General features: G+C 37.1%; 9 protein-coding genes and 1 non-coding gene across 11 annotated transcripts in view; 3 read left to right on the top strand and 7 right to left on the bottom strand.

Annotated features, from left to right (window-relative positions):
* The first annotated feature begins 276 nt into the window (after positions 1-276).
* Positions 277-5,281, top strand: LOC137934597 (uncharacterized). The gene is made up of 11 exons (XM_068779034.1): positions 277-593; positions 724-861; positions 1,086-1,237; positions 1,391-1,484; positions 1,761-1,831; positions 1,938-2,044; positions 2,145-2,266; positions 3,272-3,360; positions 4,100-4,159; positions 4,697-4,801; positions 4,914-5,281. Exons 1-11 carry the CDS (start codon positions 443-445, stop codon positions 5,031-5,033), a joined length of 1,209 nt encoding a protein of 402 aa, XP_068635135.1. The 5' UTR covers positions 277-442; the 3' UTR covers positions 5,034-5,281.
* A 206-nt stretch (positions 5,282-5,487) lies between these two features.
* LOC137933985 (probable phosphoinositide phosphatase SAC9) lies at positions 5,488-35,863 on the bottom strand. Its single transcript, XM_068778147.1, has 13 exons — positions 35,735-35,863; positions 34,582-35,180; positions 33,019-33,151; positions 29,541-30,769; positions 26,652-26,759; positions 26,358-26,528; positions 17,285-17,527; positions 16,468-17,025; positions 15,055-15,870; positions 12,995-13,189; positions 8,476-8,934; positions 7,782-8,018; positions 5,488-6,110 (listed from the first exon to the last, which is right to left on the bottom strand). The coding sequence occupies exons 1-13, from the start codon at positions 35,763-35,765 to the stop codon at positions 5,835-5,837; spliced, it is 5,055 nt and encodes a 1,684-aa protein (XP_068634248.1). The 5' UTR covers positions 35,766-35,863; the 3' UTR covers positions 5,488-5,834.
* Positions 35,864-37,775: 1,912 nt separating this feature from the next.
* LOC137935402 (kinetochore protein SPC24 homolog) lies at positions 37,776-43,512 on the bottom strand. Its single transcript, XM_068780057.1, has 2 exons — positions 43,335-43,512; positions 37,776-37,909 (listed from the first exon to the last, which is right to left on the bottom strand). The coding sequence occupies exons 1-2, from the start codon at positions 43,510-43,512 to the stop codon at positions 37,776-37,778; spliced, it is 312 nt and encodes a 103-aa protein (XP_068636158.1).
* An 8,870-nt stretch (positions 43,513-52,382) lies between these two features.
* LOC137935176 (uncharacterized) lies at positions 52,383-63,125 on the bottom strand. The gene is made up of 7 exons (XM_068779866.1): positions 57,730-63,125; positions 57,364-57,611; positions 57,144-57,288; positions 55,789-55,993; positions 55,263-55,604; positions 53,908-54,602; positions 52,383-53,242 (listed from the first exon to the last, which is right to left on the bottom strand). The coding sequence occupies exons 1-7, from the start codon at positions 62,677-62,679 to the stop codon at positions 52,613-52,615; spliced, it is 7,215 nt and encodes a 2,404-aa protein (XP_068635967.1). The 5' UTR covers positions 62,680-63,125; the 3' UTR covers positions 52,383-52,612.
* A 3,737-nt stretch (positions 63,126-66,862) lies between these two features.
* Positions 66,863-72,292, top strand: LOC137934150 (tubby-like F-box protein 6). Its single transcript, XM_068778396.1, has 4 exons — positions 66,863-67,367; positions 67,914-68,001; positions 70,938-71,058; positions 71,322-72,292. Exons 1-4 carry the CDS (start codon positions 67,026-67,028, stop codon positions 72,121-72,123), a joined length of 1,353 nt encoding a protein of 450 aa, XP_068634497.1. The 5' UTR covers positions 66,863-67,025; the 3' UTR covers positions 72,124-72,292.
* Positions 72,293-72,879: 587 nt separating this feature from the next.
* LOC137934710 (uncharacterized) lies at positions 72,880-76,177 on the bottom strand. Its single transcript, XM_068779212.1, has 8 exons — positions 75,989-76,177; positions 75,823-75,896; positions 75,645-75,726; positions 75,377-75,427; positions 74,989-75,089; positions 74,636-74,789; positions 74,315-74,545; positions 72,880-73,159 (listed from the first exon to the last, which is right to left on the bottom strand). Exons 1-8 carry the CDS (start codon positions 76,130-76,132, stop codon positions 73,040-73,042), a joined length of 957 nt encoding a protein of 318 aa, XP_068635313.1. The 5' UTR covers positions 76,133-76,177; the 3' UTR covers positions 72,880-73,039.
* Positions 76,178-76,717: 540 nt separating this feature from the next.
* LOC137934949 (membrane protein of ER body-like protein) lies at positions 76,718-87,674 on the top strand. 2 transcript variants are annotated; one of them, XM_068779550.1, is made up of 11 exons: positions 76,718-77,278; positions 78,646-78,738; positions 79,135-79,695; positions 80,598-80,747; positions 80,887-80,976; positions 83,029-83,310; positions 83,433-83,714; positions 84,280-84,360; positions 86,056-86,322; positions 86,525-86,586; positions 86,907-87,674. In XM_068779550.1, exons 1-11 carry the CDS (start codon positions 77,050-77,052, stop codon positions 87,384-87,386), a joined length of 2,577 nt encoding a protein of 858 aa, XP_068635651.1. In that variant the 5' UTR covers positions 76,718-77,049; the 3' UTR covers positions 87,387-87,674. The 2 variants fall into 2 exon arrangements, with proteins under 2 accessions (XP_068635651.1, XP_068635652.1); XM_068779551.1 differs by lacking the exon at positions 78,646-78,738.
* A 390-nt stretch (positions 87,675-88,064) lies between these two features.
* TRNAG-GCC (transfer RNA glycine (anticodon GCC)) lies at positions 88,065-88,135 on the bottom strand. The gene has a single exon. It is a non-coding gene; the product is annotated as a tRNA-Gly (tRNA).
* A 1,680-nt stretch (positions 88,136-89,815) lies between these two features.
* LOC137934154 (salt tolerance receptor-like cytoplasmic kinase 1) lies at positions 89,816-91,851 on the bottom strand. The gene is made up of 2 exons (XM_068778404.1): positions 91,103-91,851; positions 89,816-90,782 (listed from the first exon to the last, which is right to left on the bottom strand). Exons 1-2 carry the CDS (start codon positions 91,791-91,793, stop codon positions 90,097-90,099), a joined length of 1,377 nt encoding a protein of 458 aa, XP_068634505.1. The 5' UTR covers positions 91,794-91,851; the 3' UTR covers positions 89,816-90,096.
* A 30,040-nt stretch (positions 91,852-121,891) lies between these two features.
* Positions 121,892-121,896, bottom strand: part of LOC137934282 (exonuclease V, chloroplastic-like) — a 6,229-nt gene continuing 6,224 nt past the window's right edge. The window contains exon 7 of the mRNA XM_068778562.1: positions 121,892-121,896. This exon is cut by the window's right edge and continues 571 nt beyond it. The gene's annotated coding sequence lies outside the window, so the exon portion shown is untranslated.

Raw genomic sequence — 121,896 nt, 5'->3', positions numbered from 1 at the left:
TGACATTTAGAGGAATTTTTTAAATAAAGTGGATTTTTCAAAAAAAAAAGTGGAAAGATAATAGTAAGCAATAAAAGCCATATAAGAGTTGGGCGTATTAGTTTTTTTTTTTTTTACACGTTTAATACACTAAAATCCGATACCGATATACTTCTTTGTATCGGCTTGTCTCAGTCAATACATCGTATCAGATGGTTGCGATTGCGAGCGTTATGCTTGAACTTGTCCGGCCCCATTTTTGCCTTTATTCATTTAGGAGGTCTGACCACCGGAGTCTTTGATGAATCCGGAAAACCGAAACGCCAGCCCGCTTCTCGTCTGTCGTCTCTTTCGCCAAGACTCTCACAGTGCAGAACAGAGCCTGGTGGGTGGGGAAAAGTGAGAAGCAAGAAAAGAGAGAGACGTCCCAAAAGCTTTATAATCGTACTTGCTGCGTTATACGATGTACCTCGCTTCAAACTGCCGTCGAGTATCTAGGTTTTACCAAGCTCGTTATTTTCTCAGCTTCGATCGGGTTCTCGCCTCCGACGTTCAAAACTTTGATGATTGTGTCATTCCTCACCAAAGTCAGAAGACAAGGAGATTTTCTTCAGGTTTGACTCCTCTATGCTTGTCGGGCAATGAAATGTTGGTATCCTTGTCATTCCAATGCCTTGCCTTTCATGTGTTTTAATTTTCATCTTGCTGGATGATTTCTGATTTATTTTCTGTTTTCTGTCTCAGGTCTTACTCATGGCTCTCAGACGTATTTTACGACCTCTGTTCGAGGGCTGGGATACTTTCAGTTACATTCTTTGTGCTCAATGATGGCGAGAGCCTCTTTTACTTCCGAGGCAAATAAAGGGGACGAAGCTGCTACAGGTTTTCTATATTTGTTTTAGTTAGTTTCTTGTTTTGGTTTTGGGTTCTAAGTGTTCTCATTTGCAAATTTATAATGTTTTTGTGTACTTTAGTTTCTACTAGCTACTTCTTTCTTGTTTACTCTTTTGGCATTTCACTGCTTCTGTTTCAACTTTTTTTAACAAGATGTAAACTTGTATTGCTTTGGATTTGTATTAATGGCAGCTTGTTAATGTTGACTGCAGAGGCTGTGAACGAAGTATACCATAAAATGCTTAAATCTCTTGAGGCAGAGACAATGCCGCCAAATGCTCTGTTATGGTCACTGATAGATAATTGTAGAAAACGAGAGGACATTAAACTTCTATTCCAGATCTTGCAGAACCTTCGTAGATTTGTTAGTCACATTCCAACAGATTCATAAGTTCCCTTTCTTTTATTTATTTGTGTTTTCTCTCTCCTTTTTGTTCTTTGTTTTTTCAGTACCTTATATGATTGTCATGCAAAGCCAGTTCTTACTTGATCTTTTTTCTTTTTTATTTTAATGCAGAGGCTATCAAACCTTCGCATACATGAAAATTTCAATTCCCATCTTTGTGAAAGAGTTGCTGAGGCTTGTATTCGTGTAGGAGCCCTTGACTTTGGTATGTGTCTCTATGTGTTTATTTATTTAATTTTCAAACTTAAAGTTGGAAAAAGTTGGGTGACTTGTCTCTGTGTTTATGATTATATACTTTACAAAGTTTCTTTTGTCCAACTTTACTAATGAGAAATGATAAAAGTACATGGGAGAGAGAGCATGGATATGTGTGCATGTTTGGTGATGGCATTGGATGTGGATTGGATACAAGAATATGATTCATTTAGAATTTGCTACATGTGTCAATTATTGGTAACTCAGTTGTGCTTATTGTGTGCAGGCAAGAAGGTTCTCTATAAACATAATGTTTATGGGATAAGCCCAACCATTGCCTCTCTTCATCATTTGCTGGTAAGCAGAACTATTTGAGAATATTTTTATTTCTTAATCTTTATTTTTTAATTTCCCCGTGGCCCATGTTCTTGTGGATTCATGGTTATGGTTGTGAGTGCTACAGTCATACGCTAAGGAACACAACAATGCTAAACTCATGGTGGATATCATGAAACTTCTGAAAAAGAATGATTTGCCTCTGCAGCCGGGTACAGCAGACATAGTTTTCAGGTACCACATTTTTTTTTATGATGTATTTATTTTAATAGCTATGTAGCACTGTCTATTTGATTTCAAATTTGTTATATGTCGAATTTTGGTCCTAGTGCAGCATCTGTTCTTCCACTGATAATTGGGGTTTAATCTCAAAGTATTCAAAAAAATTCATCAAGGGAGGAGTGAAACTGCGTCGAACTTCTTTTGGCACATGGATGGAATTTGCTGCCAGAAGAGGTAATTGACCTGCTGCTTTCTGTCGTAACAGTGAGGATAAACTGCTTCTCTAATATTATACAGTCACTATTGAAGATGATGCAAGACTGAGGCTAAGTAGCACCCATCTAAAATGCTCGTGCCGAAGGATTAAATAGTCAACTAATTTATTTTTTTGCAAAACTTCTTTCTTGAAATTTATTATCCAAGTGATTGAACTTTGGTACTTAGGATGAGATATAGCTTGATCTGTATGTTTTCTTATTTGTTCGTCCTTTAGTGTGAAACCCACCTTGTTGTTGATCTTGTTTACTTATATAAGAACTTACTTTTTTCAGCTAATTTGGGGCTTTGTCAGTTGTGACATACTTTGCTACCCAAACTTGCCTGCAAATATGCTTGGTTCTTGTGACTTTTAAGTTACAGCCTGATCATTTTTTTTATTCAAAAAATGAAAAAAGTTCTCCAGCTTAACAAATTTCTCTCTCTCTCTCTCTCTCTCTCTCTCTCTCTCTCTCTCTTCCTTCAGCATTTGAGCTACACTTAATTCAACTCTGGCTATTTTATTAGTTAATGTTAGTGTGGAATCCATATAAGTTACATCTCTCTGGACTATTTCAGGAAAATAGAGAAGTTACTTTTTTTCTTATCTCATTGTTCTTATTTATATTATCTCTAGTTCTGGATTTTGTCTTTTAACTTATGAAATCTGATATTTTCTAGATTATGAGACGGTTTGTTTCTTTTTTTCTGTGTTCTGATGCTTATTTTGTTACTTTGGGAGAATGTATAATCTAGAGGGAAACCTCTGGTAAGTGCAACACCCTGATAGTGAAGAAAAAATGATTAACACAGACAACAAACAAAAACTTGGGGTGCTCAATTTGAAACACAAGACAAGAAATAAAAACTTGGGGGTGTTCTTTTACATTTATTAAGTGCCGAAAATGAGACTTGAAGTTGGGTAATGGTTCTTTTCAATGGTCTGAGCATTCTGATGGGTAATGCTATGATTTGTTCTTTCAGGAGATGTGGAGTCTTTATGGAAAATTGAAGAGCTAAGATTGAAGACTGTAAAACATCATAATCTTGCAACTGGATTTTCATGTGCTAAGGTAATCTTTCTATGATGATAATCATTATTCTTTATACTTAAATGAAGGATTTGAATTGGGTAATGTTTTTATGTTCAGAGTATTTTTAGTTTATGAAAAAATTGTGAGTCTCAGTTTGCTGCCAAACTGAAATAACTCTGCAGAAATTGATTGCTTATATTTGCTGGAGTGAATAACTCTTTTCCACAGTGAACTAGCCTTTTATAACAATGAGAAATATGTATATTTTTTTATAACAATTAGAAATAAAATTACATGAAGAAAGGCCTCCATCAGGGAGGAAGTTACATCACAAGTACAATCAAAATAACCACAGGAGCTAACAAAAAATGAGTGCAAAGCAAAGTCCACCAAGAACATCTCAGCAGCCTTGCAAAACCTAGACATGACGAATGGTTCTTTTTGTAGGTGGTGTGCCTATTTCTCTTTTTCTCAATAAAATATTCCACTTTGTCAAAAAAAAAAAAGAAAAATAAAAGAAAGAAAGAAAGAGGAATGGTTCTTTCCAAAACAGGTCGTTGATTGGGAATACAACTTCCATAGAGTCAGCAAGGAGTAAGCACTTCATGAGAGATGAAGCTAAGAGACCGTCAATAAACCTGAACTCAGAAAAAAGTTGATTCTGAGGATCAAACAGTTCATTACTTTTAAATCAATTTGCTCTATGATGGCTTATAAGTATCTCATGGTTCAGTAGTGCTCTCTGAGACTGGTGATTCTGGTTGCTTTTACTTTTCAGGGATGTTTACTTGAATGTAAGCCCGAGAATGCTGCTTCAATTATTCATATGCTCAATGAGGTAGGTATTTCTTATTTTTGGTGCTTGTCTGTGTCTCAACCATCTGTGAGATAATGAAGGTAGTGGTAGAATTATGACTGACTACTGATCGCAATTTTGAGCTAAAACTGCTTGTATGTTCTTGGAAAAAAGTTTTTTAAGTTCATTCATGGTAGTACCACCAGATTAGTGAGGAGGAAGCCATGCTGCTCATGGTTTATAGAAAATGGTTATTTGGTAATTTGTGTCCGTCAGGATGCAATTCTCCTGCCACTATACCCCCCTTTGTTGTCAGTGAATTGGCAGAATGTCCTTTTGACTTTTTAATGAACAGTCAGTCTATCGAGAACTTTTCAAAATACTTTTTTGTGTAATACGGGGCATTAAGATTCCATTAACATCGATTTTGGAATATCTGGTCAATCTGCTTCCCATATTATGGACTTGCAAGGAGGCTTGATCCCCAATGTCTAGTTGAGTGCTGTCTTGTAGGACTGTCATGATGTAAATAAGAATTTTTGGTTGGAAAAGGTTGACTTTTATAGTTGTGTTCAACAGAAGCTGCCTAGTGAAAAGAGGCCAGAAATATTAGCTGAGCTCCAGAAGATGGCCACTGAGTGGCCTTTGGAAGTTTTGAAGTATCAAAAGGAAGAAGACCGGAAGGTAAAGAACTTCTGCAGAAAACTATTTGACTTTCTTTCCTCACACAAGGATTGAAAGTAGTTATGAGGTTTGACGCAATTTAACCTTTGTACCCATTGTTTTCTGGATGTAGGCACTGGCTATTTCATTGAGAAAGAACATACTAACGATGATTGAGATTTTGATGAATGAAGGCTTGGCGGTAACCGTGAATCAGGAAGATATAATTAGAGAAGAAGCTATTCCAGTGTGAAGAAACGGCTAGCCACTCTCTCACCTGTCAAGCCATCAAGAGGATATTAATGTGAAAGTCGCATGCTTACATTTCCGTAATCCCAACACCGTTTTGTTTTGTTTTGTTTTGGGGGTAATAAACGAACGGCAAGTTCTCTTTAAACTATAACGTACAGTCACTCTTCCAATATTCTCAAATTCAGTCAATTTTGTTTAAATTTCATTAGACAATCACTTTTGGAGTAAACCGATGACATCCCAAAGAAACTGAAATCTTTGTCAGCTCTGGTATAAACCTCGCATTTAGAATTTTTCTTGCAACTTAAAAAACTACTTTCCCCTGATATGGAAATGTTTTCGAGTTGTTTGGTCTCATTTGTAACTGCGGTAAATAAGAACGTGCTTACAAAAGAAACCTCCTTCACTAAAGACTGCTTAAATCTGGCTGAAATAATGAAGCTTCTTATTTCCAAATTCATATGAATGTTTATACCTGCATGATGCTTTATTGTTATCAATATTGGCATACATCAGTCTGTAAACTAGAGGCCATTTTATACATCAGTTTTACCATAATATCCTTCAGGACTCAGTTCCAGAAACCATGTCTTAATCGGTGGAAACCCTGTCTTTGAATCAACATCACTGGTATATTACATCAGATAAAGCTTGCTACATAATGAACACAATGTAACACCAACTATTTACAAGCAAAAATGGTAAAATGGAACAGCTTTTGAAGAAATGAAAATCAAAATCAAGATTAAACCTAGTAAATAAAGAAAATCACCTGCATTCCTTAGAAAAAACAAACAAACACTCAAACAGCATAAAGATTTGCCCATTTCCCTAGTTCATAGGGATCAGCATAATAATATATCTTGATCCTGTTTGTGAGAGAAAGCCCAAATGGAAGAGTTTGATATTCTGAGTCATCTTGCTCAGTCATGTCATCTGCAAATGCAGCCAAATCACCAAGAAGTTTGAAGTTGACTCTGCGTGCTTGAATAGGTCTTGGGAAATCAAAATAAAGAGGGGTTCCTGCCCTAGCTTCTGGCAACCGATATTCTCCAACCACGACCATGTTATTTGAATCCTATGAGGTAGGTTAAACAAGATCAAACAACGGATGATAAAAGGTCATAGATGGAAAAAACATCACACAAAAAAAAGACGTTTCATGGTAAACACAAGTTAGACTTAACCTAGGATCTGAACTCACTTCACATTGCCTTTCTAAATATTATATTATAATTAATAACTCTATAACTCTTCATTTTATTTTATTTTTTGAAAATGACTATATCCCCACATTAAGGAAGATAAGTGAAAAGCAGTTGTTCTTCCTCTCCAAAAAGGTAGATGAACAGGTGGATTGAGCCTTTGATTCAGTGGCCAAAAGGAGGTTTTCAATACGAGGTTTTGGGTACTAGTCTCGCAGGTGACCGGATATTTGGGTGTTAGCAAAGAAAATATTTCAAAAATATGAAGGAAAAAGGAAACAAGGTGGAATTATAATGAGAAATGTTACTCAGTTATAGTCTAGTGATCCACTCACAGATAAATAATCATAGTAGTGAGAAACACTTTTGGAAGAGATATTTGGCCAACGTGTCACTAGGTATACCCCCCTTACATTTATGCATCTAACAATTAACCAATCATCAAAATTGTTGAATTAGTGAGACTTGCAACAGGATTATTATAGTCTGTTCAAATCTCGTTTATCTAACAGGCTCCACACTCTACACAATGCTTCCAAGATGAGCTAAAACAGTACCGATACAAGTCAGAAATATTTCATCAAATTTAAAAGCCAAGCTATCTTGAGTCAAATTCTGATGCAACTTTGTTCTCCGTCGGTAGAACTATATTATATACAGTGATTTACCTCATTCAAGCAGAGTCAGCCACACCAACAGAAAATATTTGAATTGGCTAACTAATGAACCATTTCTGAAAGACTTCTCTAGTTCATTGCTAATTGAGTAAATTTCAATGAAGCCAGACGCTACTTTCTTAACCAAGCATTTTAATTTCATAGTTTAAAATTCCAATATTTTTTTTAAAGCCAATAATTTCATTAAAAAGCTGAGAAAGAAAAGGAGGGGGGGGGGGGGGGAGGAGTGTTTTAAATTCCAATATACTATACTGCTTTTTGAAGGTGTCCTTCATTCCTTTGTCTCCTGTTGACTTAGATTATAGTAGTGGCAGTATCTTAATCTAGACTTAAGAAGGAACAAGAGTTAATATTCTAAAGTGAGTAGGTTTTTCTCATCACCTACTGGGGTGTGTAATGTAGTCTTCTTGTCAGAGATATTATTCTTATATTGTAACTACAGATAAATTAGTGAAGGTAAAGAGAAAGAGAGGATTCAGATATTCCCTATTCTCTTCGCTTCTCTTGACACCAGTAACCTGGGGTGACCCTTTTCCTCTCAACTTATTTCATCATAATGTTTCAATTTCTTCTCAATTTACAATTCCTATGATGTTCAAAGAACTCTGGTATTTTTCATTTTTTTCCAAACCATTTTCTTCTCAACTTACAATTCCTATGATGTTCAAAGAACTCAGGTATTTTTCATTTTTTTCCAAACCATGTTTATTTCCAGCTCTTTTAGTGAATGACATAGACCTGGTACCAAATAGAAAGTCCATGCTGCCTTTGTACCTCGAAAACTAAATGTAGATTCTCAATCCACAAGGCACAAATTAAAATATTGACACACTATCCCTTTCAGTAACAACACACGCTCAAGCATACCTGTAAAGCAGATACTTGGATGAGTAAAACAGCAGGCATGATGTGTCTGTCTTCAATGCACGTAATAGAAGCATCCCATATATTATTTGCATCCATGTAAGGAGGTGAATGGGTAACCCATGGTTTAATTGCACTAAAAGCATCCAAGCGAAATCCAGCTAATGTTGGTCCACCGGGTGATATGTGTTGCTCAAGGACATGATCATAGTCTGTTAACCTTTCTGCATCAATCAGAACCTGAAATATTTCCACATCAGATAATTAGGAGATATCGTCAACTGAATGACGCTGTTTAGCAGAAGACAGAAGCAAGTATGCTTGTGCCCAAGTAAATTATGTAAATGGGGACCATACGGATGAAAGACTCATGCAGTATAAAATCCGCTTTTATGTACCAACATGCCCACATTAGCCACTCTACCCTACCTTTAATGCCTTCAAACGAAACCACAAGACAATTTTGTAAATAGCAGTATACATGGTGCATATAGTCTCCCCCATTCCCAATATTAAGAATCAGTAACGTGTTCTATATATTAAGTAATTTGAACCCACCATCTAAATGGCCTCTTAAATTAAAAGGTATAACAAGTCTCCAATCAGAGCTCACAGCAATTTGCTTTTACACATCACATATAATGGTTAAATCAAACCTTCTCAGAGTAGCATTGTTTTAGAAGCATTGATTGCTTACCTTGAACCGACCTACTGGTGGAGGTCTCTCCAACCAAGATCTCAAGTTGGTCTTATCAGTGTTCTGTAGAGAGGTACTACCCACATCATTCTTAACAAGGCTTCCAACCACCATCAGTCTTTTAGCATGAATGCACGGGTCCACTTCAGGCAGTGCACCAAAAGAGGCACCTAGGTTTTGTTGTGAGAAATCATTCTCATCAAGAGAGAGAAGACTGTATTCTCTAGCTAGATGAACGGAGTCAGAATCAGGTTGCCGCAGACTTAAAGTAATCCAAATGATCCTGCATCGAACAGGATTTCTAAATGCAAATTTAAAATGTATTGGAACATCTTTATCTGCACCAGATTTTTCTTCCCTAAAGAACTCCGAGGAAGATGATATTAGTGATTGAACATCCCATCTACCAATGCATGAACGCTCCTCCTTATTTATCTTATTGCTGACCCATATTTGCACCTGTTGAATAAACATGTATATATACTCTTAGATAAAAATAAAAACAGAGATATTCCAAAAGAGACAATGTCATCCTTGTTTTTGTCTTTCTTTCGTAATGATAGTCTTTCTCTAAACCAGTAATTTTAAGAAAGTAGTCATTCTCTAAATCCTTAACCAGTAAAACAATAGTTCACAAATTGGGAGGGATCACTAATTCATTTGCTTTTACCGGAAGGAAGATAGTAAAATAAGCATGCAAGTCTGATTAAATGTATTCAATGTATTCAAAGCTTCTCATTATGAAAGAAAATTTTAGTTCAATTCCAAATTTTGTGTTTTTTTAATTGTGAAAATGTTCACGAGTATATCAAGAAAGAGTTCAATGATTTTTGCCTTTCGCATGGAAAATTACATCAAACATCTTGTGTTCATGCTCCACAATAACATGGAGTAGCGGAATGTAAAAATAGTCACTCGTTACAAACTGCTTGTATTATTGCATTTCAAATGATATTTCCTAAACACCCACAACTTTAACAACGCATTAGAGCCAACTCAAGCTCGTGTTCTATTCTTCATGGCATCTGTAATTTTTCTTTATAACCCATGTGTATGTTCTCCATGTCAAGTTATCAAATCAAGCCTAAATGTGAAGGAGAGTGTTGGTAGGTAAAAAAAACCTGAGTCTATAATTGTATGTGCCACACATCATAGGTTAATTGTCCGAGAGTGAAAGTTGTGTGTGGGAGAATAATCTCATTGGTTTGGGGTTAATCAGATCCTATGCTTATCAGTTGGGAAGAAGCCCTTCAGCTTAGTTATTTTGGAAGGAACTAGTCCAATTGTAATATATATATATATATATATATATATATATATATATATATATATATATATTTTTTTTTTTTTTTTTTTTTTTTGTTGAGAAAGTGATAATTTTATTAACCAAAGAAGCAAAAAACAAATTAGGGAAGTGCACCCCTTACAATAAGGGATTGAAGGGAGGATCCCTGCTTAACAAAAGAACCAGTTACAGAATTGGCAGATTTGAGAACATGGGACCAAATACAAGTAATGTGGGGGAAAATGTTTAAAATAGAGTAATAAACATCCCAATGATGCCATGGCGGGGATGAGGGAGAGGAGAACCATCCAACAATCACCACAGAGTCTCCCTCAATGTGGATTGGACCGGAGAGATGCTCGCGGAAAATGGTGAGACCTCTGAGTATCTGAACCTCGATAGAAGTGGAATTTGAAATACCCATAGGTCCAGAATAGGACATGAGCTGGTTGCCAATAGAATCATGAAAGACACCACCGAAGCCCACCATGCCAGGACTGCCAAAGGAGCTACCATCAAAATTCAGCTTGGTGAAGCCCGGTTGAGGAGGCTATCATTCCTGCATAGAGGGAAGTTTCGCTAGGGAGCCCATTTGAGCAATGGCACTCCAATTGTCCCTAAGTGAGTGCCCTGATAGAGAGGGAAATTCCTTTCTAGAATGAAGCCATGAGGAGCTGAGGTCAATGATGGAGGAGGTCACCCGATACCAAGAGTGATTGGGCACTGAAGCACCTATTATTGCGCTCCAACCAGATACCCCAGGGGATGAAGGCAACACAAGCAGAGATGATCATCTTGCCCAATTTGGGGAAGGAAATCCCAAGGAGCAGGCGGCCAACCGAGAGGAGGTCTCTTGGCATACATAATTGAAGGCCAAACCGACCAAGGGGCACCTAAGTCCATCCCTTGATGAGGGAGTAAGCAGAGGATACAGAAAACACCACTAGCCTCCAATCACCAAACCATCGAGTCAACCAAGGTATCTCTAGGCCTAGAGGAGGAGATCACCTCCAAAAGGCGAGAAGCAAGAAGGGCATCCGCATCATCAAGACCACGTCGGAGGCAGAGGTCCCAAGCATCAGCAACCAAGAGAACACTGGGTGGAGGCCCGCCAAACATTACTGAAGGAGATCTTCAGTAGCCCAGAGCTAACCCATCAATCCTCCCAAAAGCGAATCGAGCGACCGTTACCAACGAGGAATCAAATGCCCGAACAAAATAATGGAAGAAGGAGGTAGATAGCTCTCCAGATTGGAGAGAGGGCATATCTCCTTCCTCCGGAGGTCCACCAGGGCTCCTGCCAGTTTAGCTTGAAAGTCACCATCGGTCTCCAAAGGTTATTGCCAACAATGTTGAACTTCCAAATCCACATGAGGGCCATGTTCATATCCTTGGTGAGCCGAATACTCAAAACTCCCCTAGATTTGGAAGTGCACACATCCTTCCATCCCACAAGATGATATTTAAAGTCCAAAGAAGTACCATACCAAAGAAATTTTCTCATCAATCTGTCAATTTGTTGGCAAATTGAAGCAGGACAATGCAAGAATGAGAGAAAATAATTAGGGATACCAGCCAAATAGGATTTGAGAAGAATAAGTTTTCCTGTCTTTGAAAGGAGACAACCCCTCCAAGTAGCCAGCCGAGACTCCAACCTCTCAATAATCAGGTTCCAAAGTTTCTTAATGATACGAGAGGTAAAAAAGGGCACACCGAGGTATGTGACCGGAAGGGAAGAAAGAGAACATCCCAATATATCAGCCATGGATCGAAGGTCCTCCAGGTTGATGTTAAACCCCAATAGTGTGGTTTTCTGCCAGTTGACTTTCAGAGCCGAAGCAATTTCAAATAATCCCAGTCCCAATTGTAATATTTTCAATCACATAAAACAACGATCAGAAAAAAAAAAAAAAGGAAAATGCAAAACCGTACATATAAAGGAGCTAACCTAAGGCTAAATGTGCTTGAAAAGAGGGAAAGGAAATTTAGCCAATCTCCATCCATTATTTTCAGAGTGGGGCTTGACAAGTCCTTGTCCTTCTATGGTCAAGGACGGAATACTTCGACTTGACTTTAGGGGGTTCTAGTGTGTTAAGAAATTAAAATTCTTAGAATTTCAATATCAGTTCTACAGTTTTTTTACTTGTTTTACATGGAATTATTGTTCTTTCAGAGTTCATTACAGCAAATAGGGGAGGCGAGTCTTGCCGCATTTTTTCGGCAACAAGAGGGTGGTGAACAAAAAGGGGGATCCACAACCCTCCATTTACTGAAAAATAAGGAAAGGGAAGGGGAGAGCCCCTTTCTCTTAAAAAATAAATAATTTAAATAAGTTTATTAATAATATATAAATTAATAATTAATAATAAAGTTTGATAAATATAAACATGAATTTGCATCATAATTTAAAACAAGTATAAAGCTAAATTATTAGCTACATTAAAAATTAATATATTTTTAATTTTATATTATATATATTTTTAATAAAAAGACTCTAATTAAATCTGTAGTATAATTCTCAACATTAGCTTCGATCTTTTAATAATTTTAATAAAATTTATTACTCTTAAAAATATATCAAAACTTAAACTAAATAACAAGGCTGATGAAATAATATTTGAATCACTATCTAAGAAGAGGACAGATATATTTACATCAATGTTACAAAACCAGGACCAAACAGACTGGTTGAACTGGGTTTGATCAAGCCCAGTTCCTCTTTCAGGTCAAGAGTTTTGCAAGACTCAGAATGGGACAAAACCCGGTTGACCAGGCTGAGTTCGCAAGTTCAACTAGTTCTCATGCAGGGAAATTCTCCTTGTGCAATACAAAGAAAAGAGGAGGTGGCATCCTTCCCTTCTCTTCCAGCACTGGCGGAGGAGGCCCAGCTCTCCATCTTTGGCACCTGAAAAGGTAGAGAGATGGGAGCAACAGCACCTCCTCCCCCTCTTTATATTTTTACAAAGAGGGAGAGGGGGAAGTGGTGATGCCCCTCCCCATTTCCAGAGAATCGAAGGGCAGGGAGAAATCCCTTGCCCTCATCGCTGCCATGCAGGGTTGAAAATTTGCTGCTTCAGGTTGCTTTAGAGTCAATCTCAATCTAGGTTGTAAATGAATCTTGGAACTGGGACCGAGCACCTCAATTATTAGTTCTTCAATTAATGGATGTATTTAACTTAAAATATTATTAGCAGAGATAAAATATGGATGTATAACAACAGTATAGGTGCTCACAGTGGGGGCATCAGATACTGAATATCCATGCGTACTGACAAGGACTACACCAGAGACATCAGCGAGGCTGCTAAGCACAATAGCAAGCTCAACACTTGAGACACTTCGGGGAGCTCTCCAACAGGAATGTCTTTCCCCAGCACCATAGGGAGCGAGCAGTGACAATGATGGTGCAGAACCAGCGGCTGTCTCTATCTGAAAAACATACGAAAATAAGAAACCCCCAACACGTAGCAGAATAGATACAATTTCACAGTCAAAACTGCTTCATAGGATAGTATTAGAAGAAATATCCTGACAAGTAAAATAAGAACAAGATTCAAAGAAGGTACCATATTTGGTAGATTCAGCCCTTTAAACTAGAACTCAATTAACGTAAATTTCAGAATAAGATATGAGAAGGTTTAAAAATATCAAGACAAACTTATATCAACATTTAATCAATTTTTTTTACAACATAATCCAATAAAAGGCAAAACACATTTTTCTTCTTCTTTATCTTGAATGTTATTTATAAATACAGAAGATACCAACACATTATCAGCAAGTTATAGATGCTCACTCACTCAACATCTCACAGAAAGTGTTTATTATGACATAGATTAAGTTAATGTGCTCTCTCTCTCTCTCTCTCTCTCTCTCTCTAAGTTTTAGGGGCAATTTTATTGAAGAACCTTTTAAAACATTGTATAAGATTACAGAGGTGCCCCTTGGCTACCCCCAGTCAAGGGAGAGTCAAAAGCACGAAATAAGTAAATTTACAACAACACCATAAGCCATGTTTAGCAAGAGTTTTTGCATGATGATTTACTTCACATGGAAGATGGATGACTAATATTGAGGAAGTAAACAGTCCGGAACTTCCTCAAAGAGATTTGAGGAAACTCCACAGGGGCTCATCACCCTTTCCACAGCAGCTGATTACCACCTTTTAGTGCCCCTCCAATCTGAGAGGAAATTGTTTTTTGCAATAGATGTGAAATCAACATAAGGGAACGAATCTCCACAGGCAACCACTCCAAACTTGTTAAAATGAGTGTTATATTTGATGATCAAGGCAGATATAGGAGATTAGTAGGGAAACTAAGATTATTATTGTAGCTATGCCGGACTCTAGTTTTCTAGTAAGGGTGTTTAGCTAGTTTATGCAAGGGCTTGCAGTTTCATAGTGAGCAGCAATTGAGTGTATTCTGAGATTTGAAGAAAGGGCCAAGTTGGGTCTCCTACATTAAAGTCATCGGCATTTGTATTATTACAAGATCTGCAAATGTAGAAAGGGCTGGTCACTAGATCATAGAAAATCCAAGATAGAGCCTCAGCTAGACTTTTCGGAAGCAGAATATAGTGCCTTGGCTAAATCAATTTGTCAGGTTTGGTGTACAAAAAAATTGTGAGTTTGTTTGGTTATACTCACTATTAACATCTTTGTTTTCCAATAAAAGATCCTACCGTTCTATATTTTTGACAATCAGGCTGCTGTTCTTATTACTACAAATCCAGTTTTTCAATGAAAGAACCAAACATATACCAGTCAACTGCCATCACATCTACAAAATGTTTCCTCACCAAAGTGGCTTCCAGATGTTCTTTTTTTTTTTAAATAACAATGAGAAAGGACTCTATTAAGAAAGCTCCAGAGGGAGGCAAGAGTACAACAAACTAGGGAAACAAAAGAGACAACCAAAAAAAAGGAGAAAAATAATGTAAAGGAAGCACAACCAAAGAAGAATCAAGGGAAGTCAAAGGGGGATGAAGTCTCCTACAGCGAGGAACTTTGTGATTATTCTCCTAAAATCTTCTTTATCTTCTGTTTACTTCTACACAACTGACACCCTATGTAATAACCTACTAGTAGAAAACATGTGATATTAACTCATCAAAAGAGAGTACTAAGCAATATCCACAAATATGTCGTTAATTTTTTTAATCTTTCAGTTAACAAGTAAATAATGAAAACACTTGTTGAGATAAAATTTGCATCAAACTTTTGTCCAATCCATTGGCTTGAAATACTCACAAATATGCAATTAATGACCAAGTATATTTTCAGAAGAGTCTACCTCATGTAATAGACTGGCAAATGGAAATTCTGCCAGTGACTCCTCTCCATTAAGTATCTTCTGCAACCATCCCTTGTCAGGATCAGCAGCTCCAACAACGGGAACTTTACAATTAGGTCCCATAACTTGCTCTAGGGCCTTACATGCTGCATTCTCCGCACGAATTCTCCTCCGCAAGCTTGTCAAAACCCTTAGATAATCTAACAGCAGTGCATCTTGCACAAGTTCACTGCAGCATGATCTACAAATAATGCCATCCAAGCTCTTATAATGAGAACCTTCCCTTTGACTACCATGGCTGGACATACTTTGACTTGGTAATGCATTCAAGCTTCCTACATCCCTCGAACCACTAAAGTTTGTCAGAAGAGCAGCTCCCCTCCCTGTGCAGCATACCTTACACACCTTCCTCTCACAGCTTGTACATACTAAAAGCATTCGCGGGTTCTCATAGGTGCATGTGCGTAGAGCTTGCACACTAGAATGCATCTCCGAACGAACTTCACACTTAGAATTACTGCATGTTTCTCCAATACCGTTAATGTTCCAAAAATCAATAACATCTTCTTCGACAACCTCAAGACCAATGGAACCAGTTATCTTGTCTTCCAATGCCATATGTCCCAAACTTGCAAGATTGGTGGCAGCTTTGCACAACCTACCCATGTATGAGAACTCAAGCAATCCATTTGGATCAATAGATGCAGGATCAGTGCCAATAGATAACAGAGTTCTGTCTCTTTCAGCAGCAGAAAGGTTAAAATGCAGCCTCTCTATTTCAAGTTTCATTGCTTCCGTAAAATCAATTGTCCTTGCCTGTAATGGTCAACAACTTTAGTGAGTGGAGAAGGTTGCTCATGCAATATATGTTTTGGCATAAAATACTGGTATATCTAAAATATTCAAAATGATATAAATCACAAATTTGACATGTAAAAATTTCACATTTTCCTGGCTGCAACCAAAAAATGTCATAGTGGCCCAAGAACATAAAAGATCAAAATGAAAATGGTAAGTTCTGAAGGATTCTGCTGCCGTTACATACAACCATATGGAAATAATAGTTTCCAATACATTGAAGTTGCAATTCATGAATTTCCATGAGCAATATTGAGGTCTGTGCTAAATCCAGAAGTTCATACTCGTTCATACTTGTTCATACTTGTTCATACTTTTGTACAGAGATTTTTCTAAGTTAAGACAAGTAATGCATGCAATAGAAGTATTAGGAGTAATATATGTATTAGGATTTAAAAAGTAACTAAAATTACTATTCTGTCCAGGATTTCCAACTGAAGTATTAAGAATATATATACTGTATTTACAAGAAATGCACAAGAAATGGGGAAAAAACTGCACTTCCATGTCAAAAGATACAGTGCAAGCATAAGAAAAGTATTTTCTGAACAGTACCATATTTTGACCAGAGAGGGCTTTAAAACAGTTGATGTAGTGCTGAACTCCAGTAGCACTTTTAGGTGTATCATCTAGTAATGGTGAAGACAGTTTGGAGTCTGCTTGAGAAGCTGCCTGACCAATAGTAGAACTGTCTAATAAATCAATGTAACCCATGTGTGCTGATACCACATTTTCTGTTGCACTTGATGGCTTGGATGCAGTCACGGGTGGTGAAAAGAGAAAATCTCCAGTTAGAAGGTCAACCCCATTGTTGACTAACCCAGAAGGCTGAGTTGGTGCCAATGAAGTCTCTTTAGGTAAACCATTACTATAAAATGGGTTGACATCTAAATCACATAAAAAAGGATTTGTCTCTTTTTTCTGATGCTCTTGGACATGGCCAATGGCTCCACCTGCTTCTCGTGATGCTTTATTAACCACATTGGTCTCCAAACCACTTAAGGCAGGCTTTTTATCTTTCTCAAATGTTTTGGCAAGTTCAATAAATTTCTGACCAGGGCCTGTATTTGAAAAAATGTCCTTCCAAGGCAGAGAAACTCCAAGCACCTCTATCTGACAAAATAAATCAGAGGAAGAGGTTAGGATAGACTGGTATCATTAAACTACAACAAATCATGATCAGAACATCAGGCCATGATGGTTGAACTCAACGTATTGCATATTAAGCAATAAACATGATCAGAACATTGAATGGACCCTTCAATAACTATAAAGATCAACTCCATTTACAAAATGCTTAGCACAGGAATGAACATAGTGCAGAATTCTGACTATAATGGAGCAAGTCAACACACTATTGTCACCTTTTTACCTCACCAATGGTAATGGGATTTCTTCCAACCACAGCAGGATAGAATGTTAGTGCAACCACACGTGTAAGAAAGCTCAATTCGCCCTCCAGTTCTTCAAAATCATACAAGAGGGACACTCTGGGCTTTTCAAGTGTATGAAGACGAGCACCAGCACCAGTTACTGCCAAATCCTCTGGATCAACAGGGCCAGACAAAGGTATAACAAGGTTTGTCCCATTCACACATTGAGGTAAAGGAGCTCCCTGCATCGAAAAAGTAACCAAATCTCAAGAGAGATAAACTCAGCATAAGATACAATCAAACTTGCAGTAAAAAATTCAGAGCCGAAGAGGAACATTGTACATATGACTAAACTGGGATCCAGTAATCAATTAAATCATACCTAGCCAGATAGATGCAGACAAAATGAAGAGATAACTACAAAAAATAAGGACAATATGAACTTTGAGACATCAAACTCAAAAGCCAAGTTTAGTGAAAAGGCCTATCCAAGTTCTTGTACTAGGTTGTGGATCACTCCAAATCTGATTTAAGAAATATGAGGATTCCATTAAAGAGAGCAAACAGAACTACAAGAAGAAAATTTGCATCAAAATATGATTATAAGGCCAGCAGAAAAGACGACGCTCATAAGTACATCACCATAAAGCATGAAAATACAGCTCAATAAAAAAAAAACTATAAATTGTAAAGTGGTAAAGAATTCCTCACAATAAGTTGTTCAAGATTGTTTGAAAATAGGGTAGTAAGTGTATTTTAGTCATTTCATATTATGTAATGATGTAACTTCTATGTCTAAATTCTTAGTAAAGTCTTAGCTAGAACAGTCAGAAATTAGAATTTTTTTTTGTTTGACTTGATTTTTTTACATTAGACATAATGAGGGGCAATATTTTTATTTCTTTAATGTTGACTTAAGTGAATATTAAAGAGAGTTAGGGTTCGGGTTTGACCCCTAATGAGACTGCTACTCTGAAAAAATTAGCATCTCAAGTCTCTGTCTGTCACTTCAATCACCTCTCTTCTTCACTCCCTCAACCATTGTACCTGGACCACGGCCAACCGGGTTTAACTATGGCCAGTTCCCTATCCGGGTCATATACAGGTGAAAACCAAGGGAGGATTGAAACCGGCCGGATTTGCCAATTTAACAGGGAAATCACCTGCTCCATTTGGTCATTCAGGTAGCTCTTGCATGGAGGAATTACCCCAGTGAAAAGTAGGGCTGGGGTGGAGAGCCCCTTCCCCTCGTTTCAGTAACTACTCAATGGCTGGGGCAGTGGCTCCACCAGTGCCAGCAAAACAGGAAAGGGAAGAGAAAGGACAGCATTGAGGGTGCTGCTCGTTGAGGGGAAACTCAACCCCATACCTGGTTTTGTTTCACTTAAGTGAGATTGAGGCAAACAGACATACCTGCCACTCTTCTATAAAAGTTGATAATATACTTAAACTAGAACCATAAAAATAAAAATAATACGGGATACCTCTAGACTAACTTCCTAACAAGTTATCTGGCCACTAGGGGTAGGTTGAACCTAAGTAAAATTACAAATAGACTCCCGAACCATATTTTCTAACAAACTTAATTTTATTGTGGAATTTTCTCCTTGCACTAGCTACTGCTAGTTAGAAAAAAAAAGCATGAAAATTCAAGTTCTTCCTTGGAACTTGAAATGCACAAGATTTCCTAAATTTAAGAAGGTAGTGGCTACTCCAGCCTTGTCTATCCATTTTATTCTAAAATTTTGCGGCGTTAGTTGGTATTTAAGGCTAGTGCCTAATCAAGATTCTAGATTCTGAAGATCAACATGGAGAACACTTGTACGTAGATCCTGCTACTCAGATTTTGAAGAATTTAAAAGCAACATCAAAGTTCTAGCAGCTCATGAAGCACTTGTTACAAGCAGCTACAAGTACTGCTGCTATGGGAGCAGATAATGGGGAATTTGGAGGTTGTAAAGAAGGTAAAAATTTCATGAAAACTCCAGCTAGCTGAGCCTCTATTGTAAGACCATGAGATCTGCACCCAAAGCCTTTCCAAGATTATCCTCCATGAGAATGTAACAACCAATGCAAGAGTGGAATTAGAATTGATGTTCATGAATTTAATGGGAGCTTGATGATAAAGATTATCACAATTGTTCATTTCCCTGCTATTGCAACTGTCATTCATTAACAAACAATAAAAAAGCTCCATTGGGTGACTACAGTTGAACAACTTTCAATTTTGAGGAAGTTCCATCCAGTTAACAATGTTGCTTTGGTAGTTTTATGGTTAAGGAGACCAACCACTGGATGGCTTGCCATACCAGTGAAGTAAACTCTGACCCTGAGACAACTACTCCAAGAGATGAAAAGGCCAATGGGCAGTAGGAAACAATGACCCTAGAAGGTATCGTAAGTCTAGACAGGGATAAAAGGAAGGAGAGAAAGCAGGAGGAATAAAGACTAAGATATATCACACATGATTTGATCAATTAATGATCTGATACCAAGTAGAGTAATAATAACAAATTCTGGAGAAAGCAGAAGTCTCGAGCAAGAGCAAGTTGTCATCAATTGTATTGAACAAGAGAGATGAGGGTCCAACTAAGCACAGATGACATCATAAATGACTAATTTATCCATCACAAAACTTAGACCAGTCTAATCTAAGAATTTGACAAGAATGCTGAACACTTATAAAAGCAATACTAATTACAAAATTCACTTGTATTTCAATATCTTTAAACAGGCTTCTTAGACAAACTATGCAAGGTCAATACTAGATAGAAAGCCAACTCCTAGATACTAAACTTTCGTAGGAGGAAACTTAGTTGGAAGAGTAAAAAGCAAAACTGCAAAGTCAATACTAGACAGAAAGACAGCTCCTAGATACTATACTTTCGTACGAGGTAACTTAGTTGGGAGAGTAAGAAGCAAACTGCAGCATTTTGTTCTAGTCTTAATACAAAATACAGAGCTATTGCACAAACTACAAGAGAACTTATGTGAGTGACATCAATTCTGGTAGTGTTTGCCTTTTGTTAAAGCTAGAGTCAGGTCCATCTCAAAATGACTAACCGAAGTTAGGAGGTCTTTTCCTAACTAATAAAATATGACTTTTCTTAACACTTCACTATCGAGGCTTACACAAACAGACAACAAGCTTGGGATAAGGACAACATAAACGGAATATATTTAAATAAGGCACAAATTGGGCAGAACAAACAAACATATTACACGCATACCATGTTAAAGTTGGGTCTAGGTCCATCCTGAATGACTAACAGGAATTAGGGGGTATTTTCCCAATTAATTGATTTATGAAGAATTGATGTTTGTGTGGCATTAGTGTAATAAGGAGCAATATTGTCATTTTTAAAATGTTGACTTCAGTAATAAAAGAGAGTTAGGGGTCAAGTTTGGCCCATAATGGGACCATCATTCACTTTGGCGGTCAGCTTCTCAAGCCTCTCTTTCAATGCCTCTTCAATCTCCTCTCTTATTCACTCTCTCAACTCTTCAATCTCAAGATTTGACATACAGAACCCCATAGCAAGCCAAAGAACCTGCTCTATTTTGGAGAATGTTGAACCCATAACCCGTGTGACTTGAACCTAAGACCTCACACTAGAAAACTTCTCCACGTGGCCACTGAATCAAAAGCACAAAAGAATCTGCAACCTTTTCCAAGGCATGTGACAACGACATTTCCAATAAACCATAAAGCACTCTAATCTCATCGTAACAAGGAGAAGCTTCCTAGCCAAATCATGCCCTTTCATCCAACAAATCAAGAGTGAAGAACCAACTTTTGTTACTAGAGGGCAAAGTAGCAGCAATATATCCCCAGACGATGCAAAAGTGATTCAAATTCTGCATTACAATGCCCAGATGGTACAAATTGTATTCATAGGACACCTAAATGGTAACTGAACACACCTTCTCCTCTTGTTGGCACTGGATTGGATTGCCCTTAGAACTTCCAATGAAATTCAGTTTTAACTCCCCCCTCACATGCTGGCCCTCTCTATGGCTCCTAACGTGTAGATCATTTTGGATGGAAGCCCAACTACCAGTAGAGGCTCATAAAACCTGCTCTCATACCATGAAGATAGGCATTCAACTCCAAAGCTCAGCCTTGAGTGGAGAGAGCCACACCAAGTACGTTTTTATAAAAAAAGGGTAAACTTTGTTGAAGAACAAGTATGGAAGAGTTTTACATGATTCTCAAAAACAGAAATCTCACAAAGCAATAATTAATATGGCAGAATCTTATAGGAGTCTTGTGGGAGGATATCTCACAGAATTGTTACAGTTAAAAGGTGTTTTAGTTATTTCAATCTTCTATTTATGTTCAGTGGTTTATTTATGCTAGGACTTATCTTTAAATGTTAGACTTTAGGTTGGGACAAGGGTAATTTAATTTTAATCGGATCCTACTCGTTTCCTCTATTATAAATAGAGGCCCATTATACTCAAATTAAATAAGTCAGTGAAGTATTTCTCTATTCCAAAAATTCAACAAATTTATTAATACAAAAGCCACCAAAGGTGAAACAAAACTCAAAATTCCTTGATGGGGGCCAATCAAATATTGATATTAACTTAAACTTCCATCATTAGAAAATTGATTGGCACTGAAATTTTTCGAGCAACAAATATGGGACCAAGTGATTGTGAAAGATGTCATTGTGTCCCTAATGTGAATGCTTGCCAAGAAGACAGTGGACTCTTACACCAAGAAATTACCACCTTAGAATCCTTTTCAACGATCATCAAGAATTCAGCCATTGTCCACCTTCCCTAATGGACATGGATAATGTAATTTCCTTTTAGAAAAATTACAATATTTGGCCCCATAAAGAGAGGTGAACTCTACAATGGTTGAAGTTCATAGCGCAAATGAATTGTCGGTCAAAAACTCCAAAAGGAGATAGCGAACCCTTTAGCCCAAGACATTATCATCTTACAATCCCCTTCAAGAATCATTGGGGCTATAAAATGTTGAGCATAGTCAGGGAGGCCACACAAAAGAGCATGACCTTCAGCCAATATAGAGTCCATCTCCCTTAATGGACTCAAATATTGTAAAATTTTGACAATTATGAATAACTCCACCAAATCCAATCAGACCCAAGTTCCCAAAAAGCTACCATAAAAAATTATCTTTTAATAATCCAAAATGAGGGTTCCAGGAGATGATCCCTTTTGGCTAATTATGACAACAAATAGCCACTTTTCTCCAGTTCTCTAGAACATTAGCAATAACACCCTATACATGCTCAAAGTCTCTAACAAGGTTGTACCATAGTAGAGGCAAATGCACCCCTTTTTCAATCACCACACCCGATGAACATGGTTTAGAAGAGCATGTGACCATTTTTTTCAAGCCAAAGACTCCACAAAATGGCAGCCAACATGATTCTTCACAAAATGGGCCCAATTTTAGTAAGAGGCATATCAAAACTGCTAATGAAGAGTTTGCAAAGAGTGGATAGATCTCAACAGTTCAGCCCAAATCATTGAATGAAAGAGCTCCAAACAGCCATAGCAAAAGAGCAAAATAAGAGCATGTTGTTGGTACTCTACACTGAAGTATTACAGAACTTGCACATTGGAACAGTAGGCCGGAAACCATACTTTTGCAGCTGTCACATGCAAAAAATTCTTCCCTAATGCACACACCAAAAGAAAAAAAAAAATCTTTTTGACATCTAACAAGCTTCCAGGCTAAAGACAGAAAGTGGACACAGTTCCTAGGCCCACAATAGTAATCAGCATAGTAAGAAACCACCAAGTGAAGCATCCAACCACCGCGATCCCCTTCAGCCTAAGCGTTATGCAGACAAAACAGAAGTGTAACAGACCAATCAATAAAGAGAAGGGAAATCAGCAGCAAGATGTCCACTGGCCAGGTATACATTCCCCAGAATACCCAAACAAACACCTTGTCTATATGCAAGATGCAGTAGCCAAGCAGCTGAGGGATAGCAACAGGGGAAATATAAGCTTCCAGTGGGATGCAATTTGGCACATAGTATCTTTCTCCAAAGACTAGACTCCCCTAACTGAACCACCAAAGTCATTTGCAATAAAAGCTTTTTGATTGAGAAGCTGCTATGTTGTAATATCCAGATCACCTTTACACAAGCACGCTTCCTCCCAACCAACTAGGCTGTACATAGATTTATCTGATGCACCCTTCCATAGGAAATTTCGTGATTTGGCCTCCCCATCTCTGAAATGACACACCAGAAAGTGCAGTAACAAAAGGTAATAGTTAGGCAGCCTGGCTAAAGTTGATTTGACTAGACTGAGATGCCCTGCCATCAACAATAACAATTATCTTTCGATGAAGAGAGCCTTATAGGCTTTGCAATTCAACCAGAAAAAAGAGAGGCCAAGTAAGTAATTGGGAGGCTGCCAACTTCCCACCCTAAAATCGAGGCCATGTGATTGGTAGTGTGCTAGTCCCAATGTGTAGATTTTTCCCAATTAACCCAAAGCCTAGTGAACAACTCGTTCCAAGAGAGCCTTAACACTGAAATTTCATCTACCAACCCATGACAGAAACAAATTGTCTCGTTGGCAAACTGTAAGATGGGAGTTCAAGGGGGAGAATCAATAAAAGAATCATTTAACCAGCACTCATGATGCAGAGAAAGGAAGATTCTGTTGAAGACCTCCCCCACCAAATTTAAAAGAATGGGGTGAAAGTTGATTAATCTGTCAGATGCCCGAGGATTTTTGGAGAACTCTTTGACACCATCATTCACAAGAACTGAGAATATAGCAATGCAGCAACAATTCACATCCTTGACCAAGCACAAATCCCATTTTATATGTTACATTGTCAAGAGCAACCCAGTGTACTCTGTCACATGCCTTCTCCATGCTGTGGCTTGGGCTTTTGGCTCAATGGTTACACAAGAAAAATTTAAGTGTGAGATCTTGAGTACAAGTCTCACCAGGGTTGAAGGGGTGCATACATGTGTGAGCAACATTTAAGGAAAAAAATGCCTTCTTCATGTCAAGTTTAATAAAAATTTTAGGATCCAAACCTTTTAAGGAAATAATGAAGCAACTTATGAGCCGTCAGCAAGGAGTCAAGAATTATACCCCCTTTCATAAATGCAGTTTGGTGAAGGATAACGATACTACCAATCACCTTTGGCAACCAGCTGGCCAGCACATATGCGATCAATTTGTAAGGGCTAGTGACAAGACTTACTATAGGCAGGAAATCTAGGATTGGCAGCTCCTTCTTTCATGTGAAATCAACCAAATCAAGTACTTGTACTAGGTTGAAGATCACTCTGAATTTGAAGTGCAACTACACTTATACCAATTACATGATTCATAGCAAGAAGTGATGTTTCCCCACTAGAGTTTCTTAAGGAACACTCAATGACAATAACTTCCTCATTCTAGTTCTCTTTAGGCTGTAATTGGTGATTTAGGTTTTAGGTTCTCTTCTAGTTATACATTTTGCTCCCATTGGAGCTCCCTGTACTTTTTATTCCTTGTCATTTATTCATCTTGAAAGAAATGCCTTTCTCATTGAGTTTGAATGAGGTATTCAACTCCAAGGATGAGTCAAAAAGGAAAGTTGAAGAGAAAATATAGAAGAGCCTAACATGACTCTCACAGAAAAAGGTCACATAAAGCAATAATTAATATTGCGGACTCTTACAGGAGTCTCATGTGAGGAAGTCTCATAGAGGTATTTCAGTTAGAAGAGTTTTAGTTATGTTATTCTTTTATTCATATTCAATTGTTTAATTACTCTAGGACTTATCTTTAAGTGTTTGACTTTGAGTGTAACTAGGATATGGGTAGTTTAATTGTAATTTGATTCTACTTGTTTCCTCTATTATAAATAGAGGCTCATTGTACTCAGTTATAATAAAGTTAGTAAATTATTTCTCTTGTCCAAAAATTCAACAAAAATCTTTAGTGGTTCTACCTCCTATTTTTTTAAGAGAATGATTCTTTTTATTGAAAAATCAGAAAAACAAATTGGTAAGGATCTCCTACGGGAATGATTTGGAAGATGATCCAAAACCAAAAATAGTGGTATTTGCTAGCAACAACATAATGGAGGTGGTCAATCAATATAGATTGATCCGAAATCTGATTCAAATCCAATATAGCACCACCTATGGGTACATAAGAAATGTATCGATTTTTTTATGAATATATCATATCGCAACTTTGAACATGGAATTCTAAAATGTATCTCAAAAAAATTCACTTTCCTCACTTGGGGAAACTTTTGAACGATTGAGTTGCAAGGAATAGTGTTTCTTGTCAATTATTAACACAACGAATAGTCGAGAAATTGAGGGTTTCAGGCATAAAGATTAAGAGCCAAGAGCCATGCTGGAATTCTTATTTCTTTTCACCAATTGATGCCCATTACAACCCTAAATTGAAACTTAGGACAAAACATCTTCAAAGAGACCAAACTAACCCTATTGTTATAACTTATGAAGCGTAAAAATGTCCTAAACCCTTAAATACGAAAATAACAGAAAAACCAATGAAAAATAAATACTCTAAGCAATAAGGGCTTGGGCCTCATTTCTTCTTCTACTTCTTATCAAACTTGGATCCATCAAGTGTATTTCAAGAACTCCTCGGTTTGCTTCTCTACATCAATTACTCGTAAAGTCTTTTAAAAATTACTCATAATGTCTTTTAAAAATAACTCATAATGAACAACTCCTTCCCCCTATGTTGCCGTGATAAGATATTGCATTTGTCATTACACTTTTGGATGGCATGTAGGGCCTTCTATTTATAGAACTTACCTCCTTGAGAAAAAAAAAATCAATTTTCAGAAAAGAAATGTTTAGTTAGACACTTCAGGGCTGCCATGACCCTCTGGCTGGGGCCAAAGTACTTGTAATCAACCTCCTAGTGAGCAGGTCAGCCTAAACACAACAAATATTTCACTAACGAATTATTCTAGCCAAGCTGATGCAGAGATGGACGCCTTTCCCAGTGAACAAAACATAATACATAATAATAACAAGTACAAGGACAGCTTGAACCGCCATAAAAGAAATATAACAAAAAAAATACCTCTAGTACAAGTTTAAGCCCATCTAGATTTGGTCCTGTTCTCACATCAAGAGAAGCTGGGAAAGATGACTCTTCTGCTCCATGTAAAATGGTGAGAAGAAGCTGGCACACATGACAAGGCTCACTGAGATAAATAAAAAGCTCCACAACATCTGCAGCTGGAGGGAAAACCTGTTAAGAAGGGAAGAGCAATCGCTTAACGGGGAACAAGCACTGAAAAAAAAAAAAAATCTGCAGCAAACACTGCTTTTGGCATTTTTATCTGTCAAGCAGAAAAAAGAAAAAAATATTTACCCATATTAAGTCTTTTCTCTTTATGCTAAGAAGACCTGCACCATCATTTTCATTTGGGAAAATGTTGGCAACTGGCTTCAAAAAGCAGGCTGAAGGACGAGATAATACCTGCACCACATCACAAACAAAAGACCTCAGAAAAGCAAAAGATTGAAAATTACACTAAGAACCACAAAATCATGCTCTGTTTCATATTGCTTTCTTTTGAATGATGGTGATCCTACAAACAGAATCGGGCATCTATAACTATAAAATTTATCACTTAAAGTTGGGTCAAAGTCCATCCCAAAATGAGTAGCCAAGTAAGGAGACCAATTCTCAACTAATAACCATAAGATATTTCTTAACATTTATCCATATGGGACTATTCCCAATAATACTCCACCTCATGTCTATGCTACATAAACAGGTAACAGACCTGAGATGTGGACAACACAAAAGGGCACATAATAATGGTCATAAATTGGGGCCAACAAGACCGACGTCTTGCTCTGATACTATGTCAAAGTTCGGCCCAAGTCCATCCCGAAATAACTAGCCAAGTTAGAAATCCATTTCTAAATTAATAATCATAAGATATTTTTCATTTAAAAAAAAATCATAAGATATTTTTCAATGTTTATCCATGGTGACTATTCTCACTAACAACCCTACTACACACTAGTTTTATGTAGAAGTTATAAATATTTAGTGATAGCAAAATCATTTAATCACTTCTACATTTAAACTGAAATCAAGTATTTCACGGCAATCTTGAATTGTCAGAGAGGCCCTTCCTCTCTCTGCTGATACTTGAGGCCTTGCCCCTCTTCAAGCTTTGTATTTCCTTTTTCATTTCTTAACAAAATAATGTTAGAATACTGATATAGGGGTATTTTGGTCAATTTCACATACTCATATGGGTCTCATATGCAGCAGGCTAGAACACATATCAGGACTTTATGTTTTAACGTTCATTTAATTCTGACGTGTAATTTTGGAGTTATAAGTGTTTTTGTAATAAGGGCACAATGGTCCTTTTGTATTAAATTCACTTAAAGTCAATGAGATAAGAAGAGGGCTTGACTTTTTGAGCCCTCATTCAATGCAGCACTCAAAGGCTGCTTCTCTCCCTTTCTTTGTTTCTCTATTTGCCCTTTTTCTTCCTCTTTAATCTCATCAATCTTGCAATACTACAAATCATTACATATTTCACGAGTTAGGAAAAAAACTTTTAACTAAAAATAAAACAAGGACCGATAAAAGATTACTAATGGTATTAGAAGGACAGCACAATTGTGACTTGAAAGATTTCGACAAACCTTCATTTTCTTTTGACATAGTATCATGAGGGTATGGGTGAGGATTACACTTCACACACCAACCACCATGTGGCTTAGGACATTAACCTCCACTTTGAACTAGCCTTGGCCCCCAAAGCCTAGTACAGCCCTTTCCTTGTCAAGAAGCCTGGGTAGAGCCTTTGAAATGTGCAGCGGAATAGAAAAAGTGCATAATGGAGATTTGGGTGGAACCTAGCTTTCTCACTAATCATGTACAAAGATCACGACGTAGAATACTACAAACCCCCCCTTATTTGTGAGTGAGGAAGTGTTCCATCCCAAACGACATAAGGCCCCTTGATAAACAGATGTATCTTGTCTAGATACATCAGCTGCAATATATGGCTAGGAATCCCTTTGCCCTCAAAGGGTGCATCTAGACAAGCATCCCTTGTTGCTCTCGGTCAGCCCACCCATGCGTGCAGGCCAGGCTTCATGTGCATGCAGGCATAAAGGCCATGCATGCAGCTTGCCCTGCTCGCAGGGACATGTGCATCCTGGTGGGCAAGCAGACGCCTGCCGCATACTGTTATGCTGTCACCCCAATCCTGAACTGGGGTTGTGGTGCACTGAGCACCACTCGTGTGGGTAGCACCTGCAGGCCTGCTTGCGTGACACATAAACTTGAATGCATAACTATGAGTGCACATGCTAAACCATGCATAACACATACTAAGTATTTTTTTCCTGGTTAGACACTTTTAAAAATAATGAGCAAAGTTACTGTCCTAAGCTACACCTCCAAGGTGCTATAAGAATCAGCAATTTTTAAAGAATAACAGAAACAACAACCAAACATAATAGGGTCAGCAGACCAAAAGAAGCTAATTATTCAGACACTCCTTTGGAAAGAGCGGTACTTCCCAACAACACCTTGTCTTGAACTCCCTCCCTCATAATGTCCTTTAGCCCTGATGACATCTTTATATTCTCTATAATCTTACAATAAATTTTGGCTACATTTCCAGGTTTTATCATTACAGAAGTATTATCTTTGGTTAAATGATTGGATCTAGGTGGAAAAGAAACATAAGATTTTATCCAACATATAGTTTTATGGATATTTCACACAACTATGTACACAAGCACTTCCATGATGCCATCGACAGGAAATAGAGAACAAGCTTGGAGTATGGGCTTTGCACTACCAACTCAGACATATGCTTTCTTTCTTATGCTCAGTTATGCACTTTCAGTGAAGGGAAGCATATTGCCCTCATAAATATAATATTAAAATAATGAGTGTAGGTATTTGCCCTATATGATTTCTGTATAAATCAATAGGTAATTCATCCCCGTTTACTTGAGATATTGTAGAGTGTTATAATGGGGTATGGATATGGTCACTCTTTTTCTGAAGTAAGGGACCATTAGTGCTTTGAAGTAGAGTATAGAGAAGTAAAACTTTGTTGCTTTTATTTGTTGAATGATGAAGACGATTTACTCAAGAGAAAACAAAAGGAGAAAAAAAGAAAAATAAAAAAGGAAATGATGTTTTAATCAGATCAATCATTTTTTCAATTTCTTTTACTTCCTTTGCTTCCATTAAGAGTTGCATCGCACTTACTTTCAGAGGATGGATTTGAATTGATGGGAGATGCTTGAAGAGTCTCATTCCCAGAAACATCTCCAGTTGCTTCTGGCGAGAGCTATCAACAACTGCATTTTTGTATCTCCTCAGCAAAGTAATTTTCATATTTTGAGCAGCAGCAAACTGTTTTGATTTACCACCATCAAATATATTAAGAATATGACTGTGCATAGCCTTAGAACCAGTATAAAGTGTTGCATGAATATCACCAGCCAGCAGAAAAAGCTCAGCCAACTGTGAAATTGGCGACAATATTGTTGAGCACTTGAACTCCTCAAATGTCATATCAAATCTTTTCCATGGCTTATCTGGGCATGGATGCTCCCAAGTAGTAGTCCTAGTGTTGTGATCAATATAGTATGTCTTCCCTGTTACTGCATCAGTTCGTTTCTCCCACCCTGGAGGCAAAGGGGCAACAAATCCTCCATTATTATTTACTTCTGAGTATCTAGATACTGAAGAAGCACCAAAAGAAAAATCAGTGTCAAGGGAGATTCCTAGCCTCCGACACTGCTCAACAAAGACTTGCAAAGCACCAAAATAACTTGCAGCATTAGTTCGATCCAAAGAATCTGCACAGTTGTATCGGATAACACCATTCTGTAGTGTTCTCAAACAGAAGGCTCCATCAAAATCACTAGTACACACAATCACCCCTTTGCAATCCCAAAGCTGCTGTCGTGAAGGTAAGTAATCCCCTTCAGAAATTCCTACAGCCTTCGTGGGTCCCTTCAAAAGTTTCCATAGTCCTTCAATTGTTTGTTGTTCACCTTTTAATTTTGTGCTAGCATGCCAATCATAGTTTATCAGGTGGATTCGAGCGTTGTTCAGCTTTCCAGTTGATCTGATGGAATTTAAGGATTCCTCAAAATGCTGGACTAAGATGGATTCAGACTTTCCTTCAGCATTTCTTAACAGGTTCATGCATATGATAGGGACAAAAGAATCTTTTTTCTGGTGAGCTCCGATAGACTTGTCAACATTCTTAGCATTGTACCTCCTACTCAACCTTTGATAGTACTGTAAACTCCCTTTATATGGTTCTCGATCAGCAACATAAATTTCTGCTTCTGCCGCAGTCATTTTCAACTCAGCACCCCACCATATTGGTATGGTACCTCGCCGCCAAATATATGTGGAGAAAGGAACATTCTGACTACTCTTCCCTGAGACCCACACAAGTTGCTCACATTCCACTTCATTTCCTGTCATAACATTTATCATGCAGTCAGATTAAATAATTTCTCTTTTCCACTGTGGTTTGAAATTGAGTTTTCAAAGTTCTAATGCAGATTTAATAAGTTCGATTGAAAATAAAATACAGGAAAAATTTACTTCCCACCTTCCACAAACACCAGAAAAATAACTGTGACCTTTGCCACCTTTTTTTTTTTTTTCAAATACCATGTGGTCCTAGCAAAGCATAGAATCACCTGAACAATAGATTAAAACTTTGAACACTTCTTAAATTTGCACATGTGCTGAAATGACTGACAAGCTATCATAAGAACACATAAAAAATTAGAATGGTGCAAAATTGCATTTTCTAAGTCAAAACAACTCAAAGTTGTAGTAGTTGTACAATACTTTGTTTAAAAAAAACGTACTACATTTTGTACAAAACATTTCTTTAATTAAAATATATGTAATATCTCTAGCGACTAGTATCTTTAGGGTTTTCAATAATTGGTAGAACAAGAAAAACCTGGCATACTGTAATAGAAACTGCCTTCAGGGACACCATGATCGATTTTATTTGCTTTTCACTGTCTCCAGTGTGGAGTTAGAGATGACCAGTGCAAGAAGACACTACCAACTCAGATAGCCATTTAGAGTAACCAAGAGTAACCATTTTTTCCAAGACAAGAGAAACCACAAAAATCATCAAATTTGAAAAGAGTCAAAAGAAAGGGTAAGCATTCTGATACAACACCTCCATAACATTGCAAGGTTCTTCCCACTCTGCAATACATTAGATTCAGTTTTCTCAAAACTAGCCAAAACTCTCTCATTTTAAACATGGAGAGAGAGGGGAGTACATCATAAGGAGAAAGATGGCCTGGCGCCCAAAGGTGGAAGTATAAAGAAAGAAAAGCAAAAAATACAATAGAAGACGATGACTTTGTGTTTTTTTTTTTTAAATGGTGGTTTTCTTTGCATTAAAAAATCTCCAGAGTAAAGAGTGATAGGCTACTAATCCAAGCTTTAAGATACAATGAGCAGAGTACTCCCTGCAGCAAGCAGCTGAAGGGATGCAGCTTCTTTTGCCAACACATCAAAAAATAGAATTAAGATGAACAAGGAGTATGCATCCAAGATATGATCCTGGCTGAGCAAGTTTCAGTGATTTCACCATAAATGTATCCCTGCCATCAAGAGCAAAGAACACTCTTTGACGTCCACAAGATAACTAGAGCTAAGTCACACTCAATCAGTATCGGCGCTGTGACACTCAGAAATTAGAGCTTCACACATGAGAAGAGGGCTAGTAATTCAGCTTCAGCTGAGACACATATACCAACAGGGCTCCAGAAGACGAGAAGAAGGGAGCCAATTTGATATCTAACTAAACCACCAACTCCACTGAGGGAAGTTTGGCATAAGGCAGCCATCCAGAGGGGAAATGCTTGAGAAAGGGACATGAGCACTGGAAGTGGTAACAAGTCTATAGCCAACGAATGACTGAGTTAGGAAGCAGACGTTCATGGTGCTTCACATAACAAACTGAGCACAATAGCATCCTAGTATTTCTGTAACACTTAGTTCTACAAACAAGATTCACTGTTCTTGTTATTGCTAAGTTGACCCAAGTTTGATTCACTACGTTCTCTCATTAAAATTTCAAAATACATTCTCCTTGTTGGGCCTGTGGGCATTGCAGACTCTACCGCTGCGGAGGTGAATGCTCTTCATCTTGGATTTTCAAAGACAGACTTCAAGGGGAGCTGCTGATAGAGGGAGACTCTAAAGTGGTCATAAGCTGGTACTTTAATTCAGCCACTCCCCCTTGGAGGCATTGGCCAATTACTTCTTCTATTATAGATATTGAATCTTCCATTTCTTTTACTTGGAATCACATTCTAGGTCAGCCAATTCTGTGGCTGATAGGCTAGCTAAATTTGGAACCTCCCAGCAATCTCTCATTGTTTGGGACAGCTTCCCTTCCTTGTAATTTTGCTCTTTTGAGCCTTTTAATATAACTGAGTACTATTTCAAAAAATAAATAAATAAATAAAATACGAACAAGATAAAAGGACTCCTAGGATTATAATCGATCATTCCAAGAAAAGAACCGTTTGAAAATGTTATCACAGAGAAACATGACTTTCAAGTAAAGCTGAAAAGATCACCAAATTGTTACAGGGTTTGGATGTTGATGAGAAGAGCTTCTGTACTCAAGCATACATCCAATCAGAATACCACAGAAGAGTAAGCTGATGGGAATGTATCCTACCTGTACTGAAGCATGCATTCAATCCTCTGGCCAAGTAACGAGTGCCTGGATGCAATCTACTACGGCGAGCTGTAAGAGCAACTGTCCCTTCTTGCTGACCCAAGGACCCAATACTTCGACATTCTGCAAACCCCTACAAATGAATATCTATATAAGAAAATTCCAGAAAAAAGTGCAAATGAAATAGAGAAGACCTCTTGTGCTGAAAAAAGCTGCAAAAAGTACTTTACAGTTATTGCATATCTTTCAGGGTAAGTAACATGAAGAAAAGCACTATCAATTGAACCAAGGAAAGCTAGCTGAACCAACTCAGAAATCAGCACCTTGTATAAAGGGTAAATTGAGCTCACTGAAGAAAGAGGAAAATGCATGAGTTAACACTTAATACATATATATATCTATATATATATGGTGGACCTCAATTATTTAGACATATCAACATAAGTATCATAGTGGAAGGAGATTCAGCAATCATTATCAGCTGAATGTCAAAAGATAAAACACTTCCTAGACGTTTCTAGCTTTATGACGAGATTGTGCATAATGTCCAACTTCAGCTATCTTATTGAAACATGCTCCACTTAAAACTAATTATCTCACTGATTCCTTGGGTAGGTAGGGAATTTCTTTACAACATCTTGTTGTGGGAGATTCTTTTCCACTAGAATAATCACTACCATTTCACTGTTGTTTTCCATCTATTTTTTGTATTTTCTTTTGATCTTTTGATGTTCACTACTCCAAGAAGTTGATGTGTATAAGAATTCTCATTTCTCACCATTCTCAAACAAGAACAATAACAGTATTAATAATAATATTATTTATTTATTGTTATTATTACTGTTCTTATTATTTCAGTATAAGCAAAATGACCAGCAGTGCAGAACTGCTAGCTCACTGCCATTTTTAGGAACTGCTTGAGAATGACTCTCGCTAGAATACTGGAAATATACAGTTTATGGACACTCAGTTGCTTGAAAAAGTAAATGTGCACCATAGCATAACAAAACAAGCACTGGAGATCTAGTCACAGTAGTGCAGCTAGGCGACATGGTGCTTAACAGTTAACCAATTACACATCAAACTTGGTCAATTTGGCAGTGATATAATAGTCAAGATATGCCAAAAAGTTCTTTAAAACATCTAACTAGGTTCAGTCTCTGACTTCCTTGGGTGGCATCATTTGTCCTTTTCAGGGCTTAAGCAAGACCTGCAATGACCTTAACAGCTCTAGGTTTTATTAGCACGAGCTAAAACTCAGAGCAGGTGGCATCACCCTAGGTAGTTCTTATCTCCACTACTTGTTCAAAATCTTATGAAAAATTCATCTACCAATTTCAAACAATATATTTTTTTTTTTGAAATGATGCTGATTTTTATTTAGGCAAAAGCTCAAGAGAGCATATTACAAGGGAGGGAAGCCTTCCCAAACAATGATTCCAAACAATACATTGAACCAAGCAAAAAGCATAAACACCATACCACTGTAGGTGTCTAAGACCTATCAAAGAAGCAATTAAGAACAAAAGAGTCACAATTAGTATACCAAGTATGAAGTAAAACCTGCAGTAGAATGACACAATGTTGTGGCAGCCCAATTTCTTTGAAAGGCCTTGAAAACCAGGCATTCCAAACAAACTCCTCGTCAGGACTCTCCAGCGGCATACTGCTTGGAAAAGGTCTAGTAATATCTCTTGTTTCACAAAAATAATGCTTCTCATCAATATCAATTTCAACCAACTCAAGAACATTTTTCACTTCGCCTTTGCCCTGAGGTTGAGGATTTTGAAGCTCAATTTTAATCCATTGACTCTCCATCACAGTATATACACATCCACCTCCAGGTAAAAGTGGTATAGATGCATTCAACTTTGTTGCAACAAGAAGCAATCCAAACCCTCCCATGACAGAGTAACCCAAAACAGCTTTACCATAAGTTGTAGATTTACATAACAATCTTGAGCCATCAGTGACATAGTTCAAAGCTTCAGCTTCAGAGATGAAAATATCTTGACCAATATTTCCATAATACGCTAGTGATCCAGTTGTTGGATCCACCGAGATCACTTGGGTGTCATTCCTAGTCGATAAGCTGATGATGATAAATACCTCAGTCGTTTCTACCACAACCACAACTACCGAGGTTTCCCTGGAATAAGTATCTGGAAAAGAAGTAAAATAACCAAAACAATAACAAAGACAATTAACACTTGTGAAAATTAAGGAAGATCAAAGAGTTTTATCAGTAGATCAAATTGTCATGTTTAACACAATGTAGATGGAATAAAAATAGTACGAAAAACCAGTGGTATACAAACTCTAAATTAGCTTGCAAAACCGTTTGGTAGAGGGATGAAAAATGACACGAAACAAAACCATCCGAATGCCACGATTGATCCTAAATTAGGAACAATAAGAAACAGGACAAAAAAGCAAAGAAAACCTTAAAAATATAAAATCAAATGACAGAAGAGAAGCATATAAAGACGACAGAATTTTAGAGGATACGCGAAGATGATCCGATTTGAGCAGCAGAAATTACAAGAGAAACAAAGAGAATCCATATTAATCATCAAGAACTACACTACGGATCTGAGGTAAGATCAAAGGAAGACGAAACAGACAGCACCTTCTGACAGATTTAAAAACGAAATAAAAAAATTACAAAAAGATCGATGCAAGTCGCGTGCAGTGGATCCAAAGCGCGAGGACTTACCTCTTGTGGACGGAAAACTGTCCCGACGCATGTTTTCCGACAAGAGAGATCCCGACGGGAAGGTAGGGTCTACGGTCCAGCAGGAGCGAAACAGTCGTCCGGGCAATCTGGTTTTAGCTTTAAAAAGGCAAACCGACCAATATTTTGTATTTTAACTTTCTTCAGCCTTTGATATTTCCAATACAAGCTTCTCTATCTACAGGAATCCCGAAGTCAGGAAAATAAGAAAACTTTCTGTGACATAGAAAATCTTGCCTTGCGAGTATCACCATCTTACGACTACTGCGGTTTCAAGTGTCGAACCAGCCTCTTCAGCGAAAAGAAAAAAATTAGAAAAAACATTCGGATTTCAGTGGGCGTGCTGGTTTTTTTACGAAAGCCGGTGATTTATTTATTTATTAATCTTTTGAGGAAACAAAGAGGGGTTAGCGATACGACAAACGACATCTGAAAAAACGCACACCTCACACGACTAACCGCTATGGACAAGACTCAGCCAGCCCCAACCCTGAGTTTTCTAGTCTATCTAAAGTTTATCCTGTCCGATAAACCCCATGTTGTCCGATATAAAGAGAAACGGATAAACCGAGACATCCGATATATATCGAATTTGGAGGTCCCTAATAAGTTTTAAGTGACCTTTCCATTTTCTTGTATCAAACCTTTTTAAAATTCAATCTTAAACTTAATTAAAATAATCCAGATTTGGTACAATTTTGCCCACCTAAGTGGATGACCGGCAATTGAACACTAAGAAAGAAAAAGGTCCTAATCTTGTCTTCGATTAATGGAATCCTTTGTTATTTTGGTACATGGTGATTGGTAAGGTTGGCAAATTAGGTGTAAGTCAAGGTACCAAAAGAAAGGGATTCAAACCCTCGAGAAGCAAAGGTTATGTAGCAGTTCCAATTGTGAAATGCTACAGTATAACATGGGCAGTAGCTAACCACTCTTAACAAGCAACTTTTGACCACTCCCGCAGGTTCAAGTAGCCAAGAGAACTGGTTATTGGTCCATCACTTTCCACAGGGTGTTGCAAATCTCACAGGAGGACGTCTTCAAGGGATCAAATTCAAATTTCTCAAGCCTCTTTTTATCCCGATCCACAATATCTGTGGTTCTTTTTAAGGAGCTGGCTTCTAGAATTGAATTGACAAATGAACGGGCTGGAGCACAACCAAATTGCATGGCCAAAAAAAAAAAAAAAAAAAGGAAAAAATGAAAAATGAAACAAAAACTTCTGTCCAATTTAGACAGGAGAGAGGATACAGCCTAAAATCTTGCTTTCATCACTCAGATCTGGGATCAAATTTGTCACAGAGGCGTACATAGACAACAGCTTTCTGCATCAGGAAATGAAGTGGTTTAGTTTTCTTTTTTTTTCTTTTCTAGGTGCATGTTGCAAGGATTATATATGGGACACCAAGTAAAGAAATGCACAAGACAAAAGTCCAAGTAATTCTGGTGTGTCCAGGCAATGGCATGTGAAAGAAACGATTACAACAATCAAAGTAGTATCACTACAATGCATTAGAGGAAAGTTAGGACCAGCAGCTCTGATAATAATCACCCAAGTCAATACAGGCCTGTAAAAGGCGCAGGCTTGAAGATAATTCCTAAAGCATTCAGAGAATTAAAAGAAATGATAGAGAGAATTTAAAAGGCGACTGATGTGGTAGCACTTTCTCCCTTCATGTTAAAAAGTCGTCACTTTCCATAACAAATCAGAAACTAGTGGCAAATGCAGTTGTGCAGAGCCAAACAAGAGAGAAGGGATACTATACCTAAAAAAGATAGAACAGGAAAAAAAAGATTTGAATGAAGGAATATAGACTGGGTAGTGGACACATAACTGTACCCTTAATTCCTCTTTCATTTCTTTTTTTAAAGCTTCCTTGCGTTCTTCCACAGAAACCCGTTGCTTTTCAAGACCATCAATCTCATCATTGACGGCTGTGTAGATGTAACATGGAAGAAAAAAATTCTTAGTTGCAAAGAAAATACTGTATATAGTTTAATGAACTTAAATTCAAGAAGGTGCTTATCTCAATTCTTGAAGAATTATTTTCTCCTTTTGAAGTTTGTCAGTCAGATCCTTCTGAACAGGCTCCAGGTCTGATTCATCTCTGGCCGTACTTATCTCCTGGGAACATGTCTCCACTTGCCTTTGGCTCTCTTCAAAAGAATAAGCGAATTAGTCATAGGAAAACTAAACCAATAAAACATGAATAAATTCAACAAAATCATGGAATTGTCTTCATTTTGGTCAAACTTTAAGAAAAATCACTGTTCTCCACTCCCTGATTGAGAAGCCTTATTTGAGTTTTCTATCAGTGGATCCTACATGTTGACTTCTGATGTTTACTGAGAAGCAAAATCAATTCATAGCGGTGCATCAAGGTCCCAAGAATAATATTAAGGGCAACTAGCATATCAAGTTCATTGGAAATTGAATATTTTCATCACTTGTAGTAATGCGTGTAGGACATACAAGTCAGAAAATTTATTTCCAAATGGAAACTTCTGATAAGTTTATAATGCATCATATGAAAAGCAAGGTCCGGGTCAAAAAAGAAACAAGAAACTAAATGAATTGAGTAATATATGAATGTGTTTAGTACTTCATGGTATTCTAATGCAATATCTTCTCTGAAGATATACTTGTTTCACTTTGGTCAAGGATTTGATTGAGAAGTGATATAAGTAGACCTGGCAATGTTTGGTAAAAAGCTTCAACTGCTCATTCTCTGGCATAATTGATATTTGGACACACATTTTGTTTAGATGTTAAGATTACTGGAACTGAGATGTCAAGAAAATAGGGATGTTATATACAGTCACTGCCAATTCAACAGTTAACAGGTCCCAAATTTTTTTTTCTTAGGTTGTTTAACCTCAAGAACCATGAATCAAACCCCATACAGAGTCTACACTGTGTTAAGTTGTGGAGCCTAATTAACGCCTTACGCTGAGTTGGTACGCAGGTCGACCTTCGCGGTAAGGTCGTCGTGGGGGTTGGAAGGAGGGCAGGGGCTCCATTATATATTGACTATTGTTTCATTAAGGGTAGTTTGGGGATTTCACACTTGTAATCCGATTGCCTAATTTTCTCTTTATATTTGGGGGCGTCGTTGTTAGGGTTTTATCATCATTGCGGATAATCATCTATTGCAACCTTAGAGAGAGGTTAGAGAAAAACACTTTTCAGGTGTGTGATTTCTCTTGTAAACTATTTTATCTTCATAGTGGATTACTGCAACGGCAAAAGACAGGACGTAGTCTCACCTTGAGGCGAACCTATATAAATCTTGTGTGTTATTCCGTGCTTGCTTTTTTCTTCTTCCGCGATTATTATTATTGTTCTCGTTAGTTTGGAATTAGGGCATCTAATTCTTAACACACTCCACCTAAACCGAAAGTGTGCAAACCCAAACTATTGGTGACTCCGGAGCTTCACTATTGGATTGTTGCTGTAAGAGAGAAAAAGTTACCAAGTTCCTCCTTAGAGACTTGGCAATTATGTATTTGTTAGAGTCCAAAGGTATTCTAGTCGTCACATATGTTTGCATGTGGCCCCACTAGCTTATATGGTTCTTGTTAAGTGATAGGGTGTCATGGGGTCGATTTTATTTTAGTTATTTGCTGGTTTAAGTATCTTTTTATGTGATGGAGTCCCAAAGAGGAAGTTTAGTCATCTTATGTAATTTTTAACCAAGTCATTTACAATAATTGGTTTAGGGGTCAACTTCTGATCTCTTCCGGGATGTTGCTTCCAATGCACCTTTCTCTTCTCACTCTCTTCATATTTTTCTTTTTCTTCTTCTTCTTCTTCTTCTTCTTCTTCTTCAAACTTCTTTCTTGCAAGATTTAACATGGTATCAGAATAGACAAATCTAAGAGAGAGTTTAAGTTTCAATTTTTTTTCCCTTTCCTGTACCCAGGACTTCTTACAAAGAAAGTTTCCTATCTTTTCTATTCTGATCGACATTCAAGGTCTTCTTTTTCCTCTCTTCTTTGTGCCTGAACCTGTTAGTAACTGCCCCATGCTGGGTTTCTAGTGCTGATTATGTGCTATGCCCAATTTTTGGGTGTGTAATTGCTTCGTTGCTGAGGTTCTAATGCTGATTATGTATTGCACGCAATCTCTGAGCTCGTAATTGCTGTTGTTCTGAATTTCTATGTCTGTAGACATTCAACAGTTTTTTTGCTGATTTCTTGGTGATTGTGAGTTAATTAGTGCATTTTAACTATTGTAGTATGTTAGTGAGACATGTTTTAACTACTTGGTGATTGCTGTTGAGTGCTGGTGCATTGAGTTTTCTGCCTAGGGTCTACTCGAGCTTAATATATTTGAAGACAATTAGTTGTGTGCAGTATTTTTCTTCTTGATTATTAGCTGTTTGGTGTTTGTGAAAACCTGAATAATGGCTGAAAAGGTAAGTTATAACCTCTGTTAGAGATTCAGAAAAGTCTTAAGAGTAATGATTCTACAACAATTCAGATTAGAAGGGTTACACTGAATAGTTCAAATATGTGTATTAGTCCAATGTTGTCGACCTTGGGGCAAAAAGGAAGCTTAAATATCTCAAGGATGATCCCCTAACAAATAATTATCAAGTTATGACTTGGCTGGTGAACAGTGTGGAGTCTAAGAATGGCTCTTAGATTATGACTTCCAAAACTGCCAAGGCATGTGGAAGATTCAAATTCCTATATTCCCATCAGAGTAACCTGTCAGGAATTATGAATTGTATTCTCGGTATCATACTATGATGAATGGAAGTAAAAGTGTGACTAACAACTTTGGTGGGATGCAGCCTGTTTTTCAAGAAATTAGCATCTATCATCCTTCTACTACTGATGAAGAAGAGTTTAAAAAAAAAAAAAAACAAATAATCAGATACAGGTTGCCAAGTTTTTGCATGGCTTAGGAATAGAAAACAACGCTATTCAGACTCATTTTTCGCAAACACTGATGTACCAACTTTGGGAAAGACTTTCTCTGGAGTTTTAAAGGCTGAAGGTGTAGTTACTTCTAGTGTTAAGGGTTCTAAATCAGCTGATGCATCCGCAATGAATTCTGCCCACACACATCATAGAACAGAAAGTGTAAGAGAACATAGGGGTGGAAGTGGAAGGCAAGGTAGAGAAAGAGATGCAGCTGGTCATGGTAGAGGTTGAGAAGATAGAAGGTGCATCCATTAAGGAAGAAAAACCATCCATTGGACAAATGTTGGCATATATTTGGAAATTCCACACGGACCAATTTTAGTGTAATAGATGTTCCCTAAAGTAGTGGTGGTATTGGTGAGTGCAACAATGCAACAATTAGTTAAAAAATTAGAATAGATGTTCCCTTCTTCTGGTGATTCGGTCCCTAATCCTCCTTCCATTGCTAGTGCTACCTTAACTACTTCAAGTATGTCTGCCTTACATGTGTCTTCCTCTCCTAGTAAGATCATTGACTTGGATGCTTCAACACATATGTTAGGTTGCCTTCCCATCTTTTGTCTTTAACTATATCTCATAAATTTAGCTAATGGTTCCACTTCTAGTGTTCAGGGGGAGGATGTAGTTCAAGCCACACCTAGTCTATCTATGCCTTATGTATTATATGTTCCCAACTTCCCCATCAATTTATTATCTGTAAGTCAATTGAGACCTTAAACTGCAATGCAACATTTTCTCCGTTTGGTTGTGTTTTTCAGGACGAAGAGGACAATTCATGGGGGACAAAAAAGTGATAGGTCTTATTACCTCGAATGGTCACATATACTAATGCACTTCATATGAAAATTTCTCCATATCAATGGCTTCTTTGATTGAGACATCTATCTCCAACTAAGATTCGCTCTCTCATTATTTCCTCTCCTTCTGAGTGATCATTCAATTGTGAGGTTTGTCAACTCAAGAAGCACCATAGGGTGTCTTTTCCATCCAATAGTAGTAAAATTAGCATGTCTTTGAGTTAGTTTATTCAGATGCGTGGGGCTCATATAGAGTACCTAGTATCTTTGGTCTTAAGTATTTTTTGTCTTTCATTGATGATTATAGTTGTGTCACGTGGGTCTCCTAAAGGCAAAATCTGAAATGTTTGATGCATTTATGAAATTTTACAATCAAATAAAGAATTTGTTTGGTGTTTCTCTCAAAATTGTGCATATTGACAATGGACAAGAGTTTGTCAATTAGAATTTTCTGGCCTTTTATCTGCCCATGATATTTTGCATCGAACATATTGTCCCCATATCCCACAACAAATGGCATCACTGAACATAAAAATCATCATTTTCTAGATATTGCTAGAAATTTTATGTTTCAAACGAAGTTTCCTAAGCCTTATTGGCGGATGCAATACTCAACCCCTATGGAGATCAATCTAAACTTACACGATGATTAGAGTCAATTGATGAGAGATATGACAGAATAGTGGAGATTTGTCGGTAAACTTCTCTATGCCAGAATGATCGGACTAGACTTTTCCTTTGCAGTCAGTAAAAGTGAGTGTATGGAAAATCCTAGAAGGTCTCATCTCTTGACTGCACAAAGGGTTTTGAAGTGTCTAAAAGGAGCTTCAGGGGCTTCTCCAATGGGCACACTGAAGCAAAGGGGAATCTAGATGCCAATTATGTTGGATTGAAGCTTGATAGGAAGCCTACCTCGGGATATTGCATATTTATAAGTTGCAACCTTGTGAGTTGAAGGAATAGAAGTAGATAATAACAACTTGATCTAGTGTTGAGCTGAATATAGAGTCATGGCCCATACCACCAGCAAGTATCTGTGGATTGAAGTTGTGCTAGTGGAATTGGGTATAGAAGTTCCAGGGCTTATGGTAATGAGATGTAATAATCAGGTCGCTATTGTCATTGCAAACAACTCTGTATTTCATCAGAGGACAAAAGATATTCAAGTGGATTGCCAATTTAGTTGGGATATCGTGATAAAATTGTTACTCTTTATGTAAAGTTAGTTGATCAGCTTGGTGATATATTTACAAAAACCTAGAGCAAACATGAGTTTATAGTATTTTGTAATAAGTTGGACCTTCATGATATGTATGGTACAGCTTGAGGGAGAGAAGGGAGAGAATTAGAGTCCAGGGGTATTTTTGGTCCTTTTACGTATGTGCATGCATTAGGTTATATGGCTCCTGTTAAGTGATAGGGTGTCATCTGGTCTACTTTATTGTAGTTATTTGCCGATTTAGTTAGCCTTTTATGTAAAGGAGTCCTGGAGGGGCAGTTTATTCATCTTATGTAACTTTTTACTTCAGTCACTCAATATATAATAGGGATAAGGTCGACTTCAAACCTCTAACGAGGTGCTGCTTCTAATGCACTTCTCTCTCCTGTCTCTTCGTATTCTTCTTCTCCTTCTTCTTCAACCTTGCTTCTTGTAGGATTATCAATATTTTTTTGAACACTAAAGGCAAAAGACCAGAGAGGTTTCTCTCTACTTATGCCAAGAGAAGCCAATGTGATATGGAGAGAAGGTGGATGGGATCAATTTTAGTTTTTATATCATATACTAACACAAATAAGTTCAATCAGCAACTGACAAGAAAAGAAACAGAAAAGAATATGGAAACTAAACAAACCTTCCAGCAGATTTTGAATGTTAGAGTAATCTCTGTTGCAAGACGATACAAGTGACTTCACTCCTTGGATTGACTGCATCAAGCCATCAATGTCCTTTCTGCTCTTTAGCAATTTAAGGAGATCATCACCATACGATATGACATCTTGAACATCAATTGCACGCACTTGCTCACCCATTTAAGTAGCTCTGTTTTCTTTTTGTTGATGTTTAACAGATGGAAAACAATGAGACCTTGGATCTGTAGGAGGATTTAACTTTCTGGGTTGTTTGGTTTAATAAAAGAACATAAGACTCATTTCAGTGCCCGAACTCTTTCATAGACCTCGTCTCTGCCAAACTCGATCAACCTCTTCCTCGTGATGGTTGTGGCTCAATCAGTATTAATTGTTTCTGTAACACCAAATATAGTCTTGAAACTCCAGATTGTGATATCCGTGGAGTACACTCATCAAAATCCAACCTTGGGAAATTACACGAAATGCTCTCTGCAGGAAGGGTCTCTTAAGGGCTCAGCACAAGGTGCCTTTGATGCAACGTATTTGGAAAAAGAGGAGACCAACAGAGTTTACAACCAATGCACTGGAGAGAAAATGAAAATATAAATAAAACATCAAATTAAATCAGTTGTAAAATGGAAGTGCAGGGTCACTGGTAAATTATATTCAAGCAGATTATTGATAAAATTCCTTACTCGAGACTCCAAAAAACAAAACAAAAAATGATTCCTTAGTTGTTATTAGTAGTGACTCGAGGATCAATAAGCAACCCAAAATAAAAAAAAAACTAATTCCACCGGTTTCATAGTGGTGCTTGCTATGAACTCACTGTTATGCATCTTATAATCGCTTCCCAAAGAAATCCATCCACTTTTTCAAAATCTGTTTTCTCAGAAACTATCTACTAAAAAATTCCAGAATTTTTTTCCTCATATATTCTCAAAAATCGAGATTGAAGTTCCCAGAATTCAAAAAATTGTAAAAAAAATCAGAAATTTTCTCACAAGTTCCAGAGATACAAAATTTTAAAAAATCTATAAATTCCAGAAAAGTCCTAGAAAATTAGAAAAATCTCAAAAAACTCTACTGAAGTCCTAGAGATTCTATAAAATCATTTACGTTTTTTTTTTCTTATTTCATTTATCAAATCATTCTCTTTCTCGTCTTTGCTGAAAAGACTTCCACCCTTGACTAAGAGTCAAACTGGAAGTCCCACATATCACTACCGTCTTCCCAATTCATCTTAACAAGACAATACAACTGGAACTTAATCATTACACAATCCTTAGTGTAGAAAATGATTATCCTGTTCTTCTGTAATTTTATTTCATTTATTTATTGTATCAATGATGGGCTCTCTTATGTTAATTGAAGCATTTGTACCCTCCCCCTCTTAATAAAATCTCTCTTATCTTTCAATATATATATAAGGAAAAAAGGAAGGACCTAAGTCCATCTAAGTTAGGTGCACCCAATTATAAATTTAATCTTCAAATTTAAATCAAATGAATTAAACTTTACTTATTCTTACTCTAAAAATTATTTCTCATCTTGTGGAAAATGATTCGTGTCCATTTGACTTTTTTGTTTTTATTTTTATTAAATTTTAAAGAGAAAGTAGTGATAACAACATTCTCAATAAACATAATTGTATTCTTGTAAAGAGTGTGACTTTTTGAAACAAGAAAAAGTTGCATGCGGCCAACTTTGGCTGGACTTGAGTCCAGCTTCCTTTCCCTCAATATATAATTGGAAGAGGGCCCTTTGTTATTTGGTGAGATCAAACTCTAGAGTTTGTCATGTGTTATGTCTTGGAACTCATTTATTTGTCAGTTTTGAATTTAGAGTCACTTCTATATTCTTGTTCACACATTTTATAACCTCATATGGTTCAGGTTTTATTCTGAGAAATAAAATGCCCTTTCATTAGGATTTGATTAATCCTCTTGTTTTTGCAAGTTCCTTGGGTTGATCTCCCTATTGTCACATCAATGGGGTGATTCAGTCATGCTTGGCAAGTTATGATTGGGATAAATTGTTCCTATTCCTATACCATGGATTGGTGTCTTGTAGAGATGTCTTGCATATCAGGCAAGATGTCCCAGATTTTCAGAGGGCTAATATGCATCAGATTTTCACATGGGGAAATGTCTCAAAAATCCAAGACTCCCACCCTATCCCATACAGGGTGATCCAAGTTTTTCTGCTTAGTAATTTTTATCACGATTTTTGTTGAAAATCTTCTATTTTGTGTTTTTTGTTGATTTTGAATATTACTCCTGTGTGTAACCACTTTTTTTCTAATCCCATTTCCTTCCATATTTTATCGTGTCGTCTAGTTAGAGTTTAGAGAGTCCCTCCCTGTAACTGTATTATTTGTTGTCTAGCCTATAAGATAGTCTGCCATAGGCTTTCCAATTGAACTTCTTAAGATGGGGTTGCAATTCAAGGGGATACGAACAAATTTAAATGTAGAGAGCAATACAAAGTTTAGTTTTTGAAAGATGTGAATTTTAAAGCAATTCAAAGCTTCATACAATGGTTCCTAACTTCTTCTTCTTTTTTGTTCAACTTGGGACTTTATGTCAGCTACTCCAATCTTTATCACAGTTACAAAGCTCAAGTGGACACACACAATCCAAAAACTTTGTAATTTTTTTATTTTTTATTTTTTGTGAGACAAGGTGCAGGACAATCATCTTGATGTCAACTTGGAGATGTTTTCAATTAATCGATTATGCCTCACACAGTCTAAATCTTTACAATTGTTCATCGATTATGTCACTTTAGTTAATCAATTAACCAGTGTAGAACATTTACTTAAAATTCTTTGGTTAATCAATTAATATAATAAACACAATGTTCTAGTAAATTCATTAATCAGTGTAGAAGTTAAACAAAATCAAATGAGCTACTTTAATGGATTAATTGACATTTAGATTAATCGATTAAGGGTACTTCAACTCCCCAACGTCCCAAAAACCCTAAAACTGCTTAGCTTCACATGTCCTCCCCTCTCGCAACTAAACTCATTTACCTTCTTCTCTCTTGCCAACCTGTCTTTTCTAAACCTGAAGACACTTAAACCCTAGTCTCTTACGCTTGTTACTCTGATTTTGTAAAAAGTAACAATAATTCTTTGGTACGAGCTCTAGCAAAGTTCTCTCACCCTCAAAGAAAGGCAAGGAGAGTCCTCCCACATAACTAGATTCATAAGGAAAGGCAGGAAGAAGTAGATGAGGGTGGTTGCCCCTTCTTTTTTCTCTTGAACGGAAAGCTTGTTGCTTCCTCTACCAAAAAAGAAAAAAAATAAGAAGGGCAACCTCTTCTCCACGAGGTGCAACCTAGCTTACTTTGGGTGAAATATAGGTTATTAAGTCTTTGTTTGGAGAGGAAACTAAGCCAAAATAAAGATAAATGAGTCATTCTTTGCATGAATTTAAGATGCATAGATCAAGTTTATAAAGATTATTTATAGGCAAATTAAGGATAAGTCACCCTTATTACCTACATAAGCCAATGAGAATTTGCTACATAACCAAGGCAAATCCCATCTTATTCAAATTCAAAAAAGTCAAATCCCAAGTGCTCTTATTTGTTTGAAACAACCCTATCCCAATCTCATTTGGGTAGGTAGACATCAAATTTCAAATTTCAAAGCAACCAACCAACCAGCCAGTTGTTGGTTACACGCATGTGTGCCTGGGCAGTAGTAGCTGGTTGCGTATGCCCCATATGCCCTAGCTGCTATAGCCTTGGCTGTTTCGTGCCAGATTCATGTTTTTGGGCCTTGTGAAGGTGTTGTTGTCCCCGGATGGGCTTTTTTGAGGGCTTAGGGTTGCCATACTATTTTGGAACGCTCTTTTATGGTATTTTTAATGGACCCATATTTGGTCTAGTTGTGTGTGTCTCTGTCTGTGGCACTTCTAACCACATGTTATCCTCCCACAACCATAACATGAATATCCTCATTGCATTGTCCCTCAAATAAGTTGCAACCTCCTCTTCAAATTGTCATAGCTCAGCTTCCATGGGCCATATATCTTTACTCTTCAATAAGCCTTGCCATTTCACCAAGTATTCCTTATAATGCGGCAAACCCTTGCGTTGTACTTCCTGATCAGTAATGAAGTAGTTCACATTATGAGAAAACATGATGGATAAATTTATGGGAGCTTGAAGTCTGATGGTGTGTGAGGGGTTCGATTGATCTTTATTATAAAATTTCAAATTACATACATGAAACACATTGTGGATGTTCAAGTAAGCACGTACTAATAAGCCATGCTTTTTACCCTCCCGATAATAGGAAATGGTCCCTCATATTTTTTATCAAGCCCTTGTTCCTTGTCCATAGCAAATGGAATTGCTCAAGGCAGATTTTTATAAACATGAGGTCCTTCAACTTGTACTCCAAGGGGCGTCTTTTTTTATTATTGTATTTCTCCATCTGTTTTGTTACTTTATGTAAGAAAGCATGAGCGAGATATGTACGTTTCTTCCATCTTTTGGCGAGTTTCAAGGCTGCTAGGCTCCTCCCAAACTTGCTCGGGAGTATGCTATGAGGCATGAGTGATTTGTTGTCTCGCTGACAATTCAAATGGACTATGGTCGGTGGATCGGTTTTTTTGTAAGTTATATGAGAATTTGGGCCACATCAAGTAGTTCTAGCCAGTTCTTTTGATTAGCATTTACAAAATTCCTCCAAGATGGCATTGATCCACTCCGTCTGCCAACCGGTTTGAGGATGGAAACTTGTAGAGAAGTTAAGGGTAGCTCCAAGAGTTTTGAAGAGTTTCATCCAAAATTTACTCGTGAATCAAGGATCTCGATCACTTCTAATTGTCCTCAACACTCTCAAACATTTCACCACATTGGTCATGAATGTTTTTGTTGCGTCCTCCACTATACAATCACCACATACAACCATGAACGTACTATACTTCGAAAATTAGTCCACTACCACCATAATGGAATCAAGGCCTTTGTCTTTTCAGAGTCTAGAAATAAAGTCCATAGAGACGGACTCCCATAGTCTTTCTATAATAGGTAGGGGCATGAGCAAACCCTTGGGTTTCGTCGTTCCACCTTATCTTGTTGGCAAATAAGGAAAGTGGAATTTATTCTTCCACATCTTGCTCCATTCTAGGCCAATAGTAATTACCTTTTAATAGAGTAAGTGTTTGCTTTTGTCCAGAATGTCCTACCTATTTGGTGTCATGGCATTACCACAATAATTCACACTGAAGACCATCGTGTTTGGGAACAAAATGTCATCTCCCTTTTGTGCATAAAAGGCTCTCATTCAGCCAAAATCAACATATACCTCCAAGAGCGGCAGCGTCCACCAAATTATGAGCTTCTGAGTCTTGCAAAAGACCCACCTTGATGTGATCGGTTAATGTCATACGAACCTGGCTAAGAGAAGCAAAAGCTTCTAGTTTAAGTGTAGCTAGTTCGGCTTTGCGGCTTAAGGTGTCGACTACATTGTTGTTCACACTAAGTTTGTACTCAAGCAACATGTTGAATTTTGCCAAGAAGTTTTGCCACCAAGCTTGCTTTGGGCTAAGATTCTTTTGCATGAGAAAGTAGTTAGATGATACGTTGTCCGTCTTCACTAGGAACTTCGATCCCAACAAGTAATGATGCCAAGTGTGAAAATAATGCACAATGGTTGTCATTTTTCATTCTTGAACAGTTTAGCACTACTCTTCATTAAGTTTTTGACTTTCGAAAGCAATCGAATGTTTATCCTGTTCAAAAACACCACAAATTACAAAGCTAGAGTAATTTGTAGTTACCTCAAAACACTTATTGAAACAACAAGCAGCAAGATTGGTTCTTTGGTGACTGCATCTTTGAGGGACTCGTAAGCTTCTTGGCATTTGTTTGACCAATGCCATTGTTGCTTCTTCTTCTTCAAAAGATCCATCAAGGGAGCCGCCAAAGCTGAAAATCCCTTAATGAATTTCTGACATTAGTTCATGAGCCCAAGGAAACTTCGTAATTCCGATACTTTGGTTGGAATGTATCATTCAACAATTACTTGCACCTTCTTTTAGTTTATCTATATCCATCCACTTCGGATCTAATGTCCCAAGAAGGACACCTCTGATAGGGCAAATGAGTAATTCTCCCTTATGATGAAAAGAGAGTTCTCTTGCAACACCTCAAACACCTTTTTCAAATGATGCAAATGTTCCTCCATGTCCCTACTATACATCACAATGTCTTCTAAATAAACGACTACAAATTGATCCAGAAAAAGTTGGAAAATTTCATCTATAAGAGTGAAAAAAGTAATTGGTGCATTTGTCAAGCCAAACAACATGACAAGAAACTCCTATGAACCATACCTTGTTATGCATGTGATCTTCTTCTCATCAAGTCAAGTTTACTAAAAACACAAGCATGACTGAGTTAATCAAACAAGTTTGCAATGAGGGGAATCAAAATATTTGTTCATTATTGTCACCTTATTCAATGCACGATAGTCGATGCATAGCATCATGCTACCATCCTTCTTCTTTGAAAGAGTACAGGTGAGTCGAACAGAGCTTTGGAAGGTTGAATGAACCTGGCTTAAAGCAACTCCTTGAGTTGTTTTCAAAGCTCTTCTAGTTCTTTCAGTGCCATGTGGAAAGGTGCTTGGACTAGTGATTTAGCAACTAGTTCGAGCTTAATCATATGGTCAACCTCCCTTCAAGGAGGAAACTTATTCAGTAATTCCTCTAACATTAAGTCTTTGAACTCCATTAGGACTTTTTCAATGTTGGTCGTCACTGATTGATTCTCAACCCGTTGCTCGTTTCCTGTCAAAGCTACAAGAAAAGTAAACTCTCCTCTTGTAAGTCCCTTCTTAAGCTGGAGAGCTAAAAGCATGATGGTTTTCCCTTTTACATTATCCCCATTCTCCAATATCATACAAGGCCCAACCTCCCCCATAACCTCTATAACTTCCAAATAGGATATTATGAATGCCTTGCAAATATTAAAAAAAGTCCATGCTCAAAATTATATTAAAATTATCAATGCGAACAACAATAAAATCGAGAAAGCCTACCAATTTTCCAACAACGATTCAGGTGTGTTTCTCTACGCCAAGAACTATTTTGGTAGTTGAATGACAGCCTCTATATGACTATTATATTGTTCCCATCGTAGATTTAATTGTCCCGCTTCCTCCACCAAAATGAAATTGTCAGTAGCCCTTGTGTCGATCATGGCTTTTGCTTTAGTGTCATTAAGCAAAATATCTAAATAGATGAGTTCTTGTTTAGATTTTATTGGGGTCTTTGGAAAATTTTTTATGTGCGCTTAAATGGAATTAAGTAACATCATTGAGCCCATTCTAGGTTCGTTACTTGGTTGGTCAATGGCTTCATCCTTTTTTACGACATTTAGTTGCCTCTTTTTTAGACAATCTTGAGCCATATGATCATCTTCACAAATACAGTAATTAATTTTTTTTAATTACAAACACATTTGTCTGCAAAGGTCTTCTTCTTCTCCATGTTTTTTGGAGTTCTAATGCTCGTTCTTGGAATTTTGATTCCAAGATTGCTTCTTCTTGTAATTCTCCTTGTGCCCATTTTTATCAGCTTTTTTTGGATTTGGAAGCACTTTCATCAGATTTCCTCTCAAAATCCATTAGCTTTTCGGCGATGGCTAGCAATAGCCAGCATCTTCACATCTTGACGCCTCAATTCTTGCTCAGCCCATGGATAAAGTCTCACCGAAAATAAAAATAATCGGTCTTCATCGGTCGTATTAGGAATACTATATATCAATGAAGTAAAAGATTGAATGTGCTCACAGACAGTTCGTTCTGTCATAACACTCGTAATTCATTTCACACTAGGTAGTCAACATCTTCTGTAAAGCAGTGATGCTTCAATTCGTGTTTGAAATCTTCCCAAGTGTCTACTGAATCTTCTCTATCCTCTACATCACTCATTCTCCTCATCCACCATAAAATAGCATCATCAACAAGGAACATGGAAGTGGCACTAACATTTACTTCTTCATTTGAGAATTTAGAAGCTTTGAAATTTTGCTTCACTTACCACAAGAAGTTTTTAATCACTTTTGAATTGCGTATACCATTATACAGTCTCAGTTCGGACACTTTGATCTTCATCAGTGAAAGAGCACCTTCTCCATTTAGAAGGGCTCGTTCGAGAATCGCCATTTCTCTTCTGCAGCTCTTCTAACTCCTACTGCATCTTGTCTAGGTTGTTTCTCATGTCCACTTTTAGCATGATAACAGTACTATGAACATCTCGTTTAGCGGGGACTTTCTTCTTATCTTTGTTTGGAACAATTTTCATCGTCCATAGTTAAAATAAGTAAGCTAGTAAAGTTTTATTTGAAGCGGAAACTAAGCCAAGATAAAGATAAATAAGCTTTGCCAAAAAATGAGGTATTCTTCGCACGAAAAGATAAATACATCAAGTTTATAAGACTTATTTATAGGCAAATTAAAGATAAGTCACCCTTATCCGCATCTTACATAATCCAATGAGAATTTGCCACATAAGCAAGGCAAATCCCGTCTTATTCAAATTTAAAATAGTCAAATCCCTTGTGGTTTTATTTTGTCTTAAAGAACCCTTTCCCAATCCCATTTGGGTATGTAGACTTTGAATTTCGAAGCCAGCCTGCCAACCAATTGCTTACTGCACAAACGCGCCCTCTGTGGGCCCTTTGCAACCTTAGGTATATTTCGTTCCAGATTCGTGTTTTCTGAGGGCTTGGGATTATTATACCATTTTGGAAATCTGTTTCCGATGGTATTTTCAGTGTACCCATATTTGGCCCAGTCGTATTTATTCCTATTAAATATGGGAATAAAATGAAAAATCCTTAGTTTTGATGATTGATGATTGTAAACAAGATACCCTTGAAAATTTTGGAACTTAATTTTCGTCCCAGCACATGAAATGGAAAGAAACACCTGGTCTTCCCAGAGGATAGATCCATCCAATTCGCAGTAAGATCCAGCAATCTCCAAAGGAACAACGAGCATAAATTGTCACGATCGCCAAAAATATAAAAAATATTATTATTGATAATCAAAAGTGGAGCCATAAAAATTATTCTTATACAACACCAATTTGCTCTCTAAACACTCCATTGACAAAACAACTCAGCAAGTCCCACTCACCAACAAAAATACCAACAAGCTCAAAAACACTGCAGCCCTTCAATCCCATTTCAGGCCAGCCTTCTCGGTGCTGATCGACTATTCATCCAAACATAGTCTCCTTCTCCTGAAAACTCATCCCATTGTCGTTGAGCCACTAGTGGCCGGCTTTGCAACATAAATTTGCTTCATCTTCGAAGCACCAGAAAAGTTTTTCTCAGACCCAGCAGTCTGGTTCCTTACTTGGAATCCAACCCTTCTGTGCCATTCGCCTCCAGAGTTACTCTTCTGAGAAATCCCACTTCCTCTTTGATCCGAATATCCAACAGGGTGAAGGTAAGATGAACTCTGTTGTTGAGAACTTGGAGATTTAAATGTAGCTCCAACACTCTGGCCGTTGCCACTGCCACTGTTCCCATTAGCATTGCTAGTCATGTTTCGACTCTCAGTGGCATGCGCAGCAGGTCTGCTGCTAGACCCATTTGTAGAGCTGTAAGAAGCTGATCGACTTGTTGATACATGGGAAGCATTGTTATTAGTCGAGTCCATGAGACCAAGTTCATCTGGAAACTGTGAAGCCGATTCAGCTGCAGAAAATTTTCTGTTACTTTCCCCAGTTGATGGGTCCATACACAATCCATGGTTGAATTGAGATGGAACCGCTCCATCTATCTGTTGTTGTAAAGGCATTGAAAGAGGAACAGAATGGAGAGGAGATGCAGGAACATGAGACCAGCGTGCTTGCATTGGCACATCTGCAGACGACTGAAATTGAGCATAGTAGATCAGAAATGGTACAAAAGAAATAAACAAACAGCAGTTGTGAGCAACAATAGAGAGTGAAGGGGATCAGCTTCAATCATTTTCAAGAAAGGAGAAAAGCAAACAATAAGATTCGTCTAAAATGAAAAGGTATAACTGCCATGTGGCTACAAGAAGAGAAACAACTAAAAGAGTTTCCTCCTAGTAGCTCAGCTGACAAGATTAAACAATATATCAAATATGCACATTGAGGTAACTCAGTTCTCCCTGGTCAGAACCACCTATACCCACCCCCCTAGCCAAACATATAGAAGTTTTCCTACGTCAGGTTGGGGTATGCATGTCCTTAAGACCAGTCGCTCCTAAATCTTCCAAAGGGCACTATTAATAAATGTGTACCCAATAACAGAACGAAGAAGGCCAGTCTATGGCAGTTACGAGAATAAAAACAAACAAATGGATGAGTTATTATTTTCTATCTTTTATCAATTTGATAGTCAGTACATGTACCAGAAATAAACCATACACGATATCAGACTTCCAACTTGCAAAGAATCCAACATGTGGCCATGGAGCTAAAGGCTGAATTCACAACTTCTATGTCCCTTAATAGAATGAAAAAAGTTCAAAATTATAAAAAATAAATAAATGGGGATCAATTAATTCACCTGGAAAGGAGACATGTCAAACATGGCCAGGGGAGAAGCCATTGGCAAAAGAGGGGATCCAGGAGCCAGATGCTGAATGGGACCAGGTATGTTCTGAGGATTCCTCTGAGCTGAAGCAATGTTCATACTATTCATGTCACCATCATTAATACCAACGGCAGAAGAGACCGGACAGTGCTTCCAGTCAGGCTGCTTTCCAGAAGGAATATAAGTGGTCCCCATGAAGCTCAATCCCACCTGCCCAAACTGTCCCACTGGAGCAAAGTGGTTGTAAACCACCATGTGAGGTGGACCCTGCATCCCAGGAATTCCTCCAGGAGGGCTGATGAAAGGGCCACTGAATCCAGTTGGTGGGCCATAGAAAGAATCAACACCAGAATGACACTGTTGCCAGGCCCCAATTGGTCCGGTTGTTGATATGCTACCTTTTTGAGATTGTGATTTGGTGTTTGCAGATTCATCTTGAGGCCCAAATGCAAAAATAGGGCCCCCCAACATTGGGTTCATTTCATAACAAGGAAAAGGTGGCGCACCCAGAAATGGGGATAACATTGGGTTAGAGGTGTTCGAAGGACTAGGCAAAGGAGGCCATAAAGATAAAGACGGAGTTTCAACAGACAGATCAGCAGGAAGAGCTACAGTAAGAGACTCTTCACCCTTTGAGTGATGTGATAATTGTTGATTGTCAGAAGCACCTGCCAAATGTTCCATATTTCAATATCATACACGAGTCAAAACCTAATTTGTTTCATCTATACAGTCAGAAAGAGCCAACATTCTCCACTTCTTTCAAACCAGTAAAAACAAATTCAATAACCAAGGTGTTCAATGAAAGTGGAAATGAGAACATGTGTCTGAATACTGCATATCCAGAGAGATATAGAGGTGAAACAAAAAGTTGGATAAAGACAGAATTTGTCCTCATTTCCAATTTCTCCCAAACTCTTTAGAATCTGCTATAATATTCATTATTTCTGTTTTTTCACCACTCGAAGCCAAGAGTTATCCTGTGTTGAAACAGAAGACTAAAGCTATCTAGTTAAAAAGTAAAAAATTATTAAAAAATCAGCCTTCTTTTTATTTTTTAATAGTGGTGATTTCAATCACAATGGAATAATGCAGGGACGCTTAATAATCTCCTTCCAGCATTTTTATTGACTCAATCAGGAGGACAGCACACACAGCCCAATCTATATCATGGTATTCCTTATTCTTTTTGTATTCTCAAAATATTTTGCATGAAAGAAATAATGTTCATATGTCAGAACTACTAAAGCAAAAAGTTAAATTAAATTTCACAAAGTGCAAAGAACATCTGAAAAGAAAATAAGTTTGGTGATCCTGTAAACACCCACCTCCAGAAGACAAGCCACCAACATCCAAACTTCCAAAGCTTTTGGAATCCGCAACAGAGACAGAGAGACCAGTCCCCACCACCTCATCATTACTAATAGCAGCAACTGCAACAGCTGAAGCAGCTGCTTCAGCTTCAGCTTCAGCTTCAGCCTCCGGATCTTCCAGCTGAGCACAAGATTCACTGGAGTGCTTCTCTTTATCATAAAATATAGAACAACCGGCTTCTGATGCAGACAACTCGTGATCAATTGGAACCTCTGACCTACATGGGCCAGGTGGTCCAATTCCATTTGCAATAGAACAGGTGCTTGGTGGAAGAATTGTTGGAGAGGTAACAGCACCTAAATCAGCCAACAAGATAAATTATTCAAAGGAGTTCATTCCGTTTCAATGATGCAAGGATCAACAATAATATTTTTGTCAAACATGTTTTATCTTCCTCTCACGCTTTATTAAATTTTCATTTCAATTAAAAAAGAATAATAATAATAATAATTCTGTTATAAAATTGAAATCTGCACTTACCAAACTGAATTTTCTCTCCTGCAAGAAGGGAATTCAGAGGGCTTGCTGCTGAGGAGAATGGTTTATTGTCTTGTGACAATAATGCAATCGATGGCTTGCTGGGATCCTTAACAACACTTGCATGGTCAACAATAGGAGAAACATTTGCATCAAATCGCCCTGGCTTCATAGCCTCATCAAGTTGAGTCTGAGTCAAGGCCATCACCTGAAAAAAAAATTACACCTAGTAAGTCAAAAGTGTTTTTTGTGATGCAAGAAAATATAATGAACAATGGATTCCAAATTCATGATTTATCTCTGAAACCTAAAAGGCAGAAGAAACAATGGTTCCATTTATTTTTTTTAAATGTTGAAACAATAATTCCATGGTATCCAAAGATATTATATCCGCTGACCATAATAACAGCCATCTTGTTATTAGAACTAATTTCTTCAGCAAAAAAAACACCTTGTATATGTATACAAATAAATAACTAAAACCATCATGTCAATAGAACTTCTTCCTTCAAAAGAGAACTACCATGTATATATAAAAACCTACCACACAATTAAAAATATATATTAAAAGATGTCTACATTTCATAACCAAAACATCAATTTTTCTGTAGGGCTCCTCCCCAATTTCTTTTTAATAAATTTTACACAATGTTCAAAAGAAAAAAAAGTTATAACCAACAAAAGAGTATTCATCAATCCAGTAGAATCTATCTGGTTATTCGTTTTATGTTCCAAGGTCAGCCAATAGTTTGGCTGATCACTTGCTAAACAGAGGGCATCCCTCCAATCCGTCATTAAAAGGAGAACCCACCCCTAAGATTTGTTTCTCTTTTGGCCCCTTGAAACAAAATTTCATCCTTCTCAAAAAAATAAAAATAATAATAAATAAATAAAAATGCCAGTAGTCTTATAAATCCACTTCAATTTTAAAATCATGGACAATCCATGGAAAATTTAGATTGTGGGTCTGAATGGCTCATAAGCGGGCTACTAATGAATTGGCTCTTCAAGTGAGAAAGGTAAGATCATGGCACCTGTAACCTTAAGTTACAGAAGAAATCCTTAGAACAATGCCTAAACACATAAAACAAAATAGACAAAGAATATCCAAAAATTGAAGTACATAGCAGGTATCCAAACAAAGTCTTTATAACAGGAGTTTGAGAAAGTGAACTACATCAAATATGCAGTCATAAATGTGAAAATAAAGGGCAAAACACAAAAGAAAGATGCCCAATTCTATATGTCCAACTTATTTTCTGTCAGAAACAATATTAAAATAACAGCTGCAAAGATCTCTTAAGTAATAAACGAACTTGTCATGACAAATACCTAATATCAGAAATAGAATTATGCACCTGCTGACTAATGCGTGGATTGGCCCAAGGAGCTAAAGAGGTAGGAACATTCTCCACAACTGCAGTTTTAGTTTCAAATGGCAAGGTTGACATAAAGTGTGTGCCAGAACTGGATATGACAGGAGTTGGACCTGCCTGAATTGACCTAAAGGAGGCTTGCCGATCAGAAATAGGAAAGGAATGAATGGATGATAATAACATCTGAGTTAAAAAAACATACTTGATATTGAGGGATCTGATATTAGGGGGAGCATCTCCATTCAATGCCGGAGTGCCAATAGGAGGCAGTGGTGGTGATGCAATAGCAGAGACAACAGGCACTTCAACATTAACTGTGTTACGCCCGTCTTTTGAATCAGAATCTGAATGAACACAACTAGCAATATCTCCACCCACAGAAGCCGGTGTTGCCCTAATTGAACAGGAAGAAACCGTATTTTTTGGAACAGACCGTGGCTTTCGAGGTGCCTAAGTCAAAGAAAGAAACCAACTCATCAGATTCATCATAATGGATACAAGAAAGCAATAGAGATGATTTTCTTTTGAATGGAGGAATTAATAGAATGAAATTGAACAACAACTTTACCTTAATAACCCTTGACTTTGCCTTAAATTCCTTTTCCCTCTGTTCTCGGCGGTCATTTAGCATCTGCCTCTTAGATCGGACTTCAATGAAATCATCTTCATCACTTGGAGCCTCAATACCAGGCTGCTTGAAGACACGAATGACTCCACTTTGCAAAGGAGGATCAACATCCTCTCCTGAGCTTCCATTAATGTTAGACTTCCCCTCTAAGGAAGATATCTGCCTCTTTGAAGGAGCATCTCTCACAGATGACCTCTCCATCCTGCTTTCAGAATCCACGTTTCGTACATTAAAAGAACCTGAGGCCTGATAGCTTCCTGATTCAGATTTTAGTGGTTTATTTAACAAGCCATCCTTCCTACTCCCACCCTTTATAGAATTTCCAGACACTCTTGCATTCAAAATTAACTTCTCTTCCTGCCCTGGGTAGTTTGACGAAATCAAGCCTCCTGCTTGCTTCTTATCAACATTGTCCCACACTCTAAACTCAGTTCGTCGAAGATTCCGGTGAAACTTCCTTTGGAGGCCACTAGAATCTGGATGTGGAGCTTCAGATGTTGGTGCAACTGAAGATCTGGAACCATTATTTTTTACAGTATAAATGAGCCTCTTCCCCTTACCTGCAGAAGCTGTACCCGGAGCCCTAGAACCATTATAAATTCTATCACTTGAAAGAGACCGAGAAGATTGACCTAGTATTTCTCCATTACTAGCAACAGCTCTATCATTCTTTCTCCCAATTGTATCATGCTCTGCTTGATCTCCAACTTGAGAGGTTGGTTGGGTTCGCGCTTTACTTTCATCAAAATGGGAGTTGTCATCCTGGCTTGGACAGTTAGTTGCTTCCTTTTCAGCATTATTTGACATTTGTGATTCAGTCAACTCCTTCCCCAGATTCACTGGAGATGGTTCCAAGAAATCTGGACCAAGGTCAGTCTGATTGTCGTTATGCATGGAAGAAACATTATCAATAGAATTAGAAGCTCCGGCACCAGAGTCTCCAGTTTGACTATGAAGGGATTCCCCAATTTGTTGGTTCAAAGAATAATGAGCAGGAGCACTGGGCTGTATGAAGGACATGGTTTGAGGACCCAATGGCAAAATCCCTTCAGAGATGGGAGATGTATATCTCAGCTGGCCAAATTGAAAGAAAGGTGGCTGGGAAGAATGAATCTGTGTGAGGGATGAACCTACATGAGGATGAAGATGAAGAGGCATTTGAATAGAACCAATCTGTATCGCTGGAACTGGAGATGGTATGAGAGAAGGCCCAGAAAAAAGACCAAATTGCAGTTTAATGGATGGGACCTCTGTCTGACTTGAAATAGAAGAAACCGAGGATAAGACTGGCTGGACCAATTTTGACGGCAATGCTGAGCTAACAGAAGATGTGACTGGCTTCTGTTGAGCCGGCAAGAAGCTGATATGCTCTTCCAGGTTATCCATGGCCTCAGTATTGGTTGTAGGCTGCCTAACCAAATTCTGAAATGCCTTTTCACCATGTAACAAATTAGCACAGCCATCCAACTTTTCTTCAGTAAAACTGCTGTCAATCTTAAAACCTTGGCCATCAGCAGACCCAGCCTCTTGCATTCTAATTGTCATGTCATTGTTCAGGGAAGCCTTCTCAAACTTCTCGCTACTTGGTACTCTGACCTCAACACCCTCATCAAAACTAAGAACTAACTGATCAATCTTGTTAGATCTACCGTGCTCTTCTACTAAATGCAAATCTGCAAGCTCATGGGACAGGTGAAGATTCTCATCCTCTCCTTCATGCACTTCATCCTCTTCCTGATACCCTTCATCTTCCTCCTCATCATATTCTTCTTGCTCCGGTAAATCTTCCTTATTTTCAATAGTCCACTCTTCATCTTCCCCAGGGGATACCATAGGTGAACCCATCAAAATATTTCCTTGTGCATCTCTAGCTGCTGATACAACTTGATCATTATCTGAAAAAGCAGTCTGTTCAGTTTCAACTAAAACGTGTGAATCAGGCGACCCTCCAGTGTCATCCAAGTCATCATGGGAGAGGTGAGTCGGAGAAGTGGGTGGGCTTGAGACAGAAAGTGAAGACTGTGAATCACATCTGGGTGTATTCTTCTCACCAGCCTGCTCACGAGGTTTGAGTTGCTTATGAGCTGACGAAGTCAATACTCCAGACTCCCCTGGTTTCTCCTGATACTCACCTTCATAACTCTGAGCCATAGCTTCATTTCTTCCAGCCCCATGAGGGAATCTTGTTTCGTCATCCAAAAATGCCGAAGAACCTGAACGGTCAGAGTGGGTCCGGAAGGTACTTCTGTGCATAGAAGCTATTGATGGAGGAGGGAGAACACGAGGCTGTCTCATGGAATGACGAGATCTACTAAACGATGAAAACCCGTCAGCCTCTGGACTCTGATAAAATCTATCTGAATTAGGAGAGAGAGGAAAATTTCGTAATCGACCTAGTCCCCAATCAGCAAACTTGTCCATGGAATTCTCAGGAAATTCATAGTCAAATTCAGGGTTTCTACTGTAATGGTCACTCTCTGTAGGAGCATTCCACCTCTGCCCTCTAAATTGAGGGAAATCCTCCACTGGATGAAGCTCTGACATCCCTCCTTTCCTCAAAGGCATGATGCCTGGGCCCCCATAAAACTCTTTCCTCGGGAGTGATTTCCCTCCATTAAATTGTTCTCGCCTTGGGCTGCGATAACCATTGTCGGGATCAAGTAAACCTAAATGTGAGTTGTTCCCATTCTCGAATGCATCCCTCTTCCAAGAATTGACATGTTTCCCTCTATCCAAATAAGCACTATTCCCATCCCTTGAAGACTGAAGTCTCGAACCTGTCTCAAATGGCCTGTTTAAACCAGATGAATCTGAAGAGGCAGAACTAGTGATTATTTCCACCATTCTCTCCCCATCTTCCCAATCACCAATATCTGCTACCCTCTGGACATCTCTTTGGGACAATCTTTCATCGACATTATCATTATTTGCAGATTCAGCCTGCCTTTTAGCAATCCTTTCCTCCAACTCCAATAGCTTTTGCCTCGCAGCTTCTTTTCTCCTCTCTTCCTCCAAACTAATCCTCTTTTTTTCCTCCTCTCTGGAAATTCTCTGCTCCTCAGCACACTTTAAAGCCTCAAGCCTCTCCTTCTCTGCTCTCCAGGCAGCTTCTCTAGCCTCTTCCTCAAGCCTTCTTCTTTGCTCCTCCTCTTCCTTTGCCAGTCTCTGTCTCTCCTCCTCCTCCTTTCGAGCTTGTTCCAAGGCTCTTGCTTGCTCCTCTGCTATTAGTTGCCTTTCTTGCTCTTGCATTCTCTGTACTCTCTCAAGTTCAGCCTCAAAAGATTCCCTAACCGGGTCATGGAAATCCATTTGTTTCACATCCTTCTTCTTCTTAAATACAAGACCTCCTGAAAAAGGATCCCTCCCATCAAAGGCAGCATTCCCCAAAGTGTCCTCCATGTAAGGTTTCGCATTTGAGAACATGCGTCTTTCCCTACCAAAATTTAGTATGGGATCATTAAAAGAAAACCCTTTACTTCCCAAAGAAAAAGAATTTTTGGGCGTTGAACTGCTTTGAACTACATTGTTCCGGAACCGGTTCGAAACAGAGTCACCATAACGGCCGCCACTATTCTGTTCATGCCCCTTGTTGCCAAATATTTTGGCTGAGTGGACTCCATTTTGCAAAGAAGTATTACCATAGCTTGACTCCCTCCTCGAGTACCTAGAATCCTGGGAGCCACCAAAACCATCACGGGAACTGTCCCTGTAAGTTGGATCATTATACTTAACTGCACTATCTCTGCTCATATCTCTACCCAAACTGAAAGATCTTACACCAATCCCACTTCTATCGCTTCCCATGTCTCGTGAGTTAAACCCATCTTTTAGAAGTTGTGAAGCCCTCCACGAGCTCCCGTCTAGCCCTTCTCTACTAGGGATTCTCACAACTCTCCCATAAGTATCACCTCTGGGCAAGACCTTCCCATTGTCAACATCACGAGGTACCCGACCATCCATAAAATCATTACCCGGATTACGTGGGACCCCAGGTTTGGACATATCAAAATCTCTTTCACTTCGCAAGTATCCATGGTCCTTTTCTCTGTCAGTAACACCAGGACCCGTATCACGTTCATCATCGGCCCAATCAGATGTGTGAGTTAACCTGACAAGTGGAAGTGGGACTGAAAATAAGCTTTGTTTTTGTGCTTTTTCAGATACACTTAAACTACCCAATGAGTTGAGACTTGACTCTCCATTGTCTTCAGAAGTAGGACCCATGGTCAGGCGAGAAGAACAAATCTGAGGGCGCATGTGAAGCTCAGAGCCCGAATTTGACATCTCCAGTTTCTCTTGTGATACTTCATCGTTTGCTCTCTGCTTCTGTTTTGGTAAATCTTTCTGCCTCTGATTAGGACCTGAGGAAATTGTGGGTACGGTTGTATGTAAGGACGGAAAGTCTTCTCCCCTCAAAACAACAGCTTTCTCCACTGAGGTAACTGCTGCAGAGGCAGCCCGAGCTGCAGGTGGCGTATAGGTAGAAGCTCCTACCGTCCTACCATCATGTGGTGCTACAGCGCCATCCTTCTCCAAAAAGCCAGGTTTCGTCCATCCCATGGCAGAGGTGGAATGTCCGGATACAGATCCAGCAGGCCCTGACCCCCCAGAACCACCAGAAGCTGACATGTCGAACCTTTCATGCTCCTTCCTCAATGATGGTAAGTTCAAGGGGGGTGGAACCGAAAGCCGGGGACCCATCTTTGGACCTCCAGAAATGCTACTCTTCGACCGCGAGAGTACCACCATACCACCACTTCCATAACTGGCAGGCCGAAATCGCGACCCGTTAGAGATAGGGGCATGGGACGTCGAGCTGGGGTTCCTACCATAAGATTTATTAAGATTCACAGAGACAAATTTGCTCCCCACTCCGCCAGGATTGGCCATGAACGTCCCGCGTGCACGACCTTATTACTTGGGGATGATCGCCACAGCATCAAACCCTAATCTTATATTTCCCCGTCCGATACAGACAAATTCTATACAACAACCACAAAGACCAAAACAATGGCAAAAACCTCCGACTAACAAAAAGATCAAATATCAAACCCTGGCAACCCTTCCTCAAGTCTATCAAACAGAACAGCCAGTTCGATTAAAACAAATATGAAATCAATCAAGCTGTCTGAAAAAAAGAAAAAGGTAACTCCTCGTTCAGTGATCAGGATTTCTCTTCCTTATTCTCTTCGCGATTTGATGTTTGAAGGGACGAGAGAGTAAAAAATCAGCAGGCAATGGTAAATTGGTTAGGAGGATACCTGCGGCGTATGATAGGGTGAAAGAGCGCCCTTCGGAAGCCCTAGCCAGGGGAGAAGAGCTTCTCAAGAGAAAGAAGAGAGAGTAAAGGAGAAAGACAACGAGCTGAAATAATACCCCCGGGTGGGGTGTGGTTAGTCACTAATTTGTTCACAAACGCAAGTAACAGGAGATCCCGACCGTTGATACTGATTTTAGATTATCTGACAGTCGATCCGTTACAAGATACTCTGATCAGTAGATAACCACATAACTGATTATCACATCCCTTTCTTAATAATGTAAGGGATCCCAATCCAAATAGATATGAGACCCTTAAAATGAGATACATATTAGAAAAAATATTTCAACTCTAAAATAATGTAAGTGGCTTAAGTCGGTTCCTATTATTTATTTATTATATATGGGTGTTTTCAAGTCTATTGAGGTTTTTTTATTAATGCCTTTACTCGAGTTTTTTTATTGTTGTCCTTTGAGTAACACTTTCACCTATATTTTTATTTTTTTAGAGTTTATGTCCGATTGATTACTTATCCTTGGGATATCTTGATGAAGGAGATAATTACTACAATTTGTTTTTCAAGTTGGGATCACTACCATTACCTCCCAACTCAAAGAGGATAATAGAAGGAGAAGTATGAATGATGAGGCAAGTGAAATAATCTCCCATGAAGTTATAAACTCCAATTCGAGGGGAAGTGTTGAAAAATAGGTGTAAAAGAGTTTTACATAACTCTCATAGAAGAAATCTCTTAGAGCAATAAGTGATTCACTAATGATAAAATTTACTAATTTTTTATCCTTCTAAAGAGTCCCAAAGAGAGTTCCCCTTCTTTGTGTTTTGACCCCCCTTTTGTAGTTCTCTTAGGTCCATTATCAATGAGGACAATAGAAATGGATTATTAGAGTTATAAAACTCCAAAGAGGGCAAGTTAAAAGAAGCTAAAAAGTACATTTGTACATAAAAATTCCACAAAAAAAGGTTTTGTACACCCAATCATCATACACATCTTTGTGCATTAAGGACATTATGGATGGTGGGTACACACCATTTTTTAATTTTATTAAATTATAAAAACACCCTTTTACATGGAAATTATAGAAATAATATTCTTTAATACTCTGTTTTTTATTTTTTATTTTTTGTAATAATAGTAATAGTACAACAGGTTTTGTATTCAAACCCATAATTTTAAGGAGATTTAAAGACGAGATCTTTGTTCTCCAACTAGAAAACCTTTGAACGAGATAGTTAAACTATAGCTCGAATCACACATGATTCTAAATTTATAAGCCAATCATATCATTTTCCAAATTATAGTCAAAGTTACCCAAATTATAGGTAAAATTACCCAAAAAAATGCCTTAAATGTTCAGTTTTTTGTGTCAACATCTGGTAGTTTGGAACCCCATGGAAAAAAAAAGAAAAAGAAAAAAAAGATTTTGATATTATTATTCCCAAAAATAGTGAAATAAATTTTGATCAATATATTATTTTTACTAACAAATTTTGAAAATAATAATGGTTAATTTCTCATTTTCCTTTTATTTCTAGGGTTCCAAGCGGACCCTTAGGAGAGTCAAACAATTTTAAAATTGGAAACTTTTCCAATGTCAGATAGAGCAAGGCAACCCCCCCCCTCCCAGAGGAGATTTTGCCTCCCTGCAGTCGATAATTGTATTATTAAATCCACACAAGATAATCGATACTATGATCCATTAAGGAGAAGTGATTGGGTCTTAGTGTTCTAACAAGTAGGAGTAGGTAGAGCTCGTAGGGAAAGGATAAGATATTTGTTCGAAAAAACCTAGAGGGCAGGAGCATGGATTATTTATAAAACAAAAATTCTTGCTTTGACGTTGGAGACCCTTTCAGGGTATGTTTGGAACCCATTGTAAATATATATAAAAAAAATTGACCATTATTATTCAAAAAATAATTAATTAAAAGAAGAATTTAATCATTATTTCATTTTTACTAACTATTTTCATACTTATCAAAATAACTTCCTTGGACCAAGTGTGCAAACCCATTAACATCCCATCTTCAAATTTGTAGTGAGAATTGAAAGAGAGGAATGGAGAGTCATGAAGCTGCATCATGGAGGGACTTAAAGATTGGACATCACTCAATTGCAGAGGTCAATCTGTTTGTGAAGTGAAGGGGAAGGGGGAGGGGCCCCACTTGAGAAGAATAAGAATCAAACCCATCTGTGGGGATCTTTTGAATGGACAGTCATCAACATGGAGCAAAATGGATGGCTTGGATTTGATTTCTTTGTTAATCTTCAGTAACCATGAAGATTAAGGCTTTTAATTCAACCCTTTGCCGCAGTGATTCAGGAATAAGTCTCTATAATTCTTGCAAAAGGAAAGACTAGGTGAAGTGAACAATAAGGGGGGGTTAGTCCACAATGAAGTGGAATGAATTACCCCCGCATTACTTAGTTCATCCCATTTATGACATTAGTCTAGAATGACTTGAATTGAAGTGAGATAACACCATTTCATTCGCTCAGGCAAAAACGGGGGAAAGTTGTTTCCTACCTATTTTGCAAATAATCAGCTTTCCACGCGCGTTGCTTCTTCCCCTCCCCCCTCTTGTCAGCCTCTCTAGACGCAGAGCCCCCTCAGCCTCCCTCTCTTCCCCCCCCTCCGCGATTTTTTTTCCTCCCTCTGCCCCACCCCCGTCGGGCGTCCTCCCTCTGCCCCCACCTCCGTCGCAGAGCACGAGAGGCTCTGTCGCAGAGCCCCTCGACCTCCCTCTCTTTCCGCCCCCCCCCCGCCCCCGTCGGCCTTCCTTCCTCCCTCTCTCGACCTCCGTCGCAGAGCATGGGAGGCCAGAGCCCCTCGGCCTCTTGGCTTCTCTTCTCTCTCGGCCTCCCTATTTTCTCCCTCTCGGTGCACCGTCGGAGCGTCGCCTCCGTCGCCGTTGCCCGCCGCCATCGCCGTTGCCAAGATCGCCGCAGAGGAAGACGAAGACGATATTTAATTTTTCCTAAGTTAGGAAAAATTAAACATCGTCGGTTTAATTATCCAATTAATTAAATCATTAGTTTTTATTTTTGTTGTTAATATATTATTAAATAATAATATTTAAAATGTATATTATGTTATTGATAAATTAATATATTTATTTATTATGTATTTATTTATTTTTATTAAAATAATGAGTTTTAATGTTAAACTATATCTTATGTTATTACAGAATAATTTATTTATTTATTATATTCACTTATGTTATTTTTAAATTTGTTTATTTATTTTAAATAATTTATTCTAGTCACACATAATTAGTATATTAATTCATAATAAATTATAATCATTAATTGGTTTAATTATCCAATTGTTATAATTAATTAAACCATAATTATTGTTTTAATTTATAATAAATTATAATCATTAAGTAATATAATATAATTTTTAATTAATTAGGATATTAATATATTCTAATACTACACGTTAAATCACTTATAAGTGTAGTAACCACGTTTATTTTTGTTAATTATATGTTTAGGTATATGTTCTATTTAAGTATATTATAAAATGTTACTTATTCTTTTTTTTATATCATATTTTTCATTTAGGGGCACTAATACTGGAATCTGTTTTCCAGCCACTTGAACTCGTCTATACTAACACCCAAACATGAATTGAAGTGGAAGCAATTCATCTCATTTCAATTCAATTTTTCACTTCATTTCTACTTTATTGTGGACTACCCCCCCCCCCAAGAGAAAACACTAGCTCGAACAAATACTGTTCCTTGTGCCTATGCGCGTTTTAGTAAACGGGGGCTTACATAAATTGTCGTCGTCGTCATATTCACTTTTTCCCAACTACTTTTTCAGAGGGACTACCCTAACCGCTATCTGCTGCAATCAAAAGTCCACTTTACCCAGATTCAGACTCTCTCTCTCTCTCTCATGTCAATTGTCTTGATTCAAACCCTAGAATTTGTGCTTTAGTTCGCTGCAATGTCTATGAAGAGTATATTGAAGGATGTGAGGGACAGCATCGGGAGCCTGTCGAGACGGGGATTTGACTCGAGGAGGCGGAGATCGTCAATCGCATCCGCCTCCACGAGATCGTTCGAATTTGACTTACAGGATGGGGAGCAGAGCTGCTGGGCGGGGCTGCCGCCGGAGCTGCTCAGGGATGTGGTTCAGCGGCTGGTGGCGAGCGAGAGCACTTGGCCGTCGAGGCGCAACGTCGTCGCCTGCGCGGCCGTCTGCCGCTCCTGGCGGCATATGTGTAAAGAGATCGTAGGCATTCCTGAGATCAGCGCCAAGCTCACATTCCCGATTTCCTTGAAGCAGGTACCTTTGGGTAGATTTTGAGTGTTATTTCACTTACTTCCCTGTAAATTTGGTGAGTTGCGTGGGGTTTTTACTGGACGGATCGGGGATTGTGGAGCAAACTTTCTGTACTATGTGGCTCTGCGTCCTTTCTGCCTGCTAGGTTTGCAAAATTGGAACTTTTTGATAAGCAAAACTTGATGAGGAGTGACGAACTTCTTTCTGATGAAGTGTCATCTCTGCTGTTACAATCATCCTTTTTGTATTGTGTGTCAGTGGTGATTTCGAGCTTTTAAGGAAACGCTCCCCAGGGCAACTTGATGGGTATGCGTAAATCGTTCGGTTTTTGTTGAACTTGTGGTCTAGGAGTTACCTTCATTGGTTCTAGTGTTTTGAACTCTTTTAACAAAATGTGTTCCCTAAAAATTGGAAGAAATGGAAGGAAGTGGGAGAATCAGGAACTTGATCCTTGCTGTTGATTCTGTCTGTTGTCTCAGTTATTTGTCTTTTTTATACTTTTGCTGTTTGAGGCTTTTTCTAATCAGATCAGATGTTTGAATACTGTAGCCAGGACCTCGGAACGGGCCAATTCAATGCTATATTAAGAGGAACAAGACAACCTCAACCTACCACCTCTACCTGGGTCTGAATCCTGGTAAACCTTTTACTTAATTATTTTGACGTAAACATATATATATATACACACACACACATACACATACATATATATATGTATGTATGTATAAATACATATGCATACATATATATGTATGTACATACATATATTGTGCCTTTCTTATTTGTTGTATATGAGGTTTGACACTGTCAGATAGGTTTTCCTATTATTCTTGTAGATGCCAATGCAGTTTGGTGGTCTGCAGGTTTCTGTGCATAGTTTTTTGTAAAAGTTGACTGAGAGTTGATAACCAAAAGTGATAGGGTGTCCTAATTTGTAGACTGGGAGTGAACAATCAAAAGTGCTAACTCTTGTCTTCATTCATAATGGGTTCTTTTTTACTACATTATTGTCATAAGAATTCCATGATTTTGTTGAGGCTAACAATGTAAATATGCATTTTGTGCTGATAAAAGTTTTTCTTGTTACTTAAAAGTCTGGTTTGTCCAGTTGCTCAGAAATGGCCTAGAAATTATTCTTAACTGCCGCAGAGAGGTAGACTCTTTACAACAAATGCAGTAACTGTAGCTATACGCAAGCTACCTTTTATTAAGCTGGCGGGATTATGGAGGATGATTCTGGAAATACATAGAAGTTTATCTATTTCACAAAGTTCTAAAAATTGGTTGCTGCTATCAATTTCGAACTTAAAAGTCGTTGTGGAAGAAATTAAGACATTGTTGTCAGGCTGGACAGTTCAACGGAAACTGACACCTCCACTGGTTTTGAAACCCTGCATGGAGTGAATTTGACCAGATGACCCAATCAGCTTAGCAACTAACCAGGTTATGTGGGGGAAGGGGGCCCATTCCATATGATCCACAAAGAGAAGAGTGGGTGCCCCTACCCCTACTCTTCCCTCCTCTTTGCACTGAGGAGTTAGGGCCCCCTCCTACCTTATTTGAGCAGAAAAACAAGGTGAAGATAGGGACATGATCCCCCATCCCCTCCTTATAGGTGAGGAGAAGGAAAAAGGAGGGGAGTTCCTTTCTCTTCCTCTTATCTTCTGTTTGGACAGGGGTTGTATCTCTGCTCTGGGCAAGGGAACCTCTCCCCTGAGTGCAGAAAAGGAGGGGACGAGAGATGTTGGATTTTTTTTTTTTTAATTCTATAATATTCATTTTTTATTACCTATCAATCCCTACCACAAAAGGTTTATTTCAGCTGATCCAGACCAGCCACCTTTCTGGGTTGGTGACCAGTCCAGATTTGACAAGTAGTGTGATGGTATAAATTCCTGTTTTATTGGGACTAAGATTGTCATGCATGTGAAGAATGAGTGTCCCAAGGCCTTGCAGCTGGGGCTCTCTAGTTGATTAAATTTTTTTAAGTGAAATAGCTGATAAAAAATGAAAAGAATTATTTATGCATTTATTTATTGTACTGAAATGGTGATAAATTTTGTCAAAAGGAGGAAACAGACTAGGAACGTTACCACCTTATAAAGCTAAATGGATTCATTATAGTGACATCCTATGGCAGAGGCTTGTTGTTTTCTCTTACTTTAATGCATTCACTGGATGTTGCAAAACAGTTCAATCAAATTTGGGATCTTATGCATGTGAAAGAATCTGGAGTTTAATGACCCATGTAGAGGAGGTGTGTTGTGCGCAAACTGATTGTCTTAGGAAAATATAAATTCTTTTAAGGAGATTTCACACCTTTTCTTTACAGTAGATGGTGTCTTCGTTTTTTTTTTTTAGGAAAGTTTTGGATTGATCATGTTACTCAAGGCGCTTGGTTTCAGTTATAAGAGAGGGTTTATCTGAAAATTGGGGGAATCCCAATCTTTTTTTTTTTTGAATAAATATAGCAAGCTAAATTGACGGTAATTGGGCAGCATTTGTAGAGCCAGAGATGCAATGCCTTTTTCTTTTCTTAAATTTAAAATTTTATTTTTTTCCCTGGACTGGACAAGATGGACTAAATTGGAGATCGTGAAAAAGAAACTCCGCTCCTGCTTTCTTTGGATGCTGGTTCTATTTCAGTTTGTTGTAATTAAATCTAGCACCCAGTAAGAATAAATCAACCCATGTACACTCTATGGTACTGATCTCAACATCTAACAGTTAATGTTTTGTTCATGGTAGAAACCTCCTCTCCCAATTCAAGGAAAATCTGATACTATATAGGAAATTTCTTATGGATCAAACATCTGGTTTGGGGAGTGTGTAGCTAATATCTTTGGCTACTCACATGGTCTCATTTTGCATTGAACATGATAGCAGAATTAGACACCTCTCTGCTGTCTGTTTGTTGTTTATCAAATTATACCAAGAGGTGGATAAAGTAGAAAGTAATGCTGCAAAAAGCTATATAGGATACATACAAAATTTTGAACTTTATGTGAAAGACTGTTGATACTCCTCTCCAACATTCACCTTTTTATGCATGAGTCAGTATTTAGGAGCTGTAGTTGACTGTTTGTTTGGCTATATTGGTTCCCCATGAAACAAATAGTCTTCGGATGCTTTTCCAATATTTGAAGGAATTTGAAGTCATGTGTATCTCCAAAAAAGCCTGGGTATAAGTGTATTTGCTTGCAATTTTGTCATTTGTAACCCCATACTTTTTCTGTGTGAATTTGATCATTACCTTCATGGAACATGTACTATTAGGCATTGCAAAAGAGTTTAGGGATTTTTTATTTTCTAATTTGAAAGATCTTGCAAATTCTTTGAAACTTTTCGAATGTTTTTGAACTAATAATCAGTCATCTATCCATATGATTTCCTGAGACTGCCCTCTGAAAAATATTACAGTTGTAGACCAGTACTGATTTCTTAACTAGGATTTTGGTAAACTGGTGATGATAATGCTGAGGAGTATAGCTAGCAAGTATTCTTTCTTACATATTAACAAGAACCAATTCTGTCCTCTATTTCTTATTATTTATTTATTTATTTTGGATGTAGAGAATGGGAAATTTCTTCTTGCTGCTCGGAAAATCCGGCGTCCAACTCATGCAGAGTACATTATATCTTTGGATTCAATGGACGTTTCTCGAAATAGTGTCAGCTACATTGGTAAACTAAGGTGAGACCCCAAAATAACAGTAGCCAAGTGGGTTTCAGTGAATTGATACGTATGGACAAAAATCATGTGTTCAAATAGTCAGTTCTCCAAACTTGTGATAAACTAAGACTGACATTATGTAGGGTTCTTTGATGGCCTACCAATTTGATGCTAATGACCACTGAATGACAATGTCACAAGTTTTTGTGCTGGCGGAAATCCTAATTTCTGGTTTACCATTACTTGTGCTGATCGTTCTTCTTTTCTTCTTCATCTTCTGCAAGGTCCAACTTTCTGGGTACCAAATTTGCTGTCTATGACAGTCAACCACCGTATCGGGGGGCTGTGACATCCACAGGTCGCTCCAGCTGCCGATTCTATAGCCGAAAAGTATCTCCCAAAGTCCCCTCTGGAAGCTATGGCATTGCTCACATTGCTTATGAGCTCAACATGCTGGGCACAAGGGGTCCTCGGTGCATGCGCTGCACCATGCATTCAATCCCTGCCTCAGCCCTAGAACCCAATGGCTTTGTCCCTGCATACTATGACCTGCCTACTCAATCCCTGGAAGATTCCTTTTCTACACTTTCTCTCTCCCAATTTCAGCCGGTAGACTTACCTGATGATCTCAAGTCAATCGACTCATCTAGGTTTTATAGTAGCACAAGATTCGCTGAAGTTTCAGTTGATGTTTTGGGAAAAGAAAGCCCACTCATATTGAAGAACAAAGCTCCCAGATGGCACGAACAACTTCAATGCTGGTGCCTTAATTTTCGTGGTAGAGTGACCGTCGCTTCAGTGAAGAATTTCCAACTTATTGCTGCTTCTGGAGAGGTTGCAGAGATTAGCAACACCAATAACAACAATAACCAAAACAACAACAATAACAACAACAACAACAATACTGTTGGCAATGCAGGTGTGGGGACCTCACAGTCGGGGTCCAGTGAGCATGACAAGATCATCCTCCAGTTTGGTAAAATTGGGAAAGATTTGTTTACTATAGATTATCGCTATCCTTTGTCTGCCTTTCAGGCGTTTGGGATATGCCTTAGTAGCTTTGACACAAAGCTAGCATGTGAATGAAGGGGTGTGTACGGTTGTACCATTATTTGTTCCCTTAAGTTTCTATTGTTGTTTGTTGTTGTCCAAAAGCCCGAATTGAAGGACGATTGTATTGTTGGACCATTGAGTTTGCAGAGATGATCTTTTTTTCGCCAGAACAGGGCCATGAGTTATTCTTGTTTGTTTGAAATCTGTTTCATATCCTAAATAGAGTGATGCTGTCTTGATTATTATTGCGTTTTAGAAATCTGTGGAAATTAGACGGCTGTGGTTCTCTCTAAAATTTTCTTCTGAGATTACTGATGTTGCATAACGCGCCACTGATGTAGCCGGTGCATAAAGGTTGCTTCGATCCTAAAAACCAGAAGAATTACATCATCTGAAACTGCTAGTCTGAAATGATTTTTTCTCCTTTGAAATCTCCTAGAAAAGTTCAAAATGTTTATTCTTACTATGTATGTGAATAGGAGAAGCGAGGTGCGGACTCATTTTTTATTCTGATCATCAAAGTTTCAATTTCATTTTCAGTTCTCCGTGGTTTTCTTTCTTTTTTATTTGCTTGTATGTTAAGTCGTCTAATGTTGATCTGAGCTTTTTGTTCTTCTATCGTATTGTAAGATGATGTAAATCTGTCATCTCCGTTCCTTCCTAGATGAAAACGTAATTCACTTTCACTCTCTGCTTACACAGCTCACTAACTCTTTTGGAGCCACTTTCCCCTTGCACAGTATGAAAGGTTAGGAGTCAAAGACACGATGACAAAACATATGACTCCTTAATAAATTAGTACTTGTATTCACATGGATTTTATGGACAGAATTCCTTGAGAGAGTAAAAAAAAGTACTAATACATGCTAAAAGAAACAAAAACTGGAATAATCTGATCATAGATCTTTTCCTACTACAAGCATGGATTGCAGCAGTAGAATATGGTCAACTAGCTTTCTCCACTGATTTTCGAACCAGGATAAGAGAAAAGGCTTACGGCATTCCTGTAGCTTATTTCGGCAAGTTCTTCATTAGACATTTCAAGCATTGATGCCACAAAACTCAATACCTGCACATTGATCTTTTCACATTACTTTCCTTGTCAACAACCATGAAGAAAGAGATTTAACTATTGGCAGAATTCATGTTAGAACACGGCACCAGATGTTCAAAACCAATAGACTGGGAAGACGATGACATATAATAAAAGATGCACAGTTTATAGGATGTCTCAGATTTCACTCTGAGCCCATCTCAACTTCTGAAATGAATTAATATTAATCAGGCTGTTACACTGATTGAATCCAAATCGGGATTTTCTTTATAAGCTTATTTAATGCTTCTTTAGTGTTCAGAAGAAAATTCTGAACAAAACTAAGTGATAAGAAAAGCTCAACTAGAATATCTAACAAACATTTTATAGAGTGTTTACAGCATTGCCATTATTGCAGTTCTTTCAACAGGGCTACCATGCAAGGATTGCGGTACACTGTCTAAACAGGGTGACTGCCCAGTGCTTCATGCTTAATACAAGCACAGAGTTGAGGAGAAAACCCTCACAGGTAGTTTGAGGTTGGGTTTTACACGTCCCAAATAGACTAATGATATAATGACCTAAATTGAATAAAAAATTACATATTATATTGAATTTAATTCTTCAATAATAAAGTTTTGGATATATATCATTGAATAAACAAATTTATGCCTTTTCAAGAAAGAAAAAAACGAACTTATGGTTCTGTAGACATATTAATTAAAAATTAACTTAATAGAAACTATAGATCAGCAGAAGGAGAACACAGCATGAACTAATTAATCATACACCGTGGGACAGCTGGGTCAATTAATCAAATCTGCTCAAACCCATCGGGTCACCATCCCTGCTTCCTTGAGCATCACTGCCCAACAAGGCAGTGAGAAGTCAGACTTGAATTTGACACGAACATTTGCAATCATGGCAATGTATGGACCTCTTAATAGTGTTTGAGCTCTAAAGTTCAGCTACACTTCACTAAGGTGCTTTTTTCTTCTTCTAAATAGCTTCATTGAGATCCTTTAAGGTGCCAAAATGCCCAGTTTCCTAGTTGTTGAAATGATAACTCATAATTAGGGCATATGGAAGAAGAAAAAAAAGCCGCCTCACATGACATCAATCGGATAAAAAACAGGTTAAACAAAAAAAACAGAGAGTTCTCTATAATTCAAGTCTACAACATAAACTCACAGTGTGAATGTTGACTGGATGGTTAAGTGCTTCCTTTGGTAATGTTGATGTGTCACTTGCAGCTATGGAATCATGTGAGGATGGAATAGCATTAGTGTCCAGATCTCCTCCTTGCTTCCATAGATCTTCTGGCACAGAAGCATCTCCAGGAACCCATGACAGAGAAGTCAGAGCTCCCTGTGGTAGGGCATCAGGTGCATCTGTTTCTAACAGAATTCTATCAGTTGGCACCTACAATGTTTGTAGCAGCACAATGAGAAGCTATTTGAAGTATCTACGATTGAACCCTCCATATGATTAACCATGAAGACAATAACTAACCGCCTTCAGCATTTTCTTTGCCTTCTGTGTCTTCATAGATATTAGGTGCCCAGAAAAGGAAAAATATGCTCCAAGTTTAGCAAATCCAGGAACAAGTTCAGCAGAACCTTGGTAGGAGTGGAGGATCACACCAGCTGGAAATGGTCCTATGGATCTGGGAAGTAAAAAGAGAAAGAACTCAATATTTATAGTACAGAATAGCATATGTTAAATAACTGATCTGGATCTAAATAATTAATGTTAAGAAGTTATTTTAGGAAGTAACATGATAATTAGCTACAGAGACACGGCTGAACATGAAAGAAAGAAAAAAATTTCAGTTGAAGTACCAGGTAAGAGGTTCGTAAACTCACTGCAGTGCATGAAGAACATCACCAAATGCCCGAACACAGTGGACAGATACAGGTTTCTGAATCTCCTTAGCTAGTTTAAGCTGCTGCTCAAAAACTTGAACCTGCAAGGGAGAATAATGATGAGAAAGTTAAAACACTAAACGCAACGTGCTAAATGCAAAACTCTAGTATACTTTCTATTCAAACAGCAATATGGAGCAGAGGCAAATTCAACTATTCTATTCTATCGGTCTCTTGGACAAAAGTTAGATTGCCACGCACTGAAAGAAAGGATAATCGAGTGCCAGGTCCAGTGAGAACTGAATGAAATGAGACATTGCTCCAACTTCGACCACCACTAGTAATAAATTCGTAAGCATGATATTTGAAGTTTATTGTTTTGAAATACCTGTGATTGGAAGTCAATTTCCCTTCCATGTGAACCTTTATCCAAGCCGATCTGCAAAACAGCCATCAGTTGGATGGATAAGCTTGAAAATTTCAAGCGAATAAGTAAGTTGGACGTTCCTAAGTTTCTTCTACGCTGTACTAGGAAGTAAGATATCATCTGGAGCAACGCAATTTGAGGTAGAGTAATTTGTTCAAGCTCCACACAAGACTAGTAGGCACTGATAAAATGCTTAAAAATTTTACATAAAAGGAAGAAACCATCTCACTTCTCCAACTGCCGCACAAGGGGTTGACTCGAAAAACTCTTCCATGGATTTGAACCAATCTGCCGATCTATCTTCAACATACCTGTCCCATTTCCACTCAACCCGGGAAATCTAAGTGCAAACATAATCAGAAAAAAAAAAAACTAATATTGAAATCAATCAAGCAGGCGGTTCTCACCACGGATGAAGCCCGAAGGAAGGGATGACGGAAGGGTAAGCGTCCGCCATTTGTTTGACCCTATGCCAATCTTTCTGTTTAGGGGGAAAGGAAAATGATCAATAAAGGCATAAGTCGTTTTGATTTGAAGGATAGTTCCGTTGAGCATTTAGAGGATAAAAAAGACCTCAGAGACGCCATTGACGACGAAGCGTCGAACGCCGGAACCGAGAGCTGTTTGTACGAGTTGCGGAGCTAGGTGGTAAACTCTGGGATCCTGCAAATGGCAGTGGGCATCGAAGAGCTTCAACGCTCCCCCCCTCGTACCCATCTCCTTTTCTTTGGATTCTTTCTCCTCCGATATCTCGCCGTTGACTCGCAGCGGCGGGAGAAATATGTCCAAGCAGGGTAAAGAGCAAACAAATAATCAAGTAAAATTACTGGAATATTCAATTAACAAGAAATTATTTAATATTCGATATATATTATAAATGAAAGTTGACAGCGGACTGCCCGAACCAAAACCGTGGTCTTAGACGCCCACGTGCAACATATGGGAGGACACGGCTGGACCGTCTGTCACTTCTCCGTTAGTTGCTCTGCTAAAAAGTCATCCAGAGAGTACCGTGTAGTGTTCAGATTCATAATTACCAACCTGCCACTGATCATCTCCAAAGTCTATCCTCAACGTGAGGCGTCGGATAAGATGACAGGCAAAGAGATGCCCCCGGCTGGGCCCAACTGACAGCCGGTGTCCACTTAGATTTTAGCAATTTATTTATTCAAGGACTTGGACTTCAAAATCTGATTTACAAAACATAAGAAACAAAATCTAACTAGCCGGAAGTGCTCGGCTTTCTCAGTTATAATCTGCAAAAAGAAAATGGCAAGCAAGAAGACGGATCGAAGTGATCCCAAAACATCATAAAAGCTTCACAGTTCCAACACCAAGCACGAGCTTTTAAAATCTCATTTAATGACGTTCTTCCAACAAGCAGACGCATTAGTTAGAACTTCAAAGTCCACTTCGATTTATTTTATGCAGGTCGTGATTGTTAGTGGTTAACAACACCAAATCAGTCAAATCCTACCAACTTACTGATGCTCGATCTTTCACACACCCCCCATGTTTAGGCATTTTATTCACCTCTGGTATTCGTATTATATAATCGAATGTCAGTAATGTGGGGCTGTGGGCATTCATCTTCCGCGTCCGCGTGAAGGATTTCGGAGCTGGTACAGGTATTCATGGAGGTAGAGTTGGAATGGGAAGGAGACGTTGACCCAGGTCTTGTAACGAGGCCACGGAGAAGCAGAGCTGAGAAGGTTGGTGTAGGGGAAGAAATGGCAGAGCATGGTGCAGAAGTTTCAAACGGAAGAATAGAGAGTGGTCTAGAAGTTTCAAACGTAAGAAAAGAGAACGGTGCAGAAGAGAATGTTGAGTCGCAGAGGAGCGTTTACCTCGACGCATCTGAAGGTTTGTTTCTTTCCTTTTTTTTACTTAAAGTGGCATGGTATTGGGAACTTCTGCTGTGGGGTGGATAACATGTTTTACCCTTATTATTCTGTTGCTCTTGTTGGTCCCCGTATGATGCAAGAGAGGTCCCTCTAGTCGCCGTGAAAATGTCGACGAATTGTATAAGAATATGCGATGGACTGTAGCTTTGAACTCCCTTTTCACTTCCTTTTCTGAAACAATGTCAAGTAGAAAGATTGTTTTTGTGTCTTCCCAGAATCAGGGTTGGTCTGAGAATTTTAGAAACAGGAAGGGGAGTGCAATATTCCGTTTTCGTTTAGTTTGCTGCATACCCAATAAATGAAGATAAAATCTGGTTACGGTTACGTAAATTATCTGGATCTTTTACTAATTGAGATTTATAGTTTCTGTTCTTCCTCTGGCTGAAGAATACGAGTTTCAGATTTCAGGATCGTTTAATGACTGATGGGAGTTGGGAGTGAGAGTTAATGAGCTTGCAATGTGACACACTTTTAGCGCTAGACTATCGATTTTTGTCGATGGGAGCTATTTGTCGTCGTCGGATAAAAGACTTCTGATTTTGAGCTTTATCCTTGTGTTGTACTTCAAATGGTGGGAGATGCTTTAAGATTCTTTCAGACCGTCGCTTTCTGTAATGCTTTTGAAATCGAGCTCTTCAGTGGGTCTAGCAATTTGTTTAAAACAGTTTAAAGTAAAACAGTTTAAAGCATTCCTGTCTTTTCGATCGGGACAGAAAGCTTTAATAGGCCATTTTTAGTCTTTCCACAGCTTGATGTCTCAGTTTCTATGCACGATTAATTTTCTTTTGTATGCCACTGAAAGTTTCAAATGGTTACTCTGCACCTTCTTCTAGAAATGTAGCACAATTGTTTTGCCGCTGACTAAAAGCCTTGGAAGCCAAACATATTCATGGTTTCTTCAGTATCTGGAAATGCAATTTTCTGGGAGGTAGAAAACAGTTATCGGCAGCACATTGTGGACTCTTAAGCAATCTCTTTCTAATCATTGTTGTTCAGGACAATTTTTCCCTCTCTTCATTTTTTATTATTCTCTGCATTTTTCTCCTGTCCCAAGAAGATGTTATTTCTAATGATGATTGCCCGTTATATGGTAGAACTGGCATTGTTCACCATGGGTTACACATAGATCCAGCTCAACATGCCGTCTATCCTCTGTTCTGCATCTTGTGTTTTCTGTATTTTTGGAAGCTCCTCAGGTTGAACATGTCTGAATATCCTCATCTTCTTGAAGATGGTCTTCTTTAGGCACCTTTTAGAAGTACTTCTGAAATTAGTATTTGGTGAACAATGAGCATAGAAATTACCCTTTATATTTTTTGACTGAAGGATTATGGAAGTGCCGCGACTGCACTTGGATCTACAAAATGGAAAATCCTGGAATAGATAATTTTCAGAATCATGATCGTTGTTTCCATTGGGGTAAGATTTGAATCAACAGGAACCGTCATCTCAACCACTCCATTCTATTTCTCTTTCTAACGAATCTGGATTGTGTTTTTTTTTTGTTAAAAATCATTTCCTAAAGGTCAACATGAATAGTTAAACTCTTTGTTCCTTCACCTATTACTTGAAGCTCCATTATGTCCAATCTGCATCTGCTTTATCTGCTGTTCATTGAGCAACTATATTCTTAAAACTAAATGATTTTTAGGTCTTCTTTTACTTTTTACTCCTAATGCAATTATCCATCTTCTTCCAGGAAGCTTGTTCATGTGGCTTTTCTAATGATCTGAACACGTATTTTTTTCATTTGTTGAATTTAAATTCCATAAACCAGTAGTATTTCACAGAATCTTCACATGCTAACTTTTGCAGGTATTGAATCAACTGATACAGATGTAGGAAATAACTTAGAGATTCTTTGCTGGCCTGGTGGTGAGGGAAAGCAGGAAAATGGAGCAGCTTTTGAAGAAAAAGACATGACAAATCAGAATGGGCACTCAATACCGGCAAATAGTAAACAGTCTGATGTTGCTGATGTGCAACCAACTTCAAATCTCATACATTCTGGAGGCCATGAAATAGAAATTGAGAGAACTAAACCTGTGAAGAGTGCCACTGAAGAACTTTTACGTGCCGGACAAGAGAATAAAGTGAAACAAGAAGTGGCTGAATATGATCTTGAGAGAATAATAGAGGAACAAGAGACACATGATTTATACTGTCCTAATTGCCATTCCTGTATTACGAAGAGAGTTATTTTACGTAAAAGAAAACGGTTCGGTCAGGTTGCGGAAAAAGATCCAAAACGTGAAAAACTAACAAGCATCCAACCTGATTTGGGTGTGAGAACTGGTACATCTGGTGACTCTGAGCAAAGTCAGGAACCTGATGTGTTCAGGTGTTTGTCGTGCTTCAGCTTTTTCACTGCAACCGGTAATTTCTTTTTGTTACTTGTATTTAAAGGGCCCTACCTTTTAAATTCCACATACTATGATTTGTTCTGTATGATTTGAACTATGGTCACACATCTAAATACTCCTAGTGATCTAATATTTATTAGACAGTCAACACGAAGAAATGCTCATTCTAACCAAAGCAGAAACTTAACTTTTGACTCAAGTTACACTGACAAAGCTTAAAAAACCATGCAAAATGTGTTGCACTTCCTATTACAATTGATGGACTGATAGCTGAGCAGTGTCCTTGCAATTGAAGTTCCTTCTTCTGATATTTCCACTGTTCTTTACCATGTAATATTTGGCTCTTGTAATCTGCACACTTAAAACTTTTTTGACAATGTCTACCTGTATTTTTGTGAAACAATCCTTTGGTGTTAGTTCTATTTCGAATAACAAGGGGAGTAAAGCACCCATCAAGTAAAAAATGTCATGAATAATGATGTCAAGTGCATCATAGTATGGTCATTTTGTTTCTTCACCTACGACCTACTTTTGTGTTTTGGAGATCTTCTACTGTGGTGTACACATGGAAGAAAACTGAAGATATCTGAGATGGTGAAAATATTACTGAGGTAAGCTCCTTACAAGGACATGTATGATTAGGCTTTATCTTCTGAAAATGACTCCGGTGATATTCTCTTCATTTTAGTAACATGATATTTTTGAATGACAAGTGAACACATTTTCAGGACAGCTTAACTCTAGTACATTAGATGATGACATGGATGAAAGTGCAGTTTATGGGAGTTAGGGAAGAAAATTTATTGGTTTGTTCTGTAAAATCCATTGATACTATAGATAATTGAATGGATGATCTCATCCAAGATTTTGTTTATGCTGAATCATTAACTTCATGCACTCTGTTGAACTGAGCAGCAAGTGGAATATTCCGGATCTTCCAAAGAAGAGGTGAGGGTGGCGACTTGCAAACTTCACAACCTCCTTCTGTTCAGAACTTGAATGCAGCTACCTCAACATCTCAATTTGTCAAAAATTCAGACAGAGAATCTGGTTATTTACTTCCATGTTAGTGTCATGTTTTCACTCTGTTTCCCTCTTTCTAAGTCTTGCATCCTTGTTCTTTGCACATATCTAAAAGATTTGGCACCTGGGCATCAATATCAGTGTTAAAATCTGCTCTGACATACCATTGACATTATTGCAGATACTGATAAGTCTGCTGTTGGTCTGGGATCTCAAACTTCTCTCTCTGGTGAAAAAAAATTGGGAAATGAAGCTGAAAGAACACATCTTGGTAATTGTCTACTAGTGATTTGCATCAGCCAATCTTTATTTAATGATGTTGCATATATTATTAGACATAAGGGAGGGGAAACTGTAAAGAAGATACTTACAGAAACAAATTCTTGAAGCCCCCCTTTCAAAATTTTTCAGAGGCCAATAAGTCAACTGTTGGTTTGGGATCTGAAACTCCTCTCTCTAAAGAAGACAATGAGGCAACTGAAGCTGAAAAGAAGTGTCCAGGAACTTATCTAACACTTATTTGCATCAGCCAGGCTTTATTCACTGAAAGTGCATATATTTTAGATACATAGAGAATTTGCAAAGGATGACAGAAACAAAATCTGTATCTTTGCTCATGAGCAATTGAAGCAAAGTGTCTTTGCTAGAACTTTAAAGCGAAATCCAGCAGCAGCTGGTGGATCTCCATGGAGAATGGCAGCATGCTGCTGCTGCATGATCTCAAACTGCGATAGCAGCTGGAGAATATTCTTAGAGTGATTCAGTCAGAAGCTGCTGCTGCTCCTGTAGTAAACACGAAAGGGTAAACCTAGGTAGCAACTTGTAATTTTGGTCTTAATTTTGATATGGAAGTGGAGGTATAAACACTAGTTTGGATTTAAGAGTTGTAAGTCAGTAAAGTGACAATAGGAGTTTTTGTCTGAACTCCACAAAAAATCTACAAAAGGAACATGCATGTCAACTTTTGAAGAGGGCAAAAGGGTCAAATCAACATTGCCAGTCATTTAAAGACTTGACTGTAATGGGTGGGGATTAAATCCACACACTTAGTGCTTCCTGTGAATTTTGAGTCCCATTTAGCTTACATGCAAGCCTCTGGTGAGTGGTAGAGGCCAATGATTGGCCTATAGTCATGGAGTTCTTGGCTGCCAGCAAGCTACCGGGCACACCTTCAGCTTCTATTGCTGTCAATATATTGTTTAATTTTATGAAACTTTACCACTTGAGGGGATCAGAAGGCTTTATCTATATCCCTATGAAACTACAGATCTCCCTTATGTACTGAGAACTGCTATGTTTCAGACTAACGTCTCAACTAAAGATATCCTGAAACTATGACTCTTGTTCTTGGAAGCTCAGACTGTATTTTGTATCCATTATTTACAGTTTCAAACTATGTACATGAATCATTTTTACTGTAATCCTTACTTCTCTGCAGTTTCAAATAGGGAAAAAAAAGAAGAAAAAAGAATAATCACTAAAAAAAAAGGGAAAAAGAATAATTTTCCTTGAAGATTATTTCATTTTTACAGAAGGAGAATACATAAAGATTACTTGATAGAAAGGGGGAAATGAAAAAGATAGATAGGGAGCCTGACAGTGGCCAGTCTCCCCTACAACAAGACATTGTGTTATGCACTTAGTCAATACTACCCAAAAGACCGGCCTGTTAGGAGCGGAAGACATAGGTACATAACCCAGGACCATAACATCACACCCACGCTCGCGAGAGCCGACGTCCACGGCGGCCCACTTGCGACGGCCCACTCTAGCGATGGCTCGTTGGTGCTGGAACACACTCAGGTCGCCCCTTCCGCTTAGCAGTGGCCCAATGGTGCGGGAACACACTCTGGTCGCCCCTCCGCACCGTCGCCTCCTCCACACCGTCGCCTCCTCCGCAAGCGTTCCTTCCGGGATTCAAACTCGTGGCGTAGCGCTAGCTCGGATACCAAATGTTATGCACCTAGCCAATACTACCCAAAAGACCGGCCTGTTAGGAGCGGAAGACATAGGTACATAACCCAGGACCATAACACATTGCCAATCAATGCCATCTCTAGCAAGTGAAACTGCTCAAGAATTGGCAAAACAGGGGGTGTGTTTCTATGTAATAGATGAATGCAATGCAATGATTTGAATTTTGTTCAGTTATGGAAAGAATTGACGCCAAAAGAACCTTGTCCCAAATGTGTTTAGGACAGCTTCATGAATCCTCCATTTTGTCTACCATGGTTAGCTTAGTCTTAATGTTGTTTTAAAGATTTCTCTAATATTTGGTTAAATTTGCTCCTACAATATTTTTTGGGCTATGAAATTGATGCAGGGAATAGTACTGTGCCAAATCTGGAAGGGGTTGGAACCTACTTTTCAAGCACCATGACAAATGTAGCTGAGGAAAATAAAATGGTTTTGTCAGCCCATAAAGCTAAGTACCCCAATAATGTTCTTTCAAATGCTGGAAAACAAGGTGAGGTACCAGAATTTAAAGCTTCAGAAAATTGGAATTATACCATTTCATCATCCAAAGATTCCACACTGCTGATTGGAAAAGCTGAAGCTAATAGTGGGCAGAAAGTAGTGCGTGGGACAAAAGTGGAATTTTCAGGTACAAGACAAAAAAATTTCTATGCAATATGAACTTTATCATCATCATTAAGTTGACAGGCAGGCCAAATATTTGGTTAAATTTGCTCCTACATTGTTTTTTGGGCTATGAAATTGATGCAGGGAATAGTACCGTGCCAAATCTGGAAGGGGTTGGAACCTACTTTTCAAGCACCGTGACAAATGTAGCTGAGGAAAATAAAATGGTTTTGTCAACCCATAAAGCTAAGTACCCCAATAATGTTCTTTCAAATGCTGGAAAACAAGGTGAGGTACCAGAATTTAAAGCTTCAGAAAATTGGAATTATACCATTTCATCATCCAAAGATTCCACACTGCTGATCGGAAAAACTGAAGCTAATAGTGGGCAGAAAGTAGTGAGTGGGACAAAAGTGGAATTTTCAGGTACAAGACAAACAAAATTTCTTTGCAATATGAACTTTATCATCATCATTAAGTTGACAGGCAAGCCAATTTTCTCCTGTTTATTTGCATGGTTAGGCCTGACACTGTTATAACTTATGTACAAAATAATACGTTAAAAGATTATATTCTGGCCTGCCCGAGGTTGAGGTTGCTGGTAATATCCATCAACCTGACATGAGCAAAATATAAGTCTTGCACGTTATCCACTTTGGTTGAAGCATAATCATTATATCCGCGTAGTGCAATCACTTTTGAAGGCCTATTTTGGTGAATGCTGTATTACCGATGTATCATTTTTAGGAGTTCATTGATTAGAATTATAGAATTCTCTGATGGGTGTCATGCCCCAGGCTACTCATGTTGTGTGATAGATGAAGCTGGTTAACCCTAATCATTCCTGCAATAAGTTCTGAAATAACAAATTTGACTCTTTCTATAAGACAGGTTTTTAAAATATGATTACTCACAGCTTTCTGCAATAATTTGCTGGTCTCTGACTCATATGACATACAAAGTCTAATTCTGGCACTTTTTGTTATTACAGGAAATGACATGATATTGCATGCTAAAGAAGATGGAATTAATGGGTGCCATCCATCATCAAACTTATCACAAAATCTATTGGGTGAGAAAATCTATAACTTTCCATCTATTGCAAAACTCGGTGATACATTATTTGAAAAAAAAAAAACAAGTAAAAGATCCAGAAGAAAAGCATGTCAAAGATGGGCTAGACATCTGTTTTTGTGTGCAAGAGATGTTGTACAATTTACCAAAACTCAAGTCACCATTAGAGGAAAATAGTAGGTGCACGTAAGATGACAACTTTGTTAATGACTTTACTACAAACAGGAAAAATAAAATGAGTCTGTTTGTCAAGGTTCCTAGAAAAGTTTTGATGGTCTTCTTTTTTGTCATTTATCTCACATTGCCAAAGACTGCCACCCATCATGTTGATAGACTACCTAATTTAGACAACCCCAATCAAGACAAATGATCAATCTTCATTTATTTGAAGTAGGCCCACCCTGAGGAAATACATATTGGTTGAAGAGCATAACTTGCAGCACATGATAGTAAAATATGTTTTTTACACACACACACACACACACACTATCTTCAGCTTGGTAAGCATCAGCAACTAACAAACCAAGCAGAATAGATATGGGAAAGAAACCAGTGTTCTAAGCAGAGAGGCCTTTCCCCAATGAAAAGGTGAGTCCAAGAAGTGGACAAAGGAGCTATCTCTCACATGAAATCAAGCGTTTTTTGAAGATGGGAGGAATTTGGGATAGTCGTCTAGCATGAATTAGGTATAGTCGTCTAACATGAATGCCATCCAGGCACCAAGAGTTTACTGGAATGGTGAGCTTAGCCATCCCCATGATGTGCCTCCAAATGGCACTCAGCTACTACCAAATTTCCTAATCTATTTCATCAAAAAGGGTATTGTTCACTGCCCAAATTCTCTCCACACTGAGCCCACCAGCTTTCCTTATAAGACAAACATCAGTCCTACTTGGTTCCTTTCAAAGGAAGCATCTTTCAAGCTTATCAATTACCTATTAAACTATCTAGACAATGGAGGAAGGAAAGAAAATAAATCGGGAGGCCAAAAATGGAAGAAAAAATTTGTTTTAGAGAGTTTTCCATAGAAAATATCATAGGTAAGTGACAAGAATATGAAACGACTGAAGACGGGGTTCTCCTGATTTTCTTTGCATAAGTTAAAACTGGTTTCTTTTACAGTTTTCTATGCGACTGTGCTTATGCTAACTTTATTCCTAGGAAATCATCCAATGAGAACTGTTTGTATCAAGTTTACCATCTGAAAAAGGTAGGTTGTAATAATCTCAAAACTAATTGAACAAACTTAATGTAGATCAACCTTTTCTGTTAAGTGAGAATACTGCAGTGACAGTCAATGGTACTATAGTTTTTTAGTTGAACAGGCCTAAAGTCCTACTCAGTTGAATTAATGGTGATATTTATACTGTCCATTTAGCCTTACAGTACTTTCTTCATTCCAAAAAGGCTTTGGCTGGTTGTGCTGATGCTGGTTCATATTATCTTGTTCGACTGAGTCAGTGTGAACCATCTGATAATCCTGAAAAATGTAAACATGCTTCTATGAAAGAAAAGGTTTTGGTGGCCTTGAAATCATTCATCATAACTCATACTAGCCTCATAATGTTGTTCTTCTGAGTCCCCAAACATATAAATTGTCTGAGACTGTTTAGATGAATTTTATGAATTATTTAAGAACTTTTATCTCTACTCATGTTTCCATTGTGTTTTAGCATATATCATCTTGGTGCAGGAAGTGATAAGGTTCCTCCTCTGAAAGAAGGTATGGATGAACCCATGGAAGAGCTTGGATCTCAGACTGGGCAAGACCCTCCTATTTCAGCGATGCCAGGTGTTTCATTGGGCAGGGACACTCAGATTCATATAGGTGATCCAAGAGTTATGGAACCCAGAACCCGTGAATGGGATGTCCTGAAGAGTATTGTTTATGGGGGTCTTGTTGAATCAGTTACTAGTCTCGGGGTAGTTTCTTCTGCAGCAGGTTCTGATGCTACCACATGTAAGTATCAGGAGCTTTGCTTTTATCTGAACAATCAGTTTGACTTCTTATACCGATCTTCAATAAGTAAATAACCTGGCATAAAACGTTGTTGAAATCAAGAGATTCTGATCTCTTTAACTTAGGTCACATCCAAAAAATGGAAGGAATAGCTATGAAATACAAACTATTTGGTTTTGTACTTACCTTTGCGTGGTTGCAGTAAAAATCATTGCTCTGGGAGTGGCAAATGTGGTCGCTGGACTGATCGTGCTTGCTCATAATGTAAGTCTAGTTATACAAGAACTGATCACCCAAAAACACCCGTATATGATGCATGTCAAATACTTGAAGCTCTGGGATACTATTATAACATTTTAGGTATTCTGATGTTTCACATTAAAATGCGCTGAGAAATTTTGTTACTATAATTTGTTATGAGTCAAAGATGGACTCCTTTAACTGGTGAAAATGTCTATTTAGATGTTGATTGTATGATTAAAGTCCCAAACCATCAGCATTACTGTCAGAATGCTAGTTTTTTTTTTTTTTTTAATTTGTAGGCATAATATTTCTTGCAATCTCTTGACAGACATCTTTTGCAGCTTAAGGAACTTGCAAATGATCATCATGAAACACTTGAAGCAAGAGCAGAAGAGGGCAGTAGATACTACAGAAATCTTGGTCGAAGAGCGAATTTACGGGTACATGTAGTTGTTGCCATCCTATGTTACATCATCTTTGGGCTTATACCTCCGGTTGTTTATGGTTTCTCATTTCGGAGAAGCGACAACAAGGAATACAAGCTCATAGCCGTTGCCGGAGCATCTCTTCTGAGCATCCTTTTGCTCTCTATAGGAAAGGCTCATGTTCAGCGTGCCCCAAAGCCTTATATCAAAACCATATTGTATTATCTCTCAGTTGGGCTTGCAACGTCAGGTCTTGCATATGTTGCCGGTAAGCTGGTCAAGAGGCTTTTGGAGAACACCGGTTTGTTCGATTCCAGTGATGCAGGCACAACTCCCTCTCCGCCATCATTTTTAGGCATGAGGCCAACAAAGTCTGCTTGGCGGCAATCTTTTTGATCTTGGTGGTGTTCTTAAAATTTCTGTATTGAGCCACTTGATTTGTTCCACGGAATTATGCTGTTAGTGAGAGGTATCTTTCCAGCCATCTTGTAGTAGTAACTACCCTTTTGCTATAACGAGTTGTGGATATTGATCTACCGCTTTATATCATTTAGAGGCTTAAGGATTTGCTCTTTCAGCAAAAACCCAGACCCACCCTCCAATGTTATTTATGACCTTACTGAGAACTACTGTTTTCTATCTGGTTGCATCACCAAATTCTTTATGTGAATCGGAACCACCATTAACGATCGATCACCCAGCTCTGTACCAAGCAGTATTTCAATAACCTTGTAAATTGTAATTACTTTCAATGCTGATGCTGGAAAAAAATTAAAAGGAAAAAAAGAGGAAACTAGAAACTGCGGCTAATCGCCCTTGGTTTTCTTCTTCATGGCTTTTGTAGTTAAGCCTGTGACCCATGTAACGGTTGATGCTTTTGGGTCAATTTACACTTCGGCATTCATGGAATCAGTTTGCACTTTATTGTGAAGGGTCCTGAGGTCTACAAGACATAAAATAGAGTGATTAGGGGAAATATTCTTAACGCTATCATAATTTCACGAAAATTAAAGTAAAAGAACGAAGAAAGTTCAGAATGATTATAGAGCTTTTTAGAAGAATTAAAAAAAAAAATGCACCAGCCGGGAATCGAACCCGGGTCTGTACCGTGGCAGGGTACTATTCTACCACTAGACCACTGGTGCGATTTGGAAAGGTTATAGTCATTTATTTTTAGTTTTTGAAATTGAATAGCTTTCTAGGTCATCGGAATCTGTGAAAATCATATGTTAGACATCAAGTAATTTCAGTGTTTCAACTACGGGTGGTGACCCGAACTCAATCCCCGACCCCAAAACTTGAACAAAAAAAAAACCCACAAAAAAGTCAAATCATCAAACCTAACCCAGCCCCCACCCTGTTCCTATAAACCCGACTGTTCCCACCCCATCCTCATACTCTTGACCTGTCTTAACCCCATTTTATATCATTGACTCATATGTGTGTCAGATTTGAATTGGGGTTAGATTTGGGAAACCAATCCCCGAGTCGAATCCTAGCGGTTTTATTTCTCCCACCTCGACCCTCGGGATGAAAGTAGAAACTCCAACCCGAGTGGGTCAGGTCGAGTTCTCCATAAAATCCGACTCGATGCCCACCCCTAGTCATCGCACCTCTACGATGGAAGCTCTTTATGCACAGTGAGTCCGAACCTCGTTTAGGCTATTGGCCTCATGGAAAATGCTGATTGGATGCAAAATCAAATCGAGCAGAAGTTCCACTTTGGCGGCACCGACTAAACTTCCATTCATCGCAAATCCAGCAATAACAAATAAGCTGAAAAACAAAACCCTCTAACATTCTCATCGCTTTCTTCCTCTCAATCACCCCCCAACCTTTTGAGCTGTTATCACGTGAAAGTAATCAACCATGCACGTTCAACATAACCATGATCAAGTCAAGACTTGTTCAGACTTTTAAGAGGGACCGGACCCATACACACTCCATCTGCTTGTCACCTTCACAACTTCCCATAAAAAAAAAAAATTGGCATCATCAAAGATGTGGATACCATTATTTCTGGATCGAGTATGTGGAGAGGAATCTCAAAGTGTTTTTTTTTTTTTAATCAAATAATCGTTGACAAAGGCACATTTGTTTGCTGGTGATGAAGGGGACTCTGAGAGGAACTGTCGTGGCGGACATTGGACCCACTTAGCGGGGTCTATCATGTGGGCACGTAGACGCTCGAGTGATATGGATCGACGCAATTAAAAGACGCGGTCCACCATTAAAGGGCTCCACCGGCTTAACGTGCACCCGATTAATAATGGTTATTACGGGTAGTAGTAGTCCTAGAAGAGAAGAGGAAAACGAAATTGGATCCACGCGTGGCAATTAAATGAGATTCAATACTCTGGGTCAAAAATCGTTATCAGGTGGGCTTTTAAATGCAGCAACTACACAAGGAAGGCTAGATGATTTTTTACCGTTGAAGGAGACAATGCTATTTAAGGGCACCAAATGATTTAACTCTTTAAGAAGGAAGGACCAAGTGAACCGCTCATCGTACTGGACACTAACAGTTGGAAGTGGTTCGCAATTGCACATCGTTAGGCTACAAGTGTATTACTCGATATTTATTGAACTTTGAAGACTTTCCAGCCAATTCTTTCACATGTCATGGAGTCTGATTTTCTTCTTCTTCTTTACGAGGTGCCTCACACTCCACGTCTCTCGGTCCCGTTCTGCGTTCTCACTACAAATCTTTTTCTCTGGAAGCCACGCATGTAGATTGATTGCTACAGAGTATTGAATAGAAACAAAGAAACAACAAAAATCGATTATGGCTCTAGTAGAAAGAAAGCAGCTGCTTTACAAGCAAATTCCAAACATAACATCATCTGTGTTTTTTTTTTTTTTTTTTTTGTAGGTCTCATTTAATGGAGGCCAATGCTTTGGACATGTATAAGTTTCTACAGTGTAGTGAATTGACTACTGGGGCAGAGAGAAATCATTAATGGCGGTGGAAGTGGCCATATGAGAGACCCTTTTTCACTTTAATGTAAATCAATTGTGTTTTGACTGTTCTATCTCACAAATCTGAGTGTAGTATCCTCTGTTTTTCTTTTTTCCTTCTCTGTTTTCCTATGTGAAATCACAATCTTTACACCATTGACTTGCTAATTTCTTTGGATTTGCCCGGGACGAAATCGATCCGGGTAATCTTCTCTTCCATGGTTCTCAAAATTTCCCCCATGGACGGCCTCAAGCTCGGCTGTTGACTGAGGCAGGCGCCAGAGATCCATGCCATGGTCATGGCTTCCTCTCTATCAAAATCTCCCCCCAATCTGGCATCCGCCATTTCCACTACTTTACTGGGTTCATGCAACGCCGAGCCTATGATAGAAGTCAAAAACTGTCCCTTCTCCTCGCAGAAGGCTTCCATTCCAGTGATTAGCTCCAGGATGAGCACTCCGAAACTGTAAACATCGGTCTTCTTTGAGATGATCCCAGTCCTCAAGTAATGTGGGTCGGCATAACCAGGCGAGCCCATCATTGATTTCGCTGAAGATAGGAGAACGGTGGAGGAAAAGCCCATTTTAGCAGACCCAAAATCACAGAGCTTGCAGCTGAACTGATCATCAAGGAGGATATTTGAAGCTTTGATGTCACAGTGGACGATCTGGAGAGAACAGTTCTCGTGGAGGTATTCTATGGCTTGGGCGAGTTGGAAGGCGATGGACATCCGTAGGGACCACGGAAGAGGTGGGGTTGTGGGTGGTGCTTTGCTGTGGAGCTTTTCGTGGAGAGTTCCATTGGAGACGTACTCGAATACCAGAACGCCTTCTTCTGCAAGAAAGAATTACTTTTCGGTTAGGTACAGTCAGGCTTTTGCTGTCGGCGAGTTGAGCAATGGGTCGAGAAAGAAACACATGAGCTTTCGACAGTCCCATGCCATCTTCTGCTTTTCTCTATTTGGAAACTATATATGTTATCCTTTCCTGAATTAAAAACTGTTCCAATTCAATTATGATTTATGGGTTTTGGCTTTTGGAGATAAAAATTTAAAACAACAGTGTGGAAGATGAGAAAAATGAAATTTTTTGTCACAAACTTTGCAATTGGGAACTAAAAATGATCAAAAGAACCAGAGTTTCATCTAAACCAACCTCGTTCGTCACAGTAACCCAGGAGCCTGACGATATTTTTATGGCTAACTTGAATCAGAACTTGTAGCTCCTGATGAAAGACTTGGTTCAGACGCTCACTGCCCCTGTACAGCTTGAGCGCTCCCAGCGTCGAATCTGAGAAACTAGCGAGATAGACGGTACTGTACCCGCCTTCCCCAATGACCCAAGAGAAATTCTTCCCAGCCCTCTCAATCTCCTTCCACCCAAATCTCCACGCTAACTCTTTCCCCAAATCCAGAGGAGCCGACTTGGAAAGCTCCCCAGAGCCATCCACGGGCTCGTGGGTCGTTGGCAAAACTTGATCCCTGTTAATGGCCTTCTTCGATTTACCTTTAGCGTTGAATCTGAAACACACCAAGTACGCCATGAGAAGAAGAAAGCAGCCCAGGAAGAAACCCACAACACAGAGAACAATGAGAAGCCTGCCAAAGATCCCGTCGGATGAAGGGGGTGATTTTATCGGTGGGGATGGCCTGGATGTGCCCCCAGAAGCTACAGAGAAGGTAGGTTTGGCTGATATTAATAAGAAGAAGATAAACCAAGAGGAGACGGCGGAGGATGAAAAGAGGGAGGGGGAAATCTGAGAGGAGCAACCAAAGACAACGAGACCGACAGATCGAGAGCTTAAATCCTTTGAAAATTTGCTGTAAGACCTTGTAAATGCGGCCATGAAAGAGTGAAGAAAAAGAAGGAATAGAATGCACGAGGAAGTAGTGAGGAAGGTCGATATAATTTAAGGGAAAGGCAGCCAGAGGGCCCAGACTCTAAGCTTCCAGCACTTAAAACGTTGACATCTCTGTTTTTCCCGTTCTTGCCCAACAATGGAGGCTTTCCCTCGACGGTCTTTACTGAAGGGAACTAGAAAGAGAGACGCACTCTTTGAGTTATTGCCACACTATCAGACCCAAATAAGACTCTCTCTCATTGCGCAAGAAAACCCATAACCCTAGTTGGCAACTCTTGACTAACAGACTTGACCTTGCCCGATTTGTTGCATTGGGATATTCAATAATTTGGTAAATGACAGCAAGGTGATCAAAGGTGGGGTCCACCTAAAGTTTCTGAACCTCAACTGGGCCCAATGAGTGGCCTCTAAGGGAAGGCTTCCATTTATTCCAAAGCAAAGAAGGGGCCGCCCTCTTTACGACCTTAAAGCATAAACCAAATATATTTTGACCCACATTTCAAGATGAGTGACTGTGGCAATTCAGATTTCAGGAGGCACTAACAGAGGACTTGAGGATTTCTCGGGTGGCGCAGGTTCAGGCTTGTCGCATACTTGGTGTAACTTAGCCAGAATCATACTCTGAAATGACTCGCCAGTGTCGAATCAGGTCCGGTTCAGAACCTGGAGTCTGGGTCAAGTTTCCTAAAGTTAGAAAACCATAGTTAGGGGAGATAAGGAGACAAAGGTGAAAGTACTTTCCCAAGTTCGACTCTGAAAACAAAACTTTCTTTGAATCTGGGTCCACATGGTTAGTAGTGGCAAGAACCACCTTTTTATATCCATGATTGTGAACTGGACTGAACGAACTGATCTGGTTTAAGCTCAAAACCGGACAAGGGTATGATTTGGGTTCGATCGGGTAGAACTTGCCGGTCCAGTGAGTACGATATAGACGGACTCAAACTATTCAAATCGGGGCGAGCTGACTAGTTTTTCTGAGTAACCGAGCGGTTCAAGAGTCCAAGGGAAAGCCAATGCTGGTTGGTTTTGATGTTCCCTTCCCAACATCAAATTAAATTGTTTTCATTAGCCACGGGATTTTTCATTTGATTATGTGGTCAGGTGGAGTAAGAGAGATTTGACATCTTAACCTGTGCACAATAACAAAAAAGAAAGCCCTCTCATTTGTATTATTCATTGTTATAAACCAAGCAGGTCAAGTTTCAAGCTCCAGAGCCATCTACACCTATAATAGGATCATGAAATGGACAAGCATCAGAAAGAAAAAGGAAGATAAAACACTGGAATTGAGACCATTGCATGGAAACTACAAGAACCCAAGTACGAACAGTATTTAACTCGAGAGAGCAGAGAGTGAGGACCCACGCGGACAAACCTGATGATGGGTAGAGATACAGGCTCGGATTCGTGTAATCTTGTTGGGTAGCAGAGCGCAGGGAAGGAAGACTAGAGAAGAGGCGAGGTTGACTGTGTGGAATTTTTGAACGGAAATGTGCACGGGTGCATTGTCTGGGAAGATGGAGGTTGGTGAAAGAATCAAAGTTTGTTGAGATCGCAGGGGCTAATACATAAAAAAGAATTGAAGAAACTGCTTTGCACTTTCCTTTTCCAATCGGATGATGCATGTTTCAGTGTGTCGGTGAATCGTTGTTTGTTTGAATTTCTGTTTTTCTTTCTTTTCTAAAAAAAAATGGAGTTTCTGGGGATGTTTTTGTTCCAGTGGATTCCATAATAACTTTCGTTTTTGCTTTTGTTTTTGTTGTTGTGTTGCTCTGTATCTCAGGCTCTGTGTATGATTCAAGTAAGAGAGAGCTCCGTCTCAACAAACGGTAGCTGAATGCTTAAATCAAGTTATAAAGAGCAAAGGAGAAGTAATTTTTTGTAGTTCTAAACTGGAGAATGGTCGCTGGTGACAGAGACAACAATCTTAGCTTTGTGTCAATTTGTTGGGTAACAAGAGAAGCAGAGGCAATTAAAAAACTGAGGGGGTGTGGATAAAAGGGTTTGGTAAGAACGAATCTTGGCCTCTCCTCCTCCCAAGCGTGAGCTCAAGGAAGCGATCTCTTTAAACTCTTTAAACTCTGAAAAAATGTAGTAGTTTGCTTCAATTCAGTCTACCTTGAAGTTGATTAGACTGTTCTTTTTATTAACATAAACTCATCGATATTCAACTTACTAAAATCACCTTACATACCTAATAACTTAAAGCCTTCCAATAAAACAAAAACATTGAGAGAAATTACCCCTACACCAAAATTGAATGCTTAAAACATATAATTAATTATTAAAATATATAAACATATAAAATGATCCCAAAGATCAATTCAAACATTTGCAATCAATATCTTAATATAACTTATTAAAATAGAAAATGGAATATGTATACATGTACATATAAGTCAGGTGATTCATAATTATAACCAAACATAAAGGCTTGAAATTATTTATTCTTATTTTATGCATGTTTTTATCCGATACATTAGGCGAATGATGATCTTAAACAAGTTAGTTTAAAAATAATTTTTATGACAAAAGTGAATTAATGTTGTCACCCTTAATAAGTTAGACTTGGTGTCACAATGTTGGAAAGGAACCTTTCCTTTCAAAGGAAGGAAGTGGGTGCAGCCACCCTTGGACTACAAGATGATCCATATATTACATAGAGAATGACATGTTTAATTCTATATTTCAATCCCAACTCAAACTTTGGTAACAAACATAGAGATACATTTACTGCTCTAAAACAAGTTAAAAAATTTATAGAAAGCAAAATAGTACTATAAAATATGATAAATCAAGAAGGTACAAGGAAAAGGAGCTAGAATGCGTTTGGTAATAAAACATATGTAGGCGATTGAAACCAAAAGCTGAGTACTTTGCCCAATGCAAGTTTGCGGATGATGACTTATTCTTAGTATGCAACTTGCATAACTGTCACTAATAAGTTATTGATGCTCCGACTTGTCCCAACTTGGAGGGTTACTACCCTAGCCTTATAAGCTTCAAATTTATGAAAAATCAATTCGTTGTATGTTAATTTCTCTTGATAGCCACCTCTTTGTAGTAAATTATAATTCAAAATTAACATTTGATAGATTGGAAATCATTTCTAGCTTCAAAAAGGCCTCTATATGTCTACTTAATTTATAAGTAATTAAAAGGTTCATGTTATGTAATATTTTTGTAAACCTTCTTTAAAAAAAATTATACATTATATAATATGGATTTTATTTTAATTCCTGATCCAAAATTCAAAATCTACTTTGACATTTCTTAAGCAATAAATAGCAATTCAAAAATTTAAATGGGGTGATAAATATTCCAACCCAAATAATTCAAGCACAAATTTGGCTGGCAGGGAAGGGAGAGTGGAAAACCAGGATTCACCTATTCGAACAGAAAAAAACAATTACACATTTATCACTGCTTGTTGGTCGGCAACCAAATGAGCAATCCAGATGTTACTATAGTTCCCTCTCTATCCTTCCAATACCATATTAATTGCTGTGAATGCTCTTGTAACTCTGGTCTAACATATAAGAAGGTTCCCAGATTCCATTTTGATACACAATAATTTATTCAATGGATTTGATCACATAAATTAAATAGATGACAAATCCAAATTAATGCATAGTTGTCTGTTTATAACATCAATGCCAATTTTACGAACATTTTTTTTCACAAATCCTTATGTTTTCCTCACTCTCTCTCTCTTTGATTTACATTGTATTTGACCATGGGAAAGCTTTCCAGTGGTTCTCTTTGCTTAGCTTGGCACTATCCAGATACTCCCAAAGACGAAGAATAGTTGCAGGTGATGAGATAAGAGGCGACATGCTGGAACGAAAGTTTATCCTTTCAAAGGATGCTTCTTCACCTAACAATGAAACAAGATGAAGCACCATAGGCAGCCCTATGCAGAGAACTCCATTTTTGGATACTCGTCTGCCATTTTCTAATGCTCTTCTGCAAAGAAAGAAAAAACAAATTCTACGATATTCTGACAAGCAAGAAACCAAAACTTGAAGAACAACGTGTATAAATACGATCGCTGCTTAGCTATTGAGTACTTTAAGAAATTTGTTATGAACTTCAGGAGCCAAGAGACCAATCCAATTCAAGTTTTGTAAAACAACTTTGAAGATTTTTTTACTTACAACCTGAACGATTTCAACTAAGCTACTTAAATCCAATAAAGACAAGAATGCTAATGGTTTTTAGTAGAAAAATCATGCATGACCAGTTTTCAGGAAAATATTTTGTACATTATGTATATTTTAAGTAAACAATTACTATCAGTAAGGGAAAACCAAAAGTAATGTTTGAAAGAAATTGTGAACTTACGGTTCGCCTTTCCAATTCCACCCATTCCGTACGATGGCCACAATAGTAATCCTAGCCACACATCACCATCCATGATCTAGAAATCTACCAAAAAGATGACGTAGATAGAAAAACATAAATATTGACTTTTACTTATTTGGGTAAATATTTGAAGAAAAAATAAACAAAAAGAAGGAAAATGGTACTAAAAAAGGAAATAAAATTAGTGAGAACAAAAACCACTTTGAAAGAATAGATAAACAAGGAATAGATAAAAATAACAACTTTTGAAAGAATTAGAGGAAAATGAGAGAATGTATCACAAATTCACTGTCATTTTTTATTTAACCTAATAGGAAGGCCGCTCCTTCCTATCAAGTAGATACACATTATATCTAAAAAAAACGGAATGTTCATATTTTCAAAGAAAATATCAGAACATTTTTTGGTTCCAATTTCTTGCTAGAGTTTTATAGGCTAGAGAAATAGGTTGGATACAAGTTGGGTTTGAAGTGCGGAAGATGGTACCTTGAATAGAACTTTAGGTAGCTGGGTAGAATAAGGTTTTGGATTTTGTGGTTGAGGTTAAGGTAAGCTAATGAGGGGGAGTATTGTGGGAACGCTTAGGTATGAAATATAGGATGTGAGGAGAGGTTAGGGTTTTAAGGTTTAAGGGTGTGCTTAGGAGGGGAGGAGGTGGATGTATGGGAGTCGAGGGTCTATGAGGTGATGGATGATGTGGCTTGGATGAAAGTGAGAAAAGGGAATGGAACTCATGGACGAAGGGGGAGGCATTGGTGTTGTTCGAGAGTTAGTTGGACTATAGGAGGAAAGAGGTAGCTAGGCAAATAAAAAAGAAAGTGCTAAGATAACTAAAGAAACAAGCCAAAAAGAGTGATAAAGATAAATACCTTAGCTAAAGAGATCTTCTCCTCGGTTAGATGGAGTTGGGAGCGATTGTGATGGAGAATAGTATCAGAGCCTTGAGGGTGGCTGAAGCCGACAAAGGGTTTTTTTATTGATTGAGTGATTTAAAAGGCTCATACAACTGAAAATTTATAGGCTAGGGATTTCTACTGTTCTAATCTTTAATCTATGTGGGACTAATGGATTTCTCACCTAGAAGCGATTCTTTCTCAGATTTTTCCCACTGCTTAGTGGAGCCCCTATCTAGAACTTTCTTTAGGCCTTTGTTCCCCCTCTTGATTGGATCCACCACTCTAACCCTCTTCTTCACATGAACTTGTTGCTTGCCAACTTGTGCTACGTTCTAGATCCTTCTTTTCTTCCTTTACACGTTTCGTACATGATGCAACTCTTGGTGGATGACTTAAGAATGCATACTTAAATGGACTGTAGTTTTGTCTAAACTTTGAATACTTAGGCTTGATGCAAAATTTAAGCTCACATAAGGGCATTTTACCCATACTTCTTTAGATAATCCCTTGTGGCCAACTTGGCCTTTCTCATAGACACAACAAGGGTTCATTATAGAAAAAAAAATATAAATTCAATAAGCATCACAGATGGATCTCAATGTAGATTTAATAAAGTTAAAAATTGCTAGAAAAAAGCAAACCCTCTACACCTTTTTGTGAGAGTATCTTAGGTGAAGGATTAGTGAAGTACTAATAAAGTTATGGACAAGTGATTAAAGAAGCCTGAAGAAAATTGGGACCAGATTGGAAAAAGAATGGTTAGTTGGCACGCACAATGCTCTTATGGTTCTCAACTTGGACAAAGTGTAAAAATAATACAATTCATAGGTAAACCTTTGAAATTACAGAATGGGAGAAGAATTTGTTTTATAAGATTTGATAGTTTCTTCATCAATGACCATTTATGAAGGGTAATGTGCAAATATGGTTCTCTAAGATTTTTTGTTTTCAATAAAACCATTTACATGGTGTATTTCCAAATTTCTCCAAATTCTAAATACAAGAATCAAATATTTTACAAAAGATGCAAGTAAAGAATAAATTCTTCTTCATACCTTAATTTTTTTTCTATTGATAGAAAAAAATCCCGTAAGATCTTCTCAATCATTGATTTTTCGTTTTCAATTTTTTTTATAAATTATGTTTTTTTATTGATAAATTAGGAAATAATCAAATTGCATGACTTCACAGAGCAACCTTTAATCATTGAAATGCAAAAAAACATTTTGTTCCTCTAAGCACTTGAGACTGCCAAACTTATTTTCATGCCAACAAGGTGGCTTCATAAGAGGTGGGGTGAATTGAAACTTATTTTCATGTCCAACAGGTGGCTTCATAGTAGGTGGATCCATGCTATGAAATCAACTGAATGATATAAAGTCTAATTTTAGATTTGAAATGATTTATGCTTGCTCTGATACCAATTATTGGCCCACTTGGCTTCTTAGGAGGGGGGTTGGTTTGATGAATTGAGATTCTAAATTAAAATTTTAAGCACTTGGAGGGCAAAAATAAAGTATGGCAAATAATTAACAAGCATACACCATAAGGAATGATTTTTTGTTCTCAAAGTTCCCCTAATGATACTTACCATCCAAGAACTCTTGGTCTAGAATATTCCACTAATATGCTCTATTAGCTGAAAATTACAAAGATATTCTTGGTTCTCTTAAAGATAAATGTAATCCCCAATTAAAAAAAAAAACTCTCCCCAAGAGATTTAATACAAACTAGATTCCAAGTCGAGTAGGCATTCCCTTTCTACATTTGAAGCTCTAGAATGATGATTCTTCTAGCTCTACGGTACCAGTCAACCTCTATGAAAGAAAATATAAAATATAAAGGAATAAAAATAAACTTACAACTTTCTTTTTAGAGATAGCCCTTCTCGTAGTAATGTCCACACCTAAATCCTTAAGCACAAGAGATGAAATGTATATGGGGTTTTAAATGCAAAGAATGTGAAACGAAAAAGGTAAGGTTTAAGAAAATACGTACTTTTTCTCTTTAAAAATGTAAAATCAAAACATGAAACTTAGAAATATAAGTATGAACTAAATGAAAGTTAATGAATTAAAGAAACAATATTTTAACTTGAGCAACAATGTAAGAACCAAATTTATGTATAAGAATGAAGTTTTTTCAAACCTATTCGTGTTATATTCAATCGTATTCAACCTATTGTCATTGCTTACAAAAAATTATCTTGTCAATCCTAATTCCAATAAATTTTCTATGTAAATAACGTGAGTTCAAGTGTCCTATAAAATGATCCTAAAGATCAATTCAAACATTTGCAATCAATATCTTAATATAACTTATTAAAATAGAAAATGGAATATGTATACAAGTACATATAAGTCATGTGAACCAACTTTTTAAATTCGTAATTATAACCAAACATAAAAGCTTGAAATTATTTATTCTTATTTTATGCATGTTTTTATCCTATACATTAGGCGAATAATGATCTTAAACAGGTTATTTTAAAAATATTTTTTATGGCAAAATTGAATTAATGTTGTCTGCCTTAATAAGTTAGACTTGGTGTCACAATGTTGGAAATTAACCTTTACTTCCAAAGAAGGAAGAAAGTGGGTGCAGCCACCCTTACTTGGACTTACAAGATGATCATAGAGAATGACATGTTTAATTCTATATTTGAATCCCAACTCAAACTTTGGTAACAAACATAGAGATACATTTATTGCTCTAAAACAAGTTAAAAAATTTATAGAAAATAAAATAGTACTATAAAATATGATAAATCAAGAAGGTACAAGGAAAAGGAACTAGAATGTGTTTGGTAATACAACATATGTGGTGATTGAAACCTAAAGCTGAGTACTTTGCCCAATGCAAGTTTGCAGATGATGACTTATTCTTAGTATGCAACTTGCATAACTGTCACTAATAAGTTATTGATGCTCCTACTTGTCCCAACTTGGAGAGTTACTACCCTAGCCTTATAAGCTGCAAATTTATGAAAAATCAATTCGTTGTACGTTAGTTTCTCTTGATAGCCACCTCTTTGTAGTAAATTATAATTCGAAATTAACATTTGATAGATTGGAAATCATTTCTAGCTTCAAAAAGGTGTCTATATGTCAACATAATTTGTAAGTAAGTAAAAGGTTCATATTATGTAATATTTTTGTAAACCTTCCTTAAAAAAATTTATACATTATATAATATGGATTTTATTTTAATTCCTGATCATAAATACAGAATCTACTTTGATATTTCTTAAGCAACAAATAGCAATTCAAAAATTTAAATGGAGTGATAAATATTCCAACCCAAAGAATTCAAGCACAAATTTGGCTGGCAGGGAAGGGAGAGTGGAAAACCAGGATTCACCTATTCGAACAGAAAAAAACAATTAAACATTTATCACTGCTTGTTGGCCGATAACCAAATAAGCAATCCAGATGTTACTATAGTTCCCTCTCTATCCTTCCAATACCATATTAATTGCATGAATGCTCTTGTAACTCTGGTCTAACATATAAGAAGGTTCACAGATTCCATTTCGATACACAATAATTTATTCAATGGATTTGATCACATAAATTAAATAGATGACAAATCCAAATTAATGCATAGTTGTCTGTTTATAACATCAATGCCAATTTTACGAACATTTTTTTTCACAAATCCTTATGTTTTCCTCACTCTCTCTCTCTTTGATTTACATTGCATTTGACCATGAGAAAGCTTTCCAGTGGTTCTCTTTGCTTTGCTTGGCACTATCCAGATACTCCCAAAGACGAAGAATAGTTGCAGGTGATGAGATAAGAGGCGACATGCTGGAACGAAAGTTTATCCTTTCAAAGGATGCTTCTTCACCTAACAATGAAACAAGATGAAGCACCATAGGCAGCCCTATGCAGAGAACTCCATTTTTGGATACTCGTCTGCCATTTTCTAATGCTCTTCTGCAAAGAAAGAAAAAACAAATTCTACGATATTCTGACAAGCAAGAAACCAAAACTTGAAGAACAACATGTATAAATACGATCGCTGCTTAGCTATTGAGTACTTTAAGAAACTTGTTATGAACTTCAGGAGCCAATAGACCAATCCAATTCAAGTTTTGTAAAACAACTTTGAAGATTTTTTTACTTACAACCTGAACGATTTCAATTAAGCTACTTAAATCCAATAAAGACAAGAATGCTAATGGTTTTTAGTAGAAAAATCATGCATGACCAGTTTTCAGGAAAATATTTTGTACATTATGTATATTTTAAGTAAACAATTACTATCAGTAAGGGAAAACCAAAAGTAACATTTGAAAGAAATTGTGAACTTACGGTTCGCCTTTCCAATTCCACCCATTCCGTATGATGGTCACAATAGTAATCCTAGCCACACATCACCATCCATGATCTAGAAATCTACCAAAAAGATGACGTAGATAGAAAAACATAAATATTGACTTTTACTTATTTGGGTAAATATTTGAAGAAAAAATAAACAAAAAGAAGGAAAATGGTACTAAAAAAGGAAATAAAATTAGTGAGAACAAAAACCACTTTGAAAGAATAGATAAACAAGGAATAGATAAAAATAACAACTTTTGAAAGAATTAGAGGAAAATGAGAGAATGTATCACAAATTCACTGTCATTTTTTATTTAACCTAATAGGAAGGCCGCTCCTTCCTATCAAGTAGATACACATTATATCTAAAAAATAACGGAATGTTCATATTTTCAAAGAAAATATCAGAACATTTTTTGGTTCCAATTTCTTGCTAGAGTTTTATAGTCTAGAGAAATAGGTTGGATACAAGTTGGGTTTGAAGTGCGGAAGATGGTACCTTGAATAGAACTTTAGGTAGCTGGGTAGAATAAGGTTTTGGATTTTGTGGTTGAGGTTAAGGTAAGCTAATGAGGGGGAGTATTGTGGGAACGCTTAGGTATGAAATATAGGATGTGAGGAGAGGTTAGGGTTTTAAGGTTTAAGGGTGTGCTTAGGAGGGGAGGAGGTGGATGTATGGGAGTCGAGGGTCTATGAGGTGATGGATGATGTGGCTTGGATGAAAGTGAGAGAAGGGAATGGAACTCATGGATGAAGGGGGAGGCATTGGTGTTGTTCGAGAGTTAGTTGGACTATAGGAGGAAAGAGGTAGCTAGGCAAATAAAAAAGAAAGTGCTAAGATAACTAAAGAAACAAGCCAAAAGAGTGATAAAGATAAATACCTTAGCTAAAGAGATCTTCTCCTCGGCTAGATGGCGTTGGGAGCGATTGGGATGGAGAATAGTATCAGAGCCTTGAGGGTGGCTGAAGCCGACAAAGGGTTTTTTTTATTGATTGAGTGATTTAAAAGGCTCATACAACTGAAAATTTATAGGCTAGGGATTCCTACTGTTCTACTCTTTAATCTATGTGGGACTAATGGATTTCTCACCTAGAAGCGATTCTTTCTCAGATTTTTCCCACTGCTTAGTGGAGCCCCTATCTAGAACTTTCTTTAGGCCTTTGTTCCCCCTCTTGATTGGATCCACCACTCTAACCCTCTTCTTCACATGAACTTGTTGCTTGCCAACTTGTGCAGCCTTCTAGATCCTTCTTTTCTTCCTTTACACGTTTCGTACATGATGCAACTCTTGGTGGATGACTTAATGCATACTTAAATGGACTGTAGTTTTGTCTAAACTTTGAATACATAGGCTTGATGCAAAATTTAAGCTCACATAAGGGCATTCTACCCATACTTCTTTAGATAATCCCTTGTGGCCAACTTGGCCTTTCTCATAGACACAACAAGGGTTCATTATAGAAAAAAATATAAATTCAATAAGCATCACAGATGGATCTCAATGTAGATTTAATAAAGTTAAAAATTTCTAGAAAAAAGCAAACCCTCTACACCTTTTTGTGAGAGTATCTTAGGTGAAGGATCAGTGAAGTACTAATAAAGTTGTGGAAAAGGGATTAAAGAAGCTTGAAGAAAATTGGGACCAGATTGGAAAAAGAATGGTTAGTTGGCATGCACAATGCTCCTATGGTTCTCAACTTGGACAAAGTGTAAAAATAATACAATTCATAGGTAAACCTTTGAAATTACAGAATGGGAGAAGAATTTGTTTCATAAGATTTGATAGTTTCTTCATCAATGACCATTTATGAAGGGTGATGTGCAAATATGGTTCTCTAAGATTTTATGTTTTCAATAAAACCATTTACATGGTGTGTTTCCAAATTTCTCCAAATTCTAAATACAAGAATCAAATATTTTAAAAAAGATGCAAGTAAAGAATAAATTCTTCTTCATATCTTACTTAATTTTTTTTCTATTGTTAGAAAAAATTCCCATAAGATCTTCTCAATCATTGATTTTTTGTTTCCATTTTTTTTAAAAATTACCTTTTTTTGATTGAAAAATTAGGAAATAATCAAACTGCATGCCTTCACTGAGCAACCTTTAATCATTGAAATGCAAAAAACATTTTGTTCCTCTAAGCCCTTGAGACTGCCAAACTTAATTTCATGCCAACATGGTGGCTTCATAAGAGGTGGGGTGAATTGAAACTTATTTGCTTGTCCAACAAGTGGCTTCATTGTAGGTGGATCCATGCTATGAAATCAATTGAATGATATAAAGTCTAATTTTAGATTTGAAATGATTTATGCCTGCTCTGATACCAATTATTGGCCCACTTGGCTTCTTAGGAGGGGGGTTGGTTTGATGAATTGAGATTCTAAATTAAAATTTTATGCACTTGGAGGGCAAAAATAAAGTATGGCAAATAATTAATAAGCATACACCATGAGGAATGATTTTTTGTTCTCAAAGTTCCCCTAATGATACTTACCATCCAAGAACTCTTGGTCTAGAATATTCCACTAATATGCTCTATTAGCTGAAAATTACAAAGATATTCTTGGTTCTCTTAAAGATAAATGTAATCCCCAATTAAAAAAAAAACTCTCCCCAAGAGATTTAATACAAACTAGATTCCAAGTCGAGTAGGCATTCCCTTTCTACATTTGAAGCTCTAGAATGATGATTCTTCTAGCTCTACGGTACCAGTCAACCTCTATGAAAGAAAATATAAAATATAAAGGAATAAAAACAAATTTACAACTTTCTTTTTAGAGATAGCCCTTCTCGTAGTAATGTCCACACCTAAATCCTTAAGCACAAGAGATGAAATGTATATGGGGTTTTAAATGCAAAGAATGTGAAACGAAAAAGGTAAGGTTTAAGAAAATACGTACTTTTTCTCTTTAAAAATGTAAAATCAAAACATGAAGCTTAGAAAAATAAGTCCGAACTAAATGAAAGTTAATGAATTAAAGAAACAATATTTTAACTTGAGCAACAATGTAAGAACCAAATTTATGTATAAGAATGAAGTTTTTTCAAACCTATTCGTGTTATATTCAATCGTGTTCAACCTATTGTCATTGCTTACAAAAAATTATCTTGGCAATCCTAATTCCAATAAATTTTCTATGTAAATAACGTGAGTTCAAGTGTCCTATAAAATGATCCTAAAGATCAATTCAAACATTTGCAATCAATATCTTAATATAACTTATTAAAATAGAAAATGGAATATGTATACAAGTACATATAAGTCATGTGAACCAACTTTTTAAATTCGTAATTATAACCAAACATAAAAGCTTGAAATTATTTATTCTTATTTTATGCATGTTTTTATCCTATACATTAGGCGAATAGTGATCTTAAACAAGTTATTTTAAAAATAATATTTATGACAAAAGTGAATTAATGTTGTCTACCTTAATAAGTTAGACTTGGTGTCACAATGTTGGAAATTAACCTTTCCTTTCAAAGAAGGAAGAAAGTGGCTGCAGCCACCCTTACTTGGACTTACAAGATGATCAAGAGAATGACATGTTTAATTCTATATTTGAATCCCAACTCAAACTTTGGTAACAAACATAGAGATACATTTACTACTCTAAAACAAGTTAAAAAATTTATAGAAAACAAAGTAGTACTATAAAATATGATAAATCAAGAAGGTACAAGGAAAAGGAACTAGAATGTGTTTGGTAATACAACATATGTAGGTGATTGAAACCTAAAGCTGAGTACTTTGCCCAATGCAAGTTTGCAGATGATGACTTATTCTTAGTATGCAACTTGCATAACTGTCACTATTAAGTTATTGATGCTCCCACTTGTCTCAACTTGGAGAGTTACTACCATAGCCTTATAAGCTGCAAATTTATGTAAAATCAATTCGTTGTATGTTAGTTTCTCTTGATAGCCTCCTCTTTGTAGTAAATTATAATTCGAAATTAACATTTGATAGATTGGAAATCATTTCTAGCTTGAAAGGGTGTCTGTATGTCTACTTAATTTATAAGTAAGTAAAAGGTTAATATTAAGTATTACTTTTGTAAACCTTCTTTAAAGAAAATTATACATTATATAATATGGATTTTATTTTAATTCCTGATCGAAAATCCAAAATTTACTTTGTTATTTCTTAAGCAATAAATAGCAATTCAAAAATGTAAATGGGGTGATAAATATTCTAACCCAGATAATTCAAGCACAAAGTTAGCTGGCAGGGAAGGGAGAGTGGAAAACCAGGATTCACCTATCTGAACAGAAAAAAAAAACAATTAAGCATTTATCACTGCTTGTTTGTCTTTAACCAAATAAGCAGTCCCGATGTTACTATAGTTCACTCTCTATCCTTCCAATACCATATTAACTATTGTGAATGCTCTTGTAACTCTTGTTTGACATAAAAGAAGGTTACTAGATTCCATTTCGATACAGAATAATTTATTCAATGGATTTGATCACATAAATTATATAGATGACAAATCCAAATTAATGCACAATTGTTAGTTCATAACATCAATGCCAATTTTACGAACATTTTTTTCACAAATCCTTCTGTTCTCTCTCTCTCTCTCTCTCTCTCTCTCTCTCTCTCTCTCTCTCTCTCTCTCTCTCTCTCTCTCTCTTACATTGAATTTGACCATGAGAAAATTTTCCATTGCTTTGCTTTGCTTAGATTGGCACTTTCCAGATACTCCCAAGATGAAGAATAGTTGTAGGTGATGAGATAAGAGGTGGCATGCTGGAACGGAGGTTTATCCTTTCAAAAGATGCTCCTTCACCTAACAATGAAACAAGATGAAGCACCATGGGCAGCCCTATGCAAAGAACTCCATTTTCGGATACTCGTGTGCCACCGGCAAATGGCCCAAGCTGAGCCATTTCGTTTCTACTAGAAATGCATTGAATGGAACATTTACTCACATCGGTTATACTGTAAAGAATTTCAGTCAGAAAAGAGGCTCACTGCTTCAATGTAGGGAATGAGTTCATCGTGAGACCCGTAAGAGTCGAAGATGTCAACACTTAAGTAGACAAAAGGAAATAGGTTTCGTGAATTGATCAACTCTTCAATTTGAAAATCTGGAACTAGGACCGAGTGTTGACCATTTTAGGGGTTGGTTCCTTGCATACGTGAGTTCCTTCGCGAAGCCAATTAATGGAATGATTTTTTCTCCAAATTTGTCCACCTAATATGTACAAATTAACGAAACACATCAGACCATTTTACAGTTAAAGGTAACAGACAATTAATGGAGCAAATAATGTTACTTACCTCGAAAGTTATCCAGGTGTTTGGACTGCGGACAATTGAAAGTTGGTTTGGTTTGATTAATTGTTATCTTTGACTCCTAATTTGGAGTTTTTTGGTTAGAGTTTTCGTGTCAGAGTCATATCATTGATGGAGAGCAGCTCGATTTCAATTGCATTGCAAACCGATCAAATGTAACACATGTGGAAACACCAAGAACTAAATCAAACCGGCTACCAAATGACAACATTTGATCGAGTGAACCCTGGGACATTCATTATCCAATGATTTGCTCCTGAAACAACCCTTACATCCATAAAGAAAAAAACAAATGTCAGATCGATAATTTCTAGGGGGCAACAAAGAAAGAAAAATACAAATTCTATGATATTCTGACAAGCAATAAACCAAAACTTGAAGAACAATGTGTACAAATACGATCGTTGCCTAGCTATTGAGTACTTTAAGAAACTTGTTATGAAGTTCAGGAGCCAAGAGACCAATCCAATTCAAGTTTTGTAACACTGCTTTGAAGAATTTTTTACTTACAACCTGAACTATTTTAACTATGCTACTTAAACTCAATAAAGACAAGAATGGTATTGGTTTTTAGTAGAAAAATCTTGCGTGACCAGTTTTCAGGACAATATTTCGTATGTTATGTATATTTTAAGTAAACAATTACTATCAGTAAGGAAGAACCAAAAGTAACATTTGAAAGAAATTGTGAACTTACGGTTCAACCTTTCCAATTCCACCCATTCCGTATGATGGTCACAATAGTAATCCTAGCCACACATCACCATCCATGATCTAGAAATCTACCAAAAAGATGACGTAGATAGAAAAACATAAATATTGACTTTTACTTATCTGGGTAAATATTTGAAGAAAAAATAAACAAAAAGAAAGAAAATGGTACTAAAAAAGGAAATAAATTAGTGAGAACAAAAACCACTTTGAAAGAATAGATAAACAAGGAATAGATAAAAATAACAACTTTTGAAAGAATTAGAGGAAAATGAGAGAATGTATCACAAATTCACTTTCATTTTTAATTTAACCTAAGAGGAAGGCCGCTCCTTCTTATCAAGTAAATAGACATTATATCTAAAAAATAACGGAATGTTCATATTTTCAAAGAAAATATAAGAACATTTTATGGTCCCAATTTCTTGCTATAGTTTTATAGTCTAGAGAAAAAGGTTGGAGACAAGTTGGGTTTGAAGTGCGGAAGATGGTACCTTGAATAGAACTTTAGCTAGCTGGGTAGAATAAGGTTTTGGATTTTGTGGTTGAGGTTAAGGTAAGCTAATGAGGGGGAGTATTGTGGGAACACTTAGGTATGAAATATAGGATGTTAGGAGAGGTTAAGGTTTTAAGGTTTAAGGGTGTGCTTAGGAGGGGAGGAGGTGGATGTATGGGAGTCGAGGGTCTGTGAGGTGATGGATGATGTGGCTTGGATGGAAGTGCGAGAAGGGAATGGAACTCATGGATGAAGGGGGAGGCATTGGTGTTGTGCGAGAGTTAGTTGGACTATAGGAGGAAAGAGGTAGCTAGGCAAATAAAAAGAAAGGGCTAAGATAACTAAAGAAACAAACCAAAAAGAGTGATAAAGATAAATACCTTCGCTAAAGTGATCTTCTTCTTGGCTGGATGGCGTTGGGAGTGATTGGGGTGGAGAATAGTATCAGAGCCTTGAGGGTGGCTGAAGTCGACAAAGAGGTTTTGTATTGATTGAGTGATTCAAAAGGCTCATACAACTCAAAATTTATAGGCTAGGGACTCCTACTGCTTCTACTCTTTAATCTATATGGGACTAATGGAGTTCACACCTAGAAGCGACTCTTTCTCAGATTTTACCCACTGCTTAGTGGAGCCCCTATCTAGAACTTTCTTTAGGCCTTTCTACCCTTGCTTGGTTGGCTCCACCTCTCTAACCCTCTTCTTCACGTGAACTTGTTGCTTGCCAACTCGTGCAGCCTTCTAGATCCTTCTTTTCTTCCTTTACAAGTTTCGTACATGATGTAACTCTTGGTGGACAACTTAAGAGTGCTAACTGAAATGGACTCTATCTTTGTCTAAACTTTCAATACTTAGGCTCGATGCTAAATTTAAGCTCACACAAGGGCATTTTACCCATACTTCTTTAGACAATCTCTTGTGGCCGACATGGCCTTTCTGATAGACACAATAAGGGTTCATTATATAAAAAAATAAAAATTCAATAAGCATCACAAATGGATTCCATTGTAGATTTAATAAAGTTAAAAATTGGTAGAGAAAAGCTAACCCTCTATACCTTTTTGTGAGAGTATCTTGGGTGAAGGACCAGCGAAGTAATAATAAAGTTGTGGAAAAGCGATTAGAGAAGCCTGAAGAAAATTGGGACTAGATTTGAAAAAGAATGGTTAGTTGGCACACACAATGCTCATATGGTTTTCAACTTGGACAACGTGTAAAAATAATACAATTCATAGGTAAACCTGTGAAATTACAGACTGGGAGAAGAATTTGTTTTATAAGATTTGATAGTTTTTTCATAAATGACCATTTATGAAGGGAATAAAACCATTTACATGGTGTATTTCCAAATTTCTCCAAATTCTAAATACAACTATCAAATATTTAACAAATGATTCTAATAGAGAATAAAATCTTCTTCATATCTTACTTAATTATTTTCTATTGTTAGAAAAAATTCCCGTAAGATCTTCTCTATCATTTATTTTTCGTTTCCAATTTTTTTTAAAAATTACATATTTGTGATTTAAATTTTAAGAAATGATCAAACTACATGCCTTCACAGAGCAACCTTTAATCATTGAAATGCAAAGAACATGTTGTTCCTCTGTTTTTTCAAACACTAAACAACATCTTTAGGATCCTTGCACTAAGAATAGTTGAACCCATAAACAAGTTCAAAATCCTCCTCTAATGTTGTATGTATGAATTGCTTGCCCTCTTCTCATGAGGAGAAACTTACATGCAAGCAAGACAAAAATCTTTGTTACTTCTTAAGGTTTTGGACCCTCATCTAATTGCATTTTGGAAAGAAGTTCCATCAACTCAACATATTTCTTAAAAAGGGTTTATCATCAGATCATAGATGTCCTAGAATCTAAGTGCCTACAAGATGATCTGTCAACAACAATCAATCAAACTCAAAATCTTGACATGAAGCATAAAGAGGATGAGTTAATCATCAATAGAAAAGATGAATAATATCTAGCTTTAATTACCAATAAGTGAAACTATATTGTGAAGCCTAGAAAGCCCTATGATGCACATGCTTTCAAAATTTCATAAAAGGTGAAACTATTAGATTTTAATAGAAACTAAAGAATTTTAAAAAATAAAGTCAAAGCTCAATGTCTATACTCATTCTCAATATCCAAATTGACCATGGAAGCCCAAAAAAATATTTAAATTCCTTTTAGGATTAATTAATAAATGGTTTTTGAGCTTCCTTGGCATGAGCACTCGTTGAATTAGAATTTTAAAAATTTGGCCAATAAATCCTATGTTTCTCTCATATCCTACATCTAAAATCTAGTTATATATGAAAGCTATCTTTTGTAGGTCACTGGATAATAATATCTAATAACACCAAATCTCTATTATAAGATAGGTCAGTGATTCTTGAACAATCATTAATGGCATACCATGTAATTAAGTGGGTAAGTGGTATTTCTTGTAATTATTAAGTGTTTCAAGTCGTTTTTTACTATCATCTATTAGGGTTTCTACAATTTTTTGGCATCTAACTCATGTCCTCTAAGCGCTTGAAACTGTTCATGCCAACCAGGTGGCTTCATAAGGGGTGGCGTGAATCGAAACTTATTTTCATGTCTAACAGGTGGCTTCATAGTAGGTGGATCCATGCTATGAAATCAATTGAATGAAATAAAGTCTAATTTTGGGTTTGACTGATACCAATTATTGACCCACTTGGCTACTCAGGCAAGGGGTTGGTTTGATGAATTGAGATTCTAAATTAAAATTTTAAGCACTTGGTGGGCAAAAATAAAGTATGGCAAATAATTAACAAGCACACACCATGAGGAATGATTTTTTTTCTCAATGTTTCCCTAATGGAACTTACCACCCAAGAGCTCTTGCTCTAGAATATTCCACTAATATGCTCTATTAGCTGAAAATTACAAAGATATTCTTGGCTCTCTTAAATCTAAGTGTAATCCCCAATTAAAAAAAATCTCTCCCCAAGATATTTAATAAAAAATAGATTCCAACTCTAGTAGGCATTCCCTTTCTACATTCCAATCTCTAGAATGATGATTCTTCTAGCTCTACGGTACCAGTGAATCTCTATAAAAGAAAGTATAAAATATAAAGGAATAAAAACAAACTTACAACTTTCTTTTTAGAGATAGCCCTTCTCGTAGTAGTGTCTAAGCATCTAAATCTTTAAGCACGAGAGATGAAATGTATATGGGGCTTTAAATGCGAAGAATGTGAAACAAAAAAGGGAAGGTTAAGGAAAATATGTACTTTTTCTCTTTAAAAATGTAAAATCAAAATATGAAGATGAGAAATATATTTCCAGAGGTTTAGTATGACAATAGAAGTTCAACTCTTTATTCTTTACAAGTTTGGTGTCATATTAAAAAAAAATTCAGCCAAACTGGCCATTTTTAAACTGTTTTCAAAAAGCTATAAAAGGTGTTTATAAATCAAGAGTTTCTATATTGTTGATCATGCTTGAGCCAATGAGTGATCACGCTTTATAAGTTATGTCAAACTGCATTTTAGATGTTTTATGCCTGTATACAATTTTGACATTTAAACATGATATAGGTTATTCTAATGGATTTAACATTGTAAAACATATATATGCATTCGATTAAAACATGGTTTTGAAATATTTCATACTTTAAAGCTCCATAAATTAATGTTCTTAAGTATCGAACTTTGGTTGGCTATCTAGTTACGTAGCTAAAGTTATTGAGATTTTGTTTTTGAATTTGACTCTAAGCCTTCAGTATTCAATCTTCTTCTTTGTGTCAATTCTTTTTCACGGCAATATGTTTTCTATAACAACTATATTTTTTATTTTCCTTAAGCTTATTGATCGATCAAGGTATCAACCATGATCGATCAACCCTTTTCGATTGATTGATCATGCTTAACAAAATTGGCTTCACATAGTTTTGTATGATTAATCATACAATAGGTGATCATTGATCATAATTTATAGCATCTTCGTGGCAACATTTTGTATGATTGGTTTTGCTTGAGCCAATGATCAATCACACTTTATAAGTTATGCCAGATTGTAATCTATATGATCGATCAAACCCATGAAGGTTGATCAATCATTATAAAATATTTATATACATTTGATTAAAAATATAGTTTTGAAATGTTTTATTCTGTAAAATTTTCATAAGTTAAATGTGCTTAAGAATCAAAGTTTTGTTGGCTGCTTACTTAGCTAGAGTTCTTGAGATTTTTTATTGACTTTGACTCTGGGTCAAGTCTTCAATCTTCTTATTTATATAATTTTTTTTCATAACAATAATTTTCAAAGTATTTTTGCATCGGGTCTTGACTTGGCAACTTTATTGATCATTCTTTTGTCTGGGGTTTTTGCCATGTATCTCATAACATTTGTGGTGGAAGGCTTGTGTCTAGCACAATTAGTAGCACATTTTTCAAGCTACCCATTTTGTTATCATCAAAATAATAGAGATCAACATGATTGTACATTGGTCTAACAACCTCCCCCTTTTTTTGTGATGACAAAATCCCTAGTTTGAAGTTTATATATACTAAAAGCACATGTTGATAATTTTGAAAATGGTATGATATTGCCAAAAGACCATGTATCTAGGGTTACAACACATGGACTTAACTCCCTAAATATGGGCTCCCACTAGACTTTTATATGCACGATAATTAACTCCCGCTTGATTTATGCATGCATGAGCATATGTTCTAATGTATTCCTATTTGGTGTAGACTTCTCCTTTACCTATGCTACACTTTTTCTCCCCCTGTTTGTCACACGTCAAAAAGATAGTATTCAAAGAACAAGTAGAGACAAAAGAAGAGAAAAGTATATCCTAAGTTTTACTCTAAAATTTTCAAAATTTTAAATTTAATGGGGATACCAATCACTTTGACTAATTTTGAGCTAGCTAGTCTAAGGAAGGTTGCTCATGTCTAATTTTCCTCCTATTAAGATAATCATTCAACTCATAAGGGCTTGTGGAAATATCCAACTCATTGTTTTTTGGTAGGAATAAATTCAATTTTGATCGACCTAATTTGCACCAATTCTCGAATAAAGTATTATCCATTTTTATGTGTTTGGACAAATATTGGTGAGGGGTTATTTCTTAATCTAATCACACTCAAATTGTCATAATAGATAGGATATGGTTGAATGTTGACTAACAAATACCAAACTACTAAAAGGAAATTTTTTGACAATCACTAGGTGTGATTTTATAGGATTAGATTCGAATCTTAGCTGCCACTAAAGGTAGAGACCCTATTATTTTTCTATATGAGTTATGATTCTATGGGTCTATTAGAGTTATCTTAGTTAACTTTCTAGGACGTTGAAGAGTAGAAATGGAAGAGTCTTACATGACTCTCACAGTAAGAAGTCTCATAGAGCTAGAATTAATATGGTAGAGTCTTACATGAGTCTCAAAGGAGTAGGTCTCACTAAAGAGGCTTAGTTAATGGTATTTTAATTATGTTAGTCTTCTATTTATATTCAGTTGTTTAATTATTATAGGGCTTATCTTTTAGTATTTAACTTTGGGTGTGACTGGGACAAGGGTAGTTTAATTATAATTAGATTCTACTTGTTTCTTCTGTTATAAATAGAGACTCATAATTACTCAAATTAAAACATGTTATTAAATTATTTCTCTTTTCCAGAATCTTAACATGCTATCAGAGTAGGTTCCTTGAGTTGACTTGGTAAATCCATAGATATAATGTCATCCTTTTTTTAATCTATGTTCTCTACAAGTTAGGTTCGTATTCTATCTTTTTTCTTCTTTCCTTTTTGTCCCAGTACTCATTGTTTTCTTGACATTTGCACCACCACATTGAGTTTTTCATATTAAAAAATATATATTGATGGAAATATATTTGAATCTAATTTTCAACACAAAATGAATTTTGGAAATCAGAATTATTTACATAGGGAAATCGATATTTGAAGAAGCAAAGGTCAGATGACAAGAGAGGTTCGAGCAACAGCTAAAAGCTACAAATTTTGAGCTATTTTATACCATCAAGAATGAGGCTTTATATGGAGAATTATATATCAAAAAAAATATTTGTAAGCATGTTTTCTTACCTATCCAACCAATTCTCAATCTGAGTTTTCTAGAGGGAGATATCAATATCAGAAGAGTCAATGGTTATGCTGGCCAAAGAAGAAAGAGTAATGTGTTAGGCCAAATCAAAGAGTCTGAAATCTATCAGATTTTTCCTCTCAAAATAAGTATATTTTATGAAAAAAAAATTATACTAAAATGAAAGGCATCAAATTTTAGTTTCAAAGGGAGAAAACCTCATATTAATCTGATATATATATAAGGAGATATTTGCATAAGAGTCGGCAAAGGTAAAACTACTGAATAAAGAAAATCAAGGGGTCATAAAAGATTTAGTATAGTTTATTGAGCAACAAACCGTTTGTGATTCTGAGCAATATTTTGGAGATATTGATAATAGAAGTACCAAAGGTCAGTTTTGCCAAAAATCTTCCATTTTTTTCTTATTTTCTCTCCTATTATCTCTCATGCATTGACGTGAATTGAATTTTCTTTTCTCCTAAAATCCAAGTTTTTTAGCCAAATTTATCTTGTAATGAGAAAATTTTGGTCAGACTTAATCACTTCGTGATGTGCTCATTCAAGGTATACAATATCTTACTTCAATGTTGTTTTCAAGTTTTGTGCTTTTGTTATGTGATTGTGAATCTTCCACATAGTTAACTCCAAAAAGTTGTGGTCACCCAAAAAAAGTTATAATTAAGTCAAATTTATTAAGTTTATCGTTATAGTCTCCCTAGTTTTTTTAAAGGTTACTTTGGAAGTATAAGTGTTGCATAGTCGCCTCTTTTTGGTTAATGTTGTTTTCCTCGAGTATTTTTTCAATTTATCATCTTGAGTTTATATCACTTTGGTGCAATGCTTAGACCCACTACGTAAAAAGTATAGGAGTATACCCAACATCCACTTTGAGTCAAGTCTTTTGTTCTTCACCCAAGAGGTGATTTGTGTTTAACCTACCCTTAAAAAGTGAGTAGTCTCTTTGTTAAACCCTAAAGTTGGGCCATTTTTCCACCTTTAAAATTGAGAGTGTGTGTTTCAAACTATGACCATTTTGACTAGAGTATGGGGCTTTGTAGTACAACTAGGAGTGATTTTGTTTCTCACATTGTGTTATTATGAAAGTATCGCAGCCTCTTCACTCACTACTTGGGTTACATAAAAGAGATTCAAACTCTCTCTTAACCCACATGTATGCCTAGCCACATGATTACAATAAATCTCCCTTGAGATTTGGCTAGATTCTTACTCTAACAAGCCTTTTTTATCTAGATTCTAAGGTTTTAGATTAACCTATCAAAATAAAGAGTATAGTTACAAGAAAAGAAAAACTTACACCCTTTTGATCATCGAGAATTAGCCTTGTCTTGTCAAAACCTCCAACTTTGACGGTGGAGCTTGTTAAGTGTATGCAAAGAGAAAACATTGAGAGGATTTGAAAAAAAATTGAAAAGTAAGAATTTTCTGTCTCCAAAAAATGGACTTATGAAGGATTTTCAAGAATGAATGCTTTGAATTGTGCAAGCATGCCAATAAATTCTCATTTTGTTCTCTAAGGCACGTTTGGTAGGGTATTTATAAGTTTCCCAAGCAAACTAGTTGTTATTTGCCTATTTGCAAAAAACTATCATGGCATTGATCGATCAATCTGAAGTAATGATCAAACAATCTAGTATAATGACTATATTTTTGTTAGAAAAGACATATTGATTGATGAATTGATTGATCAATATTTTCCTGTTGGGTTTAACACATTAAGTTGATCGATCAATGTACTTGGAATGATCGACCAATCAGTTTTCCTACAAGTTGTTCAACTCAAGTAGCATTGATCAATGACCAACCTTTGATTGTTCATGCTTTATGACTCTTGTTAGTAAACTTCTGTATGATTGATAATTTTGAAGGATTGATTAACTATGCTTCATAATTTTTCATTGCCTAGACATGATTGATTTATCAATCCACAAGTAATGATTGATCATGCTTTATAACACATTCAAGCCAAATTCAGATCAATCAATCAATAACCCATGATTGATCGATTATGCTATATATTTTTGGCTTGGGCACATTCTGGTTGATCGATCATTGGCAGATAGCGACTGATCATTCTAGTGCTAGTTTCCTAAGTGTAATTTCAAATCATACATAATTTTAGTTCTAAGTGATTGTAACCTGTTTAAAACTTTGATATGCATCGATAAAATATGTTATGAATGCAAATCATCCTAAAGCTCCAGAAACTTCAATTGTACATCAAGTTTGAAGAGTTGGGGCTACTCTCTTATATAGAAAGAGTTCTTGAGATTTTTCTGGACTTCTTAAAATCTAGTCTTCAATGTTTTACTTTTTGTTTTGTGGGTACTTCTTTAAGATGACTTTGACACACTTGTGAGGCTCGAGGTCTTGAGATGCTTTTGTTAGTTCTTTGTATAAACCTTGATTTTTGAAGGAAATTGTTAGATCAATTAAGTTATTTTGTCATCAAAATCTGGATGGGAATAAACCGTCACTCAACATAAGGGCTTTATAGTAGAGGCTCGTCTTGAATGCAATTAGTTTAAATATGTCTACAAAAGTTTGAGGAGAAAGTGAAGGTTAATTTTTCTACCAAAAATGAAAATAAGTATGGACAATGAAAATTAATGAATTAAAGCCACAATTCATATCACCTTGAGCAACAATTTAAGAAACATTTTATGTATAAGAATGAAGCTTATTCAAACCTATTCATGTTATATTCATAATATCATTTTTTTTTCTGAATTCAGTCGTATTCAACATATTGTCATCGCTTACAAGAAGTTATCTTAGCAATCCCAAATTCGATAACTTAGAAATGTAAATAATGCATGTCAAGTGTCCTATAAAATGATCCCAGAGATCAATTAAAATACTTGCAATCAATATCTTAACATAACTTATTAAAGTGAAAAATAGAATATGTACACAAGTATATAGGCTAGGTGCACCCACTTTTCAACTTCATAATTATAAGTAAACTTAATGGCTTGAAATTATTTATTCTTATTGTATACATATTTTATCCAATAAATTATAGTTGATAATGATTTTAAGCAAGTTATTTTAATATTAATTTTTACGACAAAAGTGGATTAATGGTTCCTGCGTAAAGAAGTTAGACTTAGTGTCAAAATTTTTTAAATTAACCTTTCCTTCCAGAGAAGGAAGAAATTGTTGGCAACCACCCTTATTTGAACTCGATTCCAACCTCCTTTTCCTCCATTAAAATAGTATCATAAATTTATAAAATGATCCATATATTAAATAGAGAATGATCTGTCTTATTCTATAATTCAATCCCAACTAAAATTTTGTGACAAACATAGAGATACATTTAGCAAAATAGTATTGTAAAATATGATCAATCAAGAAAGTATAAGCTAGAATGAACATGGTAATAAAATATATGTAGGCAATTGAAACCAAAAACCGAGTCCTTTGCCCAATACAAGTTTTCTGATGATGACTTATTCTCAATATGCAACTTGCATAACTGCCACCAATAAGTTATTGATGATCCTTTGCCCTAACCACCTACACTATAAATTTCCGAGGAATCAATTCGTTGTGTGTTAATTTCTCTTGATTGCCTCCTCTTTGGAGTAAATTTTAATTCCATATTAACATATAATAGATTGCAAATCATCAAGTAGAAAATGTACCACCAATTTTGGTTGTTAAACCAGGTTTCTAATATAAATAGCTTCAAATTTATAAATAAATAAAAGGTTCGTATTACGTTATAATTTCGTAACCTGCTTTAAAATTTTTATACATTATATAGTATGGAAACTCAATTAATTCATAATCCAAAATCCAAACTCCACTCTGAGATTTCTTAAACAATAAATAGAAATTTTAAATTTTAAATGGGGTGATAAATATTCCAACCTAGCTAAATCAAGCACCTATTTGACTGGTAGAGACGACAACTGCCCTTCAAATAAGCAGTCTGAATCCTACTGTAGTTCACCCTGTCCTTCAAATACCACATTAACTGATGCGAATGCTCCTGTAAATCCAGTTTGACACAAAAGAAGGTTCTCGGATTTCATTTCCATACACAATAATTTATTCAATGGATTCGATCACATAAACTAAAGAGATGACAAAGCCAGATTTTGAGAGAATGCTCTTAGTTTTTTGCATTGAAATTTTGAGAGAAAAAGGTACATGTTTATTGATTCAATGAAGGGAATGAATTCGTCGAATGACCCGTAAGAGTCGAAGATGTCATCACAAATAGGTTTCGTGAGCTGATCAACTCTACAATTTTAAAATCTTGTACCGGGACTAAGTGTTGCTGGTTCCTTGCATACGTGAGTTCCTTCGCGAAGCCAATTAATGGAATGATTTTTTTCTCCAAAATTTCCACCTAATTTGCCCAAATTAACGGAACACATCAGACCATTTTACAGCTAAGGATACTGACAATTAATGGATCAGGTAATGTTAGTTTCCATGAAAGTTATCCAAGTGCCTGGACTGTATATAATTAAAAATCAGTTTTGCTAGTTCGTGGAGGGATTTTGTCTTCCCCACGACTCCTAATTCAGAGTTTTCGTGTCAGTGTCATATCATTGATGGAGTGAAGCTCGCTTTCGATCGCACTGCTAACCTATCAAATGTACCTCGTGTGGAAACACCTAAGACTAAATTAAACCGACAACCAAATTGCAATGTTTGATCGAGTGAACCTTGGGACATTCTTTATTCAAGTGTTGCTCTCAAAACAACCCTTGCATCCATAAAGAAAACAACAAATGTCAGATCTATCATTTCTAGGGGCACAAAAAAGAAGAAAAAAAGCCAACTCTTTGGGACATTCTTTATTCAAGTGTTGCTCTCAAAACAACCCTTGCATCCATAAAGAAAACAACAAATGTCAGATCTATCATTTCTAGGGGCACAAAAAAGAAGAAAAAAAGCCAACTCTACAATATTGTGACAAGCAAGAAATCAAAATTTGAAGTATACTGTCTACACATTCGATCATTGCTTAGTTGTTGATTGCTTTAAGAAACTTGTGTAGGAATTCAGACTCCTCCACTGCTAGTAATAAAGAACCAAAAGTAATATTTGAAAGAAATTGTGAACTTATAATTTGGGCTTTCCAATTCCACCCATTCTATATGATGGATACAATAGTAATCCAAGGCACACATCACCATCCATGATCTATAAATCTACCAAAAAGATGACTTAGGTAGAAAAACCAAAATATTGACTTTTACCTTTTTGAGTAATGATTTGAAAAAAAAAAGAAAAAAGAAGAAGGAAATGACACTAAACAAGTAAATAGAATTAGTCAGCAGAAAAACTATGTAAAGGAACCACTAAAAAAGGAATAGATAAAAATAACAACGTTTTGAAAGAATTACAGTAAAATTAGAGAATGTATCACAACTTCACTTTCATTTTTTATTTAACCTAAAAGGAACACTGCTCATTCCTATTAGTAGATACACATTGTTTCTCACAAACAACATAATGTTTATATTTTCAAACAAAACATAACATTTTATGATCCCAATTCCTTGCTCTAAAGATATAGGTTGGGGACCATTAAGTTTGGTTTGAAGTGAGGAAGATGGTACCTTGAATAGAAATTTGGCTAGTAGGGCAGAATAAGGTTTGGAGTTTTCTGGTGGAGAGATTAGGTATGAAATATAGATGTGCGGAGAGATTAGGATTTTAGGTTGTACAATGGGGGAGAAGAGGTGGATATATGGGACTCCAGGGTCTATGAGGTGATGGATAATGTGGCTTGGATAGAAGTGAGGGAAGGGAATGGAACTCATGGATGAAGAGGGAGGCATTGGTGTAGCTATGTAAATAAAAAAGGTAGCTACATAAATAAAAAGAAAGGGCTACGATAACTAAAGAAACGAACAAAAAATAGTAATAAAGATAAATACCTTAGCCAAAGAGATCTTCTCATTAGTTGGGAGCGATTGGGGCAGAGACTAGTGATTCAAATGGTTCATAGAGCTTGCAATTTATAGACTAGGGACTAAAACTGCTTCTACTCTTTAATCTATGTGAGACTAATTGGATTTCACACCTAGACGCTATTTTTTCTCACATTTTTTTCCCATTCCTTAGTTGGGGCCCCTATATAGGACTTTCTCTAGGTATTTCTACCCTTGCTTGGTTGACACTGCCTCTCTAACCCTCCTCTTCACGTGAACTTGTTTCTTGCCAACTTGTGCAGTCTTCTAGATCCTTCTCTGCTTCTTTTACATGTTTCATACTTGATGGAACTCTTGGTAGATGACTTAGAGTGCTAACTTAAATGAACTCTAGCTATGTCTAAACTTTCGATACTTAGGCTTGATTCTACGTTTAAGCTTACACAAAGGCATTTCAACCAAACTTCTTTAGCCAATCCCTTGTCATCAACATGGTCTTTCCCTAAACACAACAAAGGTTTGCATAGAAAAAAGTAAAAAGTCGATAAGCATCACATATGGATTCATTGCAAATTTAATAAAGTCAAAGAAATTGGTAGAGAAAAGCAAACCCTCTACACGTTTTTGTGAGAGTTCTTGGTGAAGGACCAGTGAAGTAATAATACGGTTGTGGAAAAGCGATTAGAGAAGCCTGAAGAAAAACTTAAACCTAATAAGAAATAGAATGTTAGTTGGCACACACAATGCTCTTATAGTTTTCTACTTGGAAGAAGCGTGGAAAATAATACAAATCATAATAAGAAAACCTATGAAATTTCCGAATGGGAGAAGAATTTGTTTTAGAAGTTATGTTAGTTTTTGCATCAATGAGCGGTAATTTGAAAATATGGCTCTCTAAGATTTTGAATTTTCAATACAACAAGTTACATGGTGTATTTCCAAATTTCCCCAAATTCTAAAAAAACACTCAATTATTTAACAAAAGCATCAAGTAAAGAATAAAATTTTCTTCATATCTTACTTAATTATATTTCTATCATCACTAAAATTTTCCTTTAGATATTCTCTATCATATCTTTTTCATTTCCATTTTTTTAAAAGCTTACCTATTTGTGATAGAAAATCTAGTAAAGAATCAAACTACATGCCTTCATAGAGCAACCTTCAATCATTGAAATGCAAAGAACATTTTGTTCCTATGAGTTTTCAAATACTAAAAAGCATCTTTAGGATCCTCAAACTAAGAATAGCTGAACCCATAAAAAAAATTCAAAGTTCACCCCTAATGATGTAAGCATGAATTGCTTGTTCTCTTCTCACGAAGACAAGAACTTAAAGGGAAGCAAGACAGAAATCTTTGTTACTTCTTTAGGTATTAGACCCTCATCCAATTGCATTATGGAAAGAAGTTCATTCAAATCAACATGTTTCTTAATAAATGCACATGAGCAAATCACAATGTCCAAGAATCTACCTCCCTACAAGATGCATTAAATGAGTTTAGAGAAAAGATGAATAACATCTAGCTTTAGTTACCAATAAGTGAAACTATATTGTGAAGTCTAGCGAACCCTATGATGCAAGGGCGGTAAAAAATGCCAAAAAGGTGAAACTATTAGGTTTTAATAAAAACTAAAAAAATTACCAAAACAAAGTCAAGGTTGGATGACTATATTCATTCTCAATATAAAAAATGATCATAGAAGCCCAACAAAATATTTCAATTCCTTTTGCATATTTATTAAACGGTTCATGAGATTCCTCAATATGATCACTCATTCAATTGGAATTTTAAAAATCTGGTTAATAAGTCTTGGGTTTCTCCCATATATTCCTTCTAAAATCAAGGTATTTATGAAGACTATCTTTTTTAGGTCACAAACACTATAGTATCTAATAATACCAAATCTCTATTAGAAGATAGGCCAGAGTGACTATTGAAGAAATATCAATGGCATATCTTGTATTTAA

Source organism: Aristolochia californica, unplaced genomic scaffold (genome assembly GCF_029961685.1).
Source record: "Aristolochia californica isolate CCGP_79_NKW_82.1479 unplaced genomic scaffold, dmAriCali1.0.hap1 SCAF_6, whole genome shotgun sequence".
NCBI lineage: Eukaryota > Viridiplantae > Streptophyta > Magnoliopsida > Piperales > Aristolochiaceae > Aristolochia > Aristolochia californica.
Note: the sequence above shows the minus strand (reverse complement) of the source record. Positions and strands in the feature narration are given on the sequence as shown.

What these genes read in the sequence shown, in the direction of transcription:
- LOC137934949 (XM_068779550.1), top strand. Translation starts at nt 77,050, where the DNA reads ATGGAGGTAGAGTTGGAATGGGAAGGAGACGTTGACCCAGGTCTTGTA. An exon ending in ATCTGGTTATTTACTTCCAT is followed by an intron (nt 80,748 to 80,886) that starts GTTAGTGTCATG and finishes ACATTATTGCAG; the next exon opens with ATACTGATAAGTCTGCTGTT. An exon ending in TGATCGTGCTTGCTCATAAT is followed by an intron (nt 86,587 to 86,906) that starts GTAAGTCTAGTT and finishes CATCTTTTGCAG; the next exon opens with CTTAAGGAACTTGCAAATGA.
- LOC137934154 (XM_068778404.1), bottom strand. Translation starts at nt 91,793, where the DNA reads ATGGCCGCATTTACAAGGTCTTACAGCAAATTTTCAAAGGATTTAAGC. An exon ending in GGGTTACTGTGACGAACGAG is followed by an intron (nt 90,783 to 91,102) that starts GTTGGTTTAGAT and finishes TCTTTCTTGCAG; the next exon opens with AAGAAGGCGTTCTGGTATTC.
- LOC137935176 (XM_068779866.1), bottom strand. Translation starts at nt 62,679, where the DNA reads ATGGCCAATCCTGGCGGAGTGGGGAGCAAATTTGTCTCTGTGAATCTT. An exon ending in CAAAGTCAAGGGTTATTAAG is followed by an intron (nt 57,612 to 57,729) that starts GTAAAGTTGTTG and finishes TCTTTGACTTAG; the next exon opens with GCACCTCGAAAGCCACGGTC. An exon ending in TGGTGGCTTGTCTTCTGGAG is followed by an intron (nt 54,603 to 55,262) that starts GTGGGTGTTTAC and finishes AACATTTGGCAG; the next exon opens with GTGCTTCTGACAATCAACAA.
- LOC137934597 (XM_068779034.1), top strand. Translation starts at nt 443, where the DNA reads ATGTACCTCGCTTCAAACTGCCGTCGAGTATCTAGGTTTTACCAAGCT. An exon ending in GACAAGGAGATTTTCTTCAG is followed by an intron (nt 594 to 723) that starts GTTTGACTCCTC and finishes TTTCTGTCTCAG; the next exon opens with GTCTTACTCATGGCTCTCAG. An exon ending in GGAATTTGCTGCCAGAAGAG is followed by an intron (nt 2,267 to 3,271) that starts GTAATTGACCTG and finishes TTGTTCTTTCAG; the next exon opens with GAGATGTGGAGTCTTTATGG.
- LOC137934150 (XM_068778396.1), top strand. Translation starts at nt 67,026, where the DNA reads ATGTCTATGAAGAGTATATTGAAGGATGTGAGGGACAGCATCGGGAGC. An exon ending in TCCCGATTTCCTTGAAGCAG is followed by an intron (nt 67,368 to 67,913) that starts GTACCTTTGGGT and finishes TGAATACTGTAG; the next exon opens with CCAGGACCTCGGAACGGGCC. An exon ending in CTACCTGGGTCTGAATCCTG is followed by an intron (nt 68,002 to 70,937) that starts GTAAACCTTTTA and finishes TTTTGGATGTAG; the next exon opens with AGAATGGGAAATTTCTTCTT.
- LOC137934710 (XM_068779212.1), bottom strand. Translation starts at nt 76,132, where the DNA reads ATGGGTACGAGGGGGGGAGCGTTGAAGCTCTTCGATGCCCACTGCCAT. An exon ending in AAATTGACTTCCAATCACAG is followed by an intron (nt 75,090 to 75,376) that starts GTATTTCAAAAC and finishes TCTCCCTTGCAG; the next exon opens with GTTCAAGTTTTTGAGCAGCA. An exon ending in GATGTTCTTCATGCACTGCA is followed by an intron (nt 74,790 to 74,988) that starts GTGAGTTTACGA and finishes TTTACTTCCCAG; the next exon opens with ATCCATAGGACCATTTCCAG.
- LOC137935402 (XM_068780057.1), bottom strand. Translation starts at nt 43,512, where the DNA reads ATGGGTGAGCAAGTGCGTGCAATTGATGTTCAAGATGTCATATCGTAT. An exon ending in CATTCAAAATCTGCTGGAAG is followed by an intron (nt 37,910 to 43,334) that starts GTTTGTTTAGTT and finishes ATTCTTTTGAAG; the next exon opens with AGAGCCAAAGGCAAGTGGAG.
- LOC137933985 (XM_068778147.1), bottom strand. Translation starts at nt 35,765, where the DNA reads ATGCGTCGGGACAGTTTTCCGTCCACAAGAG. An exon ending in TTGCCAGTCTATTACATGAG is followed by an intron (nt 13,190 to 15,054) that starts GTAGACTCTTCT and finishes TATGTTTTTCAG; the next exon opens with ATAGAGACAGCCGCTGGTTC. An exon ending in CACCAGTAGGTCGGTTCAAG is followed by an intron (nt 8,019 to 8,475) that starts GTAAGCAATCAA and finishes GAAATATTTCAG; the next exon opens with GTTCTGATTGATGCAGAAAG.